Consider the following 104603-nt stretch of genomic DNA (forward strand, 5'->3'; position numbering starts at 1 on the left):
TATTTGGGAAATCAAAAATGCATTAAGGGCTGTCAGCTGGCACTGGGGGCCAGTGTGCTGAGCCCTGGGGCAGGGGCATGTGCGGGAGCGGCACAGAGCTGCCGTCTGTCCCCAGTGTAGGGGATGGGCCCCTCGTCCCCGTGGGGTGCAGCTTCCTCCGTGCGGGTGCCCTGGCAGCATCTGCCACCCCAACCTGTTATCCCGGCACCCCCTTTCCCTGCGTGGAGCAGAGGATGGGATGGTGTGGCTTCTTGCTAAGGTCTCCCGAGCGCAGGAGTGCCCCGGTGGGCTTTTAGCTGCTGCGGAGACACCGAGGGCTGCTGGCCTCATCCTGCACCCAACGAGTGGTCAAACATCCACCAGCCAAACAATCTAAAGGGTGCTCGCTGCAGCCGCCTTCCCTCACCCTCCCCGCCCCGCCCCGGGATGCTCCAAAATGCCCCATAGTGGGCATTTCATGGATGGGGCGAACGCAGCTGGAACGGGGAACCCCCAGCCTGCCCAGCCCGAGCCCCGTGCTGGTTCTCCGATGGTTTGTCAAGCTCTTTGAGACTTGGGGACACCCACAGCCGGCGGGACGTGGACCGCTGGTCCGGAGCCAGGGGGGTGCAGGAACCGTGGTTCCCCGGCACTGTCCACGGGGGCTTCGGGGCGATGCCCGTGCCCCTGCACCCGAGCTGGGGTGGGATCAGGACCGGGCTTTCCATGGGTGAGCTCGGGGCGGGGGGGTGCCCCGTCCCCCGGTGCCCCCCTCCCACTCCTCGCGCGGGCGGGGGGGAGCGCGGAGCCCCCGCGTTCCTCCGCGCCCGCCCCCGCGGGGCCCAGCGGCGGGGCTGGGCTCCCCCTGCCCGCCCCGGCCCAGAGCCCTGCCGGGCAAGCGGCGGGATGGAGCGGGCGGCGGGCGAGGGCCGGCCCCTGCTGCCGCCGGCGGCCGCGGGCAGCGCCGGGCTCTCCTCCGCCGGCAGCGCCGGGCTCTCCTCCGCCGGCGCCGTCTTCATCATGCTGAAGTCGGCGCTGGGCGCGGGGCTGCTGAGCTTCCCCTGGGCCTTCAGCAGGGCCGGCGGTGCCGCCCCCGCCCTCCTGGTGGAGCTGGTAAGGGGGGAGCCGGGGGGGCCCGATCCGGGCTGGGGGCACGGGGGCGAGGGGCTGCGGGCAGCGGCGTCCCCAGAGGGAGCCGAGGCACCTGCCGGCCCGGGGAAAGGGGCGAAGGGAGGGTGGGGGGTCACCTGCCCCGGGGTTTGGGGGGCTGGCGGGGACCATCCCCTTTGCACGGCGCTCAGCGCCCGCGTCCCGACCCAGGCTGAAAGGGGGAACAGCCAGGGCAGGGGTGCAAAAGCCGCTGCCGCCTTAGCGATGGTCTTTGCATCTGAAGCCACGCTTTAAACTGGCTTTTAGCTCAACCCAAAATAAAATTGGTGGCCGGTCCCCTACATGCCCAAAACACCCAAATCTAAACCCAAAGTACCACGCAGGGCTGTTTCTCCATCCTTTTGCTGACCCATGTTACCTGGAGCAGCAAGGCGACCCAGCCGGTGACCTGGTCCCTGGCCATGGCCCTGCTGGGTTCCCCCTGGGTCCGGGGGGTGACGGAGGGTCCGCGTGGTGCTTCTTGCCGGGTCGTGTCCCTGCAGGGCTCACTGGTTTTCCTGGTGAGCGGGCTGGCAGTGCTGGGCTACGCGGCAGCCCTCAGTGCCCAGCCCACATACCAGGGGGTCGTCCGGGCAGTGTGTGGGGCAGCAGCGGGGAAGCTCTGTGAGGTCTGCTTCCTCTTCAACCTCTTCATGATCTCCGTGGCCCTCCTCAGGGTGGTGGGCGACCAGCTGGAGAAACGTGAGTTGTTTCCCCCCACCACGTTCAGGGCTTGCTTGGGGCCGGTGGCTCCTGGGAGTGAGGGGAAGTTGGTCCCATGTGGGCTGGGGGCAGCCCCGGGCTTTTCTTGGGACGCCCAAGAACATGGGGCTCCTTGGCCCTGTCATGGTGTGGTGCTCCCGAACCCCTTGGGCCACCTTTCAGGGCGCAGCTGACCCCCCCCTGCTGCCCCCCACAGTGTGTGACTCCTTGTACCCCAACGGGACGCTGAGCGGGGCCCCCCCGCCGCCCCCCTGGTACGCGGACCAGCGCTTCACCCTCTCGGCTCTCTGCATCCTCGTCATCTTCCCACTCTCCGTCCCCAGGGAGATCGGCTTCCAGAAGTACTCCAGGTACCACCTGAGCTACCCCCACACTGGCCCACCCCTGGGCACCCTGTACCCCAGGCCACCTCCTCCAGGGTCCCTGTGGGGCCATGGGACCCCTCTCCCTCCTGGCTGCCAGGGGTCTCCGTGCTGATGCTCTCCCATGCCCCGGCAGCATCCTGGGCACGCTGGCCGCCTGCTACCTCACCCTGGTCATCGTCCTGAAATACCACCTGCAGGCAGAGAGCCTGGGCTTGCCTGAGCTCCCCCAGCCCTCCAGGTAGGGGGGGGGGGGGTCAACCCCACATCGCTCGCGCCCTGTCCTTCATCAGCAGTGGCATGGGGCAGGGCTGGAGGCAGTGCAGGGGGTTGCTGGGGCAGGGGGGTGTGAGCTGGGGACAGTGCTGGCAGGGTGGTGGTGGGGTGGCAGCTCCCAGCCCCAGCTTTCACCCTGGCAATCCCCACTTCTCCCAAAATCACCGGGTGGGAGGTTCCTGCAGTGGCATCCAGGCTTCACAGCTTATGCCACCAAGGTCCCCTCTGCCTCCAGGGGCCTCACGCCCTTTGCTCTGCACTTCCTCCCCCTCATGCCACAGGGCCTCCTCCTGGGCCTCTGTCTTCAGCGTCATCCCCACCATCTGCTTTGGCTTCCAGGTAGGTCACCCTGGCCCCACTGTCACCGGCTGCCAGGGCAGTGCTGGCAGCCTCCCATGGCATCCCGGACCATGGGGACACCATCCCTTGCGGGGGGGTGGTTGCAGGGAAGGGGACCTGTGGCTGTCACCAGAGATGGCTGTGGGGCAGGACACAAGCCCCTGGGGATGGGGGAGAGTGGAACAGGGCACCCACAGGTGGGAGGGAAGGCACTGGTGGTGAGGGTGTCCCTGCACAGGGCCCCAGCGCTGTCGCCCCGTGCCTTGCAGTGCCATGAGGCCTGCGTGGCCATCTACAGCAGCATGCGCAACCAGAGCTTCTGCCACTGGGTCACCGTCTCCGTGCTCTCCATGCTCATCTGCCTGCTCATCTACTCCCTCACTGGTAACCCCAGCACTGGAGCCCTTCAGCCTCTCCTTGCCCCAGAGGTCCCCTGTCCCCAGAGCTCATCCATCCTCCTCGGGGCTCCTCCGTCCTTCTCAGCGGCATGGCTGCCCACCCCCTGCCTCCTCGTCAGCAGGGCTCTATGGCTACCTGACCTTCGGCGAGGCCGTGGCATCTGACGTCCTGATGTCCTACCCAGGGAACGACCCAGTTGTCATCGTCGCCCGCCTGCTTTTTGGCGTCTCCATTGTCACCATCTACCCCATCGTGGTGCTGCTGGGCAGGTGAGGGGGTGATGGCAAGCCAGGTGTTCCCCCGGCCAGTGCAGCTCTGCTGGGTGCCATCAGCCCCCCCGACTCCCTTTACCCAGATCGGTGGTGCGGGACATGTGGGTGACCCCCAAGCGTGGGGCCACGGCAGTGTCCGAGGTGCACGAGCGGCGGAGCCGGGTGGCACTGACGGTCGCCTGGATGGCCGCCACACTCGCCATCGCTCTGTTTGTGCCAGACATCGGCAAGGTCATTGAGCTCATCGGGGGCATCAGCGCCTTCTTCATATTCATCTTCCCAGGCAAGAGTGAGCAGCAGGAGGGGAGGGCTCACGGGTGCCGAGAGCATGGCTGCGGAGGGTGAGGGGGGCTGCAGTGGTGGCCCTCCTGGCCCCATTTTGGGGGTGCAGGGGTGTGCTTATGGGGGATGCTGCAGTGGGACCTGGGTGAGGGGTGCCATGGCAGCACGGCTGAGCCTCTGCATTGGCAGCAGGGCTGTGCCTGGTGTGCATGACCGGGACCTGCACCCTTGGGCCACGCAAAAAGTGAGTGTCTGCGGGCTCGGCAGTGGGCAAGGGCAAGGGGCAGGGGCAGGGTGCAGCATCCCATGACCCATGGCCCAGGCAGGGTCCCTGGGAGTCACCTTGGCCAAGGTGGGAGCACCATGAGGAGGGGGATTTGGGGCACCTGTAGGCACTGAAAGCAGCGGGACATGGGGGCTGTGGTGGGGCTGAAAGGTGGGTATGGAGGGATGTGCTCTGACATTCGGGATGTGCCTGGATATCAGGGATGTGCCCAGGCAATGGGGATGTACCTGGGTATTGGGGCTGTGCCTGGGTATCAGGGATGTGTCTGGATATCAGGGATGAGCCCAGGCATTGGGGAGGTGCCCAGGTATCAGGGGTGTGCCCGGGTACCAAGGGTGTGCCCAGGCAGTGGGGGTGTGCCCAGGTATCGGGGGTGTGCCTGGGTACCAGGGATGTGCCCAGGCATCAGGGAGGTGCCCAGGTACCAGACCCCTTGCAAGGCAGGGTAGCTGCAGGGGAAGGGGAGCCGCAGGGTTTGGAGGCACTGGTGCTGGGGCTGGGGTGGGGGTCAAGGTGGGGGTCAGAGGGGCATGGTGCCCCAAGGCGGGCAGCCATCAGGTGTTTAGTGTCTGTTGCGCCAGGGCGGTGTGTCCCCATCACCACTCCTGGCCAGAGAGGTTGGGGCACAGCAGCAGCCCATGTTGGGAGGACCTGGCATGGTGCTGGTGAGTTTTGGGGTAAGCATGTGCCAAAGCATGTCTGCGGTGCCCGTGGGGGAGCAGCAGCACCTGAGTGAGGGTAGAGGTGATGTGGGGTGGTCCTGCCCCCCATGGCAGCCAGAGGGAGCACCCCAGGACCTTGGGGTCTCAGCCAGGAGGGTGCCCTGGGGGGGCAATGGCTGGCTGGGCAGGGGCAAGGGTGCCCCCAGGGGTGCCAAAGTGCTGGCATGCCAAGGCAGGAGGTGAGCAGGGGCACCCAGGTGGGCAACAAGGACTTGGAGAGGTCCCTCAGGGAGACCCGCCAGGGCATGAGCCCAGGAGTGCCGTCACCAGAGGGGACAACACGAGCCAGGGCGATGGGGACAGCAAGGGGACAGTCCCAGCCTGTCTGGGGCAGTTCAGGAAGGTGCATGGTGCCGAGGACCCTACGATGGAGCAGCAGTGCGGTTTGGGGGTGAGTGCCGTGTTCCAGGGGCTCAGTGTCCGGCCGAGGCGGGGGGCTGTGTGCTCGGGGAGAGGGGGACAGGGAGGTGCAAACCCCCAGGTTGCAGGGATGGGGATGGAGCTGGGGAGGGGACAGGGGTGGGGGCATGTGGCGGTAGGGTGGGGGCTGGGGGTGTGTGGGAGCGGCTGTGCCTGAGCACGGGGGGGGGGCAAAGTAGGGTTTGTGCCCCCTCAGCGGGGCCACCAGGCGCAGGCAGAATTGGGGATGGTCTTGTGGTGGCAGATGCCACGCTTTTGACCAGGTTTTGTATGTTGTTGCAGTGGGCACAGGGGACAAGCCAGAGGGGCTGCTGGGGTCTTCGGCCATCCGCCGGGAGTGATGCAGAGGATCATGGCCAAGGAGGCTGAGACCCTGCAGACATCCCCACACCTGGGGGTCCGGGCACCAGGGGGTGGCATGTTACTGGGGGTCGGCTCTGTCCCACTAGTCCCCTGCTCATGTCCCCTCAGGGCTGCTCTCATCTCCTGGGGCGTCCTCTCTGTGCTCGGCGGCGCCTTCGTCTGCGGGCAGAGCGCTGCGCTGGCTGTGCTGGGGCTGCTGCGCTGAGGGGCCATGGCCTCCCCCTCCCATCGTGCCCCCCCCAGCCCCCTCACCCCGGACAGCCGCCCCGGACACAGCTACACCACTGGGTCCCGTTGTGGTTTTATTTGGCATCACCGTCCCCGTTGTACAGCAGCTAATAAAGATGGGACAGGGCATCGGTGAGGGCCCCGTGCCGCACACCCTGAGGGACCCCCGGGCATGGCGGGGTGGGGGGGGCAGGACTGGCACTGCACACAGACAGACATGCACAGACAGACATACAGACCCCAAAAAGCAGGGGGGGAGTCACCCCCACGCTTGCAAGGCACCCGCTGCCACCCCGCACACATGAAGGAAACCCCTTGGGATCACCCGCACCCTGCAGGACTAAGGGGCACCTCGGGAGCAGGGATACCCCCCTTTGCCACCACCCTGACCCACCCCAGGGACACAGGTCCCATCCCTGCAGGGGCACACACACTGTGCTGAGCACAGCCTCACCCCCCGCCCCCAGCCCCCTCCCCAGGTGGCCCTGGGGACTAGCAGGGACCCCCAGCTTACCCCCTCCAGGGGGGCTCCAGCCTCCCACTCCCACCCCTGCTCCTCATCACTGGCTCCCTACCCCTGCCTTGCCCCTTCCCCATCACCTGGCTGCCTGCACCCTGCCTTCCCCACTCCCTGCCTGCTCATGCCTGCAGGATGCCCCCCCCCCCAACCCTGCCAGCCCCTCCCTGGCAGACCCCAGGGCCCACCCCCACCCCCTCCCGAGACCACCCCACTCCAGGGAGACGTGACCCAGGTGATGGGGTAGCGGGGGGGTGGACCCTATGGGGTGCTGGGGACACACACGGAGGTTTCCTTCACTGCAGAAAGGTCACACCGACACCTCCCACCCCCCAGCCACACAGGGGGTCACGGCCACCCCACAGTGGGGACGGGTGCTGGCGGCCCCCCCGGCACCGGCAGTCACTCTCGGCTCAGGGTGCACCAGGCAGCTGCAGGGGAACAGCACTGGAGGGTCACCCTTGCCCGGCCCCGCATCGCCCCAACTCCCCTGTCCCACCCAGCCCAGTCCGCGCTGCCCCCCACCCCGTGCCCCCTGCCCACCCCTACTCCCTGGCAGTGGGAGTGGTGCTGGCCACCCGGGGTCTCTGTCCCCCACTCCACGGGGCAGCTGCCCTCCTACCTGGCACGGCCACACTGGAGATGGCCTCGGGCTGGCTCAGCGTGTCCACCTTGACGTGCTGGAAGCCCTTGCAGGTGGCACTCTGCAGGTGCCTGTGCCCGGGTGGGAGAGAGGGGGTGACAGCCTCCCCCTAAATCACCATCCCAGCCCCACCTCCAACCCCATCGGCTCTGGCAGGGGCTGGGTGCCAGCAGGCCCGCTCACCCTCCCCAGAGTGCTTGGGCAAAGCACTCTGTCATGGTTCAGGACAGTGAGACCTCCCATACTCCATGTCCAAAGGCATCCCCAGGCGGGGATGCACAGAGACCTCCCAAGCCCCCTGTCCCCTTTACAGTGACAGCCGCAGGACAGAGAAACAGACAGATCCTTGCCCCTGCCATCAGACAGGGGACAGAGCTTGGGGCTCTGTAGCTCCAACACCCCTCCGTGCACAAACACCCCACCCAAAAATGAGCTTTTTGTGCCCCCTCCCCTACCTCTTCCAGTCGTCCTCAGTCTCCCAGAACTCGTAGACAATGAAGGTGACCCCGTCGGGCAGCTTCACCGCAGTGATGCTGGTGGGAACAGGGAGATGGGTGAGCCCCGAACCATGGGGCATCCCTCCCCCCTTGGCCTGTGCAGACACAGGCACCACCGAGGGGCGACCCCAGACCCAGCAGCCCAGTTGGGGGACACCCCCCCCCAGCACTCCCCAGCCCATGTAAAAGGGTTTTGGCCAAGCATCACTACACCTCAAATCCTTGCTGTTTTGCCTCAGCCCTTCCCTTGGTGGGGTGACCCTTGCTGTGAGGGCAGCTGGACACCCCCTGCCCTGCCCCCGAGTCCCCCGGCCCCCCGATGCGCAGCTGCCGGCGGTACCCACTGGAAGCAGTCCTGCTCCCCAGCCACACTCTTCAGGTACTGCTTCAGGGAGCTGCAAAACTCGCCCAGGTGCTTGTGCGACACGGTCATCTCGTCCCGCACCAGGAGGAGGTACTGCCGGGCCCCCGAAAACACAGTGGCACGTAAGACACAAAAAAATACGGTGACACACCCCCTCCTACCCCCCACTCCCCCCCCCCCCCAAGTCTGATGCCACGCTGCAGGGACACCCCAGCACCCTGTGGTGGGTGGTGGCCAGGCACTCTCACCGTGCAAGCTGTGCTCTCGCTGTCCGACAGCCGCTGGTGCAGGTCAAACCAGAGAGTCTGGGAAGAGGGAAGAGCAGTGGGGGGGTGGACTGAGGTTGCGTGTCCCTCCCAGACTGGTGGGTTTCTGTCCCCAGCACTTGGCATGATGGGCTGTGACCCTTCTCTGCAGGGGACGGCTCCGAGAACTGTTTGCGCCTTCGCGCCCTTCCATTCAGGACCCTCTGCAAAAGCTCCCCATGCTCCAAGCGCAGCTGATATCCATGACACCATGTCCTTGCATCAGCCCCAAAACAGCTGTCACCTTTTCACCATCCCTGAATTGTCCCTGGGGTGCCAGGAGCAAGGGTACCTATCCCTCCTCAGTGCCCATTCGTGCCTTCCCAACCCCGGGCACACTCTTATTTCCTCGGGCAACCATGATGGACATTTTTCTGCCCTCAGCCTTCACGGCACCTCTCTGCCCCCACGTACAGCACCACCCTGTCCCCTTCTGCCCTGAAAGTGCAAACCAGGAGGATTTCAGAAACAACTCCTGTGCTGCAACGTTTCCTCCTTCAGTCCCTAGATGGAGTAAGACTGTCTCTGCAAGAAACGTTGCCGCCTTATGTTTTTTTCTTGTTTAAATAAACTCACAGTTAAACATTCCACAGTCAATAGCTGCTCTCAGCTCATCAGATGTAACCACCACCACCACCCCAGCTCCCACCCATGGCCCATGCACACCACAGCACAGGGATGGGCATGGCCGCCTCTTGGTCACCTCCATCCCAACCAGGGGAGGGAGGTGGTGGGGCTGTGGGGACACCCAAGGGACAACCCCATGTGTGGAAACGCTGGCCCTTACCTTGTCCTCCAGCCTGCCGATCAGCTCGGCCAGCCTGTTGATCTGCCCCTCCAGCCCCTCTGCCTTGGTGTCAGGGGAACCTGCGTGGAGCCAGGAGGCAGTGATGGAGCGAGACACACCCGTGGGCACCCCCAAGAGCCCCACTGCCCTCCGGGGAAGTCAAGCATCACTTCTGTGCTGCTGCCGGGACTGCAGCTCCCTTCCTCAAGTGCCCCGAGCCACCACAGGCTGCCAGCGCGGCCGGGAAGCAGCCATCGCTTACCAGTCTGGAAGCTCTTCCTGTGCTCCCTGGGGACCATCTGGCTGGTGGGAGAGTAGCTGGGCATGGGGCTGTCGTACCAGGTGTCCATCAGACTGTGGCCAGCCTTGCTGGGGTAGTGCCTGAAACCAGAGAGCACGCAGGCCGTCAGGGAGGGCAGAGCCAGGCATGTACAGCCTGCCGTGAGCGGCCCCGGGGAGCCAATGTTGGAGCAGCCTTTCTGGCAGCTGTGCCACCAATGCCAGACCCCTTGGAGAGCAACAGTGCCCGGGCAGCGTAGGCTTCCCTCCCGTACCATACTTCAGTGTCACCTGGAGTGGGGGGGGTCAGAATTAAAGCAACATCCGTGGGCTGCTCCCAGCAGCCGTCACTTTTCTCTCCTGCTTATGAAACACGGCAACAGCCCTCCTGGCATCTCCTGCAGCCCCTGGGGATTTTTTTCTTCCCTAGGCAGACACCCACAACATTGGGCATTCGGGCGCTGGCAGCTGTGCCTAGCCAGCTGGCTGCACCTTAGCAGGCCTGGTTTTGCAGTTGGATGGTTTTGGCGACTAACACATGGGAACAGTTGCTGGCACACAGGCAGCACACAGGCTGCCCATGCCTGAACTGCTGCCCGTGAGCAGGGAAAGCCTGGCAGCCTGGCTGTGCATTCCCACCAACAGGCTGCAGCTGCAGTTCTCCTGGAGAATGGAGACACATCCACCGTAGCATCTCCTCCACCTTGCTTCTTCCTTTGGGGCTAGAAAGCCCATTTGGCCTGGCTCATCCTGCAACGCCTCTTGGAGAAAAGATGCAAGTGTGCACACTCACGTATGCATGTACCCCTGAAACATCAATGACCATCCAGCCTCAGCTTCTCAGTGGTCCCCCCAGGTCCTTGTTCATTTGCAAGCCAGAGAGGATGCTAAGACCTGCCATCCCCACAAGGGTGTGCAGCAAGATGGGAATGGTATTTGGGAAGGAAGACCCTCTCTTTCCTTCCTCGTCCACTGATGGGAAGCCTGAGCAGCAGAGGGAGAGGCTGAGCTGCTCAAAGGGTTTCCAGCGTCTCCTTCCAGTGAGAGCAGCTCCATGCTGGCTGCCCGGTGACGGAAGTGCCTGGGAGCCCCAGCTCCTTTTGGCATCTCTTGCCAGCCATGAGGCTCCTGGCTGGAGATAACACACTGAGCGCAGGGGAGCCAATGGGCACAACACCAGCCAGCGTTGTTGCTGCCCTCCTGTCCCTCCCCAGGCACACAGCTCCCTCCAAAGCAAAGCAGCCAGGTGCCCTCTTTACCCTCCCCAGCTATCCCAGTTAATTTCAGCTGGCTCCTTTGGTGCCGAGGGAGCAATGTCTGGGCTGCCGTTGTCCCCTCAAATCAGCCAGTGTGGACTTGACCATGCACACAGGAATGTGACGAGTGGATCTGGTCCTGAAGAATATTCCCAAGATAAAGAAGCAAGAACAGCGATAAAGGTGGCAGGAACATCCCCGTTGCTACAGGCTGTGCAATAATCCCACTGGCGCTGAATAATGCCCCATCAATAAGCAGGAAATTAGGCGAGAACAGACAGAGATTTCTTTTTAATCACAATTTAATGAGGTGTCTCAGGCTTGGACGCTCTGCTCTTGCACTTCATTTTACAGCCCTTTATTTTGTTGCTTTTTAGGCCACCTCTTTGTCTTCATGTGGATGCATGAGATCATGTTTTGTGGGTTTGGGGTTTTTTTTGGCTATTATCACCATGAGAAAACAACTACAATACTCCTCATTATGAACTGGGCCCACACGTCGACAAATAAAAGCCAGCAAAGTCTTTCATGGGCTCTAATTGCTCCTTCTGATGTTGGGCTTGTTTCCTCATTGTTTCCCAGGAGCTCTTTTTCCACGTGTTTTGTACAAGGTTTACCACAGGCCAGTGGTTTCCTTCCAAAATGGGGAGAAGAAAGCAATGTGGGGTGATGAAACCCAGAGCATTCCTCCTAGGAAAGCTGGTGAGATGCCACCAGAGCTGCCCAGGGTCTCACTGTGCCCCAGGCAGCAACAGCTCCTGTGAGACCAGCCCACTGCTGCCTGTCCAGGATGCAACTGCTGCTGATGTTAAAACCCAAAACACCAAGACCTGGCTGCAGCAAAGCATTCAGGCACGTCGGTCCCTGTGGTGTCCCAGTGGGGAGCTGGGATTTTCACTCTCTGTGGTCCATGTGCCTTGGCCCCCTCTGCCCGCCCGTGGCACAGGGAAGCCAAGGCATCCCCCCAAGGATCCCGTGGCCTCCTGGTTTGCAGGTATGGCAGAAGAGGGATTTGCTTCCTGAGCATCTGATCAACGGTTTCCGTGGCAACCTGTCCTGGTTACAGCCAGTGACAGAGGTACTCCGGGGAGGCAAATGACACTGTGACACCAAGGGGGGCCGTGCTGAGGTTTGGGCTATGCTGCTGGGTACCCCTTATATTTTAGCCCCGGCAGCACTTGAGAAATCTTGACACTCTCTCTTCTGTCTTCTCAAAGCTCGGTAGCACGTGCTGGGCTGCTGGGATGGGGATGGACCCCTCACATGGGACCTGAAGACGGCAGTATCTGTCCCCAGTGCACAAACGCCTTTCGCCTCTGTGGATGATTTCACCCACTGGATGCCCCAGCAGGAGGGACAGCATCCCTGGCACAGCAAGCCACCTGCTGCGGGCTGCCCCCAGCACACCCCAGACACAGCTACCCTGCTGCTGGTGCCTGCGTTTTGCCCTGGATGGGACCAGTGGCTTTGCTTGGAAAAGCAGCCCCATGCACCCAGCGCTGCCCAGCCTGGCCCCAGGGTGCTGCCCCGTTGCCTGCATTCCCCCTGCACCGTTCATGGGTGAAGGGGTCAAGAGGGATCCTTAGGGCTGCAGGAGAGTAAGGGACAGGGCAGGACAGAGCGGTGGAGGAAAGCCCCAGGAGCTCTCAGCAAGCCAGGAAGGGAGGCAAAGGTAAAGGCAGCCACTTGCCCACCTCCCCTTTGCTCCCCCACACTGTCTGCTGCATTTTCCCTTGCCCCACAAAAGCATCCTCCTCCTCTCCCTCCACCCCCCTGCACCAAAATCAACTGGGAAGCGGAAAGGGGGGCAGGAGGTGCTGCAGACCTGGCAGGGTTGGTTTGCTCGTCGATGGCATCCACAGCACTCTCCACGGAGCTCAGGAGCGACTGGGTCTGGTTCGCTGTCTCCTTCAGCAGGAAGCGGGTCACGAACTGGTCCACATTGCTGCCGCTCTCGTACACCTGCCAAGGCAGACAGTAAGCACGGTGAGACCCAGTGCTGACTGCCCAGTGCCGGCGGGCACCCTGGCTGGTGCAGCATCTGTCCAACATCCCACGCACAAATCGGTCCCCTCCATGTCCCTGACCGTAAGGGCCACAGGAGGAATGAGCATGGGCTGTCCCACCCCACGGGAAGCATATAGCCCTCCAGCACTTATGTGTTGCCCAGCATGTAGCCCCACCAGCATCCATCACTCCTGGGACAGACTTCTAGAGGCTGTGACGGGAGGGAGTGCAGGCAGCAAGGCACATCAGCATTGCTTTATTTACAGATAAATAAAGCAATGTAAAGAGGCAATTACCCAAAGCCCATAGTTGCTCTATTTACTATGATCTTAAATTACTTTACTATTGCCTTGCAGGGCAAGAGCCAGTGGGTGCAGGTATGAAAAGTGGCCCCTCCTGTGCTTTGGAGACCCCTACTCTGAGAGCTTCAGCATGTTATCATCTAGTGCATTAGGCCACAACGGTACGGCCAACCCAGCGCTTAAGTAAAAGGGGTTTGGGACAATAAACATGGCTCTCACCGGGGAACCGCAAGCTGAAGATGCCTTCAAGCCAGCAGCAGAAAGCTCTGGCAGTCCCCACCCAGCCTCCCTCCCATCCTGCGCTGCGAGACAAGAGCCTCAGCATATTTTGGCATTAGGGTTTTTTTTTTTTCTGAAGAGGGAGAAAAGGAAAGCTCTGGCCGTTTGGGGCCAGAGGCAGGATGGAGACAGCCCACAGAGCAAGAATGCCTTCAGCAGGAGGCAGGCTGCTCCAAGGGAACTTTAGTGGATGAGGACAAGCTGTTCAAGTGACAGAAGCTCCCGGGGTAATCCAAACCCTCCAAAGACAGAAAACACTTAACAAAATGTTTTAACAGCACAACTGATCTTGTTAAAAGCACCCAGGGCCCCTTCCCCAGCACAGCCTTGCTGCGCCCTGCCCATGGCACAGTCCTGGTCCTCCACCTCCTGCCAGCCACTGGCAGAGGCGGGACACTGGCACAACCAGACCGACACCGGCACAACCAGTCCAACACGTCCAACATTGGCCCAACACCACTCCAGCGAGTCCAACACCAGCCCAACTGGCCTGACCCCAACCAGACCAAGACCAGTCCAGTGAGACCACTGGCCACATCAGGTCTGGCTGAAGCTAACCACTCAGCATCAGAGCTAAAGAAAAACTTGTGGTGAAAAAAAAGGCTCCTCTAAGCCCAAACTCACTAGCATCACTTTTTCCGCACGCTTTCCAGCCCATCAGTGCCTGCTGGGACAGCACGTGGCCCAGGCAAACCCCTGCTGGGCAGCCCACCCCTGTGTGCCGGCTCCTCCTGGCACAGGACTCCTCCAGGACTCACGACTTTTTGGTGCCATGAGATGGGGATGGATGCTCCCGGCTCCCTGCATGCCGCCAGCAATGACCAAAATCAGAGGTGAGACCGGAGTGGTCCCAGCACCACCAGTTATCTGAGCACGCAGCAGCACAACATGACTACCCCAAGCTCCCCAAAGCAAATTATTCTTGTTTTATGGTGAAGCGATTAACGAGGGTTATTTCCATGGCAACTGGAGCAGCTCCACAAGAACCCAGAGGGCCTTTATCTCCTATTTTAAATCATAAAAGAAGAATGAGCTGAAGAAAAACACTTCTGGGGAAACTGGTTGCAGAGCTGATTTCTCACCCCTGATTTGGCAGGGGAGCACACATTTCTTGAGCATCCAACTAGCGCAGTGGTTAATGACTTCTCTCTAAAACAAAAAAACTTGCTCCCCTCCCCATCACAGCCATGGTGTTTCTGGGGGACACGCACGACATGGTGATCATCGCCAGATGGTGATGCTGAAGCAAACTGCCATGCCATGCGGCCTATTCATGATCTCCTGCAGCTGCTTGCTGTAGGGTGGCAGGGAGGGAGACATAAGGAGGGCAGGGATTGATGCACTATGTTCTTTCACCAGCACAGCCCATCCCAGGACACTGGTCAAACAGAGATGGGACCGGCTCAGGGCACTCCATGGGCTGCAGCAGATCTGCATGAGGACCAAGCACTGTGATGGTTTGGAGGATGCACTCGGCAGCACACATGGGACCCTGCTACCTTTTGAGCCTTTCTCCAAGCAGGACCATGCTCCCCTCTGCAGCCCCAGTGCTCCCCAGCACAGCCCAGTGTGCTTCACCAGCACCATCATCCAACAGCTGGGTCAGAGGGAGGAAAGCTGGCATTAGTGCAGGATATGGGGAGAGGCATCAGAAGACCAGGCGGGGTGGCAGGGGAATCTCCCTGGCCAGGGATCATCAAAGCCTCAGAAACACAACCCTTAACACTGAGTGATCACCTCTGAGTTATCTCCTTCCTCCACAGCTTGGCAATGTTTGAAAACAAGATCAGCCGGCTTAGAAAAACCCACTCACCTGCTGGTTGTTAACAGTGAGATTCGTAACACCCTGAAACTAAGTGCAGCCGGTGTGGCACTGCTCGCTCATACGAATAAGTATGGGATGATGAGTGTGATGGAGCAGTGTCCCCACCTGGCTGCCTTGAGACTGCCTCTGCCTCGCTGGGGGAACCAAAGATAGATGTCTCCCTCGCTTTGCCCTTCGGGATTTTGCCTTATTTTACCAGGGCGCAGAGCAGCGGGTGCCATGTCACAAGACCACGCAGCCTCCGAGGGCTGGCTGCGCTTCCTTGCCTGCTACGGAGGGGGTTGCTGCTGGGCTTTTTGGACCAGGATGCAAGTGCCACCATGCCAAGCTCAGACATCTGACAAGTCCTGCCCAGTTTTCCCTTGCCCTGTGCAGGCAGGGAGAGGGATGAACAGGCAGCCTGCGACCACGGATGTAGCAGCTGGTGGAGGACCACACCGAGCCCCCTCCATAGGAGACACAGGCACCACTGCAAGACAAATAAACAGCAATAGAGACAAGGGAGTGATGTGAAAACATTTGTTGAGCATTTGGATTGGGGAAAAAAATTTGAATGCAGTCACAAATATTCCTGGATAGCTGGACGACCTCTGTTCTCCCTAGAAAAATACTCACAACTTGCTCAGAACATGCAATATATACCCTATATATGTGTATTCTTTCCAAGCACCGTATTATACATATACACACAGACATACATATCACATCTGAATAAGTCTGTGTAGACAGTGTATTAAATTCACTGTCAAGGTACCTCACCCTTCATCTTCTTCTGCCAGCACGCTTTGGAAAGAGCCCCACACTGGGCCAAATCCACACCTTTGCCCAGGCAATTATTTTATCATTTAATACATCTTCCACTATCCACACTCTGGCTAAGGAGGGTGTATTAAATCGATAAATCTCCTTGGCAAAGACATATCATTGCATTTGGGATCTGAAACAATTTTTTTTGCGGTGCCCCCTCTCCACAGCTGCTCCCCCTGCGCACGCCCCTGCCTGCAACCAGCAGCCTGCCTGTAATGACGGCATAAATATATTAATCAGGCGCTCAAACAGGCTCTGCTATAATTACAGATAGGTTTTGATTAACTCTCGCACCCAGCCCTGCTCTGATTGCTGGTGCTGGGGATCTGATTGCTGCCTCGGCGGAGGGTGGCTGTTTCTGTGGGCTGGGGGCTATATGCCCCTTCTCATGGATTTAATATAGACCTGAAGGCCTCTGGGAGCTGCCGTGGCTAAACACGGAGCTGTGTGCGCTCCTTCGAGTGGCTGATTGGATTATCCTTTTAATTAAGAGTGCTGGTTTTCTGGGGCATGATTTGCCTTGCCGAGCACAGGGGCTGGATGCAAGCATGGGGGTGCACATAGGTCCCCATGCCCCAAACCCTCACTGCTGCTCCAAGCACTATTGCACTGCAAAGACACAGTAATTCCCCATTAATGTCCCTTTCTAGTGCAACGGCACTGCCTTGTCCTCTTCTCCTCTGATAGTTGTCCAAACCACATACCACATCCCCCATGGATGCTTCAAGCCCATTCACTGATTTTACACCTGCTCTGTGCTGTTTATCCCACACTCAGTTCCTCTTCCAGAGGCGTGAAGAGTGCACCACTGCTTTTCCATTTCAATCCATACATAAAATAAATGGGGTAACGTGCTGCTATTTACCTCCACTTTTCCACTGCTCGCCAAGACTCTATAGCCTGGCGCCTGCAAATGCCACCAAAAAATTTCCTGATCAACCTTTCCCAGGCTTCATGTGAACAAATCACTCCCCCCAGCATGGGAGCCTGCCCCTTTTGGAAAATCATGTTTATGAAGGCGCAGGCTATGCCGAATGCTGTCTGATCACATGGACTGGCTCCGGGTGCTAGAATATAAGGCTGCAAGAGTTTGCGTAGTTAAGTGTTGGGATTTTGTTACCTAACTACAGCCTATAATCTTGGTTCAGCTTTAGGAAAAATCATACGGGTGATTCCCATGTTCATTTAAATCAGCTTAATTTCCTACATTAAGATTCGTTGGATGAGTGGATATTGGGTACAAAGCTACACCAGCCAGTGCAGAGGAATATTGGGGTGTCCATGAAGATCTGATGCTTTTTGGCAGGCCAGTAAGTCCAACAGCTCTGAAATTAAAACAACAGTGGGGTTTTTTCCCCCCACTTAACTTACTCTGGCCATTTGCCAACCAGGCTGTGACATTTGTTCTCAGGAGCCAGGTCTGAAATGTGCATGCTCAGAGGCTTTTCAGCAATCCCTCAGGGTCTCCTCTAGCAGACATCTTATTTGGCATTGCAAAAACAAGTCATTAAGAAGACCAGCACCAAAGGAATCCTTCCCATCGTCTTATTAAAACATTTGTCAGTCTGTCCTAGGGAGATTTAATGAGGTTTGGTCTTATTAATTCCACCCTGAAGAGTTATTTCCTCCTTGCTTTGCTTGAGAAGTTAAAATATTTATGGAGTTAATATAATAATTGCTGCTCAATGAAGCCGCTTTGTGCCAGAAGCTCTTGGAGGGGCACATCTCCAAGCCTGCTCTCTTCCATCCAACTAGTCCATTAGTTCAAGGCTAGAAAGCCTTTGGTGTCACAGATACTTCCCTGCTGCAGAGTGTTTTGCTGGCAAGCCTTGGTTGAGGAAGGAGTATGATGGCCACCAAAGAGGCAAAGGAGGATGAAAAAAAAGCATCTCTCTCCCTTTTCTACATCACAGCCACCCGGCCTTGATGTCTGCTGCTGTAAACGGTCAGCTGCGTGCATCTGCAGTGAGGAGCAAATGTAAAAGCCTCGCTGAAAAGATGGCCTCAAGATTTCTGCAGGGGATGGCTCTCAGGAAAGCCTTGGAAAGCATCACCGTTTGACAAACTGAGGCATGAACCAGAGGCATTGAAAAATGAGAGAAGGAAGGAGTGGGAAAAGGAAAACTTGCTTTAGCCACAGGTAACTGGGGAAATACTGCCCAGTGCTGGGTCCTCTGGTCAGTTGGCTGAGGTCCAGGCCCCAAATCCCATCCCTCTCTTCACATCACAGGCTTTTTATGTGCCTGTAATGCACCTTCCCATGCACAGCGGGTGCCCATGTTGGGGCACAGGCTGCTCAAAACCCCGCCACAGCTCTTCCAGCTTTCCATTTCCATATGCACCTGCCCCAAATCTGCCCCAATTCTGGCACAGGTTAATGAAAACACCCTTGGGATGTGTTACTTGTGCAAATCACAGCTGGGATTTTGGTGCCGTTGGGTGCTCAGACGTGCCAACAGCAGCATTGAGCATCCCTCAATGGGCATTGCAAACTGATGCCTAAAACTGGGCTCTTATGGCTGTGTTCCTGTGGGTATCAAATGACTGAAAAAGGAGATTTTCAGTGTTGTTGAACATCTCAAAGCTTCTTTGCTGGCATTTTTAAAGGTCACTATTTAGCTCGTTATGACTACAGGATGTAAAATATAAATGATTCTGTGCCACCCACAGACTTGGAGACCCCCTCCGTGACAACCCCGCACCTTCCCTTTGCCTTGCAGCATTGCAGCCTGACCAACGAGGCTTTCCAGTGCTGGTTTTCAGTGAGACTGGCCAAATTGGCTGACATTTACCAAGCCTGGAGACACTGACGACTTCTCCAGTTTTTATTAAATCCAACCACCACCAAAGCACACACCCACAGAGTGATGGCACCGAACCGAGGAGGCTTTTCAAACGGAAACCAAAGCCAATTCTGTTTCACCCACACTTTTCCTCCAGTTAAAAAAGCTAACCCAACAACAAACCCATTGCCATGCCATGAAACACCTCTGTCAAACTTCATCCCGGGATGACGGAGAGGTTATCTTCCACCCACTCACCCCTTGAAAAACCAGGCATGTGTTGCTCTGTAACCTCTGAGTGACTGATTAAAATTCGTTGCTCATAATTGCCTGTTTTCTTCCAAGAGATATTTTCTTATAATTAGAATAACACTCAGACCTGCCTCTCGCTCCTTTCCCTCCCCCCGACTCTTAAATCCCTTCAAAAGCGGAGACCCAAAACTGATTGCCTGGCACATAATCAGTAGAAGAAACATGAAGAGAATAGACACTTAAATAGTTGATAAATGAAAGCATTAACATATGAAAGACCCTCAGCCTTCCCGAAACCACTCTAAAAAACCGAATGAGACACCTGTTCAGATAAAAAAAATTACAGCGACATCACATGGGTTTTAAAAGTCTTTTGCTATAAAATCCTCCTTTTATAAATCTCAGTGTTGGACCCTTCTCAGCTCACGTTTGCCTTGTCTGGTCCTGAAGGTCTCCTGCCATGGACCCTTCCCAAACAATTTATCACAGGACTTCCTTCTTCTCATTATTAGAAAATCTCCCTGCTGCAGTATAATCCCATCATTTCTCATTGCAGTCATGTGGATGTGAAGGGCAGGTAACTGTTGGCCCATGCATGCACTGTACAGCACAACCCCTGAGGTCACCTATGGATCAAGAGGCATATGGCACTTTTGCACCCTGTCCACTTACTTAGCAGGCAAAGAACAGACTTGGAAACAAAGTGTGGCCTCCTACTTCTGAACACCCTGGCTATAATTAGCCTTTCCCTTCACACACGTTCCTAATTAGCTGTATTTAGTATCCACAAGACAGTAAATTAATACATATTTTATTTCAGTTTTCCAAGGAAAGTACAGATTTTGTTTTCTAAACAGGACCTACTCAAAAGACCCTGCAGATGTAATGACGTGGGATGGTCAAGCTGCTGAAGGCTCAGCCTGGTTGTGCCAGCTGGTTATGCATTGACTTGGTCCCTGCCTTTCCTTTTGGTGGCTCCTTCAAAGCTGCTCTCGAGCTATTTGGCTGAGCAGCACTGATGTCTGGTGGATTTATTCCTTTCACCATACAATTTATCTAATCCCAGGACCAATAGCCCTAAAACGGGAGGGGGGAGGAGGAGGAAAACCATGTCCTACAGGAGGTCCATGAGAGCTGGTGCCAGGGCAGCACGAGCAGCACCTCCAGAGAAGCTGCTCTTCCTTCTCAGAGTGAGAGGAGGGACATGAATTTTGCAGTGACAGACAAGCAGAAGAGCAGTGAATAAACATCTTTGTCTAAAAATAAGCTCCAAGAGAGACCTTCTTAAGATTCATCTCCCTGCCAGCCCTGCTGTGCTCCCCGGCAGTCTGGCACCCTGGCTGGATCTCACGCACAGCCCTGCGGGGCTGGCAAGAAAATCGCTCTGGATGGCATTGCACAGAGAATTGGCTTTCTGGTCTGGAGTCTGAACAGAAAAGTTGGGGAAAATTCGGTTCTTGCAGAACTGGAGTAGCACTTTTGGCTTTAATTTGCGGTGCAATATTTTCTTAAACTAATTTCAGAGAAGGGTTGCAGAAATAGTTTCTAAGAAGCTAAACAAATATGCCTTGTTTCCTTTTAGATTATTCTTGAACTATACAGTTCCATAACTTTTCCAGAAATCCACATAATTTTTTTTGCTATAGAAATTGATACTGAAAGTGTTCAGAAATGTATCATTCAAAATATATGGAAAGATGACTCAGCCTTCACCAATTCACTGCCCCATCGCCTCCTTTCTTTTTTCAGCCAAAACCGTTCACCACAAACACATCTTTAATTGCATTATAGGAGTGTTTCAAAGCTGGCGTTTCATCATAAAATCACCCATCCAAGAAAGGGGAAAAAACCCAGCTAATAATCCTCTGTCAGGGCAGATCTCTGTGCTGCAAAGATGAGGATGGACAATGCTTTGAGCCCCCCAGAAAACGCAAACTGGCCATTCGAGCAAACATCCTGACCCCTAAAGAAGAGCCAAACACTTCCAAGGGAGAAGATGATGACAAGGTGTGTGCAGGATCTCCTGGTGTTCAGCCAGGTACGAAGTACCAGGAGATAAGCTGTTCCCGTGTTCGTCAGCAAGGAAGCCAGAGAAGCGCTTCTCTGAAGGAGAGCCTGATGTGTGGTAGGGTACAAATTTGCCCAGGAGAAAAGATGAAGCAACAGATGTGCTGTGCTGCAGTGGTACCCCATGGGCTTCAAACCCAGACCAGGAGACCTCAGCTGATGCTTGTGTAACCACCACAGCTTGGTGCGAGTCGAGTCGGGGCCAGATCATGATGTCTATGGGAAGCCCCAAGCAGCTCACACTGTTTGGGCTGGGCACTACCCAGAGCTGCTACCACCGTGTTGCTGTTACACCCTGCCATGGGCCAGCCTCCTGCTGCAGCAAAGCACTGCTCCGGGAGCCTCAGACATCCTTGGTATGAACACCAAGTTTGTTCAGCGGAGCAGGAGAAAACCTGCTCAAGTAAAATGAAAGGACAAGATAAAGGATTAGCTGGAGGGTGGGAGGAAAAGGTTGTTTTTAAGGATTATTTCTACTAACTATTTTATCTCGAGGTGTCATCATTCAAAAAAGAGCAATATCATATTTGGCAAGCTTAATTTTGGCAGGTAAGAATGCAAATGAGAGCACTCTATATTGCTGTTCTGGACTGTGCTATAAAACAAAAAAAGCCCATCCATCATTTTTAGCATCCAAGACTGGTGGCAGATGGTGCTTGCTCTGGGGCTGTAACTGAGCTGCTCAAACAAGCGCTCCTTTGCAGTGTGCTGCTGGTGGCTGGAAGCTGGGGGAGACCCATGGCCACGCCAGCACCAGCAGCAGAGAGAGGAGGTCTGCTGCAGCAGCTTCCACCAAGCCCCAGGAGCCTGGCATCCCTTATTCACTGCGACAATGTGTCATAAGGCAGAGACAAGAAGGGTGAATTGCAGCAGGAACAATTTAACTTACAAATAACATATGCAAACCTATTCACACGTATCTATATACCTCTGAGCTCCCTAGCGCTGCTGGAGCATCAGCAGCTGGTACTGAAGGTCAGTACACACTGTTTTCTCTTTATGATTTACATATTCTCTCATCTAAATAATGATTCTTGGAGGAAAATGTGTTTGCAGCTGGTTTGGGTACCGTGCTTGTCCATAAGACACATGTGTGGTATTTGGCACCCTGACACGAGAAGACTCTCAGGGGGTGTGTGATGTGTCACCACTTGGTCATATTTCCACTCCAGGTCCATTAAATGAGATAAAAAGGATTTTGGCAGGTGATAGACTGGCAGTGGAGCAGGCAGCAAGCAAGCAAGGAGTAAAACACCATCTTTCATGTCTCCTTTTGCTCCCCTCCAGGACCGAAGGTGATGCTGAACACCAAGCAGAGGGTGGTCCAGGGCCACCCACAGGTCCTCAGGCCTCCTCCATAAATCCCTCCTGCTGCCCCTCACTCCTCCCTGAAGCCAGTCTCCGAATCCCCCCTAATTTGTCAGCACTCCCCTCCCCTGCTCTGCTTATCCTGCTCCTGGCCCTTGCTGAATCAGACCTGCGCAGCCTTTCCCCACACCATGAGCACCATAGAGATCACCTCCATTTCATTCCAGTATGTGCATGGGGAGTTGTTGCAATTTCAGCTTCGATTTTGGGCAATTTTGCTTTCCAAGCACTCCCCTTCCAGCTGGGACAGGGCATGCCCCAAGGATGGTCACCAGCGCTTCTTTGACCCGTCTGGTGCCCAACAGGATCATCTCCAGGAAGGAACAATTTGACTTTAAATCTAAGCTGCTTCGTCCTTGAGGGCGTTCCTCACTCAGCATTTTTGGGACTCCTTTGCAGCTTGCTTTTCAAGTTTGCCTCACTGCTAAAGGTCAGTCTTGCTATTGTTTCCATGCTCAGTGCTGCAAAATGCCTATTTGGCAAAAGTGGGGAGCAGGAGTGGCAGATGGTGGAAGCTGTACCTGGCAGGAACGGGGCTAATTGAGCCTCTCGGGTTCTAAAAAACACAAAATGTGCTTTTTTTGACAAGCTAAAGCACATTTCCCAGGGTGTCTGGGTGAGGGTGTTGTTCAGTGGTAACCACCACCCCCGCGCCATCCCTCCGGCTCCGCAGGCACTATCCCCCGCTCACCCTGTCCCCAGCACCCCTCGAGGCTGGCAGGGATGGTGGAAGCATCGGGTGGGCACCGTCCCACAGCAGGCAGCCCGAGGCAGGGGGGTCAGTAACCGAACAGGACGGCCAGCATCCACCTGGCTCCGGTCCCCCAGCTCCCACTGTACCCCATACACCCTTCGACACCAGACACACAAACCATGTCCTTCCCAGTCACATTGGTTTTGATATTTGCCAACTGCACTATAAAACAGTAAATGAGAATTATATAAGAACATCTCCTGCCGTCAGCTTTTTTTAGATCCTGAAAGTTCATTTCCTTTCTCTCTAATTTAACTTTTCATTTCCCATTGTCACTGGTAGTCATTCCAACACAGCACGGACATCACCGTATTAGAAAATAATCACAATGACAGATTTTGTTTTGCTGTATGAGACCTTCCACTACTGAATCTAATTACTGCTGATACTTTATGAGCTCCTCCAGCATGAGATAATTGCTGCTTTCTCTTTTTATGAGCAAGAAATAATCAGTTGTCTTTTACGGTGCGACATATAAACAGCAATTAAATACCACAGCTATCCAGCCCCTTTCGTCAGCAGGCACCTCTCATCAGAAAGCCAACACAGAAGAAGGTTAGGCTTCATTTATCGTTTGCACTGAATACTTCTTTTAACAGAGGAGAGAGGGAGGTAATAAGGAACACTCTCAAATGACCAATAGTTTTCTCCAGCTGATTAAATGCTCATTTTAATACGGAGAAGCAGGAGCATCTCACAAGCAAAGCAGTTTGCTCAAAAGTCACAGTGCTCAACATCAGCACCAAACCCTTTGCAGGACCCAGCCTTGGTGAAAAGCTGCAGAGACAGCAACAGGCTCAAGCATCAGGGAGCACAAAATCACACTTGGCTCCTACCAAAACCTGCTGCTTTGGCAGTCTTTTTCCTGGTCCAGTGTTTCTAAAAATATATTTATATGTATGTATCTCCTAAACATCCTGACATCAACACGGGGCCCTTGGTTACAGCATCACACGTGGAGGAGATGGAGCAGAAGGAGACCTTTATGGGGAGGACCCATCAGACAAGTGGGAGCTCACACTGGCTTTTGCAATCCTGGGGTGGATCTCCTCCCTGTGTCTGAAGCCCTATCCTGTAGGTGTGGTCCCAGCCCTGGAGGAAATACAGCACCCCTGTGACATCCTCCACACTGGGGTATGGGAAAACGCATGGGCTGGAACCTGGTGAGAAGACCTCAGCCAGATTATTTTGTTGGTTCGGATTGTAAGAAGCCTTCTTCTGACACTCTGTTTTGGCAATCCTGACACTAAAACCAGAAAGTCTAGTAAACAAATACTTTTTTTTTTTTTAGGGAAAACATATAGTGACAAAATCTCACATCTCAAAAAAAAAGCACTAATGGTTTGCACTTGGGAAAAGCTTCTGATGCTGCCTGGAAGTCTGTCCTATCTGAACACTGGAGATGAGTTTCTCTGCCACCCAAACAGCTTATTTTCTGGGTTTTTTTTGTTTTTTTTTCTTTGTTTTTTTTTTTCCCTTCAGTTCTTTACTTGAACAAAGCGCCTGCTTTTGAATAATTCATTGATGAGGCTTGTACCACTTAGTTCACAAAATCACAGCAGGGAGCGATGTTTTTCATTAAATACTTCTTTGCCAGCTCCTCTCTGTGAAGGAGTCTTGCTCTGCTTGCTCGCTTGCCAAAAGTCTGCCAGGCAGCAAAGAGCAACACACCCCATGGGCTGATAAAATGGGGGTGATGAGGGGATGCTGGGGCAGCACTCCCTCATCTGGCTTTAGCCATCTAGAAGGGAAGTGACTGCATTTGAGATGAAGAGTGCTGTTGTCCTTCAGAGTCACAGGAGGAAGATGGATCTCCAGTGCTCTGGATCTCCCCGGTTCCCTCCACAAGATCATGATGGACGTGACCAGCTCAGGTTTAGGTAAATAACCTTTACCCATTGCAATTAAGGCAGGTGAATCCTGCCACAAGTTGCTGAATCAAGGAGGAAGAAAGATGCTCTTCTTGTGAAGGCAGTGGATTGGCATTATGAATAACCATCCTGCTTCTGCTGCAGATTTCTTATGCAAGGTAATACCCACATGCTCAGACGCCTAATTTATAAACAGTGAATAAGCCATCTTCCTCTTGCAAAATACTAAGAGGAATTAGTCATATGTATTAACCTCACATTTGAAAAGCAATGGTGGAAGGCATCATGAATAGCAAGTTGGAGTGAATTACTGAGATATCTATTAGCACGTTAACATGTATTTAAAATACATGGCATATCTGACTGCCAGAAAATTTGCTAATAATGAGGCATGAACAGACTCAGCAACTTAATCAGAAAAAATGAACTATTACTGTTGTCCTGACTATTTTTACCCTCTCATAATGTTGATAAAAAAATCACAAACACTTCAAACAGATCAGTGCCTGGCCAAAGGCTTTTGCCTTTAGTTTATTATGGCAAGACATTAACATGTGAAATATGTGGCTTCATTTTCCATGCTGCCCTCCTCACAAACATTAAAAAGGATGGATTTCAATCAAGCAAGGAAATCAGGCTCTACTCAGCAATCAGGGGGGAGAGAAATTTGCTGTTTCCCATTCTAACTCCTAAAACTTCTTATCATTACCACATCTTTAATGTGGAGTAATTTGAGTTTCTCCTTTAGCTTCAAAGATAAATGGAAGGGAGATTTCAATTTGGATTACTCAGAGGAGGGCTGGAGTTGAACTGGGAAGTCCTTACAGGTGCTTGGAAAAAGCAAAACCTCCCTCCTTGGCTTGGTCCTCAGTGCAGCACATTACTGCTCACCAATGAAGAGGAAGACTACTTTTCTCTTGTTGTGGCACAAAAGAATGATGTAAATACAGTTGAAGGTAGAAGTGGGAGAAGAATTGATTATCCTGAGGTAATAAATATCACCGATACAGCACGGTTACTTTATTAAGTGGTATGGAAAAGACAGGAAAATGGTTTCAAAGGAACAAGAGCTCTATAAACACTTCTCCTGGTAGGACACCAAATGAACGATGCACCTCTCAGTGGGGATGTTTATTTGTTACATCAGCTCAGATTTTCCAGGTATTCGTAAATAAACTTCAATACGCTTCTTGATCAGTGCCACTGTGTAGTCAGTACCATTAAGGTACATGGTGGATTTTTTAAGAAGCTAGGGGTACTCTGCACATATAAAATAGGACATTATGTCTCAGTTTTGGTGCTTGCATGACTCCCCCGTAGCCCTTCAAACACACAGCCCTCTAGTTTCTAACACAGCAGGTGCACACATGAGCGACCGTATTTCTGGAGCTCAGGATGCCTTCCAACATGGAAGCTGTATTTAACGGCAGGTCTATAATATAAAGGTTCCAAAAGCACTCCCAATGACACTAACAAGAACGCATGCATTCAAAATCCCACCCAAGAGACCCATGGGCCATGTTGTCTGAAGACAACTGGAGCACGTTCATGCTTCAGGCAATGCAGAGGGTAAGCCACGGCACAGCCAAGACCGCCTGTCAGACTTAGGAAGGGTGCTGAGAGGGTGCTCTGCCACAAAGCCTCCATGCCACCATCTGCTGCACATGACACTGGCACCTTGGTTCACAGATGGCCAAGATTTTCAAGATTCATCTGCTGTTAACACAAAAAGAAATCCACTGTTGTCATGTTGCTGCAATGATCCACTTACCGCACAAATGCAACGGCACGAGGAGACAACACTGCTGCATAGGATGAAGACCTTCAGATTATAGATGCTCTGTTAACGTAACATTTGCACCGTTTGCTGCGAGCCCATGGAGCACAAGGTGCAGTAAGGAGGACTCACCCGTTTGGTGTAGTCCATTGCCTTCAGGATGGAGAGGTTCAGCATCTCCAGTGAGGCCAAGACGTCTTCATAGTCTCCCATATGGTCAGCAAAATAGTCTGGGAAAACCAAGAGGGACATGATGGGAACTGTTGATGCAACTTAAGGCTTCAAGGCTACGTGGCACAGCAAGGTCTATTTATTGGTGGAAAGAAAAACCTGAGAGGGTGGTTTCAGGTATATTTTTATATTCTCTATCCTCAGCCAAAGTCACAGCTTGTCCTGCAGGAATGGGAGGTGGTGCAATTCCCGTGAAGTTTGGGACCATTGTAAAAAAGAGATATAAGGCACTGTAGCTCCCACCAAAAATAATTTAGCAGGTGCTTTTTTTCCATGTCCATTTCTGCATTTGACCATATCTTGGCTCTCTCCCTCCTACTGCCAACATGGAGGGCGAAGTCTCAAAAGAAATTCCTTTTCCATTCCCGTGACAGTCTTTACCACTCAAAGCATCCAAATACCTGCCAGGTTGACCCCAATTTATATAAGCTGAGACTGGCCTTACATCTTTCCCTACATTCCCATCACATTTGTACCTCAGCCCACAATCACAGGTTGCACAGGCTTCTGAGAGCAAAATATGCCTCAAAAGGAAGAGAATAGAGCTGCAAGTTGGGCCCAAAAGCACGTTCTCCATGGAGAGGGAGTCCACACTTTCTCCGTGCCATCCTCATCCCTCCTGCAGGAGGGGTGATGCGTGCCAGGCTGCACTGCAGCTCTGGCAGTGGCCAGACACAATCCCAGCCACTCTTCACTGATGCAAAATACAGCCAAAATTGGTGTGTCCCCACGCGGCTGATGGCTCCATGACACATATGAGCCCCGGTGCGGTTTCGTGCATGAGCTATGGAGTCCTGAAATTCACTGTTCACAATGGAAACAGTGAGAAGTGAAGCGTGGCGGTGTGGTGTGCAGTGAGTTTACAGCATAGATATGAAGTTACCCGGTTTCTGGGTGATTGACACAGACTACAGCTAAAAGCTGTTCCTTAAAAGCCACCGGCGTTGTTTCTTAGCACTAAGACATGAAGCTTCACACTGAGGTGACATCTCTGCAGAATGCAACAAGACATAAACTCCAGGAAACAATCCCGCTAATTAGGTTCTCTTGGCTGAATTAGAAGTGCCTGTTGCTATTTACAGCCCAAGAACATATCCAAGGGGAAGAAGATTTTGGCAGAAACCAGAATGTAACAGCATGATTGACAGCAGCCCTTTGCTGTTCCACGATAAGCCAAACAGCTTATTCTCACTGCAGCATGTTTATTTGTTTTATTCTTGTTACTTTACTTGGGAAAGAAAAACTGAGCAGATCTTAAAGGTACAGACTTTTTGTAAGTCCTGAAATAAAAAGCTGGACCCATACATATCAGGAGAAAGGAGCTGCTGTGGGCAGAGCACAGCCCTCAAGACCATCCAAGGAGCATCTGGGAGGAGAAACGGCATTGACTTAACCAAAGTATTCAGTTCCACTGGCTTAGCCTTATTTATTCATGTGAACATCCAAGATCAGCTCTTCCTATCCTACATGGTTCTTGCTCATGGCTCCTACACATCTGCAGAGAGCAATGGGATCAATGCTCAGCATCACTGCAACCCGGGGCTGGTGTGGGAGGAGGTGGGTGCCCCCTCCCCACCTCTCCCCTGCAAAGTTGTCACCCACCGCCCTGGTGGTCTGCAATGGGTTGATGTGCATCTCCTGGTTGTAGAGTACACCTCAGTTCGCTGGACAGCTTGTACCATTGCATGCAATGTCTGCGTTTCATTTAAACTGAAAAGTGGCAGGTACAATTTGGTAGCTGTACTCACATTTTCTGGGTGTATTAAGTGCTCCCAGCTATGACTGGGAGCTCCTCTGGGGGTAAGAAGCTACACAACCATGTTTAAGTCAGTCTAGGTGCTGGTGATCGTTGCATTCGTTGGCAGGAAAAAAACCCAGAACTTTATAAGATGCTACCTGATATGGACTAAGCCATATCAAATTTCTCATATAAACTGCAGGGCTCAAGAAATCCCTTTTAAGATGCTCTCAATGTCTTACAACACACAATCCCTTTCAAGAGAGAGACCACAGCTTCCATTTTGCCAAAATGAGGTTTTATGTTTAAACTAATACTTAGAAGAGTAGCAAGCAAATAAGAAATCGCAGGCAAGGGCAGGTATTCAGCAGATAAAGGATCTAGGCAGGATCTTGTGCTGATCAATCTTTCCTCCGGCTTTCCGCAGGAGGTGATGGGTTTATCTCACTCCTCTCCTGGCAGCTTCTCCCCTGGGAGAGGCAGCGAGGTGGGATCACACTGGGTGACAGCTATGTGATTTTCTGATTTTATCAGGCTGATGGAGAAAGCAGGGTGGGAAAATACTACCCCTGTATTTCCTGGCAAAGTTGATGGTACAAGCTGTGGGGTTTTGGTTTCTTGGGTCAGCTGGCAAGTAGACCTAATGCAATGAGAAAGGAGTGATGGGAACAAGCCCATCAGCAGACCAAAAGGATTTTATGAAAGGCTTCATTTCTTGCATACCAAAGCAACAACAGGTGGGGATAACCAGCTGAAAGGTTGCTGCCTTTGCTGCAGGCTTGAATGGTCAAAATCCTGCTGGGTGCTGTGGTGAGAAAGGCAGGGTGTGGGCAGGTGTTAACTACACCAGGAGGAGAGAAACCCTAGGCAATGTCCTGGTGCAGGCAGACCTGCAGGCTGAGATGGACAGAGAGGTGTTAAAAGTATCAGGAATAACGAGTAACCACCCCGACAAGCGCCCTTCTGGCTGCACAACCCACTCTCAGCCAGACTTCTGAAGGCAAAGTGATGAAGACCTGCGGAGGTGGCTTTATGTTCTGCATCCTGGCATGGGAGAGGAGGAGAAGAGATGGATGAGCCCTCTGTGAGGCCACACACCTCCGTCTCCCCATCTCCTCCCAAAAAGCTGGGGCACAGGAGACATTTCCCAAAACCAAGTGTCCATGGAAAAATACAGGAGACCCATGCACGAGTCACCTCCCATTGAGGCAAAGCCCTTCAGAAATCCCAGCAGGAAATACTCCCTTTCTGGTCAAGGTGTGGGACAAAACATTATCAGAGATTTTCTTTTCAGCCTTTAATTTTTGCAAGCTGTGGGAGGTGCAGCAGAGGTGGTGTACACCTTAGGCAGCCTGCTGGGAAACACGAAGGTTTGCCTAAGGAGAAACACGAAGGTTTGCCTAAGGAGAAACACATTATGGTTATTGCAGAGGGATACTGGTTTATTGAACTTCAGAGCGGAGCTGGAAGCCATGACATTGCCAGAAATTAAACTCTGGCTTGTTATTGAATAGGAGCCAGGTGCTCCACTCAGCTCTGACCCCATTTGTGTTGCAAGGAAATGAAGAAAAGTTTTGCCAATTTTCCTGTGGAATAAAGGACGAAGCAGCAGAAGTGCTGTGACCCCCCAGCTCCGCAGCCACCACGGCATCGCCAGCTTTGTAACGGGTTTCATGCATCCTTTGAAAACACACATGCACGTAACAATTGCTTTTGCTCCAAGAGAGGGACCGCACTCACCGCACAGCTCCTTGGTGTCCACATTACTGGAAGAGGGAGAGGACGAGGCAGAGGAGGAAGCAGGAAAAAAAGAGAGAGAAAGACAATTTTAATGTAAAGAACAGACAAAGGCACAGTTAGGATTTCTGCAGGCTTAACCCCAGATACCCACCTGTAATGTCACCCCCGCCCCAACATCCCCCAGCCACCAGTGGCTCTCTAAGGAGAAGGCAATGGTTGGTGCCACTCAGGGCACCCACACACCTCTGCATCTTCAGCATCTGCGCAGTTGGGACAGGTTCACACATTATTTTGGATATTCCGAGGGGGAAATGGGGACTTCTGCATCTCCCCAAGGGTGGGTCTGTGCCTATGGGGGACTTGGCACAGCAGCACCTCTGCCTTCCTCCCAAATATCCACCCTGGCAACACCCTGCTGAGGCACCCAAGGCGGCACAGGAGTGTGTTTATCCCCATTTGCTCCGAATAAAAACTGGCAAAATTTACTTTTCTAGGTGGATCAATTTTCCCGACTCTGCCCCTGCGAAGCATCCATGAGGCTGTGCACAGTTCCTCCCCAGGACTCCCTCCGGACAAAATTACACAATTACTTCTTAATACATGAACGTTTAGTTTATGTAACGACATCTCAACAGACAACCTGCTAGGGAAATAAAGATTGCTGCTAATCTCTTTGTGCCTCAGAGTCCCACACAATTATTAGTGCCATTCAAGCACTAGAATGATCTCTTAATAGAATTATATTTTATCAATCCATTTATGTCCTGGAAAGCTATTTCTTTAACTAAACTCATCACTGCCCTGTCTGACCTGTCAACATAAGTGGATTAGGGAAAGAGGTATTTTCAATGCTGCTTTCATTAGCAGCATCCTCCCGCAGCCCTGCCACGGACCCGAAAATCCTCCTGACCATGCCCTGACCAACAGGTCTGCTCCCAGCCCGCAGGACCTGGGCTCTTCCCTGTCTCCATGACCTGAAGCTTTCACTTGCTGCTGACCCTCTTTTGTGATGAGATACCCTTCTGAAGGGATGATGAGTGGCAGGAAAGCATTAATTTGGGATTGCTCTTCACTAACAAGGCCACGCATGAACCCTATCATCAAGGATTCACGACACAAAGCACAGTGCCTTTGCAGCGAGCTGAAGTACCCAGGAAAATCTCATCTCTGCTGAAATCTTTTGCTATCTTCCGCAGCAGGCTCAGACCCCATGTGAGCAGAGCAGCCTCACTGGGCTTGGCATGGCAGTGGGACGGGGCACAGGCTGCATTTCCCACTCAAATAGCATTGTCAAGAGAGCTTCTGCTTTAGCAGAGAGACTAATATAGGAGATTTTTTCTTTCTATTTAGGCTCTACCTGAGAAGACACAAGTTCCTGCAGCTCAGGGACCCTGCTGGCCTCTCACTAGATGCATTTCATCCCTTCAGCATGTTAGCCAGGTGCACTACAGCTAAGCAGAAACACATGTCTGCACTGGTGATACCTGGGGAGGAAATTCCCCAAATTCACTGTACCACCTGTGCCCTGGTTCTCCCCAAAAGCAGAGCCCCAGGTGATGTTACTGGGGACCCCTTCACCCCCACTCCTGAGCTGTGGGACCTGCCGGGTGCTGAAGGCAAACACGAACATCTTCATCGCGGGAGATACTGGCTGCCGGAAAGGTTCCACCTGACCTGTCTCATGCTGTAAAAGCACATGTTACTGAATCACACACCCTTTTGGGTAACTGATGTCTGTCATGGTATAAAAAAATCATCTCTCGTCTCAGACACCTTCACGGTGCAGGATACAACCGCGTGGCAGCTGCTGGCAGCAAGCGCGCTGGCACAAGCTTCAGCCGGAGGTGCGGGCGGCACATGCATCTCTCTGCAAAGTGAGCTTTCGCACTACTTTATCTTAATTCCCTCGGAGAATTATCATCTTTCTCAAACCCTGGAATTACTTCACTGAATCCTACCAACCCCTCCAGGGATGCTGCAAGCTCAATTTCCCTGACTTGATGTTCTCATGCCCAAATCCACTGAATACGCAGATCCAAAACACTACCCCAAAGAGTCAGCTCCTGACTGAATAGTCCACAGCGCTTCGGCAGCATGTGATTGCTAACACAGAGCCTCAGAGAAAATTCAGGTAGGGGAAGAAAGCTAGAAGATGCATTTCCAGCACTGGAACAGCCCCATGCCTGCCCGAGGACCATGGTTGGTCTTTCATCAAAGCTCTCGCCAGCACAGAGCCTGGGAAGTCAACTGATACTCTCAGGCACATGCACAGGAGTAGTTTTTACATCAGCATCACCCACAAAGTGCTTAAATAATATTTTTCAGAAGCCAGTTAGTGTTTATAAACACCTACTGAAGTGGTTATGGGTTTGCAGTTTGGACATGTTACTGAGAAAAAAAATCTATTATTGTATTCCATGTGGTTTTGCATTGTAATAATTGTTCTGCTGCTGCCAAAAATGGTCTTTTATTTCCTCACATCCTGCCATCATATTATTTAACTTAATTGTGCTTGAATGTTAACTTGGCAGAGAAGCTGCTTTTAATTTTAAGCCATTTTGCATTAAGAATAAGCCTAATTAAAGAAATTACTGAAGTCATAAGCTGACTTAATAAGAAATATGATAATATTCAGATGAAAATTTGTAAGGAGAAATCAACGGGTATTTGAGCACAACCCATGGCATTTCCTAGGATGTTTCCATCCTGCAGGAGTGTGCCCATCGGGAACATCACTGACATGAAGCCATGTCCCCATCGGTGTTACAGGGGGTTTTGCTGCCCAACGTGGGTGCTGCATAGCTGAACATGCAACACAAGGGATGTGCAATACCCAGCTACAAAACAATTTACAAGCTGCTCTGGTAGTTTAATGCTTTAGTAGCTAACCACCCCACAGGTTACGTCAGTAGGATTTTTTTATGATGCAAATATTAATGATCTGGGTTTCAAGCCTTGTGAAATGAGAGATGGCAGCTCCCCACCAATACCCTTGTCATCTCCAACGCTTCATCCCAGCACTGCCCTTCAAAAGATAGTTTTGGAGCAGTCACATATCACGAAGACCTTTGACGTGAAAACATTTTAGGTGAGCACTAGTTACTAATTTTTTTTTCAGCTGCCAAATATTCAACATTCCTGTAAGGCACAATAAACTAAAAAGAAAAATTGCAACAAGTTGTTCTAATTTTTTCAGGAAAAAAAAAAAAAATCTTTCAGCTACCAGAACACTTGGCTGTGAGTTAGCTTTTAATTTTAAGCATTCTTACATTAATAGTATGACTAATTAAAGAATTTATTGAAGCCATAACCCAGCTAACTAAGCAGAATATAATAATGTCCAAGTGAAGTTTTAAATGAAGAAATCATTGAAGACTTCTGTGTTATATAATTTTTTTCTGCATAGTAGAGGCCACATCTATCTGATCTCTTTCCAAAACAAAAGTCTTTCTTTCAAAGTAGAAAAAAATCAAGCAAATCCAAGTCTTTTTGGTTTCAGGCCTTTTTCTCTCTTTTCCAACCAATGAAGCTGTAACGTGGAGCAGCACAACCTTGCATCCCCAGTCTTGCTGGGGATGTGCACCTTTGAGATTACTTTCCAAGGCAAAGATATAATTTAGAGATCCTCCGTTTGCCGCTTGGGACCTAATTTCTTTGACAGAATATGAGCCAAACATGAGAGCTCAGCTTTCAACATAGAGCATCTTCTGAAAAATCAAGAGTACAAGTCATAAATTAATTTGGCCACAAAAAGGACTCTTTATTGCTCACCGCCCACCTCCATTTAAATACACTGGGATAATTTGACCAGATAAACATACTGGCAATAGGGAAATAGTTTTCCCTACTGGTTCGCATCCAGCTATTTAAAAGAAAAAGAAAAGTCCTCAAAGCATGGTACTCCTCCTTCGTATGTGGGAGTTTAAAGAGCAACAACCGTGCTGTGAGAGCATCTCCTCAGTGGGCTTAATTAAGTGAATTTGCCCAGAAAGTAATTATTGCCGCATGACCAGCAAGAGGAGGAGGCTGCCCAGAGTAATCGCTGTGCCTCCTGCGTACTCCAGAGATAAATACATTCCTCCCCCAAAACCCCTACCTTAAAATGTGAGCAAGAAGCTTGATGAGAGCCTGAGCTAATGAGGATCCCTAGGAAGTCACCTCTTTGCCTCACCATGTCCCTGATTGCATATTATCCAGTAGATGGGCTTTTATCAGAGTTGTCCCTATACTGACTTTCTGCTGCTTTTCCACCGGCTCAAAGCACTTCTAAGGTATTTTTTCCCTCTCTACCTGCCTTTCTTGAAACACATTGCCATTTTTGAGACCTAGGAGGTCTTCAGGACTCAGTAGGGCAAAGCCAGGGTTGTCCTGGTCCAGTGTTGGTGACAGTCCCACTACTAAGGACTAGAGCCCTGCAGAGGTCCCCTCCAACCAAAACTGCCATGAGTCTACCATCCAGCATCTCTCCCTCTCTTTCCCAACACCTCCCTGACTCCCTAAGGCAAGGCTGATGGCCTCTGACTTGCTGCTGTTCATGCATTTCTCTCCAGGCTTCTCTTCAATTATAGAGAGGAGCAGGAAAGTTATCTCAGAATGGAAAAGGTGGAGGAGCGGAGCATGAAATTCCCTTCTAAGTTTCCAGCTCAGCCAAGGGAATATGTCCCAGGCTCTCCCAACGGGGCAGCACAATCAAAAACATAATGGAAATTCAGAAGTTGCAAATACATCAAAGTCTCATCTTCACAGCGTATTTCTCATGCAAATAGCTGCCTGGATGTGCTGCTCAAATGCCACTCAACACCTGATTGGCTTCAGCTGAACATAATAACCCTTTTACGGCAGATGAAAGATTTGCATCAGCAGCCACATGGCTTAGTTGCTTCACTAGCACAGAAAATAGAGGTTTTTCTGAAATCACGTTCTACTTTTATATCCATCTTCAATTCACGGCTTTGGGTTTGTTATAAGGCTTCAAACGAACATGGGAACAAATTATCCTCTAGCATTAGCCACCTGCAAAACTCATTTTCATTTAGGAAAGCCTAAAAAACAACATGTGCAGCTGAAAAGTATTATTCTATCTGATGATAACGCCTTTTAGTCCCAGCAGCAACAGCACTGCATTATCTCAACACCTCAGAAGTGGAAAATGTACATCCAGATGCCTACTAAGAGGTCACAGATGGTCACTCTTGATCATTAGTTTCTGAACCCAAAGAAACATTTTTACACAAACTGCAGAGTGAGAGAAATTATTCCAGGCAGAGCAAGAGAAATACCAAATACTGGATGCCAGCCAGGAGCTGAATAACTTTAATTCTAAAGAACTAAGCAACTTTCCAAGCCGATCGTTGTACTTGCTGGAGAACCCTGCTAAATCCTTCCCAAGACCTACCCTAGTACCTCCTTCACCTGCCCACTCGCTTTAAAAAGCCCCATTTTTATGGTATGAAGTAAAAAAGGACTTCTAAAATCTGAGGTGCTACATGCAATGAAACATTATAAACAACATGCCAAGGCTGGCCATGACCAGAAGTGCATCCAGCCAGCTGCAGCTTCAAATGACATAGGCAAACAAGTATGTCAGTTTTGGCCTTAATTTCTTTAGTCATGGCAAGCTGGTAGTCAGGGCTCTGGTGCCCACCTGACTTTTACTTTAAAGGATGGTCTTCATCTCCTGCCAAATGTCCCTGCTTCCTGCATGAAATAAATTTAAAATGTCTTTTGCAGTGTGCTTCAGCAGGAATAATTCAAAGATGCATATACTGGCACGGGAATACCTGCCCTGCACATGATTCAGTTCAACCAATAGAGTAAGCAACAAGTCTTAAACAACCCAGCAGGTATTTTTCATTCAGCTCTGCTTTTTCCAGCAGTGCAGGGAGTACCACCTATTTAAATGCCCAGAGCGGATGGAAGAGAGCCCATTTGCAGGAGCTGATACAGACTTCACCATTCACTCCAGACAGAGCTTTCCTCCAAAATCCATATTATATGAAACAGGCGCAGTTTTGCAGAGTCCATATGGATCGCCACATAACTGGGATGATTTACATTAAAACACCTACGGGGAACAGCTCCCACGAGGGCTCCTGAAAAGGAGAGAAATGCTGCCTTCTCCAAAGCAAAACTAGTAACTTTATTCTTCCCTTGGCACGTGCTCCATCATCGAGCACCTGGGGAGCACAGTAAGGGGATCTGAAAGCCCAGCAGTGAACCACGTTTTTCTCCAAAGCACTAGTACCACAGAGAAGACGACACAGAATTGCCCAGAAACAGAGAGAAGCAAAAGGAGGATTTTGTATGAAGTTTTCACATATAGATTTTGTATTACAAAGAGCCTCATCACCTATGGTGCATGATTTGGGATTGTAACAGATTCTAGGTACTCTGGGAGACAATCTCTTTCCTCCCACTTGCCGTTGCTATTGGCAGGATTTTTGTTCACCAGTTTGAAGGCTGAAGTCCGGTGTCCCCAAGGATGTTTCACCCACCTAAACCCAGGGTGCAGCTCCTTCCTGGTCCTTGCACAGCCTTCCTCTGGATTTAGGCAGATGATGACCAAGACAGGGATGGTCTCGCTTCTTTTGCATATCACATGGCCACCGTGGCCAATGCCGCTCAGCAAGACAGAAGGTGAGCAGCAGTGGGCCTGCACAGCAAGCCTGTATTCAGACCCACTGAATATTAATATTTTAATATTAATGTTTTCATATGGCTTTCTCTGTGGCTCCTTGTCTTGATAAGCCATCTGTATTCTCATTAATACAGACACTGCCCAGATGCAGTTTTCAAACCATAAGCCTACATTCATTGGAAATTCTAGCGCCCAAAGCTGTGTGCGCTGCACAGTGCGCTTCGCTCCAGAGCACTGGGACAGCAGAGTCCTCCTTACAAGTCAGTAATCTGGAAAACACTGAATTTTCAAGGTAAACTGAACTGGCCTTCAATACAAACAAGCACAGTAAATCTGGCAGGCTCAGGATAAAACATACTCCTTTACTCATCCTATTTCAAGGCTGTTCCCTCCCTACACAAGAAGTCCCTGTGAAGTTGCTGCAGTGTCACACAGAGAGGCCAGGACAGACCTGCTCTACCTGCAGAAACACAGAGAGAAACTGCAAGGTCCTGGTTCCCTGCTGAGCACTGGCAGGTAGGGCTCTCGCTGCCCAAACCAGACAAAAAGCATCTCAGATATCCACATCTGTGGGTTCAGCAGCACCAAAGTGTCTCCTTTAGGTGACCTTCTAGCATGATGGGGAAGATCAGCAAAAGACCTTCGTGCCCTTCCTCTCCTCCTCCCCGATGTGGAAGCCCCTGGGCAGACCCATGAGGATGGCTGGTGGCTCTCCCCGGGACAGTCACACCCTCAGCAAAGTGCCACATCGCCTTACGGCCACCCCACAGCCCAGGGTGCAGGGTTTACAAGCAGACCTGCTCACTGTCATCCTTCCCACCATGCCAGAAGATGCTGAGTTCAGCTTGGAGCAGCTTTCACACCTCCGCAGTAAGGTATCTGCATTATGCAGGCTATTCCAGCTCTGATTGCAAAGGAAAAGGGGAAAAAAAAAAAGGATGGTTAGCACTGAATACTAACTCCTAATTCATTTGTCACCATGCTGAATCCCACAGGTGAGCAGCACACTTTAGGGAGCAACAGGTCCGAAAAAGCCTGGACCTGCTCCAAAAAGCCTGCGATACCCAAGTGCAGATGTCCTGCCTGGCAGCGTGTTGCAGAAAGGCAGTTGCCATGGCACTCAGCGTGAGCAGTAATTAGGGATGTGATGGGAAGATGTCTTCTCTAGCCAATGACCTGCAATGCAATTGCATTTTCCTTGTAGCAGTAATAAACCTTGTAAAAATGATGTGAAGAGGCTAGTAAACTTGTTAAACAGAATCTCTGAAGTCCAAAACCATCAAAGCCAAGGTACGGACGCAACAGCTGAAGGGATCACCTCTCCCGGCAGAGCCCCTTACCTCGGCCATGGTTTCACACTCCACTGTCCTCAAGGAAAGGTGTTTGGTGTGGATTTTTCTGGGTTTGGAAAGGGGAAAAATGTTCTGCAATGATGGCTCACGCTTTCACAGAGGGTCCCGCAAGTGATCCCACTGGCCCGGTTCCGCTTCCCATGGCTGTGGGCTGTGCGCAGGGCGCAAGGTATGATGAGCACAAGGCCCATAGACGTACGCTGGGGCTAGGTTTGGTGCTAACACCTGCTATCAGCAATATTCCTCCTTTTGCTCGTGCAGCTGATAAAACCAACATGGGCACTTTGTCAGGGTGGGGAGGATTAATCTCCCCTCGTTTGTAATACGCTCCTTCAGCAGCATGGCTCTCAGAGTTTTCGTTTCCTTTCAGGGAATCAATATCTACCATAAAGATATAGACCATGACAACATAACATGGTATTTGCTTATTTCTCATTTTTAAAGACTCCCACCTGCTGCTGTACTTTAAGGCCAGTTCAGCGCCTCACTCCCTTGGCATACCGATTTATTCTGCAGTCACGGACGTCTATGAAGCGCTGGGTCCTACCTAACGCCAGCCTGCCCGTGCAAGCCTCCGTGCAACCTGATTTCCTACCTGCAGCTGCAGGTACGGGTCAGAAATAGCACGGTGAAGACCCCAATTGCCTCTCCCACATCCCCACAAAGTACCAAGCTGCAAACTATCTCTGATGCAGACCAGATGCTTTATTTCATCAGTGGTTTCAAGACAACCAAAATAACATTTTCTATGTGGTGAAGTATTTGACAGAACAAAACACCCAGCTCTAATCATCAAGGGCACCAAGGCAAGAGATTGAATATGAATAAAAACGAAACAAATGTTCTGGATGGTGTTGGAAAACATGCTCTAAGTTCTCGCTAGTTAAAAGAGAAATAAATGTCACTTTGAAAAAAGGCGGGGCAATAAACTGGCACCTGCAGAGTACCAGACATTTGTTTGTTCATTCATCAGCAACTGCAATATGGCATTTCAGGCTGTCAGTTGGTGCTAGCCCGTCTTGCTTTGTCGCACGGCTCTGGAGCCAGGGTCTGGGTACCGCCGATGAGCCAGGCTCAGCATCAGTGAGGCTCTGCCCTTCCTGCCCTATTGCTTCTATAAATTAACATCAAAAACACAGCATAAAGGTGTAATTTTCTGCAAAGTGCTAATCATGAATCCATATCCCCAAACTCCATGGAGTGCAGGAGAAGCCCAAGTCAGAGATGTCCCACTGTTACTCTCCCTGCCTGCCCTCCGCAAAGCACCCACAGCCACCTTGCAGAGGCACGGCAGGGTTGGGGGCACCACAGCCTTCTGCAACTCAGTTGTGGGCAGGGGGATTTATTTTTTTTTTCCCCCTCCGTATCCTATCAAGCCACCCAGGATCTGCATGTGAAGAGCAAAAATTGGTGGGGTTCTTTCTGCCCGTGGAAGAAAAGGTTGGGTGATTAAGACATGCTCCTCCTGCATCTCTCTTTGTACCTTGTAAAACCATTTCACAGTCTATTAAAAATAATCGTCTTCTCTCTCTGCTTTGTCGGAGGTGGCCAGAGCCTCTAACCACTCATTTACAAAAGAAAAATCTCTCAAAAAGCTCCTAAAAACTCCGAACAAGATGACAACACAATAAAATGCCTGTTTACAGTGCAATTGATATCCTGAAAAATGTATCAATGCAGCACACTGATTTACTAAGCTTAATCCAACAGTTGGTTTCTAAGCACAGTCATCATCTTAAATAAAACAGACATTTAGTACAGTACTAAACATTTCCAAGTCTCTGCGTGTGCCAAATCCCTAATAAATTGCATCTAAACCCTCAATTTTTTTTTTTTTTGGGGGGGGGGGGGAATGGATGACTCGATCTTGAAAATATCACTCTGCCCACAAGTACACCAAAGAAAAGAGAAGGCAGGTTTAATTTCAGCCTACAAGTAACTTAGCTGCTAGAAGGGATGGCACTTCCAAATTTATTAAGTTGCTGGTTATTATACACACACTTGGGTCCAGTGTGTATATACACTGGGTTATATCAGCGCTCGCTTAATTTATCCCCAGACAGTGCCAGGCAAAACTGGGACTATAAACCTTGGAAGGACAGACTGTACATGCCACAGCCAGCACAGAGGCAGCACAGGCGACCCCTTTGCTCTCAGGGTATTTCCACCAGCTCCACTTTGGAAACACAGTGTGAATTTTTGAGATATTTCCATCACGCTGCACTGAGATAATTGATTATTGAATTCTGGCACCCTGGCCCCATGCAGAGCTAATATCTTCAGCCTGCGTCCTGTATCACAGCCCACTTCAACCAAGCCCTTCATCTTGCGTATGTGTTTCATGAACAGTAAGTACAGCAATTGCGTCTGAGTTAACAACGCATCAATTTTGCTGTCAGTCTTGTTCAAAGTGATTAGCCTCAAGATAGACTTTTAAATACCAGCTGTTTGTGATGCATTTGGACTGCTCTGTAATGTCAGCTCTGTTACTGGGATAGTTACAGCAACTGTTTTGGTTTTGTGTAATAGGGATCCCCTGTTTGCAGGAAAATATGAAAATAAAAACAGGAAGGAAAAGAATGGTTTCAACTTATGATACTCATTTACAAAATCATGACATAGCCCTCCTGTAGTGGAGTGCTCAATAAAGTGCTTTAAAAAACAAAGAAACAGAAAGTTGTCCAGATGGGCTCCCGTCCACTGCTCCGCCTTTGAACCCACAAGTGTTTTTGCAGTCTGGCCAGTTCAATGTGTGTTCCCAGCTGCTTTGTTAAAAGCCAACAACATCCACAAGCATGTTAAAACCTAATCAGCATTCAGCTAGGACTGCTTCATGCATGCCCTGCACACAGGTATAATCCTACAGTGCCACATGCTGAAAACAAGAGAGGAGGCAATCAGGTACCACTCAGTTGCATTTATGCAGCATCTCTTCTTCTCCGAGTCATGATGCTAAGAAGTGATTGGAGGGGCTCAGGTCATCACCCCACCAAATACCACTGCAGGGAACTTGCAAAGCCAACGTGGCTCCTCAGTGCCCACTGTGACAGGGACAAGAACACGACAGGCATGGGAATGTGGTGACAAACCAGTTATAAAAGTGGAAAAGATTTATGCATAACAGGGACTGGAAATCACTGCCTGGATGTCGGAGTGGTACCGTGCTGGACTCTACAGGGCTGAGTTACCCAGAGAAGAGCTATTGGCATCTGTTTGACTGAATGCCCTTGCCCTGCTGGGGTGCAGGTGACCTGGTCCTCCCTGGGCAAGAAAGCCAATGGATGCCATGATTTTTCACCTTCACAGGGACAGGTTAATGGCACTGATAACTCTCTGTGGCTTGCAGCAAAGCTATACTTCAGCCATTTTTTCACAAATTTCCCTCCACTTCTTGGCCCTCTCATTTCCATAAAAAAATAATCACTTACGCATGTTTTTAACCTCTCGTTATTTCTTTTAGCTCAGTTTTCAAAGCAAACCATTGAAACAATGAAATACTTCCTTTTTTGGGGAGGAGAAGGTCTCTCAGGCTTTTTTGCACAAACTGCCAACAGTATGAGTCAGTCAGAAATGACCTTTTTTGACGAATGAGCACTTAACATTTTGCCTATTTCTACTTGATACGGAAGCCTGGACTAACCTGATTTCTATTTGTAATCCCTGTAATATTGAACTGCAGAAGAGACAGGGAAAAACTAATTGTTCTGAGCTCAGCTGAATGATGTGCTAATTGCCAGAAGCAAATGGTAAGACATTGAGAGCATGAATTAAAATTAAATCAGCTTCCTCCTCCTTTTAGGTTTTGCAGGTATCTTTATTATCACCAAAGTTGTATGTAGAAGAGAAAGAAATCAGAGCAACAAACGTGCCCATTGGGTCCAACGATAGTTGGGATATGTGATACACAAGAGGCAGCCCCTGCATGCTGTTGCCTGTGTTTTCCCAATATCTTTGTTTCTCATGTATTCTCTTCTCCTGCCACTGAAAAATGATCTAAAAAACCTCTCCCCAAATTCAGTCCCAAGGCAGACAGCTTGCTCTGCCTACCAAGCAGCAGCTGGACACAACTGCTTCTTGATTGTGGTGCCCTATGCACACTTATTCAGAAAAAACACATGGATAAATTGGTAAGACTGGAGCTCAAACCAAAACACTACAATCTCTTTGAATGCCTACATGACTTGAACACAAGCAGCTGATTAGAATTATATATCTTAGTCACTTTTATGGTTTTAATGCAAGACCTTGGTATCTTTCCATTCCCTGGAAAAGAAAACCTCTGATGCACAGTGGCCCTGCACAGTCTGAAAAATAAGCCACCAAGCCCCGGTCCCAGCTAGAAACCCCTCCAGTGTGATATTTTGCTCCCTGTTCCTCACCCTTCGCAGTAAACACCAGCCTGCTGCTCCCAGCTCCAATCTGCCCTGCTGCCAGTATTAAACGGGCTCCCTCCAGGGACCCTGCCGAGAAGCTGCCTGGCAAAACACCTGGGAAATACAATTAGAAATAGAAAAACATCTCAAAAGTTTCTTCAAACAAGTTTCTGTGCAGTTTTTCCAGCTTTGTGTTTTTTCCAATGACCTTCACAGTGAGTGATTTTTTTTAAAAGCCCATTTTCTTTGGTGAGCCTGAGATGTTTTGTAGCTCCATCAGCACACAGCTGCTGAGCACCAGCTTTGGCACCAAGTATTTCTTCACTTAAATGAAAAGCGGAGCAGAGTATAGCATAAGTGACATGTCGGCACAGAGAAGAATAAGTTAGGGCTCAAAAAACATCTTCCACATAAACAGAAAGAACAAAATCCACCAAATGCCCACGCTCTTGAGAGCCAGAAATTAGAGCCAGACATATAATTTTTGTGCAATCATTTTGTCCCTTTCAGAAGAGACAAGAACTGTCTCTTGAATCAGTTAATCAAAATCTCAGCTGATTATACCATCCGCAGTTTGTTTCCCAGAGAGCTAATTGAGAACATTCAATATTCAAAAATTAAGTTGGTTTCAATGGGCACATCCATCTCCGTAGCGTGGGCTTCGGCTCCCAGACGAATCCGGCACTCCACTGAATCAGGTTTGCAATGCAAATAGCCAAGATTAGGGAGAGGGAGAAAAAAAACAGGAGAAAAATACTCAATCATAATCGTCATTGTTCCTTGCCCAAGATTTGGAAGTATTTTCTCTTCAACTTTGAGAGCACTGGACTGCAGAGGCCTGGAGAAAAGCACGGGCAGCATGAGCTAAAGCCCACAGTGGACTCTACCACATGGAGTGTCCTCGCACCAAAGGACACCACACCTGATGTAGGTTGTGGGAAGGCAAAGCATCTCAGAGGGTATGCCCAGGGGAACTATGGTAGCCAAAGTGGTAAAAACAGACCTTTTCCACCAGAGGAAAATAATTACTGGAGCAGAAGGACAGCAGGCTGCTGCATGATTGAAGGTACTGAAGGTGTCCAGGTCTGGAGCAGGGTTGTGTGCTGGAAAGAGGTTGTTGAGAACCTCATGTTCATTTGTGATGATGTGAAGCTCCATTTCTGCCCAAGTTGTCAGCTGGACCACAAGGTGTAGCTTTAGCTTGCACACATCAAGCTGTTCACTGCTTGCTGTTCACTTGTGAATAGATTTTGAGCTCCTTTGCCTTTGTCTCTGACCCCTCCAGAATGCCACATTGCTCTTATACAACGCCAAAACAAGAGTTTTCGAGCTCGGAGTACCACTGAGCCAGAGAGCTGCAGGGCTGCTACCGAGACGTCTTTCTTTGGCTTCTCTTGTGGGGAACAGCATCAGTCCAGACCATCAGCTACACTAGCAGCACCTTGCCACCATCTCTTCCCACTCTTTGGATGCTGCTCACCATTGTGGCGCATAGCCACGGGCACCAACTCTTATGTGTTTGCACAGGGTCTAACGTAAAACAATTTTGATCTCTGAGTATTAATGCAATCAAAGTTATGGAGAAGTAAAATTCATCTGTGCAAGCGATCAGCCCATTCTTGAGAGGTTTTGAGCCTTGCAAATACCCTGATGATGTTTGCAGAGTGTAGAAATCAGACAAGACCTGGGAGGATTTTTCCTAGCTGAGTTAGAGGAGGAAGGGGACTGGGGAGGCCAGGCAGGAGGAGCACATGCTGCTGTGCTCCCTTCCTCTCCTTAGAGGCCTCGGCACTGGCACCGATGCTCTGCACACCTGCCTCCAGCTCAAAACACACCCCGTAACCAGAAAGTCACAACTGCAGGAGACAGCTCACTCCTGCTTGTATCTCTCATTAGTGCTAACACGATCTTAACAGCTTCTCCTGCGCAATTAACAGCCAGTGAAATATAGACTTGTCGCTCCTCGTTTGCTCTGCTTCCATCAACCTTCAGTAAGCGGCACTCGCAGCCAGGCCCTGAGGAGCAGCTGTCCCAGCCATGACTGCCCAGGGCTGGACAGACCTCAGCCAGCTTTGTTTTGCCAGGCGGCAGATCGCTCCCACCAGCAGCTACGCTTGGGGTTGCAGCTGTTTAAACACCCCATACAGGGCCAGGTACACCCCATCTCCCTGCAAAAGCTCCCAACACAAAGCTACCCCCATGTGCACTGGCATTGCAGCTCTCTTGAAATGCTCGAGCTGAATCCACCACTGGAAGCAGCATGGCTGTGCTGGCACAGCGTTCTCTGGGCTGACACACTCCACTTCACAGCAGGGCTAGTTAGCACAGGCAAAGTAGTTCATCAGCATCATTACCTGTTTCTGGGGTGGCCCTGAGCCTGCCTCCCCTAGCTCTGGGGTTGAACACAGCACTCGGTTGGTAGCTGCCCTGACTGTACCCCACTACATCCCTGCACCCCAAAGCGACCCCAAATCACTCTGATTTATGATACAGCTTGCTGTGGTATCTGAGCAGCTGAGGGGTCAGGAAGGAAGGTGGCTCCATGTTTCCAGGCAGGATGTTGTTCAGCATCCGAAGGTTTGCATTTTCCTATCCATCCCCCATCATTGCCCCTCTGAGTCCAGCCCTATGTAACCACCACGAAAGACAGGAGATGGCATGCTGCTGAATGCAGTACAGGCTGGAGAACCCGATCGTCTTTGGTTCTCCATTTGTCACAATCCTCCAGCAAAAGTGACAGTCTGAGGAAGCTGTGAAGGGCTTCTGAGAAGAGATATCACTTCTGTTAATTATCCTACATGCATACTCCAACCTTTTCTAGTGTTTGCCACTGGAGAGAAGAGCTCATTTAGAGAGGGGGGAGGGGGGCGGAAAATAAAGCAATTAAAAGAATAGCTATAAGCCTAGCGAAGAGATAATAAATGACAGAGCTGTGGAATGCTAATGCCGTGTTCTTGGCTCCTTGTGAATGGACCTGTACAGCTAATCGGAGAGGTCTTGCTCCACTGAGTGGATCTCTCCTCAAAGGGTTGTCCTCTGCAGCTGTGAAAAAACGTATGAGATAGATAGAAAAGGAATTTTTAAAATCCCCTGCCAGGACTAAATTAGTTTGGTCAACAGCCATGTCTGACCTCCCCCTGCTTTCACAAGGACTGAGAGGTGCTCCTTCCTTCCAAGGGATGCAGAGCGGGTGTAAGCACTGGCCCAGGGAGCTGGAAGAAGATGGGAACTGTGGGTCAGACAAAGCAAGTTTTGTCCAGTAGCAAAGTAACATTTTGAGAAGGTTTCATCTGGTCATTTGTGACCCTGAAACTGTTTGACTTTCCATTTGCAATGTTTTTTTCCTTTTAAAGTTGATATATATCATTAGACAAGGTAAGAAAAGGTGTAGATAATTCTGCAAATATAACAGGATTTCCCAGGTGAACATCAGTCTAATGTTTTATAAAGCCCTGATTTGCCACTAAACCAAATATATATATATTTAAATGTGTGTGTACATATCATACACATAATTTGTGCAATTCCGGTAGCATTGATATTAATAGTAACATATCATTACCTCCCCATTAATCTTCAGGCAGCTCCCCATAAAGCACTGCTGAAACCTCCTGAAATAGCAGCTAAAACCAATAATGAAAAACCACCTAGCAACGTCTTGCTTTTGCCTCCTGCTCTGGTTGGGAGGAGGGAAGGAGGGCACCCAGTGTGAGAAAAACAGAGAGAAAAACACCATTTGATCATAATTTTTAAGCAACAGCAGGGTTATGAATATCATTTTGTCAAAAAAGGATTGAAACACATGACACATTTTGCACATTCCTGCTGCCAGATGAAATAATGAGCAATGATGGGACTTACAACAGCGCAGTTCTCTTACGGAGATACCTGGTCATAAAACCCCCGGGGTGGGTGTTTGGAGCCCATGCCCGCCATGCCACATCATTAACCTCCTAGAGACACTTCCCAGGCAGTCAAGAAGAAAGAAGGAGCCTCATTAATGCCCTTGGGCTATTTTGGGGTATCTCATTTCAGTTAAGCATCCTCCTAACCACACCTTGCTGCCAATGAGTTTTTCGCGGAGGAACAGTGATGCCCAAGACAGAAGCACACGCTCCTCCAGCCACAGCACATCATGACTGATTCCCTGCAGCACCACAGCTACTCCTGCATCCGTAACCAGCCTCATCTTGCCATTCATCTGCCCAACTTTTCTCCTTTCCACTGTCTTCCCAACTAAAGCAAGTCAAGAAACTGGTACAGACATTCATTTTGTCTACTCCAGTAAGGCAGTTCCCTGCTCCTAAAAATACTCTAGGAAATTGAATCAACATTTTGTAATTTGGCTGGTAACAGCAATTACTAATAATCAGCAGGAACATAATTTTTGTCATTTTCTACTCTAGCTGTAATGTAATTTCAATAGCAAACTTTGTTTTGCACACTAAACAAACATATGAGAAAAACAGAGATAAAACGGAATATAAAAAACCAGCTTTAAAAATAAACTTCAATCAAATTGCAAATAATTGTCATTTAAACAGCCTTTTGGAAAGATAAAGTTAATATTGTTCCTATGTTCTCCTGTAAAATGGAAAAATGAAAGCTCCGCTCCACTCGCTCAGTGTCAGCGGCACTCGAAATTGCAACCCTAGTGCTCAGGCATGCAGGAGGCTGGAGGCAGCATTCCTCCTGCCAGACCTCCCACAGATGCGCCGATTTACTGGGCAGACAAGAAAAGACAGGGCAAGATGAAGAGCACACACACAGCTTGAAGGACTGTACTAGATGCAAGACTGCAGTCAAGCAAACGACTTGTTTCATAGTGAAAAGCACTTTTGCACAAGGAAGCCCGGCTCTGCAATAGGTTTTCTGGAGACTGAGAGCGCTCTTGCAAATAAAAAACAAGGAATATTTCCTTCCCCCAACTTGATAAATTTGCTGTAGGTGTCTATGCTTTCCAAATCAATAAGCAAGTGCCAATTTCATGCAAGGATTTAACTTGGAAGTGTGACCAACTCATGGCTTTTCCTTCCAGCCAAGAACAGCAGATGCTACGCTGCTCTGTGCAAGTATTGGTCCCTAACGTGTATTGATGACTGGATCAAGCCAGCTTGGGAAAAGAAAAATACTATTCAATAGTAACGAATACTATTGTGGGAACTCTTGCCACGCTCAGGAGCAGCTCAGCGAGACCCCGCTTGTCGGCAGCACTGTTGCATGACATTTAGAAATGACACATTGTCTCTCTGTCCAGTTTAGAAGACATCCCTTACCAAGGCTCAGAGCAAGCTGCAGGCTGTCTACAATCCCCAAGCAAAAACGGACTGCAATCCAATTTCCCATTTCCAGAACGCCAGAGGAAACATCTGCACACTAACCCCCATACACCCCGGGTTATGCAGACATCAGCTGTCTGCATCCTTTCAAAGGCCAGATGAAAGTTTGTAAGCTCAGGCAATGCTATAAACTATTTCAGAAGAGAGGCAGGTGAGCACCCAAGTCCCAGAGTTTGTAGAGATCCCACCCAGGAGCATCACCTGGAGCTCGATAAATAGACCCACAAAGCATAAGGCAGCATCTAGTGTCTATTGAAGAGGAACCATTAGAAGGGACAGATCATTCTCAGTTAATTTCAGTAACAAGATCATTTAAGTTCCTTTGATTAATTATTCAGTGAACAGTATATACCACGCTGGTCTTTGGCATTTCAATCTTGGAACAAACTTTGGGAAGTACTCACATTGGAAAGACAGGATTTTGAGAAACCTCACATTTACTTTGCTTTCAGAAACATCTTCAGCCCTTGTACCAGGTTGATGAGCTTTACATCTGCTGCTTTGGTGCCAGCGCACTCTGGAGCGATCACTGCTTTCCAGGGGATATTTTGGATGGGTGGCAAAGCATGCACCACTCACACGGGCAAGACTCGATCTACCTGCTGCCAGAAGGCTTTATAATCAACCAGGCTATTATTTTTTTAAGCACTTACTTACTGCAAGACTTCTCATTTGAAATTGGATTCTCTTTTCATCTGCTTTTTGGACAGATTTTTTCTCTCTAGAGGAATAAGAGTCACACTGGAATATGACTCAAAGCTGGCTTTCATTTGTATTTCCAAACAGCCTAAACTACTCAGGCTTTTGAAGATGGGTTACTCTTGGAAAGAGAACACCACCAGTGGGCTGCGTCCTTTGTGCTGGTGCCCAACGCTGTCGCTAGCTGCCGGCAGAGGGGGCTCCCACGGGGGCCCCGCAGACCCCACGGCTTTGTGCCAATCCCGAACTCCGCCGGTGCCAGACACTTGTCAGGGGGATCACAAACATCTCAGACCCTCCCAAAGGCAAGGGCAGTCAGAGGGGCACTGAGGGAGAGACGGCAAAGGCAGGCGGAGGGGCTGCTAACGAGTTTGTCACCTTAATTTGATAGCTCAGCGCAGCCTGCAAAAGCTTGATTGTCAGCAAGAGCAGTCAGGTGCCGTATTTAGTGTCAACTTTGATGCAACATAAAACTAAAGCACACCTAGAGCCCTCCTTTGCCGTCATTTTTCCCTGCTGCTACTGCAGCTGCGATGCAGAGAGCGCAGTGCTGCTTGTGGATCCATCCACTTGCCCTTGCTGCCTTGCGGGGGCTTTGTACTGACAGAAGTGCAGCCACATCAGGCTGCTTGGATCAGAGCAGAGGCAAAGCATCTGCAACAGCAGCTGCAGGGCTTGGGCTGGCCTCTGCGCAGCTGAATTCCACCTTGAAGAGAAGGAGGCTCATTTCTTTTAAGTGCTAGAGCAATCACTGTACCAGGGGGTATTTTGGATGGGAGGTGAAGAAGGCATGGTCCAAGTGCAGGGGATAGAGAGAGATCACAAAGAGACAAGACCACAAATCATTCCAGTTTGTTGTGTGTAAAACAGCTGGATAGGACAACGCTTACAGAGATTCACACCATTACCTTTTATAGCACAGCGAAGCTTTTAGATAAAGTGGAAAAGCTGAAGAGTCATTTAAATACCTTCATGGGTAAAAACTAAGCATTATTTCAGATGCTGTAAAGATCAGGTTGCACTAAAGAAAATAGCCTGAAAAAAACACCAAGACAAAAGAAGTCATAGTGGCCATCACGATGAGACACGAACCAAGCAGAAATGAAGACTTTGCAAAGTTTTGCAAAGCGAGTTGCACCCTGCAGCCTCTGTGGTGCTTAGCTCTCTGGAGCAGCACTGCCCCTGCACACTAATGCCATGATCCAAAGGCTCCGTGAAACAAGGGGGTGTCAGCACAGGGAACTTACTTGGTGTTGTCTGAGTCAATGGTATGAAAGAGCTTCTCAAGTTCTTCTTCGTTGAGCGTTCCGTCAGAAAAAAAGGCCTGGAACTCCTCCAGGGACAGCTTCCCATCATCTGCAAACAGCAACACAGTCGCTATTAGGGAACAGGCAAAGCAAGGGGCACAACAACTGAAAATCAAGAGTTACGTTCAAATTTAAAGATTCAGACCAAAAATTATCTCCAAGTGCTTCTGCAGACCTGGCCCTCAACCAATGCAGAGCTCACCGGCCACAGGGTGGGAACTGGCAGCTCTGGCAGCACCACAGCCAGGTGAAGCTTCATTGCTCCTGGGTATGGGTCCATTGGCCGTTAGCAACTAATTGGGCTATTAACCCAAAGCATGACTCAAGCCTAAAGACTAAAAGCCTGCAAGTTTCATCCTAAAACTGAATTACATTTAAGAAGTTATGGAGCATTTTGTCTACCGTATGTTCAAATGATGCAGGATGCTCATTAAGGGACGTATGATAGATAGGAGAAGACCCAGGGCTGCAATTAATGACAGACCCAGCAGCATCTTTTGCCATCTCCACCTAGCTACACGTTCTCCAACACAGTACATCTCCCAGCTCTGGACAGAAACGCAAAATAGCAGCTACCAAGCATAACAAGACACATTTTGCTTCAGTTGTCAACTGTTTAAACACACAAGGACTGTGTCACCTTAATGTTGTGCTTTTACTTCTAAAGGGACCTGATGACGCACAGAATCCATCTGCCCGGCCATACGGGCTACAGCTTGCTGGGTGCCTTTTGGCAAACCTACCAGCACGCGAAGGAGTCACAAGACAGAGGTTTAATAATGTTCTCCTGGGTACCTAGAGAGGAACTTGCTGCAATTTCAGCAGCAAGCTCCAAGCTCATCCTTGAACGTTTATTTTGATACTGGTTCTGGCTAGAAGTGCACAGGCACTTTAGCAGCCTCATCTCCAGCTGTATGAAGAGGCCCTGCAGATAGTCAGTGCTTGGGGGAATGCGTCTCTGGTCTCAACTCAGAGACTGAAACATAACATCCAGATTTGAAAAATCTGGCCATACACTTTGCAGATTTTTTTAATATATTGGCCCCAGTGTTAATTTAATACTCAGCTTACTACAGCCTACTTAGATGACCAACAAAGAAAAAAATTATCAAATCCATGTACAACAGGATATAAGGAAGACTCCTTTGCAACTTTTGCTGATAAGGTGACAAAGGCTTATGCCTAACTGTTGTATCTGGAGCCTTTCACTGTGTGCTGTGGACAGGTACAGCATGTCTCTAAAACCACAGGTGGAGGCGAGAAGGTCTGAAGTTCAACAATAAAGCAATAGGAGAGAGACAAAAGAAACTTTAAAGAAACCTTGATTTACCTCAAGTTTCTTGTTCAAGCCACTGATGCTGCTCTGGTGTGCAGCAGTGCCTAGCACAGAATAACTGTCCCCGTTCACATACTATTTGGAGTCTTTCCATTCATATCCACAGAAGATTCATAGACTGGAAATGCTGTCTATTTTGCAGTAGGAAAACATATCATTTATTATTTAATCAGATAAATTATAAACCCTGTTGCTTCTCTTTCAGGAAATGATGCTAGAGGACAAAATTAGCCAACTTACCACATACGTATCAATATTTCTTCCCCAAACTAAATAAGTCTGCTGCTCCTAAAACATACCTGCATTGTCAAATGCTAACCCAGTTTCCCTTGCCTGACACAGACAAATTTAGACCAGTGATAAACTGAGTCCAAGATACTTATTTAATTGGCAATTACGAAAGGAACACAGCAGGAGAACAAAATCTACAGTAACGCTGGGTGAAAAGGGTATCATTTCCAGAGCACCACAATGGCTACACAGTGCCCAGCTGCCTCTATTGTTTTTCTTCATTCCTTCCCCAAAATGTGACCTCTTTGCAGCAGGCGGGGTGCAGAATATCAATGCACAGATGGGAGGATGGGTCACAGATCTGCTGTCTATTTTCGATTACAGAAAACTAAAGCATCTGGCAGGGGGAAAATACTTCAACAAGTACTTATTGCTTGAAGCATCCCACCAGTGTCACCTGGAGGCTAACCCAGTCGTGACAATCATTAGCTCAAGCAGACGAAAGACTGTGCCCAGAGCAAGAGCCCCATCCACACCATCCATCTCCACCTCTGCATATTGCACAACTGGATGAGAAGCTTCCCCCAACTCCTATTTATGCAGCATCCTAGCCAAGATCAAGGTCTGGTTCCTTCTGATCCCGACTGGCAATGAATATGTGTCTTCAAGCATCAAGATCAAAAGGATAACAGCATTTCTATCCCACAAGGGCTAAACAGGTCTTTATCTAGGGTACAATTCCTGCAAACCTTAAATCAGTGCTTGTTCACCTCGAAACTGTCCTTCCACACAGAGAGCAGGCAGAATTAAACTCCCAGGAAAGTCATATAAATCAACTTACTGGGAAAGACAAATTGTAAAATCAAGTGATTTTTTTCAGGAAAGTACTGTAATCCAAATTTACCATTCACTCACCTCCAAAAGACACAAAGGTGTTTCTCTCAAAGTTTACAGAAAAAGTCTTTCTCCTTTACCCAGTTTATATCTTAGAACTTCTCTCTTTCATTTTATTCTTGCTTGCTTTTTTTTTTTTTTGATTAACGTGTGCCAGGCTGCATTTTTGCAGCAGCCTCTGAAATGCTGGTGTTTAAAATCTGTGCCAAAATACTGCTCTGACTCCTATCTTTCAGCCTCTAGAGTCACAGGTGAGAACAGGGAGGCAGGTACCACTATGCTTCAAAATTTTTTTGGCATTTAGCAGCACAAAGTAATACAGGATGGGCGAAGGATCTAGAAGAAGGAGGAGGTGACAGTGAATTTTATTTAATTTTTGTTGTTTGCAGACCCCACAGAACTGGTTGGCCCCTGGCAGGAATTTGAGTAAAAGTACAAATTTTACTCATAAACAGTGCTTGGGACTTTCATCCCCCAACAAATAACACCACAAAGTACCAATCAGCTTAAAGCTGATCGTTATTTAATACAAGCTGGAATACTTGTCTGCAAACACACAAAGCAAAAGTCTTCCAGAGTAACAAGATAATCCTTGAGCTGCATATCTATAATTGTGAAACAGCCTGAAAGCCGTGGGTTGCTGGAGCCTAGCAGGCAAGGAAGCCTTGGGGGAGCTCGGGCGATAAGGGGAAGCAGACCAGGCTGGGATTTGGCAGTTAAAATTAAAATGGTAGAAAATCCTAGGCCAGAAGGATTGATCACCACATTACTGACACCAGGTCCACCCGCTGGCGGGTGCTGTGATAAGAGCTGATGGAGACACTGTGCTCCAGGAGCAGTCTTATCAGGAAAGACACAGAAAAGCAAGCTTTTTCTGAAAGCAGAAGTGTCTGTGCTCGCCAAAGAACGGATAAGACTTCCAGAAACCTGCTTTTTGCTGAAAGCTCCTGGGTGCGAGAGATACAAATTCTCCAAATGAATTGTCAGGCTTCGTACCAGAGTGGCAGTGTCAATCGTACAGTTCAACCTCACCCATGCCCTGCCCTGCAGGAGCTCGTCTGGAGACACTTCAGCCCTTCTGATAGGGAGGATAATAGAATAATTGAGATTCCGCACCAGATCTCACTAAACAAAATAAAACTTCCATCAGTTTTAAGATCTGGGGAAGTCTTTATGACTTTCATCTGGATAGTCAGACAGATGAAGGGTACAATTCCTGCAAACCTTAAATCAGTGCTTGTTCACCTCAAAATTGTCCTTTGATGAAGGCAGACAACCTTCTTTCACCTACTCACCCCCCTTCCCTTTAAACCCAGTACTTGAAGTCAACATCTAAGCTGGCAGCAAGGACAAATGCCACCAACTAGAAATCGCCTACATTGGCACTGATTGTCTGAGAAAAGAGATAATCAGGCCGCAGCTATTCTGCCATTATTTTTTCCTGAGAAAGTAATCTTCATTTTACTCTAGCTTTTCAAAATAATTCAATCACAGGCAAAGAGCAAAGCAAATTACCGGCGAAACAGAGTTATCAAAGTTAAAACTAACCAACGAGAGAAGGATATAATGGAGAACATCAGAAAGCCCCAACTGGGATTTTATTATTGCTCCATTTGCCATTGTGAAAATCTGAAGAGTCTAGGGGCAGCTTTTACGCCTTCTAACTCGCACAATCAGGTTGTTCTCACCTGCTAATGCAGCCAGGGGGAAAAAATCAAACTAAGATCATAAATCGTCCACGATATAGGAAATCTGATGGCTGAGTTTTTGGAAATCAACTCAACAATACAAATAGCTTAAAGCATCTACAAAATAAGGTCACTGTTCTGGGCCTGAGTTTGCTAAATCTGTTTTCAATTACATCAGGTTGAGACTGCTCATATATTTTCTAGCTATATTATGAATATATTTCATGACTTATCTTTATTACTCTGTGAGTTCTAAAATGCTTTAAGCCTGTTTAGTGTCCAAGCGTCAGCAGAGCTATGGGTAAACAAATTGGATTTTATTGTGGCCTGTGAATAGAAGTGACAACCGCGTTTTTTTTCTTCTTTCTTGGGAGTGTGTGCGCAGATACACAAGCCAGCGAGAACATAGACTGGCTTCTACCCTGGACCCTTCATCCAGTCCCCTCGGAAGTCAGCAGGAGCAGCTTTATTCATTTAAATGAAGCTGCATACTGACTTGAGTTTTCAGTCCTGGGCTGTTAGGAAAAATTACCTCCAGCTCCACAGATCTGATCTATGATAGATCTGAAAGATGCAGATCAGACACTAAATGTGAGACCTCAAAATATCCCTTTTAACAGAGTTTTTAATCTGCAAAACCTGCCTCAAAAGCTGGATGTTGTCCACGGTCAGGCAGCTGGACCCATTTTGAGATTTTTGCAGCAGGACTGCGCTGATGGGGATGTCCTGGGCAGGCAGTCCATCACTTATTACCACGTTTCCCTGTGCCATGGCTCCGACCGTAACACAGATCCACCCAGAGGTACCGGGAACTGCACCCCAAGACCTGGCTGCAAAGGGAAGCCATACTGAACAGGGGAAAGAATAATGAAGCAAATAGGCTCCTAAGCCTGGAGAAAGCCATTTCATCTGCCATTTTCAGAAGAATTCAGTGTGGGTTTTTTTAGACCATGTGTTTTTACCTAGATGCTGTCCTGACGAGTGTCTTGATATCCTCCAGCATCTTAATCCGTGGCTTTAGGAAGGCTGCTGGAGGATCCCAAATCAGGCTTGCTGAGCCGTCACTCTCATATGAAGCTCATGGGCCGTGTCCCGTGCATCACCGTACAGCTGTGACTGCACCTTGCACGGCATCAGACAACATTTTTGCTGGCTGAAGAAGGGGTGCACTCACTGTAGCCCCCGATCTGCCCCCAAAGTCATCTGCAGCTCCTCTGCAGCCAGCTGAAAATTATCCACCCACTTTGACTCCAGTATCACAGTGTTACTTCAGGGGCAATTAAATTTAGTTGGAAGCAGGCCTGGTGATTCACCTCCAGCTTTGGCTGAAGCTGTGAAGCCGCAGGAGCTCAGTGTGAGAAGCACAGCCTATGTTTTGGTGGCTCCTTACAAGGACAGGGCCATTGCCACTGGAATGCAGCCCCTGCAAATGTCTTTGATAATGAGATGTAACATACATCGTTAAAAGGAAATTACTACAATTATAGTAATTTTCTAGTGAGAGGAATGTAAGGAATTACTACAAAATCACCTTTTTTTTGAAAGGTAACTAACGCCCAGCCAGATGTTTTCACAAGGGGTGGTACCACAACCAAGTGATGTGCATGGATAACCTGAGAGACAGATTAATATTTCCATCACAGCTGATAATCTCTGTTTGAAACACTCCTGTGTGTTTCCTAATGCCAGCTGGGATGGCTGATGGGACCAACCGGTTCATGCTGGCATGGGAACGCAAAGGCTAGCACAGAAGAAGCCACAGTTTCCCATACAGACAAAGCCAGGGATTGAACTTCAGAAGCTGGGTTTTTGCTTACTCAACTCATTGGAAAACACTTGATAAATGCTTTTCTTCTTGCCATTAGCACAGTTTTGAGGTGGTGTCTCCTATCTTCTGCCAGTGACCCCACCACAGCTCCCACGAGCATAACCCACAGCGCCTCTCGTGCTGGGGTGGGCTGTGCACATGCACCAGAGCCCAGTGGCAAATGCCACATGCAGCTCTTCTTTCAGCATCACCATTTTCTTCTTGCCGTGTGTTAATACAAACCTTTGGGATTTTTTATCTTCCTGGGACATCTTTCCTTCCTGTGCTCAGATGAGGCCTTATGGAGACATAAGTTGCATGTAGCAAATGGAAGAACATCTCTTAAGATACCCCTCCCTAGTCATTTGCCCCAGTATTAAAGATCAGCTCTTCTTCAGTAATTTGAAGGTACTTCTCCCTGTATCAAAGCATGGAGTTCATCAAACAAAATATTAAGTCAATTTTGGTCTTTTTCTTTTGGCTCTGCAGCAGATGATGCAGTTTTGTGGTACAACTGGAACTGATGCATATTCAAAATCCTTCACGAGCGCTGATATAGCAGGACTGAGGCTCCTTTTTGTGCCAGAGTTAACCTTTTCATTTCCATTAAAAAAGGGGAAAAAGTGACTTTCATTTCAAAATGACCACATCAGTCAGCATAAGATGTTGAGGAGTGACTTAAAGCCTGGTTCTTGTCTAGGATGATGAGTATGCATGTACCAAGCAGAGGATGGCTGGCAATCTTCCCTGTAGGACTTGGCCTGGGGAAAAGTGGGGAGTTCCATTGTAGTCAGAAAACTGCACCTCCTTCTCACCAGAAATAGCCTGGGCATCCAGCAACGTCCATTAACATGCCAGAACCTTCCCCAAGCTTCTCAGCTTTTATCACCAAATCAAGCCTTTTGTCATCCTAGAATTAGAAGTAATTTTGAAATTATTTTTAATAGCAGCTATAGATAGATATCAAATGTAGGCCGGTAGGCAGGGAGACATGCAGGAGTGATATAGCACATTTTCTCCCACTGTCTTTTGTGAAGATTCTTACTTTTTTTCAGTTTCCCAGATTATCCTCACCCTGCTGTAATGAGCTGATTTAAATGGGTTTTTTTCTGCACTCACCCAATATATTGACTTTGGACATTTTATCACAGCTATTTAGGAATGTCTTCTAAAGAAATTCCCAGTTCTTTACAAATTAAACGCTGGGATCAGACTTCCCCAGGGTGCAAATAGCCTGGCCAGGTTCAATGCAATTGCTGCTTAATAGAGGCTATAACAAACCCTACCTGAACATTTAGAAGAGGATTCAGAGATACCAGTAGTCCACAAACCTTTCTTAATCCACCGTTTTCCTATGGAAAACAGCAGGTAACCTGCTTCAGTCTTCCTCTCATTAATTAGATTTTTTTAATTGCAATTTAAAAAGAAAATTAACGTCAACTGCTGATTTCAATATATTTGCTTCACAACTGCAATGGCACAAGAAAATAACTGTCAGCCCTTCCATGTGCTGATGCTCTGTAATAATTCATGAAAACCGCAGGTGATCTGGCCCCTCGGACACTTTGTACATGAACATGTTGGTCTAGCTCAGGGCAGACTAGTAGGAAAACATTCAGGAAAAGAAACCATAGCTTGCAGTAAGCAACCTCCTGGTAAATAGTGCATGTTAAGAAGCAATACCTGAACTCTTGATGCCTGCCTTTGGGCTCCAGCCTGGGCAGCTGAGAGGGGCCAGAGGGGAAGCAGCCCGGTTGGATGCACACCAAGGGTATCTACAGGTCAGTGTGGTAGCACACAGGAGACCTCTGGGCTAAAAACCCATTATATTGCATACAATAAATAAATACAAAGAGATTGGGGACATGCCTCTTCCCTGCTTTCTTCACTCTGCCCCATCAGGAGATCTCCGTTTCCAAGCTGTTGCAGCCATCAGCAGACCCAGCTTAGCTCCAGACATACAACTGCCACTGCCTCTCAGTTATTTTTCACCTTAGTTGGCCTCAGCCTGTCTCCTTTATATTGGGTGCTATTAAATGGCTGACTGACTTTGAACAACCATAGCTTTTTAGCACCTCTGATTTATTTGCCCATTCAAACTGGTTCCCGTGAGAGTTACACAAGTGCAAGCCACCACGGCAAAGCAGCAGATTCCTGTGCAGAGCTTGCAGACTCCTGGCCCAAAGAGCCCAATTCTCTCTTCCAAAGGTTTTGATCCTCCACATATTTAAACATCTGCCTTGCTCTCTCCATCATTACTCAGCCCCATCTTTCTTTGTCATCCCGAATGTTGTCTTCCTTCTCCGTTAATGTGCCTTCAGCATCTTCCCTCCCCACACTTCTTTTCGTTTTTGAACTCTTGGATGTAACCTGCAATGACGTTGTAGATACAGTTGTACAAAACTAGGATTTCTGTTTTAGAGGGGATTGTATGGAGAGAAGTGGCTGAAACATCATCAATCTTTGATCCCTACCATTTGATCCCCCAAATTTCTGTTTATTGCCCAGACAGCCTTATTGCAGACCCCTTCTTTAATCGCCTCCCTGAAATGCTGCATTTCAAAAATGCCAGCAAGCTCTCCAATAACAAACCTCCAGTCAAATCACACAAGCTATTGACAGCCTCTCTAAACATTTGATCTAAAGGGGAAATAAACCACAAAGACAGCACAGCTTGTCATTAACACGAGATCACTCCGTGCTCCAGTGATCCCAGAGCTGTAAATCCTGACTTCAAAACTTCCTCCTTCCATTTAAGGCAAAATTCTCGCAAGGACACCTTGCTAAAAGAGAACAGAACCTACCTTCTGCAGTGCCCTAAAAACAACTATTCTGCACGGGAAGTACTACAAACCATGAAAAATACACTAAAAGAAATTGTGGGAGAAAAACTGATATTTGGATATGTATATTAAAATATTAACTAGTATAGCTGCTATTTTCGTATGCAACAAATAATTCATTTCTATGCATCAGCACACCACAGTGTTATACATAATTCCCTGCAAGGTTAAGTATTTCTTTGTATGCACAATAGAGGTGGCCTGGGAATCACAGAGAGAGATTTAAAGCTGCTACTGAGCTCTGCCACCATCAAAGCAGAGGAGTGGGTTCATTTGGGAGACTTTTTTGCAATTCCCCACACACACTTCAAAAGCTACGCATGGTTTCAGGCTGTTGCAAGGCCCTTACTCTTGCCATGCCATGGTCCTCCAGACGCATCACACTGGATACGTTGAAAGGCAGAAAGATCGGGGTGATGGGCAGATATGAAAAACCATGGCAGCACTACGACAATGAGATGGGGCCTAAGGGAGCTCATGCATTCCTGGACTCCAGGTTACCTTCACCTTATCTGAACAAAAAGCCTCTGAGAAGCTACCATGGGTAACGTATTGCGGAGTCCCTTCTCTCCAGGGTGGCTGAGGACAGATCACACACATACGCCAGTGCCTGACCTCCTGCTGTGTTCAGCAGCAAAAAGGGAAACCTGGGCTTCTCTGTAGGGACAAGTCAAAATGTCACTTCTGAAGCTTGTCAGAAGACCACTTCATTTCCATCTCTGAGAAGGCAACCAAAAGCTCCATTTTGCTGAAGAGCAGACTCTGGGGGTACAGCTCCCTCCTGCACCCAGTCAAACCGGGAGAGTACGACTGATAATCTCAGGAAATTGCTGGAGCAGCCACAGTGTGGGCACAGCAGCTCCAGCGCAGCTGTTGGATGTACTCTGCATCCCACCAGATTTAGGGAACAGCTCAAAGACGAGGAGCCCCACCGCTCTGTGCATTGAGACAAGCAGCAACTCTGGACCACGGAGTTCACCCAGCATTCATCCTCCTTAGACAGCCACAGCACACGCATGCTTTGCCAAAGATCAGGGTGAACAGGAAAGAGAGAAGCAAGAAAATTTTAGATAGCAGGTTCTTCATCTTAAGTCAAATCATGTGGGGAAACACCATCGCTTACTGACAGTAATTCCTCACACATTCCTAAAACACATCGCAGTCTGTACAGGGCCCTCTCACTCCCAAAAGAGCAGCAAAACAGGCAGCCCTCTGATGAGGGAGGGGAGAAGGCCATATATACTATAGTTGCAGCAGAGCAGACTATAGCAGAGCCCAGCCTATGGGGCTGCAGACCTGCAGCAAGCTTGCCCAGCAGGTGTGTACATAACCATTTTTCCAAAACTACAATGTTGTCCAAATTTAGGTGTTATTTCACTGGAAGAGCAAGAAAAGAAGATCTTGGCATCATACTGACCTCCTCTGCCAAATTAAAAGTCCCTGCTTCGGAGTGGGGACAACTCAGAAAGCAGATTTAGAAAGGCAACGTATGTAATTTTGCACTGTGCCCCAGCTGGGAATGCGTTAGCTGAAACATTTGGGAACTATCAGCTCCAGACAGACAGACCGACCCCAAGTTTTCAAACTCGATCATTAAGCTTCAGCAGAAACGTCAAAAAAAAATGAACCAGGGATGATATATCAGGAAGTTTCAATCAACCCGACACAGGCCAGCACTACCAGCTCCACTACATCGCGGCTCTGCAACAGCCTATTAGATCCAGCTTTCTTGGAAACAGGCACCAAACAGGCTTAATCCCTCTCCGCTCCTCATTAACCAGCCATTCTCACTTGCTTTTTCTTCTCTAAGGTGCGGATGAATGTTTTGGAGGGCCAGGGTAGGGTTAGCACCATTTTACACCGAGCACTCAGCTTCAAAAAAAGGCAGAGGCAAGGGTTTGAGCAAAAGAGGAAAAATTTACGAAAATGCATGGTGTTGCCTCTCAAAAGTGTGGTCCTGGTGTGGCCAGGGCGAGGAGGGGAGGGGACCTCCCTGGGGTTTAGGCTGTCCTCGGCGGGGCTTGCAGCACCACACTCAATCTGGACGCAGCATGGTTTCGGCGGCAGAGCCGGTGCTGCTGGCAGCTCCTCCATGAGCTGCTCAGCGGGGTTCGCTACTGCCGTACCGCAGCGCTGGCCTCTCCCAAGGACAGCCTGCGCAGGAGCCACTGGGCAGCATTTCAGCTGCTGCCCTTCCCGGGAAAGCAGAGTGCCAAGACAGTTAAAAAAAATTGCTACAAATGCAACTACAACATTTCATTTGATTTCCTGATCCATGCTAGCAGAAGCTGCATTTCGACCTAACTGAAGGATTTAGTACGCAAGCCAGAACCAGCCCCCAGGTGCAATCGCTGCACCCGGCCCCCATGGGATGGAGGGGTCTCCCTGTGTCAGGAATGAGCCACCCAGCCACAGGCAAGTCTGAAACTTCACCTGGTGTCTGCCACTGGCAACAGTTACACCATGACTTTGTTTGCCCCTTGTAAAATAAGCATTATTCTGTGCTTAGTAAATCACTCACAGTGGATGAAAAGCACGGCTATAAATGACCTTTTACTACCACTGATAAGAAAGCGGCAGTGGCACCGTGGCTGTTTTGGTGCGGTAGCCTCTGGAGTTGTTGACTGGTGACAAATTAGCAGCAAATTACTGCAGATTATAGAACTACAAACACCTCGCTTTCTGCAGTCCCATGAAACAATATCCAGATTGAATTGGCAGCATCAACAGTTTTCCATTCAGCTAACAGGCTGTGCAGAGATGAAGACAGCAAATTAAACTAACTCGAAAAGCAAATACCTCATTTGCACTCTCAGAAGGCAGAAAAAGTTACCCTACTGCATTATCATTTGCAGCATATCGGACATTCAGGTCCTTGGGCCGGGACTGACAAGAAGTTATTTGAATGGCAAATCAGAACCTGCATAATTAATAACTTGCTTCCCTGTCTTAACCCCTGGACTGCGAAGTCCAGGCGTAAGCCTACAACGCTGATCTCTCGCAACATGAACATTTCGTTTCTTGAAACTCAATGGTCTCGAAACTCCCATCAAAGAAGTTTTAGGGTCTAAACCAAACTTCTGCTCATGTTCAGTGGGCCCTCTCTGAGAAACTCCTTTGTCAACAGCCAAATCTCCTCCACAAATTTCTTTTTTTGGGGTAATCTTTGCTTCAGGACTTGGCATAAACGAGAGCCAGAGCAGTCGCTCCCTGCAGGATGCTCCTGCGGGTTTCCAGCGCCGCCTGTCTCGGCTCCCCACGGGTTGCATGGGGAGAGCAGCCAAGCAAAGCCTGGCTGAATCCAGCACAGTTGCTTTTAATTTTATACTCCTGCTTAATAAGCTTCTGCACTTCTCAATTATTTTCACAGAAAAAATGTAAGCCCTATGCCTAGTGTCTCCAGCTATTTGTCCAGGGCAGGATGGATGTCTCAGCCCTGTCAGAGATATTTAATGTCTCTAAAGCAAACAATGCAGATCTTTTCCACACTCTTTCATCCATTTGCTTTGGCAAACCAGCTGAGCAGCACAGAAGCAGAGCAGTCCTGCAGGGAAGGCGCATCTGCTCTGAAAAGATTGCAAATTAAAAAAAAAAAAAAGTTTTTCTGCTCCAGTGAATTAAACAAGCACATCTTTAATCACATACTTCTGCAACTAGCTTTTAACAAAGCTGCAGCATTACTATCTTTTCTGTTTATTTTTTTGTAGCTGTTTGTTTCAAAAGTAGGTTAAAAAAACCCAGGACTCTTAGGCTTTTTGGTTCTAAGGGAGGGGAAAGGTATTTTGCTGTGTTTTCCACAACGCCCCATGTTGTAGAGAATAAAGTACAAATGACAAAATAGAAATTAAGACAAATGACAAATAAAATAACCAGCCACACTGAAGAACAAGAGCCACTGCAGCATCAAGCTGCACAATGAAAACCTACCCCCTGACCCATGCCAAACAGGCGCTGGTTTAACAAGTAGGTCACGGCGCAGCACTGCGAAAGGCATTTGATGTGCTCCACTCCGATTTAATTGCAAAAGCAGCCAAAGCCCGTTAGAATTGGCACAAAAGGCAGAGGGAAAGTTGTGTATCAACCCAAGACTCTTGTTTCGAAGCACCTCCTGACCTGCCTTGTCTCAGCATCTCCTTTCAGCCCCCATCCCCAGCATCCCAGCTACTGGCCCTGGGGCTCTGCGGTTCAGCCCAGCCTGCTTTAACTTGGCTAAATTTAAAATGAGGAAAAAAGTATTTGAAGGACAAAGCCATTGGAAAAATGCCCACAAGCTTTTTTTTTTTTTTTTTCTCCCCCAAGGGGAAAGTGGGGTCACCTGGCTTCTCTTCTTAGAGAAAACATCCAAAGGAACATCTGAAAATCCAGACCCGAAGTATTTCAGCTCTGTTTCAGTTTAATCCTAACACTTTCCCCTGAACACTGACAACAGCCGCTCAATTTTTATTTTACCTTTCCACAGTAAACCTGAATAAGCTTCCACTGAGTTCCTAAAACAGTGTAAAAAGAAAAGAAAAACCCTCTGGTATAGTTTTCCATTGAAAATTGAGAACCGTGAATGTATAAACCAATGGGGGTGACCAGTGCACGGGGGCTGTTTCCTAACACAGCGCCCTTCTGCAGCTCATTAAAACGCTTCTCTGGGAGACTGGGATTCAGAGAAGCCTTTGTGAATTTTTAATGCCGTGTGCTACTTAGCTTTTGCTGAATCCACATTTTCTCCACACTATCTCAGCAGCATCAGCTGAAGCTATGTGACCTGCAGCAGCGCGCGCAGCCTTTCCCAGTGTGACCGATAACCCGGGATCAGGCAGGTCCCAAGGGGATGGCACATGGACAACACGGGGAGATGCTGCCAGAGACCTCTGTGATGCAAACCTCCCCCAGGCCACCATCCAGGATTCAAGTGGTGCACTCACAGGGACACACGGCGAGGTGAAAGGGGCCGGCACATCAAGCAGTGCTGTCGTATATTGGCATGTCCAAACCCACCAGCACAGCACTGTTTGCAGCCTCTGCACAGGAAACCTCTGCTCTCTTCCCTTCTTTTCTCTTTAAGGTCTTATGCCAAGAGAAGCATGAAGGTGATGGCTGGAGAGCAGAGGGCGAAGCGACGGAGGCTGGCATGAACAAGCATCTGGGAAGCCAATGCGCTGTGCTGAACGAGGGGGAAAAAGGGAGCGTGGGCCATGAAAGTCAAGAGACCCAAATTGTTTGACATATGGGCGAAGCGTGAACCACCTTCTGCTTTCAGCAGAACCGAATTAACACAGGAGTGTGGCAGCACTGAGGGCCTCCAGGACTTATGGTGATGCTCAAGAGTTTACAAGATAAAAAGCTCGAACGAGTGTTCGAGCTTTCTTCTCCTCTCCTAAGCTCTGGTAACAAAATCATGGGAATCCTTTTGTTATTTAAAAAAAAACACCACAATAACAACAATCCTACCAAAACCCAACAGCATCTAGATTTCACAAAAGTGCAGTCCCAGGAAACGTTAGACAGGCTACTTATAGAAAATCCAAATTGCTGACATTTTTTTCCTGAAGCTGGGGTGCCCTGAGACAGGGAGCACAGCCCTGCTCTGTTCTGCTCGGGTCTTGCAACAGGAGTAAAGATAACCAAGCAATCAAGAAAGAAAAATCAGGAGTCACTCTGCACATGAAGATTTCACTGCGGGTTGCTTGGCTTGGTCATAGAAATGCTTGAGGGAACACTGTATTTCTTTGAAATACTCAACATTACGAGCTTTAGCTAATGGAATAGAAAATGTTAGGTTTAGCCCTCGATGATCTCTCCTGTGATGTTAGATCAAACCCTCCTTGTGTGGAGGAGGTGATTTATTAGCAGAGATTAGACCCATTTGAAGCAATAAGCATCCTGGTGCAGGAGAAGGCTCATCTAAGAGCTTCATCAAAGGAGCAGTTTACTGAGATGTTTTGTGTCTCCCAGCGCTAACAGCTCACATATCACTGCCAAACCAGTCATGGAAAAGCTTTTCAGAAAGCAGACAAATGTTGTTGTGGCCTCAGAGGAACACAGCTCTCTGGGCTCTCCTTTGCCTGCAGGAAATCCACTAAATCTACCTGCATTTTCAAACTATTAGCACAAGTTGGATTTCTAGACCGGTTCAATGCACAAAGCTATGGGTGAAGTTAACAGGACTTCTGAGCCATCCACTGTCCTCCTAGGGACCTGTTCACCTACGGTACACACCGTGAGCTTGAAATGTTTGTGTCTTATTTACATACCAAAAAAAGGACCTCAGAATAATCTATGACGTAGGAAACAAAACACAGTCTTTACAAAAATGTTGGCGTTGCTGCGGGTGATGGTGCTGCTCAGACCTACTGCAAAACCTCAAGCAGAAGGAGGTAGCGCTGGCCAAGCTGACCACAGGTGCTGCACTGCGCCCCAAAGCAAGCCCCACTGAGCCCATCTGAGGGTGATCCGTGATGCAGTTCCCTTCAGAGAAACCTTAGCAGACTTCCCAGCCAAGAGAGAGGCAAGCCAAGGTCCGTCCGAGAAAGACTAGGGTGACTGCAGGGTTTGGTGCTATGCATTCATAGGAAACCTCTGACTAAGGGCTGAGATGACATTTTGCCATGGGAGATAGCACAACATTTGCTGTTGCCCGCTATTTCCACCCTAATTAAAGAGAAGCTAATTCCAGACCTCATCCGTCTCTTTCATGGAGCACGCTGATGTGCTGTTGCAGAGGGAAAGGCACTCACAGATGATCGGCTCGGTGGTTTCCAACCTGCCGAAGTCCCGCGGGATGCTTGTGCTACACAACAACTCGGCTCCTACCGCAAGATCAGCCTGTACATATCTGTGCCAAATGCTGCAATAGCAGTGCTGTGAGAAACATTTAATCCTCATTCTTGTTTTATAAAAGGATCAAAATGCTCAGCGTGTTGATAATTCAAAGGTTTAGCAGTCCCAACATCCAAGTATCAGAGCAAAGAAATACATACTGTGGGCTTAAAACTTGAATACCAAAACTGTAGAAGACAGGAGGTAAAAGGGGAAAAAAACGTACTCGTGCTACACTGCAACGGACTAGCCCTGTTCCGTAGTGATTTATGAATATAAGAAAACTGCTTTCTTTTATGTCGCCCTGGTTATTCGCTTGCTGTATGAATACATTTGCACAGTTCAGTGCAGGGTTCTCAGAAAAAGCACGTGGGAAGGAAGCGAGTGGCTCCCGTGACCCAGTTTAAGGTTCTTGATATTTTAAAAAAAGGCAGATCTGTTTGCCCAGCTAATCTTTCCTCCGGCTATAGTCAGCCCCCAGCTGGGTTTTGTGCTGAAGAGCCCAAGCCTTCAGCCACAGGAGGCTGTGGCTCGTGGGGGGCGCTTACCCCACTGGGATGGCGCAGGGACATGCCAAAAAGCCACTGTGGGACACATCGCGCCGCGGCCTCCGGCTGTTAGCAAGGCAGGGTGTATCTCTGCTGTTAACTGCTGCCTTGGTCTGTGGAGAGGTCTCCCCTGCCAACAGACACCTTCTGCTTCCATTTCCTCTACCCAAATCCACCCTCAAACTCCCGTGACGTCTCTCTTTGCCCACTGCCCCCTTATTAGCTCTTCTAGAGGAAGGAGAAATGGGAAAAATATCAGGTGTCTTCCCTCATTTGGGTATTGCAAATCTGTCTTTTTAGGAAACATCTACAGAAATTGTCTTCCCAGGCAATTAGACAACACCACACCCGAGGTGAAAGGCATGCCAGGCCAGTAAGCACAGTCTCTGATGGCATTTACGTAACAGGGGCTACCCTCTCCCTGGCTGCTGACCTTTAAAATGTCAGGCTCCTCATTTAGAAAGCAACAACTGGTTTTGAAAAGTTTTAAGTGTCTGTGTCCTGCTCAAGCCACATTTGTAGATGATGCTTTGCAAGAACATCCCCCACTGCTCAGTTTTCCTTTCCCCCTCATCTCCCCAGGATCTCAGCATTTATCACCTCATCCACTTGCGGTGCTCTTTTTATACATGGTTTTAACATTCCTTACTACGTACAGTCCCACTTTTATAACTTCTTTTCAGTTAACTCTTCTTCCAGTTAAATGCTACAAAACCATTTTCTCCTCAAGTTTCCAACGTAGAAATTCCTTCCACAAGTTCTAAACTCTGCTGTTGTCCAACAACTAGATTATAGGATGCAGGGAAAGGGAAACAAGTCTGGTTCTTTTCTTTGAAAAATATAAATATTTCATCTTGTTTTTACAGTCTTGTGCAAGCAAAGACTTCCAATTATAGTACATGTTTTTTCCCCACTGTTTAACACATAGAAAGCATATTAATTAATACCACTATCACTCCAGCTACAAAAGTATAACAAGGCCATTTTGCATGTGGCTGTGTTTGCATGTAACCAAGGCTCGAACTCCATAAAGCCCAGGGACAAAAGCACATCCCCCATCCCCTTCTCCTGGTCTCTAGTTTGAAACCTGACCAGGCAAGCTGTGCCTTCCCACCGCTCAGCCAGGCAGAAGCATTTAAAATTCATGCATGGTCCCTTCCTGCTCCTCCATCCTTCCTTTCCTCTTACCCCACCCCATGGGGAAGCCGCAGGAGCTGGCGAGTGTTGCACATTTGCTATTGGCAGCTGGTGCTGGTACCGAGGAAGCTGGCAGCGTGCTGCCACGGCAGGTCTGCGGCTGCTCCTGCCCGACAGGAGTGCGGATTGCCCCATTTATCTCCCACAGAGCCAAAAGTAATCCCTCCGTGCTCTATTAAGAATAACAAACCACTAAATAGCATCAGATATTAATTCCTAACAGGTATGTCTATTACGGATTAAGAAAGCAAAAAGCGTATTATACTGTGAGGAGCCTATTAATGTAAATACATTGATTTTGGTTAATCTTGGACTATTTGGCAATATTAATTCAACCTTTTTTAGAAACTGAGGAGGGAGGAATAAGGAAACAAAGAAAGCAACTGATGGGTCAAAGGTGAGGAAGGAAAAGCAGACTTGCTTAACAGAGTGTAGCATGTTTGAAAGCCAGCAAACCAGCCAGCTGGAAAGGTAACATCTCCATGATGAACAGAAAATCTTTTGGAAAAGAAAAAAGTCTCAGCGTACTTATTTTTATTAGCAGACCAGGTGCAAACTTGTGTTTCAGTGCCGGCACAGCAGAGCAATATATAACTGAACCACAATGTGCATGAAGAATACACAGGCTTTGCGGGCTCCTGGAGTCAATTATTTTGGCTTACAGAAAAGAAACCCCATGTTTACATGCCCAGCACCAGAAGCGCCCAAAAGCCACCCACTCTGATCATTACCGACAGCAGCGCTGCAAAACCTGGCCCCTTTCACAGACTGAGGTGTGGAAGCGATGAGTAACAAGAGGGCTGAAACCACTGGTGCCTGCGCTGTGCCAGGCTGGGTGCCTCAATACCAATATGTAATTAAGGCAGAAACTTGGCAGCAGGGTCCGATCTCAGATCCAAACTCAAAGCCTGGGCTGAGTCGTTTCCTGAACCCAAGCCCAGCGTGTACCAGCCCTTGAAAGTTTTGCTGAGAAGCAGTGGGAGCAAGGCCAGAGCATCTTCCCTCGCAGCTGTGCTCTGGCTGGGACTCGGCCGAAACACAGACAGGTTTCCCCCTCTGCATTGAGGCTGCAGCAGGGTCACAGAAGAGAAATTTCCAGTCTAAAAATAGTCAACGATTTCCTCCTGTAAAACTTTCTGAAAGCACTACAGACTTTTTCCAGAGCGACACACTACCTTCCCATGGTGCAGACAGCCAAGCATAAAACACATAAGACATAAGACACTTGGGCTCCTGCGTCTCATGTCCATGAACATCCGTTTTCACTCTTTACTAACACATCCTCCCAGGAAAAAAATTAGCTATTCCTGTCCCCCAGATTGTCCTTGCTGGGAGTTATAGATCTGGATGTATCATTGTTTTAGCTTCAGACATTTTTTTTCCCCGCTGCAAGTCAGTAAGATAATTATTCCCCTCTCTCCAATCTATGTTATCTGGTAACCCATGGATTTTAAAAGAGCAAGAAAGATAATAGAAAGAAACAGATACACATGATTTATAGCTGTTCCTGGCCAATTGCCTGAATACAGGCTGCCAGAACATATTTTCTTACAATTATCTGGCAAAAATTGCTAGTGAATTACAAGGATTACTTGCAGCAGTGTATTTGTTCTGGATTCAATTTTTGCCTTATTTAATTTTAACAGCTATAATAAACCATCTTCAATAAATATAGCTGATCTGCAGAAGATACCTAATTAAAAGCGATGCCAGAGCCAGGTGCTGTCCCTTGCTCCCACACTGCTGAGAGTGCAGGATGTCAGGCAGGCACCGGGGCAGGAGGCAAAAGCAGTGATTTTCCTCCATACAGGATCTGCTCCACTGCCCCTGAGGGACTGTGCTTCCCAGGCAAACATAGGAAAGTCCTGCTACTGAGAGAGAGAAGTAGCAATGGAACCCTTAAGTGAGATTTAGGTGGGGTAGCAAGAGAAATAACACAAGCTGGGGGTCACACAAAATGCCTGCAGCATTTTAAGGAGTTCCTACATGCTGGTCACCTCCACCCAGGTGTGTATTGCCATTGCCACACTGCACCTTGTCACTCATTCATAATACACCAAGAGTACACAAACCACATCACTGATCCAGTTAAAACCAAGGTAAAACATCCAGCCTGGACTGTCTCTCCACCAAAGGTAGCATCGTGCGTCCGTGCTTCCAAGGGAAATTCATTGAACAACAAGCTATTCATAAAACCATCTCACAGCCACCCCATGCCTCTGAATGCAGTTTGGGAAACGCTTGCAACGGTGACACGCTCCCACCAAGGGAGCAGGAAAAAACCAAGCCTTTTTAAAGCTCAGTTATGGTAAAGGAGCTCAGATTTTGCAAGGAAAATTTCAGGGCAGGCAGATGCAGAGTGCACCATCAGCTCCAGTGCCTGGCAAGGTTCCTGCTGCCCTGCATGATGCCCCCCTGTTAAAGGACACATATGGGCAGCAGGAATGGTAATACAGAGCAGAGGGGAGTAGCTAAGATCCTTCAGACTAATATCTAGCAGTGAAACTAGATATCACAAGGATTTAAGAACCTCAAACCACAGCTACACCTAGCTTTGATGCACAAGAAAGCAGCAAGCTCTTTCGCTGTCCTGCATGAGGGATGAGCGCGTTGCCTGCCGAAGGAGAAGAGAGTTACACAAGGCAGTTGGAGCCCCACACTTTGTAGGGTTCACCACTCAAACACTCAAAATGCAAATGTCCACCCTGGGAGCTCGTCCCTGCACCCAAGCCGTGCCCTGTGGGCACTGCCACACATCAGCCGAGTCCCCACAGCCTGCAGTCAGCTGCACCCGTTTAATCTGCCAGACTACTACAGCCAGCCAAGTTGCAAAAGTCCTTTCCAAGCACTTTAAAGTTTCATCTCAGCCAAAGGAACAACATGAAGAATTTAGGAGGAGAAATATTGATTTGCTGGATCTACTTTGAAAAGCTTCCCAGATACAGCAACATGAGATATTAATGAGACAGATCAAAAAGTGTCATAGGTGTCCATCAGTCCTCAACGTCCATCAGTTCCCTGGCTTGCCATTATAGCCAGAGCTTTCCCTTTGCCTCATGCTGCCATTTCCATGCAGAAAAGACCTTCCTGTAGATACCCTCCTCTCCTGAAACTGGAGTACCGCATTATGGTAAGGCTGGGCCAATGTACACAGTGACATCTCCACGAGCTCACGGCTTCGCTGAGGTGGGGGAAGCTCCACACTCCCTGCCGAACCTGCGCTGTGTCCCCATCTGCAGCTATCAGTTGCACCTGGTGCAGCCAAATCCCAGCAGACCTGTGAAGCACTCACGGTTATCACCTCTCGAGAATGCCCTGCTGTATAGGCTTTCTCTGCCCTGTGACGTTTGCTACCCACTAATACAAGCACTGCAAGTGAACCAGACCACAAGGACATTCCCAGTACCTGACTGGACAAGGAGCCTGGCGTAGGTTTGGGGCTTGTATCATGAACTCAGTGGGTAGAGACGGCAAGGCAGTTTTGCACAAAGACTGATCCATCAGCATGGGAAATGTATGAATATAACATTTCAACCAAAACGACCTCCAGGACAGCTACAGCTGCTGCTCTCTGGGCCAGCTGGCAGCATCTAGCTATCTCCGTGCTCCAGAAAAGCCAGCGCAAGAATCACCACTTTTAAGGCACTACCAATAAAGCTCACTTTTTTTTTGGCTAGGGATCACAAGTAGATAATAGCCCCGTAAATGCTTCATAGTGCCCTTTGCTGGCTGTCATCATGCCATGTAGACACATTCGCTGTGCAGCCCCCAATTAAATCTCTCAACTTTGGCTCCGGAAAGAAATGTCTTTAAAAATCCTCTTGGCTAATTGAGTGACTTTTCAAAGTCTCCTTGGGAAACCATGATCCCTTATTCCCACCCTCCACAACTTACAACAAGGCCATTAAATCTGTCACCATAATATATCCCATTCACTCCTCTCCAGCCTCAAGTCTCTAATGAGGGCTGCAGGAGAAAACCCACATCTCCCAAGCCACAGAGAGAAGAAGAAAATAAACCCTGTCTTCTTTGGGTTACGTCATATGTGAAACCTTAGCTGGTGCACTTCAAAGCAAAGTGAGAGCATTTGGAAACACTGCCTTCCAGATCAAATGTTCAGCCTCAAATTGCCAGGCTAAAGCAGTAACCCCTGCTCAGCGTCCCCTCCCTGCATCTCTTGGGGACACCCAAGCACTGCCGTTTATCTCCAACTCTCTGTATTAAAGGAATTGAAAGGAGGAGCCAAGCGAGAGAACGGATACAGCAGAAAAAGAGCATTGCCTATAGAAACGCTCAGGCTCCATCACACACAAACCCATGTTAAAGGCTGAACACAGCTATGCTGCCCCACTTCCCAATGCAACACGATTGCATTAATTAGTCGGAGGCCAAACGTGGATGCTTCTTTGCTCTGCCAGATCAGCATTTGCTAAACGCAGGGAGAAACGTTTTCTGGGAGCGAGAGGTTTGATGAAACACGGGAGGATGTTCATGGGCAGGCAGGTCTCAGACCACCCTGAACCTCTAACAGTGATAAATACAGGCAGCAAGAAGGCTCAATTGATGGGTCAGGCTGGAAATCCAGGCACTGGGGCAGATTGATAGGTGGTTCCCAATGCAAAGGCTTTGATCTAGCCTGCCTCTCCATGTCTGACCCCTCCAAGCAAGGTCCGGCAGAGAGCAGAGGTCAGCACAGCCCCAGGGCTGATACGTCTGCTCAGACAGCACTTGTAGGAAGCCAACCCTTCAGGTCAGCATCACCATCTGAGTTTTTGATGGACTGAGGTATAGCCTAATAAGAAAGCATGAAGGTGTGAACAGTTGTGTGTTTAGGTATCTGACTGTCTTTGACGTTCAAATCTATTTATCGTCAACACAGAAGTGCCAGGAAGCCTTGAAGTTTACAGCAGTTATTGGCTTTTACCATGGGTTTTGCTCAGCAGCTGAAGTTTTGAGACAAAGTGGGGAGAAAGACTTGGCAGCCATGAGAAGGGAGGGTTCTGGGCAGAGAGGGCAGCCAGGAGCTGCCAGCACAGACCCGGGGCAGACCAACGTGCAAATACGCTTTAATCACCAGGCAGCAAGTACCACAGGCTGGCAAACACACTTGAAGAAGGCCAAATATTAGGTGATGCTGATTTTTAAATTTATTTAAGTCTGGCTTGACATTCTAGCTGCAGGTTTTACAGAAAAAAGCAAGGACACAGGTAATGGCCACCAACACTGCAACTATGGTCAATGATTTGTACCTTGAATAACGAGGAAAGGACATTCTGCACGATACCGGTCAGGCACCTGAGCTATCAGATATCAACTGAAGCAACAGCAAGCTAGTTGCATGGAAGGCCAAGCACTCTGTTTAAATAGACAAACTTTCCCAGCTGTGGATAACACCCCCCACGCAGGGAAGCCCCACCACCACCATTCCCACATGTGCAGGTCACACTTGGACAACAATGCCTCCATTGCCCACCATCCATGAAGACTGTCATGATACCTTCTATTTTGTTAGCCTGCTCTTTTAGCAGGGAAAAGCTAAGTAACAAATTTAGAGAGTGATGGCCCATGAATTGACACTGTACACAAATAGGTGGGATACGGATGTTTCTGTTGTGGAAACTAAAGATCATGTGCTGGCTACACCGTTGGCTTGAGTTCATGGGGGAGTTTCTGGGCTAGATCCAAACCTTGCCCAGCCCAAACTTTGGTTTAAGCCTTGCACTAGACAAACTACACATGGGCCTAGATTAAAGCCAGACTGCTGCATAACTGTCAGCCTGTACCACATGAGGACACATGTCCTAACCCTATGCACTCAATTCAAAGTCTACTTTGAAGAATTAAGGTGGTTCAGCCAAAAGAGTACAAAAAAAAAACAAAACAACAAACCCAAACACCTTGGTTCTAACATGCATTTGCTAACGAGAGGAGACATGAGAAGAAAAACAAGTCCTAAAAAATCTCAGCTCTTCACTTATGCTCACATGGTGTGCACCAGATACCTTCATATCTTTGTTGAAAGAGAAAAGCAACTCTGAAAGGGCACAAGCAGCTGAGAATTGTCCTTTCAAGCCCATCAATGATGAAAATCAAATCCTGATTCAGTACACTAAGTTCATAGGTTTAAAGGGCAGACAGAAGTGCCGGACACATCTAGTGACAGTCTGTAGAGCATGGCCAGCAACCACCTTCCACAATTTCTACATTATCTCAGAGTTCATCATCTGATTGATAAGTTTGTTTATTATTTTGGGAACAGCATGTCCTGATTTAAACAGATGTCATCTCTTCAAAACCATGTGCTGTGAACTTTGCAAGGACTTGGAAGGATAGCTAAATATACAATAGAGAGAGCCAGGAAATTATACAGGAGTCCAAATAACTGAAAACAGATCCAACCTTTCTCCTAGTAAATAAATGTCACTACACAGTTTTACAAGGTGCTTTTTGATTGTCACATGAAAACTAGACTATCTTTATTTATTTTTTAAATAAATACTTTTAGACTGGTCATCTGGTCACGGAAGAACCTACTAGATTTATCCATACTTAGAAAACCTGATTCATCACTGCATTTTTCCACTTATATGTGGGTGGCTGCTAATACTGTTTTTGTTATGCAAGAATTATAAATATTCTCACTTAGAACTAATGACTTTATTTGGACGCACCAGCAAGATATGAATAGCTCAAGGTTTTCCCTGTGCGTAAGGAGCAGTAGCCACGCAGAAGGTAATTACCCGGGTCTGGAAGATAAGTGGTTTTGATGAGTGGTAGCCCATTATGGCAGGGACTGCGAGGCTCCCGGAAGCTCACAGTAAAAGCATGATTTCAAAACAGGTGCACAGTTGTGGCTGCAGAGGGAAGATCTGTGTGTGCAACAGGAGGCTTATTAGGTGTCTGTTGTTTTTTTTTTAATCTGCTATATAACATGGAGATATCATGGTCCTAGGCTGGTATCTTTTTAAGATCTGACAAAAGCACCTAAAGCCATGATGTTCTCATTGTTCTTCCATCACATTTTGGGTGCCATATTATTGAAGTCCCAGCTGCAAGTCCTGTGCAAGCGCATTTTCCAGAAGGGCCTCAAATTGATGGGGGAAGGTGGGGAGAGTCTTAAAACCACCTCATGGACAATTACCATGCTAAATTCCAATCAAGTAGCTTTCTAAAAATGTTTCAATAAATTAAGAAAGTAATTAATAACAGATGCCTGCTAGTTTTAAACTCAGAACAACTCCAAAATAAAAGTTTTTTGCCCAGCAATCAGATGCCATTTAAAAAAAAAAAAAAAAAAAAAAGAGACAGGCCCAGGCAGGGCAAGCAAGCTGAACAGTGACAGCTTCTTGGGTTTCTGAAATAAGGAAAGGACTAAGGTACAACCACCACTGCAGGCAGGTCACCAAGCAAGCAATACACGACATTTGGCACATGTTGCGATAGCAGTGCTGGGCTCAGACCGTAATCTCATTTTCCCGACCCAGAAGTGACCCCTCTAACCTGCAGCCCTGCAGAGGAGGAGCCCGCAAGGACATAAAGCATTGAAAGCACTAAAAATGGGGTCTTTAGACCAAATACTCACCAGTGCCAGTTTTCTCCTTCCCTCTCTCCTGCGTTTCCCTGTGCTCCCAGATTGCTGGATCTGAAGAGCCATTTTCACCCCTTTTTGCCCAAATTTCCATATTAATGACTCAAGCTCAGCGAGGGACACTCTCAGAGTGAATGGGGCAGGGGGGAGAGAAACATTTACACAGTGATCTGGGTCCAGTTGCTATGAATTTGGGCTCTAAGCACATACATAGACAAGCACCCCTTTCTTCCTGTTCTGGGCTCACTAGAGATGATCAAAATCATTTCTCCAAGTGGGAGCTGGAAAGGGTGGGCAAGATTTGGAGAACTATTACCATTAAAAATCCTGCAAATTGCCAGATCCCCGAAGTCCTTAGAGGAACAGTCTCTGCCTACAAACGAGACACAGAGGACAGGCACACAGCACTTGGGAAGGGCTGGAAATTGCCAGGAGCTTCACCCACATGCTCTTTTGGAGACCCACCAGGTCAGGACTTGTTCAGCCCTTTCCCTCTGCTGAGGGCCCAGGGCTTTCCCTGCTCTCCCACCACCATCCCTTAATCAAGAAACCCATTCCATGGAAGAACCTCAAGCCTCAGTCTCTTTGCATACTGGTAATTAACAAGACCAGTTTCTACTTAGGTGACACTTACGACATGCCTCAGTTCTTTAATATACGAAGCTGGCTCTGAGAGATGTGCCTAGAAGCTTTTTCTTGGTTTTCCTTTTTCTGCCCTTGTCCACCTTTTGAAGCTTGTGAACTCCACAGACCAAAGGGTCAGCGGTGGCATGGGACATTACTGGCACAAAGCCATCAGGCAGAGCAGCGCTGCTGGTTTATATGTAAAAGGAGAAGCTTGCTCTACTCCCAAGGGCATAACCCCGCTGCCAGTTAACCAGGCTCCTTAGCCAGTTTGTTATGATGCTGATGTCTAAAGATATTCATGTTCCCGGCTTGTCAGTGGCTCTATATGTGCCCCCATCATTTGTAGCACAATTTGCTGAGAGGCTTGCAACACTGGGATATGCAGACCTTTACTTACAAAGAATAACAGCATAAATCTCCTTTAATGGGCTCCTAAGTGACTAACAGATATCTGTGTGCAGCTATTTAAAGGACAAGCCCTACTGGGATAGGAATGGGCACAGTTCCATTGCCCTTGATGGCTCTTAACCAAGAAGCCCTTTCCAACCACTTATTCCTGCTGCATTCATGCTTCTTTTTTCCCTTTATTAGCTCTGCTACGTCCTCTACAGGCCTTCAGCTGGTCATTCAGATCAACTAAAAACCAAAAACTCTTCTCAGCATTTGCACTCCAGATCTCTATGTTAAATATATAAATTAAATTAATCTGTGCTCACACTTAATTGTATTTCATTTCTGATAACAGCAGAAGCTATCTAAGACAGCATGTGTTGAATGGCTTTGTTCCCATCCACACCTTCCTTAGATATGACAAATTCAAGCGAGATGCACAATGGTTTGGGCGAGTTCTTAGTGCAGAAGTCACAAGGACAGCAGCAATATGAAGGTGTCAAGTTGACCGAATCACGATACTAATTCATCCCTGGTCACTGTCAAGTGAAATACTGCATCACAGTCAGCTCCTCCTGCCATGTTCTGGTAGATACTTTATAACCATATACTGAGGTTTTGGCACATTTTCTTTTGCATCTCTCCTCTTCCATGGCAGAGGTCCAGAGGAACCACCTAACCCCCAGTGCCTGGCAAGCCAGCCCCACGGATGGGGCAGACTGATGGCCGTTTCCATGAATGAGATCTAGTAATTACGGCAAAAACTCCAAATTAAACCACAAGATTAAAGCTGGATGCACTTCACGTTTAGTTACGCTCAAGACATGGGAGCTGGCTAGTTGCAGTGACTGGAGACTTCAAGATAATAAACCCCCAGTTTTTGGGAAGCAATGTTTCTATAATGAATCGTTAGCAATTAGGCCGTTCCGTCAAAATAAAACCGTCTTAACCTTTCAAAGAGAATGCTGGGCTATTTAACTTACAATTGATTAACAGCTTTCTAATGAGAGGATTAAAGTACACAGTAGATAACTCAGATGATTGACAGCTCTGCTTCACCAGCCTAAAACAAGATGCCTCCATTTTCCTACCACATGCCAATTAAATGATTAAGTATTGTTTACTGGGACTGGAAGGATTACAAGACAGTAGGTGGATTTATTAGCAGAGAAAGGAAAAACACTCCTACACAGAAGAAAAAGATTATTTTGAATGACTAACAGCCATGCCCCTGCAAAGCATGACTAGAGCTAGCTGAATTATTCACTGTCAGAAGGTTATGCTCCAGCCCTTCTCCCTTTTTTCAGGCCATTTGCCAGTTTATCCAGATGTCTCCAATGTGCTCATCATTTCAAGGTGTACTGTCCAGACCATTTGCTGAGTTTATCACATAGATAGTTGTAAATCCAGCTGCTTGATATTATCAGTGATGAAAAGGCTGGGGACTTAACTCACATTAGAGACAGAATCTCACTTCTTTGGGGCAGGAGACCAAGATGTCTTTTAACAAGCAAGAGCTGCTTCATTAGCAGTCTCTTAGTACACGTAGGCACCGAATCAAATCACTTTGATACAAGTACCTGAACATGGCAGGAACAATAATGTGTTTTAGCATCTTGCACCAAGAACATCCAATTTTACATGAATTAACAATTTATGCCAAGGAGCTTTGGAAGGAAGGAGAGGAGAGAGAAGCTCTTGAATTCACACGATCAGGCTCCATAGTTACCGTGTCTGAACCAGCCACGTTGCATGATCACAATATGTGCCATTTTTACCAGGCGGGGGGGCAGAATCTAAATGCTGGAAAGATTTCTAAATTTATGACCTTTTGACTGTAGGAAGCTGCACATTAAATGAGACAACTCCTTTAGCTTATGATCCCCCCTTTGTCTTTTAGGTGACCCTTTAATCATCTGATCTCTGGATGGCAAAAGTTAAATGAGCTGTTCTAGTTAAACTAGATGGCAAGAGCTGAAGTTTTCTTCAGATTTCCCCCACCACCACCCATTTCTGTAGGGCTCCTACACAGGTCTATAAGAGTGGCTTTAGCATAGACAAGGAAAGCAAGAGTTGCCAGTTCTGGGTAAAGCTGCCAGCGCTCCCTGCCCTGGGAGCACTCTCCCCCAGTATGCCACTGGCACACAGCGCCGGATGATTCATCTCAGCCGGTTAACTAAAAAGAGCAAAGTCCCTGCCAGACAAGAACTTCTGCAGGTGTGCAGACAGCAGAACCCTGTTAATGGAGTAAAATATTTTGGGAACCTGTGAGCTTGTGTTTTCAGCAGCCTGTCCAGGGCTGAGGGCCCCTTCCCAGGATTCTGCCAAACATCTAAAAGTGTAAGATTCTTGTTTTTCAGTGGAGGGCTGTGTACAGCACACAAGCCACCTGCGGTGAGACATGCAAGCGGCAGGCTGATTCTTCCACTGTATCTTGGAGCTGTACCAGGTAAAGCCATGAAGAGACTGAATTTCAACAAATCAATAAATTAAAGGCCAGAATGTCAAAGAGACATTGTGAAAAAGAGATCCCTAGGGATATTAAATACAAAGATATTACCTCTGGCTCTGGAAACCTCTGAGCCACAGTTTGTGGAGAGGCTGTACCAAGAGAAATATACCTGCACATCTCTGCTGTGAGCTGCAGGGTGCTGGAGGGGCGGCTGTGGGAAGCTGTGATCCCAAAAGGCTGCAGGGAAGCATACTGAGCTAATTATGAAGAGTGGCAAACTCTGTTATCAAGAGTTAAGCAAATATGAATGGCTGGTGAAGCTGGCTGCCACAACTGGCAGACGTCTCAAGAAAAAAAAGCAGCATCTGGAAAAATGCAGGGAAAGGCATTGCAGGACGTACAGTCCTTCAAGACAACAGCCCCCAGGTCACAAAACCAACCCTTCTCAGTGGGACTGGAAAGCAGCCATGCTGAGATTGACACATGCTCAGCCACCTCACCTTGCAGGAACCAACACGGGGATAGAGCTGCCACTTAAATCCAGACTACTTTGTGACAGCCTATCATCCAGGTCATAAAAAAGAAAAGGCAGTGTCCCATTTGCCTGGAAGCATTAGTCCCATGGAGACCACCATGTTTTGTTGTCCAAACAATGTAATTGTAGGTCACCTGCATTGTAAGCAATGAGAGTGGAAGTAGAGATGGAGGTAACTTTCTTCAGAGAACATTTGGCCTTTATTAACAGAGCCAGCTGTCCGCCCTGCAGTGCCCATCCAGGGTCAGGAAGAGGCAGGACAAATTTCAGAGGAGCAATTGCAGCCAGCAGCCTCACTGGGGCTCAGGGGGCACCATTTCTGCCTACGCTCAAAGCCTTCGGTCTTCCCACCCTCCTGCAAGCCCAGCAGTCAGACCTGGTGCACCCCTCACAGTGACAGCTCTCACCCTTAGCAGTCCAAATTCCTGCCCAATACCATCTTTGACAACAAACCACCAATTTAACCACCACACATCACGGTAGGGCCTGTCCTGCCGTTGCCTATTCATACCACCCCAAGCTGATTATGGGTCCTGACACATTAGCCCATCACTGTTACGCCCAATGCATTAACAGTTACCGGGTGGCAGACAGCGCTAGCAATCCGCACTCATTTTAACATTTTGTGACCTAGACAAGAGCAACACCAGTTCTTCTGATTTGTACAAGCATCCCTGTTTGAGTTTTAATTGGGATATTACTGGTTAACATGGAATAAAGATGTTCAGACAAATAGCATCCAGGAGAATACCTGCAAAGGGCTGAGCACCTTTTGATATCTGCACAGCACAACCAACCGAAGAGACCACTCATCCATGAGTAATGCTGCCCATGGGCACTACGTTACAGGGTACCTGGCTCCCAGGAGGGTATGTCTGCTGGGCAGGATAGCAGCTCCATGGAGCGGTGTTTGGGTGCCCAGGGTGGCCGATGGACACCCCAAGGGCAGCTCTGGGGTATTAATCTCTGCTTCTTTGCTCAAATCCAAAATCCCTCTGGTTGGATGAGCAGGGCAAGAAAATGCTTTTAAGTGTCACGCTGTACCTGAGCCACTTGCTGTCTTCAAGTCCACGTGCAGTGGAGTGATCTTGCCTGTTATCCACATGGATCACTTGCTCAAGCCTTACAAAGGGATGAGCATCCAGGGAAAAGACCACAGAGGAGCTGGGCAGATTTTTCCCATGGTGAGGGGCAGAGGTAAAAACAACAGGTTTGCTCTTGCTGATGGAAGCACCTTTTTTGGCCTTTACTTGTTATTCATGCTAAAACACAGAAGGAGTGTTTGCCCGTCATTAGTAACAGAGTGTAAGGTTGCAAAAGGTTGGATGGGTTTTAACAACAACGAGGGAACTGGTCAGCAAAAGTCACCAGCTTTTCAAAGGTACGTCTGTCTTCTCAGAGACCCATCACCAGAGCAGATCAAGCAGGTCCAAAGGCTCATCATTTCCCCGAGTTATCACCCACGCCACAAAGCACAGATTCATGGCTTGCCACTGGCACCTACCAAATACACCAAGAGAGCTGTCCCTGCGGCGAGAGCTGCACTAAAATTTAACCCCCATGACCTTGTGACGTGGTCAAGCCACCAAAATGACAGATTTGCCCTCTTGGCTGTGTTGGAAAGATGCGTCTGTCTGTCCCTGGCAGGCAGCAGCTCCTTCCATCATGCTGCAGTGAGCAGGGAATACCCAAGCTTCAAGAGCAACTTCTGAGCTGCTCCACTCACCCATCCTAGAAAAGCCTTAATATTGGCACAACAGCCAAGACAAGATCTTGTACTTCGAGTTCCGATTCTTCAGCCCCATCGCAGCTGTTCTAAATTTAATTGAGACTAAAACAAAAGCGCAGCATCATTTGGCAGAGCTCGAAAAGCAGTCACTGGAAATAACTACGTCAAGACCAGTACATTAAAGTGCATCCTTTCAAGCTTTGTTCAGCAGAGTAACATTTGTTATTGAAAAGAAAAATCACTGCTTTTTGTTTCAGCTGCCCTACACAGGCTGTAATGGAAACTGGAAGCTGGCTGCAGCAGGAGGAAGGTTAAACACAGGCTTAGCAAGGAACAGTTTCACAGGTTGAAGTCTGGAGCAGCATTTTCAACTTCAAACTGAGATGGGAATAACTAAGCACAGATTTTAGCCCAGTACCTGCATATCACCAGTCTCTCCTGATGGAGAACAAGTAGCAGGTAAGACTTCATTACAAGCTGGCAACCCCAGCAACTCAGCTCCTCAGAGCAGGCACGCCAGCCAGCAGAAAGCAAGCAGGCAGCATCTCTCAGAGGCAGCATCCAATACTTCATCAGACAAAACCTACAGGTCTCCAATTATGCAACGATTAAGTGCTCAGGAGGCTGTGAAGTAAGACAGTCTGGGTGTCAAGAGCACAAATTCATTTTTCCCTGTAAGCGGCACTTAGAGAGCTCTTCCCCCACGCCAGCCCCCCTGGCACTCCCCTTCCACCACACAACTGCTCAGCTTAGCCAAGTAACGAATTTCAATATCTTATTACCATGTCAGTTGTTATAACCAAACGCCGATGTTAATAGTGCATTTACCGCTTATATGCTGGCCAGCTCGCAGCACCTTTCACTGCTTTATCTAGGGGCAGCGGTCATACCTACAAGCTCTTACAGAAATTGGGTATCTCCCTTTTAAATCTGGTAGGGAAAAAACCAAACTCTCCCCTGTGCTCCTCTGCACAACCCTCCCACATGTCCCTCTGCAAACACACACTGGTTTGATACATATTTAATTTTCTTGTTATACAACAGGGAAAGAATAGGGAGTAGCTCTTGGGATTTTGGCTAGGAGCTAAAATTAAACTGCTTTTCAGGGTGGAGAGAGGTCCTGGGATTGGACCCCATTGCTACTTTTTCCCATAACTACGTTATCTCACAGCAGAACAGCACTCTCCTTTCAGGACCCCACATCATTTAATGGAGACACCACTGTGTTATTCCCTATCTAAGGGCAAGACAAGGCTTCAGCGAAGTTGTTCAGCTTTCTATAGGCACAGACTGAAAACACGCATCAATACATGTTGCTCCTCAATACATGTGTTCTGGTCCTTCAAGAACCGGACTACTAATATTCACTGATTAGATCTCTTTTGCAAAGCTATTGCAAGATTACCAGGAGGTGGATCCTCACTTATCACTTAGTTATGATTTTTTTTAATGTTCTTTTTTGTGAAATGGCCCCAAACCTGGTGGATCTCGCCATGCCAGCTTGCACACTAGTATCACGTCTGCTTTAAGAATGTATCTCAGCCAAAGAAACAACAAAACCTTTCCCAAGGCTTAAACAGTATCAGCATCAGACGCAGTAAACTGAACAACATTGAAACAGATGTTACTACCTGAAAAAAAAAAAAAGTGATTTGACAAAAGTTCAGTCAAAAAATGTGAAATATGAATGTACAGACTTACCATTTTTGTCAGCTCTTCTGAAGATCTAGAATTGAAAGAGAGAGAGAGAAACAGTTTTACTATGTTGTTCGACTTGAAGGGTTTTTGGTTTCAGTGAAGCCCTTAGCACCAGGACCTTGTTTGATGCGAGGCACAGGACAGGGCCATGTTCTCCAGCCCCCGAAAAGCCAATTCAGGTGCTTTACTCAGCTCACCCTTCCCAAGAAGGACTGTCCACATGTGGACAGCCACCTTCGGGAGAGAGTATCAGCAAGTTTGGCCTTGGAATAACCAGTGGAAAAGGAGCTAACTAGCAAAATAAAGATAACACAAAATGCTTCCAGCAGTTCATTTATTTCCCATCTCCCTTGCAGAAAAAAGCCAAGAACATGGATCCAACACAAGAAAAAAAAAAATTAATACAAAACACAACAGCCGTGCAGCCAGCCCAGCCAATTTCTGTAGCAGCAATAGTACCTCTTAAACCAAGTTTCACAGTCCTGCACTTCTGAAAGATATTATTTACCTTTTTTTTTTTAAAGGAAAGTTTCCTGTGTGGGAAGGAGATTATATTTACAGTTAAAACTACAGTATGGAGGAACAGCTCACAGAGAGGAATCAGATAGCCCTTTCAGAAGGAAAAAAAAGAAAATCACAATAGTGTGTAGTACAGTAGAATTTGCCAGGGAGAAAGACAGCAGAAACAACAGCTATTTTTCTGACTAGTCTCATCTTAGGAATAGTCCCCTGACACAGTGCAATTAATAGCAACAGGCTTGTGCAAGGGCTGAAATCTTACAGGTTACTGCCAAAAATGGCTGCTAGCACAGGTTTGGCCATAAATGACCAGAAAATTAACATGCTCATAAACTGGACAGAAAAGAGAAAACATTCTCATCATCTCTTCAGACCTGGCCCTATTAATTTGAGCAAGAGCAGAGAGTTTGCCTGTACAAAGATATTTCCCTGCAGAGGGAATAAAAGCACCAGCAGGACAGATCAGAGTCAGATGTAAAATGGAACCTCTTATTTTCTGGGTCATAAAATCATTACCAAAAAAAACATCAGAAGAGAAACTGCTGCACAAAACAAGAAACCCAAGAGACAAAATGAATTGCAGAATGTGCTATTTAAGTGAATATGGCTTAATTAAGGAACATTAATCATTCTTTTGCCCAAAGTCCTTCCTAGGCCGCATAGGTGAAAGTCAAAGCTGGACTTTCTGGCATACATCGGCAGAGGCAAACACCCTCTGTTTAAGCCAAACCCAAACGGTAGGAATCACTGAGTCCTAGCTTCAAGAGAGGGTCATAAAAACCCTACAAGGATTACAGCTTGTGACCACTCCAAAATTGCTTACTTCTTGGGCTAATCTTCATTTTTTTTAGAGAAATTAGGATTTTCCCCCAAAACTTGTATCTGTCTCCATACTTATGGACTTCTTTGAGGTGGAATATGGGTTTTGAAGGACTGGCCAGTCATGGTTTGTCTATGGGAAGTAAGAATAAAGCCAGCCAGGACAAGCAGGACACCAGCCAGCCCTGTGGCTTCGGCACACATCACCCAGGCATGCACAATATGCCCTGCCCGGAGTATGAAATATTCCTCTTTTCCTGGCTTGGACACCCCAAATCCTCACTCCCCACGAGCACCTCCAGACAAGGCACTTTTCTTTCTAGATGCTGATTATTTCTGGGTTTTTTGTTTTATCACCACATCCTTCTAATACTGTTCCCACTGCTTTGAAACAAAGACATTACATCAAGTCTAACACAGAAGCAGCAATGTCTATTTTAAGGTCCTGTGGGAGATCGCCACCCCGCTAAGCACAACTGTCAGAGGGAGAATGGGAAGGCAAAAAACAATAGGTAAAATGCAGCTTAAAGTGGGAGAAAGGCTCAATCTGCAGCGCTCTGCTCTGTGGAGCCACCAACCTTGCAATGAACTCTCAGAGCAAGAGGAAAAAAAAAAACAAACCATAATTAAGAAATGGAAGAAATGTTAAGAAATGGAAGTATGTGGAAAGTATGGCTATTTGTAAATGAACAGGTTGATGGAAGATCACATCAGCTCTGTTACCTACCAAGGTTTATTCTACAGGACCAAGCTGTTTAGTTTTTATTGCTAATGAGCAAGATTTATTCTTCCAACTTAATTGGACCACCTAAAATTTGCACACACACAAAAATTTAAAACAGGACACCCAGAGGGAAAGCAATTTAAGATAAAGTCATCTGTCACCACAGGCAGGCAGTACATCAAGGTATGAACACTGGAATGAGCATCAGGAGGCTAATAAAGACATAAAATACTCCGTGATAGCTTGGTAATGCTGCCAAAAATGCTGTCTCTGTGAAGACCCAGGATTTACACTCTAGCTCAGCAAACAACAGTGCCCTCCCACACACAACCTGAAGATGCCCTCTGTGCATGTCTTGAATTAGTTGTTCCGCTGCGGGAAGGATATGGTGTGCTTTTAGCAAGGGAAAGGTGCAAGACCTGGTGATGGAAGGGAAACTGCAGCCCCTCACACCTCCCCTATGGACCAGTGGGACAAACCCCCGAGGGCAGCTCAGTGCTGGGCTCCCAGGGAGCTCAGGGAAAGGAAAGCTCCAACCAGCTCCAGGAAGAAGGGAATATAAGCAAGGATGCTGCTTCATCTCCAACATAGAGGGTGCAAAGCCAGTCCACCCTGCAATCGCTCTCTGCAGGCTTGCAGTAACTCCATCAATGCTATTCTCACTCAGCAGCGATGTTGCTTAGACAGCACTGGAGGTTGACGAGAGTGGAGATGATGAAATATTGATGGAGAAAGGCCCTGTCCTGCCAGGCCCTTGGCAGCGATTGGCTTCCCGTGCCTCCACCCTTGCCGAGGACCATCCCCAGCAGCCAAGGGCTTCACGAAACAGGAGCCGGCAGCACCGCACAGCCTGACCAGGGATGCTCTTTCCACTCCATCACCCCCAGTTCTCCAACCATCAGGGCAACGCACCGCTTTCAGATGGTAAATGAGAAATTATCCAGTACAAAACATACTACAGCAACCATCTCCCCCATCAGCTATGCTTTAAACTTACTAAGCAAGTCTCCTAAAGCACAGGCTAAGTCACATGGTCAGCACACAGGATGCCCACAATATGGGCCAGATTAACCAATTTTATAGGATTTACACAGGCAATGCATGCACTTTGCTGTCTGCAGCATACTTATTGCATTTACCAGGTGTTTAGATGAATATAAACTCTATTTTATTTAGAGCAAGGAACCTCTGTCCAGATTTCCAATAGCTTTTTTTAAAAATGTATGTTTTTGTTGCACTCTCAAATAGCTACTACAGATATTTAGCTGGCAGAAGCAAGCAATTCAAAACAGTAGTGGTAATAATAAACTTGAAAAAAATTGATGGTTTCAAATTTAAACATTCAGCTCTGCCTTCTCAAAGCTCCTGGATGAGAATGTGCAACACTGGAGGTTGCTTAATGGAGGTTTTCTCGGCAATTTTATTAAATTCACACAAGCACTTCCCTAACAAGCCTGAGGATTATTATAGGGTTTGTAGAGTTTAATATCCCTTCAGCAGGTTAATAGGATGTTGATTTAAAATAGAGTGCAACAGAGCTAGAATTTTGTTTTCCATCATAATCTTGGTGCAGAATTGAGGACAAATAAAATCTAAGTCTCCTGGGTGAGGAAAGCCTATGGATAAGAAAGCATCCAGATACACAGATATACATAAAAACCCAGTTAATCTGTTCACTATGTTCCTATATTCCTGTTCTTCCTTTCTGTTCCTCTCCCTACAAGTCTCAACACCTCATTTGGAGCTGAGACAAGGTTTTATATCAAGTATGGCCTTTGGCTCTCTAACCTGTGGTACCAGTAGGAATTTCCTCTCCTGCAGCCTCTCTATATAGCTCTTTCCAGTACTAATGCAAGAAAATAATGACCCAAAACTTTGTTGCTTTGGACTACATGGTTAGACATCATCAGGCTAATGACCTTTCGCCATGCAGGAGAAAGGTTTAATTTTGGTATTTCAGTAAGAAATATGCCATTGGTGTGGAAATACTGTGCCATCCGGAGTGGCTCCCTCTCCAAAGCAAGGCTGCTACAGAGCTCCAGATCTCATGACATCTTTCCCACTCCAAGTCAGATCTCTTTTTTTTTTTTTTTTGTCTCCCCAAGAGAAGAGCAGTTACCACTATACCCTAGCCTCTCATTTCACTTTTACCTTCTCCTTAGACTTTACCTAGCTGTCCTAAATAACAGTTGTGTGATACAGGCAAGAGTTGCATTAGATGTTACCATGTTCACAGCACTAGAAGTGACTTTTCCATAAACACCAGCCCTGGGTGCAGCTCCATTTCAAGCACCTGCTGACAAAGCCCTGAAGAGGAGAAGAGAAAGGATGAACTTTTCTGTGTGATTATGTGCTTTGCAGTGAGCAATCCCCAAATGCACAGAGCCCAGCTGGCCCCTGCCCCTGCTTTCCAGCTGTGCCCTGCCAGCATGACTTGAAAACAAAGCTTTTAGAGCCTTCCCGTTTCACTCAGAGAAGTGAGAAGGTATACGAGGACACACGAAGGGGCATGAATCAACCTTAAAAAAAAAAAAAAAAAAAAGCAGAAGGGGATTGAGAAAGGATTCCTGTGGCTGTGATAGCTTTGTTAGTTAGGGCTGCACTGGAAATTGCATCATTGACAAAACAGTTGGAAAACTGTGCCAGTTCTTGGATCTACATTTGGAAATGCACACTTGGCACAAACCAAATTCACTGTATTTTCTATCCAAATACTTCACTTGATCCCATGGAGCTGAAGAAGTGCAAATCAGATTTGGCCATGTAAGAGAAGTCATAAGCAGGAGAGCTGGATTTGAAATAATCTTTCTGACCCTGTTGAAGAAGGAAAGAGGCAGATAAGGGTCAAAATTAGTTTTCAGCAAAAGACAGAGCAGATCAAACAAAAAGCTTCATCTGATCTGAAATGAATGGCACTTTCTTTCTTCAGAGGCATTTAAAATAAAGCCAAAAAGCGATGAATTTACTCACTACTGGCAAAGCCGGAAAGGCGGTAGAGATGTCACCACCCCTTGGAGCACATAGTCCTGCCATGGAGATGTTCATCCATACCCAAGGCTGACCTTTACTTTAGATGCCAAGTAGATGAGCTCTTTCAATGGGCTCTCCCTGGCGTAAACCAGACAGGGCACCTCTGCCTGCAGCTGCTGTGGCTGACCAGGTCTTGCACTCGCTGGAGTTCACACTCCTGCTGTCAACGCAGGTTTTTGACAGTGACATGAAGGCAGGAAGAGATGAGTAAGGACAGTTGGTAAGTCAGCACTGAAGTACTCCTAGACAGAGCAATACCTGTCTAGACATTTCCCACACCTTGGGAGCGATCCACCTCAGCTCTTTATTGCACGTGAACTCATTCACACTCAGCAAATACCCCCCCACACACTATATTCTCCCTTTCATAAGCCTGGTGACATTTGCAGATTTGTTCTGGACTGGAAACACCACCATCACCACATGTGGATTCAAGCAATGCCATGACAGTTTCAGCTTCCTTTTAATAAAGGGGTTTTGTCCTCCTGGATGCAGACAGAAGCTCAGACCCTTTGGAGGACATCTTCAAGCAGCCCAGAGGGCAGATAGAGAATGTGGCATTACTGTGGTATCATATCATAAGCTGCTGTTAGCCACCAGTTGTCTACAGCAGATTACACATGCTGCCAACCCTGAGCATTTGACTCTTGCAGACAGAGCAACCATGTGCGATAAAGGCCCATGGAGCAAACATCCAGAGGCAAACACCTGAGGGCAAGCGCAGGACGGGTACAGACCCTTTGCTCAACCCCAACCCCTTATGCTGATTTGACTGACGTGAGAGCTGACCATTAAATGCAAAGTCATGTTTTCCAGGTTCCTAGAGTGACACATCACCTCCACTTGATCTACGACCACTACTGAGGAGCACCTATCACTCTCTAGTTTTACTTGCTGCCTATTTTAGGCAATGCTTAGGACTGAAATATCTTTTTCATTAGTTTGTACAAAGGGTTTAGTTAATCTGCAATTATTTTAGCCATTTTTTACACTCGGAAACCTATGATTTTGAGTTTAACTAGTAAACATTATTAAACCTTTTTAATTGTTTACCTAAAAAGACACAAGCAAAATAAAAGAAAAATACTGAAAAAAGCCCTAAGCTAAGATTCATCCTTCAATTGGCAGTAGCCAGGCTGATCATCATTACTGACATCTAACCCCCTTACTGTCATCTAACCCCCTTACTGTATTTCGTTCTTCCTCAGCCTTCAGTTTTGCCCCAGAACACCACAGTTTTGTTTCCTTGGTGGAAAGGGCATAGAGAACTTTGTACTGACCCACCAGCCACCCTCACGGTCTGGAGGAGTCAAAACAAGCATGTTGGGGATGGCCGAGTCAAAAGAAAGCCAGAACAGAAGAGGAAGAAAAAGTGACTAAGGTACTATTAGCGTCAGAGCCATCTTATCTAATTCGTAGCCAAAACCAAGCTTAACTCTCCTTCCCCAGCCCCCGATGAACAGCCTACATAGCACACCAGCTTATGCGAACGTGTTAGTTAAATATAAAATCTTACAGGTCTTTTACTTCATCCCCACCCACCGAGGAGCCGCACTGCTGTGTGGCTGGGACTCGCTGCTTCCCCAGCACATCCATGTAATACAAGAACATGAATGAGTTAATTGGTAAATATGTTCTCATCCCTGAGGATTCAGTGGGATCTTTGTTGCTTTCCTGCTAATGTGTGAAAATTAACCTAAATATGTGTTCCCGTGTTTAAACTCTTTGGATGAAAGCGTGTGTGTGTGTGTGTGTCTCACAGTGCACTTGAAGAGCCTGTTACAGTGAAGCCACAGCTTCAACTGATGTTTCTAGTGTAACTGGAGAAAAAGGAGAGAAGCAAGTTCTAAGGGAGGAGGAAAAAACCCCAAACCCTCAACCCTTACATTTCCAACATCCATTTCTACTTTCAGCAGGTGAGAAAGGGCTCCCAGACCTGTTGTGAAAGGGAAAAAGGATCAGGAGCTGCTCACCCAGCTCTACTGTATTTCCCACCAGTTAAGCCATTCTGAAAGTTCATGGCTCATTTTCTCAGCTCAAACTTCAAAGGGGGGTGGGGGTGGGGTGGGGAAATCAATTTAAAGATAGTAAAGTTGAACAAACAAGGTACTATTTTGGTGGAAAAACAGTCCTAACCCAAGAACCTCTTGTATAAACTTAAAGTTACTTCCCAACTGCATTTATGCTCTGAAGCCCAGATTCCAGATTGTTGTAAAAATTTTGGTAATTTCAGGGCAGGTAAAAAAGAAAAAACACAAAACAGAAAAAACAAACAAGTTAAAAGACATAAGGTTATTAGTTTCATTTGTCCTTTCAGTTTCCCCACAAAGCAGCATTTCCTACAGCCCACAGCTGCCCACCTGCCAGCCCGTTTCACCGGGCACGACCATCCATCAAGCGCTCTGCTCTCCGAGCTGCTTTTGGCAGCTCAATAAACACAGTTGAACAGGTTCATTCAGGGAACCGAAATGCCCATCAGCCCAGGGTGCTCAGAGATGTAATGAGTTTCGAACTCGCCAGCCTATGCCAATGCCTACCAGGGACATGGTAGAGGATTCAGCAATTATTTAGAAGACGCAAGGGCTCACCTGGAAGAGCTAACACTGCCCAACTCCAAGGAGGTTGGAGGAGAGCGTGAGTTATCCTCTACTACAGCCAATGCCTCAGTAGCTCACTTTTGCATTCACTACATTTTTTTTTTAAAGCTAGGAGATAGCAAAGCTGAGGATCTATGTGTTTAATTACTAGATGCTGCAGAAAGACTGTGTAATTACACTGTTTGCACTCTGGTTGATTCCATTCTATTCTCCCAATTCATTTAAGCGCAAATAGCCTGGTTAGCTCCCTAATCAGGAAGCCTATAAATACCGCAGCCAAAGCACTAAGCACAGCCCTACCTGCCCCCCCCAACCTGGGTAAGGGAGCCCCAGGTCCCACGCACTCACAGGCATCCAGGACCCTGCTGCCCAGCTCCCACTGCACAGACCCTCACAGCTGCAGCCCTTCAGGGAGTGGGGTCCAGGACCCGGGGCGCACCCCTATGCCCAGCTAACCTGGGGTAACCCATGGTGCAAGACTGGGGGGTTTGCAGGACCTGGAGTCCTGCATCCCCATCCAGTCAAGCTAATACCAGTATTAAGGACCTACAGTGCATCCCTACGCCAGCTGGTCCAGGGGCTGCAGGACCTGGGGTGCACCCCCATGCCCAGTCAGTCCAGAGGGTGCAGGAAACAGGGTGCACCCCCATGCCCAGCTGGTCAAAAAAATGCAGGACCTGGGCTGCACCCTCATGCCCAGCCACTTTGTGGGTGCAGGACTCAGGAAAGGGGGTACAGGATCCAGACTGCACCCCCATGCCAAGCTGGTCCGGGAGATGCAGGACCAAGGTGCACCTCATTCCCAGCTGTCCCAGGGTGTGCAGGGCAAAGGGATGCAGGACCCAGACTGCACCCCAAGTGCCCAGCCAGTCTAGGAGGTGCAAGATCCGGACAAGTGGGTGCAGGACCTGGGCTGCAACGCCATGCCCAGCCAGCCCAGGGGCACAGGATCTAGAAAAGGAGTTGCCCGATCTGGGTACCCCTATGCCCAGCCAGTCTGGGAGATGCAGGACCTGGGCTGCACCCCATCCCCAGCTGGCCAGGGGTGCAGGACCCGAGGAATAACCTTGCTGCTAAGCCGGTCGTGGGGTGCAGGATCCGGCAACGAGGGTGCAGGACCCGCGGGGCACTCCCGTGCCCACGCAGCCTGTGGTTGCAGGATCCAGGCAAGTGGATACAGGAGCTGGGGTGCAGCCTCTTGCCCAGCCTGTCCGGGAGTGCACAGCCCCGCGGATGCAGAACCCGGGAGATAACGCCGATCCCGAGCTGGCTGGATGGGCGCAGGACCCGGGCAAAGGGATGCAGGACCCGGGCTGCACCCCCGCGCCCACCCAGCCCGCGGCTGCAGGACCCGCGCAAGGCGATACAGGCTCCAGGCTGCACCCCCACGCCCACCCGGTCGGGGGTTGCAGGAACGGGGTACAACCCGTCCCTAACGGATCCAGGGGGTGCAGGACCCGAGGAACAGCCCCGATCCCGAGCCGGTGCAGGATCCGGGCAGGGGGAGAGGCAGGATCCGGGCAGGGGGACCACTCACATCGAGGATGACGGAGGTGCCCTTCCTCTGCGCGGCGGCGGTGCCCGGGGTGAGCAGCTCCCGCTCGGCGACGCCCTTGTCGCTCATCCTGGCCACCGCCCAGCGCAGCAGCCCGTCCAGCCCGCGGAGCGCCGGCGGCGGCTTGCGCAGCAGCCTGTGCACGCCGGCCCGGCAGTAGCGCGCTGCCTGCTCGCACATCGCTCAGCCCGGCCTCATGCCGGAGCCGGGGACTCCCCCCCCCCCCTCCTCCTCCTCCTCCTCCTCCCACCGCCACAAGGCGGGCAGCGGGCAGGGGCGGGCCCGCGGGGGGAGCCGGGCGGCCGGGGGGCTCCTGCCCGAAGAGGAAGGGGGGGATTTTTGGGGTGGGGGTAGGTCACCCCGGAGCAGCCCCGGTGGGTGCTGCCTGCGTGCTCCCACCCCCACACAGCCTCCCCGCTCCAACACAAAGCATCCTTTTAGGGATTTTCTATCTAAAAAGAGTATTCCTATGGCACGTCCTCTCCCCTCCGCAGCCTCCCGAACCCCCAACAGATTTTAGCAGCTCTTCGTAAGGACAGCAGAGAATAAATTTCTTGCTAGGAAATAAAACTTCCCCCTGACCACCTACCCCTACTCCAAAAAAAACCCTATACAATGAATAGCCAGCAATTCCAGCTGGGGTACCACAGCATTCATGGGTACAGAGCTAATCACAGCACTCAGCTGGACAAATATTTCTAACCCTGCAATTCTGTATTGCGAGGATATTCCTTTGTGATGCTCCTATGCTCACCTAAATCTTCTGGCCAAAATGACACTAGATCATTTCATCTTCTCCTCCACACTTGAGGAGATTCTCCCAGTTTGAGTTCAGACCCAGAAAGGCACCAAAGGCAGAGAGCTCCGACCCAGACCCTCTCGGAGGGTTCCCCAGAGCGCTGGAGCAGCCACAGGCTCCAAATGGCCTTTCCCCCCTGCCCACTCTCACAGGCAGCTCTAGGGGACTTTATGCCCCACAAGGGCCATGTCCCCAGATTTGAACATCTCCGACACAGGAGCCAGCAAGCCCAGCACCCCCGTGCAAGCATTACGCACTTCCCACACTGAGCCCTCTGCCTGATGTCCAAATGAGGAACAGCACGATTGCTCCAAAAGGCCTGACCAGCTACTGCTTTAAGAGGAAAATAACCAGCAACAAACGATTTCTTTAAACAGAGCTTGTATATTGCAGTGCACCAGAGCTCACACCCCCCAGCAAAGCCTACCTGGAGGTATTATTCAGCCTCATCTTCTAACTACCCATCTTTATTCGGGTAAATTAGGGTGAAACTTCAGTGACTGAGGTGAAAAGTGGGGGAATGCACATTTTTCTCACAGCTGCTGCTCAAAGAAAAGCAAGTGGGAGCCCTGTTCTCTCTGCTGGAGTACGCAGATAATGGCTGGAGGCTCTTGAAAGGCTTTTAAATAGATGGGGCACAGAGAAGTGTGGCAGTAGGCCAGGACACCCGTGGGCTGAGCCCCTCTTTCACCAAGCTCTCGGCTTTCAGGGTTTCCTTCTTCTCCAGCAATACAAAATTAATGGGGGAAAATGGAGGAACTTCAGGGGGTTTGTGTCGGCTTGCGGGAGCTGTATGGAGCGCTTTAATGGCTCCGTGTTCATTTACAGGGATGCTCAGAGCAGGCTGGTGTGCAACCCAGCCATCTCTCAATCCCCACTTACATCTCACAGAAAAGATAATCTAAGGCAAGACATATCTTACCATCCTTGCCATGGAGATGGCAAGGTGGGATGGATCCCTATGGACCGGCTGCTGGTGCCGATCAACCCGTACTCCTCATGGCCTGAACTGTTGCGCTTTTTTGTACTTCTACAATCATCGGATTATTCATGTGCTTCTTTCTCCTTTAGACATCCTTCCACTAAATGGGTGGTTCAGACTGTATTAATCACACCCAGTTTAGGACTACTATATGACTGTTATTTAAAACTATTTACTGAATAAGTTTATAAATAAGGTTCTTTGAACTTTCCTTTCTGTGTGTTATGAAGATTCATTACTCGGCTTGGAAGTTTGGGGCTATTTCTGTGCTTTTATCAAAAAGCAGTTCTTGTTAATGTCAAAACCAGCTCTACCACAGTTAAATACTCATTTTTCCTCCTAAACAGATCTAGATAGAAAAAGTTTCAGCCACTAAGGCATTAGGAAGAAGCCAGCCATTCACACAGGGAAGTTAACTGGCTGTATTGCTAGGGGCTCGATTATTCCCAAGTTTCCATGAGGTTTAAGTCTCTCTTTGAGCAATAAATGGAAAAGACAATTCTGCACTTATCTGAGCCAGGTGAGAAAACACAGGAACCCCCAAGGCATGAGCTCAGACTGGTCCCAGCCCCTGTGTCACCACAGCCAAGGGGGAAGGCAGAGGCACAGACCTTGGGCTGGGCTCTGTGTGCCAAAAAAAAATCCCCTGCCTCTTGCCAAGGGTGACAGGACACTATCTATCCTGTCCAAATAAACATGACTGCAGCCAAGGCACTGGGGCTTTGCCAGCCTCTCCCACCAGCCTGTGCTACTCCTCCTGGCACTGCCCAGGTCCCAGGCAAGCAGCCATCAACCAGGGCCAGAAGAAGAAACCAAACAAGCGATGGACAAGCGGAGACAACAGGAGTTTAACACCTTGTTAGCCAGTCGGTGGAGCATCTCTTTAGCTGCTGGTCCCTGGCATCCAGCACACTTTTTGCTCTCTCATTAAAGGTGGAGAGAGCAGGATGACCAGCAGCCACCGGCTGCCTTGAAAGCTTTATGTATATGCATAATGCAGATGCTGAGTGGCATAGGAATAAATAGGAGAGGATAAAGAGGAGATAACAAAAAACACAGTTAAATCCAGGCAAAGCGCACCCCAGTGAAAGCAGCAAGCATTAATTACAGGTCTCAACAGAGCCAGTAAGATGCAGAGAGCTCATTTCTAAGCCTCACCAACCATACTCTTACAGGTCCACAGCTCTGACCAGGGTTTGAACGCTTCCCCCCCCCTCCCTGCAGCAATGAGTACACTCCTGTAAGGAGCGGTCAGGCCACACAGCACCCAACGGCAGCAGAGCCCAGCATGCAGCACAGCCCGCTGTCTCCGCTGCTGACCCAGTGGCATTTTGCTTTCCACGCTGCTTTGCAGGCAGGGAGCTCAAACCCTGCCCGACAGCAGCGAGGGCGAGCTGCAGAGGGAAAGGCAGCAGCTGCAGCTCCACCTTCTCCTCCAGGACATTTAAGGGTGAGCTTCCCCACTGCAGCGCTGGCCAGGCACACGCATGGCCCCAGGCGACCCAGCCTTACAAATGAAGGATACTGTAAGGACAGAAAGGTTGTTGAAGGCTGGGAGAGATCAGCCCTATTCTTCCTCACCCCTAGCTCCAAGTTCAGAAACTCAGAGATCTCAAGAAAAGGCTATTGCCATTCCAGTTTCAGGTCTGATTTTGGCCCAGCGGTTTTTCCTCCCCGGTGCACGTGGTGCTCAGCACAAAGCATTGGTTTACCCACATCACTGGTGACGTTTGCTCTAGAAGCTTTCATATGGGGCTTATTCAGGTGTTACATCCAATGTTTTTCAGCAGCTGCTGGAAAGGCTGTTGGAGAAAGAGCTCAAACCCCATGCTGTAATTTCAGATGAGAGGCCACCTGAAGAACCCAAGGTCTTCTCTAAAAGAAAGGGCCGAGACAGAGCAGAAGTCCTGCCTGCACCCCGGTGCGGCAGGCAGAGACAGCGGCTTTCATCTCCCCTTTGAATTCTGCCTTCTCCCCCCTGCCCCTCTGCGCACAGCAGGGAGCTTTATTTAATTAAAAAACTTCCAACAGGCAGGACCTGCAGCCTCACTTGGTGCAAAATGTCACATATGACTTACTAATATTTACTAATGACCAGAGGGACTGAGGTTCGTCCAACTGTTTGATGGCAGGAAAAGGAAATGGTGACCCCATTACAGAGATGGGAAATTGGCAGAGCAACCTTGCCCGCCCAGCCTGGAGGCTGAAACGCTGCTTTAGTCCCTGTACTAATTCATGTTTATTATAATGCAAAATGTAATCACCAGGTGATTTTATAACAAATTTATACCCCAGCTTGAAAATGCCACACTGCCAACAGCACCAAGGCAATGCACCAGTCTGAACTGAAGAAGACCCAGGGAGACCACATGCAACATATGTTCACCCCTAAAAATACAACAAAACCCTCTCTCCTCTTCAAGTTGGGAGGTGCAGAGCTCATGGTTCGGGGGACATAGCTCACCCACACTGCTAGTAAAGCATCAAGTCCACCCCAGTCACTGGGATCACGGGTTTCTGATCCGGGCCCTGCAATCAGGGCAGGAACTGAAGAGAGCGCGAAGCTTCAAATGCACCATTTTATATTGCATTGGTCTTAGAGTGCTACACTGCTCCTTGCTTTAAGACAAAATGTAGACTTTGACTTTAAATACCTCCAGATCCTTTTCCAACTGCAGTTACATTAATGAGCAAAAAAATTCCCTTCTTTTAAAGCACTCCTGCTTGCACCCAAAGGTCCCCTCCTCAGGGTTGTTTGGTTTTGTTTTCTGAGGAATTACTTATCCCACCCAGTGCACCTAGTTGCTGCAAATGGAGACCAGGCACAGTGTGAGAGGTCAAGTTATTCCTAGTCCTGTTCCTAAAGACAACCCCTAGACATCTGGGAAACCTCATCAAGGGGAACTACCTGGACAAACCTCACCATCAAATAAAACTCCTGCAGCATTAGGAGACCATAGTCCTCATATGCCCAGACTTCCCCAGAGCTCTGAGATGGTTCTCCAGAGCAGTATGAGCAATTACTAGTGTAAGGGGGGGGGGGGGGGGGGGGAAATCAAAGCTCCAAATCACAAGAGACTCACCTTCCTACAACATACACAGGCTCATCCCAGAGAGGGCCTGGGAGCTGTGCAGCTTCTCCCAAGCCCTCCGCAGCAGCACAGCTCCTGGCTGGGGCTGCCCGTGGGCTCTGGGCATCCTCTGAAACTCAGGACACCTGGGCTGGGGGCTCCACACCAGCTCCAGGCATGGCCTTTCCTCCCCAGGGAAGCTGCCACCATTTAGTAGAAACCTTAAAAGATAAAGAATATCGCATTTTTGTTATTCTGAGGTGCAGGGATGCAGGCAAAGAGCAGGTAAACCCCTTCTGGTGATGACTGCCAAATAGATTCAGAAGGTGGTAGCTGGTTTTATTTTGGTGCTTTTAAGCCTGCTTGTTTGGGTATTAAGGCGGCATTACCCAGCTCTGTTGTTTTGGCAATTGAGAAAATGAGTATTTAACACCAAAACTGACCCACCCTTGCTTAAAGTTACAGGCCACTGACTTGATAGAGCTTGTGATGTGTAGTTGTAGGGAAGGGATATTATAACGTTTTTCTTGCATGTTTGTTACTTATAATAGCGTTCACATAAAGCAGACCAAAATATTTTTCTTTTCAACATGCAATTTAGGTCAGAACTATTAAGAACCCTTGGAATAAGCTAATCCATTTCTAGTGACCTTTCAAAATTACCCTTTGTTTCTCGTGCCTGGTACACCTCATATCGGATCATATGTAACAGTATAAAAAGCAGAGAAATGGGGAATTGTAGACTTTCAGATTGATAAGCCTGTGTGTGGGCATGACCACCAATTAAAAGAACAGTTGAGTTATTGCACCTAAATAAATTAATGCCTCTTTATAATTGACCTCGTGTTCTCCCCAAGTGCAACATAAAACTGTTAATTTACATGATTTTAATGGACAAAATGTGTCTGTAAATGTATTGAAATTAGAGCTACCAAGCTTCTTCATAGCAAAAGTAGGGAGGGAGGGACTGGCATTTTTTCCCATTGCTCACACCCTTCATAATTAATTTCTAAAGTAATTTTCTCCTTTGCCCAGCAGATACCACCTCTGGCCGCATTTGTGGGAGGAAAGATTTCCCCAGTTTATTACTGACAATAAATACCGTTAATTACTGCTCCGAGGGTAAAATCTGACAGCTTTCAATGTAAGAGGGACTCCCTCTGGGGTACCTAATACAGGCATGATGGCAAAGGCCCCCCGGAGAGACCCTGGGCAGGGGCACAGGGCGCAGCCAGGCCATGGGCAGGACACTGGTCAAGAGCTGCCCGAGGTGATGCTCGGTTTAAAGAAATAAAATAGAAACCTTTTTTATTCTTAACATATTTAGCCTGCCGCTAAAGCTGCGAACACATGGAGGTTATTCAGAAGGGCATAAAACTTGCCTGAGTATCCCTTTGCCTGTGGCATTGCTCTCTGTTCTCACAGTGCTGCTGAAACTGCAGGACAGGGGCGATTTTGGCATAAAACCTGTGCTGAGAGGTTGAAAATACAAGCCAGGCTTGCTTCACACAACCCCAGCACCAGGCTGGAGCCTGAGGGTGGGAGCATCCTCTGACCTGCTCTGCAGGAATAGAACGGCTGGAGGAAGAGCTGGACGTGAAAACTCAAGAGGAGTCTGGCACGTTGTGCTAACGCTTGGGGACTGCTCGAGCAGCTGCTGGGTGGCTGTAATTTGCCCTCAGCCACTCTGGAGAAACCCGGAACCAAAAGTTTCACGTAGCTCCAGGGTTTGCTGGTATACTTACCTACACAGGCGGCCGTGCTCCTAGATGGGAACCCCAGGGGCGAGGGATCACTGCCACAAGCACGCACCATAAATGAGGTTCAAGGTAAGCACATGGCATGGCAGCAAGCACCGGCGATGAGGAGGAGAGGTTTGTCAGGGCTCCCCAAAGGATACTCACTGCAGCTCCTAGCAGTTAAGTGGTCTTTTATGTACAGACCATCAATTTAGTGGCATACTCAAGGCTGCTCCTTACTGCTCGAGCACCAGGCACATTCATTTTTTCCCTCAGCATTTTATTTGCCCTTATTTGCTGTCCTTAAAGTGACAGAAGTGGGGAAATTATTTATATCTTACACCGCTCCAGTAATTATTCACCAAGAGTTTGGGTGAGTAACATCTTCCATTTCTCCAGTCCTGCTCACCACTGGACACACAAAAAAATCACTTTATGAGCACGTTATTGGGTTTCCTGTCTGTGAAGCTATTTTAAAATTCTGCTGTGTTTGACACTCTGGGATCAAACTCATGTAATTTAATAGGTTTCACTGAGACACCAACAGGCCCGCAAGGCAGCTATCAATTTCCCACAACAAAGGGCTGCTCTTGAAATAATTTAACGGGATCACCATTAAGTGACTTCGAGCTGCAGGTGCTGGGATGCCCACAGACTAGAGCTTGCTGGGATCTCATGGAAAATGTCCCCCCGAGCAAGGCAGCTCCTGAACTGGCATCCTCGGGGGACCGTGAAGATGAGTCGAGCCGCAAGTGCCTTTCTTCACGAAGTCCCCTCCATCCCACAAGGCCAGAGCTGGAAAAGGGCTACCTTCATCCTGTGGTTGTCACCCTTGTGGAAATGTCACACCTGCAGCCTGTGCGGCACCAGAGGGCTGTGCGCCCACAGCACGGCATGCAAGGACATCTAGTGCCTGATGCTGAGGCTGCAAGGAAGAACTGGGTTACAGCAAAGTGTGTTTTTCTCATGGTTTATCTCCTCACAGCAACAAAAAGCCCTTGTGGGCCTAGCACCAGTGGTATTCCAGAGAGCAGGGTCCCAGCAGCAGGGTCGCTGTGAGGCTCTGACATGCGTTTCAGCTGTCTGCAATGTCTGGGGCTTCGTCTCGCCAGCTGGAGCTCCCTGACAGCCCATGCCTCCTCGCCTGAAACACAGCTCCTCTGACAAGTCCAGCCTGGGCAGGTTTGGGCCATTTCATCAGCCAGGCTCCGACACATCCTGCATGGCCCATGGGGTCATGCAGGTAGCACAGCATGGCTGACGAGAATGTGAGATTTGTGTCTCCATCTGCTTGCAGTGCCCATCTTTCTATCCCTATACCTGTTTTGTGGGTTTCTCAAAGTCCGACACAGATACAGCATCCTAACTGAATGCGGCGTCTGGGGATGGAGCTGACCACACAGTTCGCAGCATAAGAAACCAATCCTGTTTTCAAAGGACATACTCCCATCCAAGCTACCTGTAGTCAAGCTGGTGCATTAAAGCTGCTTGGGCAACAAAAACAGGGCTTCTGAAGCCCTTGTACAGGCAGAAATACTTTCTTTTTTAGGATAATCTAAGCTATCCACAGTTGAGGAAGGTGGACAATGAAGACTTTGAAACCATCTCATGGGGCTAAAAGGCCAGAGCATCACAGATTGACACACGGGTGTATCAGCGCTTCAGGCACAAAGCATGTTTGCATAGTACCCGTACCACTGATGTCCCTGCAGAGCCCCGGGACACGGGATGGCAGCAGGGAGTGCAGTTGCCCGGCTGAGCACTGTGGCACACTGCAGCCAAGGTCAGAAACTCGTTGCACCGAGGTGCTGCCGGCAGACAACCCTGTCCACCGCCCCCGCCTTAGGCAGCAGCCCTCGCTCTATAAAACAGAGATTTTCTTTAAATGAAACTTGGAGAAGGTGGTTGGAGATAGGGAAGGTCCCACTGGGCCATGCAGTTCAACAGAGAAGCTAAAATAATTACGGATTTGGGATGTCGTAATCTAGCCCATCCCCAAAGGCAGGGATGCATCCCTTCCTGCTTTAAAGGACCTTTACTCTGCAAAAATGAACCTGTCTCACAGCGAGCTTAATAAACCATTCATCTCGGTGCTGGTGAGCTTTGCAGTCGAGAGAGGGAGCCGTGCTCCTGTGCGATGGACACACGGACACCTCAGGGAGGGCTGAAAGCCTGTTTTTGACCAGACCTCGCAGCATAATATGCTCATGTTTCTTAAATAAAATATTGATTTAAAGAGGTTTTAATTGAATGCATCAACATTTTTCGAGTTGTCATCCCCTCTCTCCTTGGAAGTTTAAAAAGCCATAGCTATTCACAAAATTGGTGTGAGTTTATGAATAACTTTGGCTCCCCTGCAAGTCACTTTTATTAACTAGCTTGCTACCCCCATCTTGGTGCTGCCCTGCTTGCACAAAGCCTCTGTGCAACACCCCTGGCACCCACCCGTGCTCCCCATCCCACCCGCCACCCACCATCTCTTTGGCAAAATGAAAGATCCCAGCTCTGACCTTCCCACCACCAGCTGCATCCTGAGTCACACACACACAGGTTTTTATCCTCTTAATTGGGGTTTGAACCACACCTTCAGAAGCCCGAAACTGTTTCCCAGCAAAACCTGTCCCAACAGCTTTACCATCCCGTGCAAGTCCAGATCGGTGCTTCGGGACTGTCAAGACAGCTAATCACCTCCTTGAAAACATGTCTGTACAGTCCATAACCAGATAATTACAAAATACAATGTCCAAAATGTCATGATGGAGAAGATCTCCACGTCATTTCTGTGCAAACGCCCTGAGCATTGCAAAGCCCGAGCTGTCTGCTCCTGCTGCCAGGCCAATGTGCAGAGCCCTCAGCCCAGCAGAGACCAACATCTTTTGGGGGCTCCCAGGCACAGATTTCCAGAGAAACCCCTCTTCCAGCACAAGCAATAGATATCCAAAGGGGTTTACCCTTCCTCTGTCTGCTACTTAATGATTTCAGATAGCAAGACACAGGGTGGCAATTAAACTCCAGGTAACTCTGACTTTGTAACTTCTGGAAGATCATGGAAAAAAAATCCAAAGCAAAAAGCAAACCATGAATTTAAGTGGTAAAAGACCTATTGTAATGTCTTTCCAATGATGCTTTCATTCCCAGTTTCTAGGTGCACCTGATGGTCCATATATTTCAGTAGGAGACAATAAAGTATAAGACACACAGGGAAAAATATGAAGCTAATTATTTACCACATGACTTTTCCCAAGAAAATGGCAGAAATAGAGCTGAAACCATGCTATACTTATAACTGCAAAGGACTCCTAGGCCACCCAGATTGTGCGAGTTCATTGCAGCAAGCTTTGTCCCAGAAGGAGAGGTTTCTTTCTTGGGTTCCTTAGCACCAACTCTCACATGGTAGAAGCCCATTCCTCATGACGGGCATCCAGGAAGCGTGAGCATCGGGTGGGATGTCGGGTACTGGGACGCAAAGCTCCCAGCTGACAGATCTACTAGCAGTTTTCTTCAGGTGTCACTTCAGGTTTGTGAAGGGTAGCTATATTAAATAGCAGAATAAAGCTTGCGTCCATGATGGCAGAAATACAGAAATCTTAAATTGCAACTAGATAAACTACCAGAATCTCTGGTTTTCTTCCTGGCAGAGAAAACAGTGCTTATGTGTTGCATCCATGGGTTGTTTCGGATCCTTGTTTGGGTTCCTTTGTTTCTGGGAAATTTTAGGATTCCCCCAATGTGCCTCACCTGCTGTCTCCAGAATAAATCTGGTGCCTTACAGTGATGTTTCTGAGGGTTTCTCTACCAGGTGCACACTCTGAGTCACAGCAGATTTACTGCTTCACTTTTGCCTCCAGGATGATGGCAAATGACTCCAGAAGCCCATTATAGACTTGAAAAGCATTCCACCTCCAGCAGACAGATTCTCAGTGCAACGCTCCTGTCCTGCTATATATTCTTTAAGGCTGTGAAGCATTTCTAGCTATTAAGCTCAAACTTGTAAAAAAAAAAATATCCAGAGTTGTTTATTTTATAGCATTACAGGGCACACCTTAATGGCTCATTGCAAACATAAATTACTTAAAGATTTTGATTGCAGCAGGGAGATGTGAGTCTGAGAGAAGCAGGTATGGAGCTGAAGAGCCAGCAGGCTGGAGGACACTGGGGCTGTTGGCTTGGGGAGAGGTGGAGTGAGACTGGGAGAGGCCACGAAGGTTGGTGAAAAGCAGCTGGGCACCTGCGGGGCCCCAGAGCAGGGCCAGCTGGGCTGGCATGGCTGCACCAACCACGTATTGCTGGGACTAATCTCATTGCTAGGAAATTCAGGGATCGGGGAGATAGATTATTGATAGGTGCTGGAGGCATTTTGTTGGAATTACAGCTTGTCACACGTCACATGTTCCAGGCAGCCATCTGGGATTCTGGAAAATGGCCATATGGGTAATGCTGGCTTACTAACCCATCCCCTTCCCCAGCCCTAGCTTATGGCTCTTACTCATATTCTGTTGTGCTGGCAAGCTCTGTGCTGGCGATCATGACATCCCTGCCAGCAAAGCTGCCTCCTACACCCCCCACCACAGACACGAACACTCACCTGCCCTGGCAGGGGACAGAAAAGCCCTGGATGCTCCATTTTTAAGACAAAATACAAAAGCTTTGGCTAACAGAACAGTCCTGTACGTTTCTGAGTCCACCTGCCAGGAGGAGGTTTTCTCAATGACTTTTGGGGATGGAGTTATGACAATGCAACACCATCATGTATTCATGCTTCCCCTGAACCACTTGCTGCCCATGCTCAATCTCTCGTGATGGTTCACATGCCGACATTATAAACAACCCTCACGATACAATACGCTTGGGTAACAGCCTGGCCCAGTATCAGCTGCAAAAAGTTGGAGGTAAGCTGACAGGGGAGCGGGGCTCAGCAGTCCCACCCTGGGCAAGGAGGCTGCAATAAATGCAATACTGCACTTCCTAAATCAGCACAAGGATGCTCGCCTGTGCCCTGCGCTGAAGGGGTTCTTGATGTAACTAAGGTTTATGACAGCCGAAAACAGAGGGAAGAGCTAGAAAGAAAAAGGCACCTGTGGCTCCCACAAAGGCCCGTTAGAAGACACTACCTTTATGTGACACTGAAGCACAGCAAACTATCTGCCCCTTCCAGACTAAAAATACAGCAGGGACCAGCTTCATCCAAGGGCTGCATGACGTTGGTGAAGGGCAGTTAAGCATCCCTAGAAAATGTCCGTTTTTAATAAAAAGCAACATCATTTCCTAGCTCCCTGTAATAACTACTCCTCCTCCACAAATGTGCTGCATTTCTCATCTAAAGGAGAGCAAGAAATATGCAGGCCATGCCCAGCTAGTTTCTGCCTCGGCACCAGCAGAGCTGTGCATGGAAGCAGTCTCCCAAGAGCCATCAGCAGTTGCAGGGCCAGGCACACCGGCACCCTGCACACTGCCACACTTGCCACCTTCAGATCCTCCAGCCCAAATCCAAGGAAGTTTCTTCAAATAGTTCATTTTCTTCAGGCTTGTCCTCTTTTGGCCTTTTACATCTTTGCTGCCCTGTTAAAGGCTTTCCTTCAGCTTGCCGTTCTGGACAACCCCGTTTGCTGAACCGGGCACTGTCCATCACTAGGACACATCAAATCCTTCTCGTAGACAGGGTGGCTGCCTACCTGTGGCCACTGTAAGGATTTCAAAGCCAAACTTGGCTGGCATCAGATTTCCTAGGGTGGACTGTTCATTGCGAATGTAATTCCCATTCGTTATCATAAGAGCTGTCAGAAAAAAAAAACCAAACCCCACATTCAGGCAGCAGTTTCAAGGCATGATCAAATGGACTGTCCTGCTTGCTGAGTTTTTTCCATGTAATATAAGCTTAAAAGTTGTAAATAATTCATGAAATATCATCCTGACAAATCTGAGTATTAGGGAATCAGAGGAATATGGAAATTACATTTCCATATGGAAAAGGCTTAGTATTAGTTCTTTCACCAAGCAGGGGACGTTGGGACCTTCTAGCCTTGGAAAGAGTGAGAATTTGGGGCTCAGTCATTCAGCCCTTAACAGAATAAGCACTTTTATCCCGTGCATTTTTGCTTCCCTTATCAGTGCAGTATTCAAAGACTATTGGGACTGCTCACATGAGGAAAGGAGGGAAGATGGTTCATCCATAATGATATTGGCCTAGAGTAAGACTTTATTGTTTCAGCTGTGGGATTGCTTTCAAAGGCCTGTAATTTTTCTCACCTAATGCTGGGAAAGCGGCACACGGTCCGCTTGCAAACGGGGATCTGCTCCAGTGGAGCCACATTGCTTCCTCTGCAGCGAGACGTTTCCCAGCACACGGACGGAGGAGTATCCATTACGTTGTTTAAAGGAAGGGGGGGGGGAAAAAAGGCTTTTGTCGGAAATGCATGTAACAGAGCGTGAGGAAGGTCAC

The 104603-nt window shown here is 48.6% G+C and overlaps 2 protein-coding genes across 2 annotated transcripts; one reads left to right on the forward strand and one right to left on the reverse strand.

Annotated features, from left to right (window-relative positions):
• Positions 1-885: 885 nt before the first annotated feature.
• Positions 886-5777, forward strand: SLC38A8 (solute carrier family 38 member 8). The gene is given in 11 exon segments (XM_087740161.1): positions 886-1092; positions 1632-1830; positions 2048-2201; positions 2350-2454; positions 2771-2828; positions 3098-3241; positions 3244-3321; positions 3324-3496; positions 3583-3782; positions 3974-4025; positions 5681-5777. Coding segments are annotated over 11 exon segments (1467 nt in total).
• Positions 5778-6519: 742 nt separating this feature from the next.
• Positions 6520-91783, reverse strand: NECAB2 (N-terminal EF-hand calcium binding protein 2). The gene is made up of 13 exons (XM_087739451.1): positions 91556-91783; positions 82333-82357; positions 49897-50005; positions 30250-30275; positions 26673-26770; positions 12274-12410; positions 9176-9294; positions 8914-8993; positions 8070-8126; positions 7802-7914; positions 7416-7493; positions 6940-7031; positions 6520-6748 (listed from the first exon to the last, which is right to left on the reverse strand). Exons 1-13 carry the CDS (start codon positions 91751-91753, stop codon positions 6720-6722), a joined length of 1161 nt encoding a protein of 386 aa, XP_087595577.1. The 5' UTR covers positions 91754-91783; the 3' UTR covers positions 6520-6719.
• Positions 91784-104603: the final 12820 nt, after the last annotated feature.

This window comes from Nipponia nippon, unplaced genomic scaffold (genome assembly GCF_047370975.1).
Source record: "Nipponia nippon isolate SJK-2023a ecotype South Korea unplaced genomic scaffold, ASM4737097v1 scaffold_7, whole genome shotgun sequence".
NCBI classification, from domain to species: domain Eukaryota; kingdom Metazoa; phylum Chordata; class Aves; order Pelecaniformes; family Threskiornithidae; genus Nipponia; species Nipponia nippon.

What these genes read in the sequence shown, in the direction of transcription:
- NECAB2 (XM_087739451.1), bottom strand. Translation starts at nt 91,753, where the DNA reads ATGTGCGAGCAGGCAGCGCGCTACTGCCGGGCCGGCGTGCACAGGCTG. An exon ending in CAGAAGAGCTGACAAAAATG is followed by an intron (nt 50,006 to 82,332) that starts GTAAGTCTGTAC and finishes TGCTGTTTGCAG; the next exon opens with ATGATGGGAAGCTGTCCCTG. An exon ending in TCGGCAGGCTGGAGGACAAG is followed by an intron (nt 8,127 to 8,913) that starts GTAAGGGCCAGC and finishes CCCTCTTCCCAG; the next exon opens with ACTCTCTGGTTTGACCTGCA.